The 144,179-nt window shown below is 38.2% G+C and overlaps 1 protein-coding gene and 1 long non-coding RNA gene across 3 annotated transcripts; one reads left to right on the forward strand and one right to left on the reverse strand.

Annotated features, from left to right (window-relative positions):
* The first annotated feature begins 14,327 nt into the window (after window positions 1-14,327).
* Window positions 14,328-111,720, forward strand: LOC121243255 (class V chitinase-like). 2 transcript variants are annotated; one of them, XM_041141358.1, is made up of 2 exons: window positions 14,328-15,435; window positions 111,162-111,720. In XM_041141358.1, exons 1-2 carry the CDS (start codon window positions 14,367-14,369, stop codon window positions 111,545-111,547), a joined length of 1,455 nt encoding a protein of 484 aa, XP_040997292.1. In that variant the 5' UTR covers window positions 14,328-14,366; the 3' UTR covers window positions 111,548-111,720. The 2 variants fall into 2 exon arrangements, with proteins under 2 accessions (XP_040997292.1, XP_040997291.1); XM_041141357.1 differs by lacking the exon at window positions 111,162-111,720 and adding an exon at window positions 16,459-16,944.
* Window positions 85,169-86,283, reverse strand: LOC121243256. The gene is made up of 2 exons (XR_005936084.1): window positions 86,253-86,283; window positions 85,169-85,345 (listed from the first exon to the last, which is right to left on the reverse strand). It is a non-coding gene; the product is annotated as an uncharacterized LOC121243256 (long non-coding RNA).
* Window positions 111,721-144,179: the final 32,459 nt, after the last annotated feature.

Here is a 144,179-nt window from a genome sequence, read left to right on the forward strand (position 1 = left end):
ACCATCGAGTACAAGGTGGCTCCATTCCTACTAACCAAAACTCTTATCACAATTTGGTAGAAAAATACTCTCTCTCCCCAAACCACGAGTTATAACTCAAATTCCTCAATTAACTTCTACTGTCTTGATCAAAATCAAATTCTATAAAATACATCCATGATCAAAGACAGAAACCCAATATCAAACAACCTCAGCATCCCAAATTGAAAATAAGCAACCTCAACCCAAAATACACTCATCTCCTCTAAGATAAGAAACATACTTTAAAAGACTCAATTCCAATCCGACCAACCAATAAGAGCACCTATAAACTCCTACCTAACAACCTAAACCCAAAAGCTAATCACCTACATTCTAAACAACATCTAATCTAATGGTGACTAAACTCGCAACGAACCACCATTGACTTCACCAAAATATTAACAAAACCTCCTTGGTAACTCGCCCAGCTACTTCTACTCCTACAAGCTAGTATTAGCACGACTAGCTCATTCAATAACACATCACTATTAAACCTCAAGGCAAGCCCTACTGCACAAATCATCAATCCACCAAAAGCCAATGCAAATCACCCAAGGATTCTAATACTTGATTAACTCACATACTTGATCATATTATTCATCGCTAATGTCTAAACTTCAACTTCCAAGATCTTATCATATACCAAATATGATGACCCATCAATCTCTCTTCAAGTTAAATAACAATGTCCTTAATTCAACCAACTGGATGTTCAATCTCCAAAGAAAGTATAGCCTCAAAAATTTAAATTCCTAGGTAACCTCAAGTCACAATTAATTCCTGAAGATAATCACAATAACTATTCCCAACCATGATTCATTGAGTAACCCACTTCAATTGCACACTTCGATCAACTCACCAAAAACTCCAAGCCAAGGTCTCTTGAATTACTACTATTGTGTCGACTCCTCTTCCACACCAACCAAAACCACTTCTTCCAAACCAAATGAGACTAGGACCTATACTCTCCGAAATCCATAACCACTCACCACTACTATACATCAATCTTACGCACCCTTAGCCAAAACCAATAATCCTCCAAACGTGTACGTGATCATCATAACCATATCCATCACTAGACCTACATCCTCGAAATCAATAAGAATCATTTCCTATATCCGCATCATCTATTATCCTTAAAATTGATATGGATTAAATCATTAACCTGTCACTGTAACACCAAGCTAAAAATAATTATTTAACCAAATTAGATCAACATCTTCAATCCTCAGAAAATAAACAAACTAGATCATTACCTTCCATCTCCAAGAAAATTCTCGCCTGAAAAAAATATTCTCATATCAGTAACTCAACTCTCATCAATCCTATTTTAATTCAGCCTTTCAACTCTGCAATTCTAAAACCTTAACCCAGATATAAATCATTTCCTGAAATCCTCAAGATCGATGATCTTAAATCTAAAACATTCGCCTTATAAAACTTGTAAATTCTAAAACCCCAAATGTTATCAAATTGCTTATCGAGGTCGACAAGATCAAAAACTTCTAATCTAAGTAATCCCTTAATTGCTTGTTGAACCTACCAGCTTAAATCCCATAAACTTATTTCCTAAAAACTATGGGGCCACAAACCTTAGATGAACTCCTCATAAATCTAACCTTGAAATTCGTTGAACTTACAACCTCCTACCCCAAAGACTCATTACCTAAATTCTACGGAACCTAAATCCTCAATTATTCTAAGCAATTAAAAACTATTCCCATCCTTAGCAGCAACTTGAGTACCTAATCGAAAGAGTTCACCCAGACCCTGATGTTCAAGCCTTGATATTAAAACAACCAATCACCAAGAGTTCAGGCCTACTATACCAATGTTTAAGCCTAACAATGACCTTCTCAGTCGTACCATCTTCTTGTCATAATATAACCCTTAACCCGCCTTTCAATTTCGAACAAACAAAATAAAATAAAATTTCATATATAAAATAACATACGACAAAATGCATAAAACCAATGAAGTAGTTCACAATAAGATAAATAAAACAATAAAATAATCCGCCATAAAATAAAACAATTAAATTAAAATGACATACAATAAAATAAATAAACAACAAAATTAATATACAATAATATAAATAAACACCAAAATTATTATACAATAAAATAAATAAACAACAGAATTATTATACAATAAAATAAATAAAGCAAATAAAACCATACTCAACCAAAGGTAAACACTAATTAAAGCAATAAAATCAAATAAATCAAATAACATCAATTAACATAAAATAAAATAGCAATAAACTCATAATATAAAATAAATAACTTAACTTACACCACTTAAACAAAAATTTTATTATTTTAAAATAATAAAAATAATTTTCTGGTACTATCCTAAGGGACGTGTGGTTTTACCCAGAGCCGAACTGCTCTGATACCACCTGTGGCGCCCCCAATCTCCCTTACATAAATACACAGGGATCGAGACGCCAGGATGGTGACAACACGGTCACACATCCCAACGAAGTGCCAGTGTGTGTACATGCAACAGTGTACAAATAAAATAACGCAGCGGATAGTCAACTAAGTACCAGAATTTATTTACAATCAAACATTAGTAAAAATTTAAATAGAAGTTATACAGTCATCCATAAAAATATATTACAATAGTTTTCAAATAAACAAACGAGTGATCCCAGATCACTTCTCGGGCGGAGCCGTCTCCTCAGGCTCGCCCTCATCCTCCTCATCTGCATCAAAATCTGCGTTACCACAAAATGATATCGCAGATAAGTATGACCCAAAATAACAACGTAATATAAAATGCATTAAATGCAACTAACATGCATGCACATGATGAAATATGCATTTTTCCACAAGACATCATTTTCCCCGAAAATGATAATTTTCCAACACACGCCAAAATCCCATTTTGGCCCAAAATATCCGTAAAACATTTTCCAAGAAAATGATTTACCCAGAAATCCAACTCGCACTATTTTCCCAGAAAATAGTGCATTAATTCCATATGTACCATGCATTAATTCCATATGCACCATGGCCTCCCCTGTGGACCATCTGCACGTCCTGGCTTCGTAGCGGTGCTCAGTTCCGCTCCCAGCGCGTACATGGCCAAGCACCCACACTACGCAACGAGCGATGCCCAGTTCCGCGCCCAGCGCGTACGTGGCCAGACATCCTCTAGTCCCCGCCAGCAGAAGGACCACGGAGTCGGCACGAGACCATCTCGTCCGATCCCATTGTCGCCCGGCGACAATCCAGGGGACGTTACTCAGTATATTCCGCTCCCGAGTAACCAGATGAGCTCCACCGAGTTAATACCCCATCTCGGCTTGGGGTCGTGTTACACACGCACCCAAAATCCATTCTCACATGAAAACCTAGTTTTCATAAACACATGAACATGAATGCAATACACGAAAACCCAGTTTTCTTTACAATCATGATCATGCATGAAATAATGATATGAACATGCACCAACACTGATCTAACATCCATCCAGAACCAATCCCAACAAATCCAATCAAAACAACTCATCAACAACCAAAACAAATAAACCAAACCAACCAAACAACTCCAATCACAAATCCATCCGACCCCCGAACTCCTCGGACTCAGTCTGGCATGCCAAAAATATAGTGAAATGGGTTAGTGTAAAAATACATTTAAATTACGAAAGTTCTTTGGAGAAATACTTACAATGCTATATAATAATTTTCCGAGGATCACGGGTGTGCTCGAAGTGGAAAAATAGCTGTCGAACAGTGTAAAATACACTGTGGCCGTAGGTCACAGATACCTACTTTTCAACGGTGACAAACGAAGACTCAAATTTGATAGAGTAGAGCCCAGGGAGGTCGGTGAAGCTAGTGGTGGTGAAGGTTGGCCGTGGGTGGCGGCGCAATGGGCGGTAGAAGACCAAAATACCCAAATCAGAAATGTAGATGGTGGAGCTTCACCGGTGGCGGATCGGAGCTGGGGTTGGGTCCAATGGATTGCCAAGAGGTCGAGGATGATGTGGTAAGAAGATGGTGGCCAATGGTGGTGCGACGGCGGCGCAGCGGCGGAAAGAATGCTGCGGCTTGGAGAGGCTCGTGGTGGCTAACGGCGGCGCGAATGGAGCTGGAAACGGAGGGGTAGCGTTGCCGGTGGCTGGGGAAGTTAGGGAGCAGGGCGGTGTCGACCACCGCCGGCTCAAGGCGGCGCTGGGTGGAGAAGAGGCAAACGGACGGAGAGAGGGAGAGAGGCTGGGTCGCGCGGGAGATGGCCAGGAGTGGAAGAAAAAAAAGAAAAAGAAAAGAAAGAAAAAAGGAAAAAAAGAAAAAAGGAGAAAAGAAAAAAGAGAAAAGGAAAAAAATGTAGGGAAGAAATGAGGTCCAATCCTCATAACTTGGGTCACAAAAATGATCCAACAGAAACGATTTTAAAACAGCTAGTGAAATAAAATATTTCAAATACAGTGATTAACATGAAAATAAATAATTAAACCCAATAATAAGTTAATTTAATTCGAGAAGAAATTTAAACACATAACAATAATTAATTTAAAGAAAACACTTCGAAAATAATTTTCGTAAACTAAAAATCATAAAAATAACCCAATTAAAAATCCAATAATTTTAAAATAAGAGAATAAAATTTTGAATCCATAAAAATAATTCCTTAAGTAAAAATACACTAAAATACGGGGTGTTACAATGAGGACTCACGGCGGCGCTAGAGGAGCTGAAAATTGGGAGGTGGAGTCGCCGGCCGATGGGGAGATGAATGGGAGGGGCGATGATAGAAGTGGGTGGTGCACGGCGGCGCTGTGGAGGATGACGCATGGACCGAGTGGGGGGGGGGGAGAGAGGGAGGTGTCGGGCGGGAAGAGAGAGAGGGGAGAAAAAGAAATGAAGTGAAAAAGAAGAGAAGAAGAAAAGAAAAAGAGGAAAAAGATAAAAAAGAAAAAGAAAAAGTGAGGGAAAGAAATGAGGTCCAATCCTCACATCTTGGGTCACAAAAATGATCCAACGACAATAATTTCAAAACAACGAGTTAAATAAAATAATTTAAACGTAGTGACTAAATAAAAATAAAATAACTAAATCCAACAATAAAGTAATTTAAAATAAAGATCAATCTAAATAATGAACAATAATTAATAACAAGAAAACACATTGAAATAACAATTAAAATTTTTAAAATAATATCACGTAAATTATCTAAAATTTAAAAAAAGAAAGCCCATAAATATCATAACAAATACAATAATTACTTAATCAAAATATACGTAAATATGAAGTATCACATTAATTTTATCTACTATTTAACAACTTAGACTTTTACCATCATATATAAATGACTCAATACTTTTTGCTACATTATTGTTCACACAACAGTCCTGCATATTGTTTATTTACACTTGAAATAAAGAAAAATCATTTTGCAAATATGTTTAATGACATATAAATATACTAGTAATATGTATATGTATACCATTGATTTGAACACAAGAAAACTATTCTCATTCATTGATCATCATCATGTATTAAATAATCAAAAGCTGATCTTGTGTGGACATATATACGTTATGATTAACTTATAGCATTGCAAATTATTTGAATTTAATTAATTTGCTGTATATAATAAAGAACAGTGTGGCACCCCCAATCCCCCTTATAAAAATACACAGGGATCGAGACGCCAGGATGGTGACAACACGGTCACACATCCCAACGAAGTGCCAGTGTGTGTACATGCAACAGTGTTCAAATAAAATAACGCAGCGGATAGTCAACTAAGTACCAGAATTTAATTACAATCAAACATCAGTAAAGATTTAAATAGCAGTTATACAGTCATCCATAAAATAATTTACAATAGTTTTAAATGTACAAACGAGTGATCCCAGATCACTCCTCAGGCGGAGCCGTCTCCTCAGGCTCGCCCTCCTCCTCCTCATCAGCATCAAAATCTGCGACACCACAAAATGGTCTCGCAGGTAAGTATAACCCAAACAACAACGTAATATAAAATGCATTAAACGCAACTAACATGCATGCACATGAAAACATGCATTTTTCCACAAAACATCATTTTCCCCGAAAATGATAAATTTTCCAACACACACCGAAATCTCATTTTGGTCCAAATTATCCGTAAATCATTTTCCCAGAAAATGATTTACCCAAAAATCAACTCGCACTATTTTCCCAGAAAATAGTGCATTAATCCCAAATGCACCATGCATTATTTCCATATGCACCATGGTCTCCCCTATGGACCATCCGCACGTCCTGGCTTCGCAGCAGTGCTCAGTTCCGCGCCCAGCGCGTACGTGGCCAAGCACTCACACTACGCAACGAGCGATGCCCAGTTCCGCGCCCAGCGCGTACGTGGCCAGACATCCTCTAGTCCCCGCCAGCAGAAGGACCACGGAGTCGGCACGAGACCATCTCGTCCGATCCCATTGTCGCCCGGCGACAACCCAGGGGACGTTACTCAGTATATTCCGCTCCCGAGTAACCAGAGGAGCTCCACCGAGTTAATGCCCCATCTCGGCTTGGGGTCGTGATACACACGCACCAAAAATATTAACACATAAAATCATAGCTTTTCAAAGTACATGAACATGAATGCAATACACGAAAACCCAGTTTTCTTTTACAAACATGATCATGCATGAAATGATGAAATGCACATGTACCAACACAATATCCAAACCAACAAATACCAATCCAATCAAATCCAACCAAATAACTCCAATCACAAATCCATCCGACCGCCGAACTCCTCGGACTCAGTCCGGAATGCCAAAAACACAGTGAAATGGGTTAGTGCAAAAATACATTTAAATTACGAAAGTTCTTTGGAGAAATACTTACAGTGCAATATAATAATTTTCCGAGGATCGCGAAGTTGAAAAAGGCGACGTTTGAGCAACACCACAGTGTAAAATACACTGTGGCCGTGGGTCACAAATACCAACTTTTCAACGAGGACAAACGAAGACCCAAGATTGATAGGGTAGGGCCTAGGGAGGTCGGTGAAGCTAGTGGTGGTGGTGGTTTGCCGTGGGTGGCGGCGCAAGGGGTGGTTTTAGGCCAAAAAAGTACAAATCGGAGATGGACTTGGTGGGGCTTCACCGGTGACGGATCGGAGCTGGGGTTGGGTCCAATGGGTTGCCAAGAGGCCGGGGATGAAGTGGTAGGAAGATGGTGGCCGGAGGTGGCGCGACGGCGGCGCAGTGGTGCATGGAACGCCGTGGCTTCAATGGGTTCGTGGTGGTTAACGGCGACGATGGAGGAGCTGGAAATGGAGGGAGGTGATCGCCGGCGGCAGGGGGAGCGGTGGAGCCGGGCGGTGTCGACCACCGCCGGCGCACGGCGGCGGGCTGGGGAGGAAGCCACGCACGGCGAGAGAGAGAGAGAGAACTCGCGCACCCCGGGGAGGAAACCGGGAGAAGAAAAAGAAAAAGAAAAAAAAAAAAGAAAAGAAGAAAAGAAAAAGAAAAGGAAAAGAAAAAAATAGAGGGAAAAGAAATGAGGTCCAATCCTCATAACTTGGGTGACGAAAATGATCCAACGGAAACGATTTTAAAACCACAAGTTAAATGAAATAATTTAAACGTAATGGTAAAGTCAAATTGAAATAATTAAATCCCACGGTAATTAATTAAATATGAAAAATAATTTAAATGCACAACAATAAATAAATATTAAGAAAGTACATAAAAATTAATTTCCACCAATTAAATCATAGAAATAAACTCACTAAAAATCCAACCAATTTAAAATAAGAGAAATTATTTTAATTACATAAAAATAATTCTTTCAGTAAAAATACACTAAAATACGGGGTGTTACATCCTCCCCCCTTAAATAAAATTTATTCCTCGAAATTGGCAAGGTCAACATTAAGACTAAGACAGGAATAAGATTCAACTAAGAGCAGACTAAGAACATACCGCCAAAATAGTCCGGCAAGGCCACTCTATAAGCAACAAGCGCAACCTTCTCTACGATCTGAAAATGGCCAACATATCTTGGACATCAACAATCGCCCAAATTGAGTTCTTCCCACTAGGAGTCCTCGGCAACTCTACCACAAAATCCATAGAAATATCATCCCACTTCCACTCTGGAATAGGGAGAGGTTGAAGTCTACCTTGATGCTCAACCTTAACTGGACGGCACGTGGCACATTCCTCAATGAGCATGGCACTATCCATCATACTCATTTTAGTCCCCCAATGACACATCACGACCAGTATTCCTAGAGTGACTGCTATCCAAAAATCTCATTTCCTCAAGAACCTTAATACAACATCCAATAAATTCCAATAATCAAAAGCCCTTACAATAATATGTGCCAACTGCAATCAACTCCTATGCTCCAACTTCTAAACCTTTATTGAATTCTACTATTGGAAACCTAATAGCCACTTCCAATGTTAACCATCAGTAACAGATTTTGCACAACCAAATGATTAATCGCCAATCACAAGTATCTTCTCAAAATTCAAGTCACCATTAATTCTTCAAATCAGCACAATTTGAACTCCTGACTACAACAAAAATACCACGCTTCTGCTGCGCACTCAGATATTCGCCACATGCATAAAACTTACGTCCTCATGAAACTAACACCAAGAGTACAAGGTGGCTCCATTCCTACTAACCAAAACCCTTATCATAATTTGGTAGAAAAAACACTCTCTCTCCCAAAACCACGAGTTATAACTCAAATTCCTCAATTAACTTCTGCTGCCTTGATCAAAATCAAATTCTATAAAATACAACCATGATCAAAGACAGAAACCCAATATCAAACAACCTCAGCATCCCAAATTGAAAATAAACAACCTCAACCCAAAATACACTCATCTCCTCTAAGATAAGAAACATACTTTAAAAGACTCAATTCCAACCTAGCGAATCAAAAAGAGTGCCTAGAGACTTCTACCTAACAACCTAAACCCGAAAGCTCACCATCTACATTCTAAACATCATCTAATCTAACGGTGACTAAACTCACAACGAACCACCATTGACTTCACCAAAACATTAACAAAACTTCCTCGGTAACTCGCCCACCTATTTCTACTCCAATAAGCTAGTATTAACACAACTAGTTCCTTCAATAGCACATCACTATTAAACCTCAGGGCAAACCATACTGATCAAATCTTCAATCTACCAAAAGCCATTACAAAGCACCCAAGGATCCTAATGCTTTATTACCCCCACATACTTGATCATATCATTCATCGCTAACGTCTAAACTTCAACTTCCAAGATCTTATCATATACCATACGTGACATCCTATCAATCTCTCTTCAAGTTAAATAACAATGTCCTTCATTCAACCAACTAGATGCTCAAACTCCAAAAGAAAGTATAACCTTAAAATTTAAATTCCTAGGTAACCTCAAGTCACAATTAATTCCTGAAGATAATCACAATAACTATTCCCAACCATGATTCATTGAGTAACCCACTTCAATTGCACACTTCGATCAACTCCCCAAAAACTCCAAGCCAAAGTCTCTTGAATTACTACTATTGTGTTGACTCCTCTTCCACACCAACCAAAACCACTTCTTTCAAACCAAATGAGACTAGGACCTATACTCTCCGAAATCCATAACCACTCACCACTACCATACATCAATCTTACGCACCCTTAGCCAAAACCAATAATCCTCCAAACGTGCAGGTGGTCATCATTACCATTCCATCACTAAACCTATATCCTCGAAATCAATAAGAATCATTTCTTTAATCGTCACCATCTATTATCCTTAAAATTGATATGGATTAAATCCTCAACCTGACACTGTAACCTCAAGCTAAAATCAATTATTAACTGAACTAGATCAACATCCTCCATCTCCAAAGAAATTCTCCCCAAAAAAAAAAAAAAATTCTCATATCAATAACTCAACTCAGATCAATCCTATTTTATTTCAGCCATTCAACTCTGCAATTCTAAAACCTTAACCCAAATATAAATCATTTCCTGAAATCCTCAAGATCGATGAACTCAAATCTAAAACATTCGCCTTATAAAACTTGTAAATTCTAAAACCCCAAATGTTATCAAATTGCTTATCGAGGTCGGCAAGATCAAAAACTTCTAGTCTAAGTAATCTCTTAATTGCTTGTTGAACCTACCAGCTTAAATCCCATTAACTTATTTTCTAAAAAAAAACTATGGGGCCACAAACCTTAGATGAACTTCTCATAAATCTAACATTGACATTCGTTGAACTTACAACCCCCTACCTCAAAGACTCATTATCTAAATTCTACGGAACCTAAATCCTCAATTATCCTAAGCAATTAAAAACTATTCCCCTCCTTAGCAGCAACTTGAGTACCTAATCCAAAGAGTTCTCCCAGACCCTGATGTTCGAGCCTTGATATTAAAACAACCAATCACCAAGAGTTCAGGCCTACTATACCAATGTTTAAGCCTAACAATGGCCTTCTCAGTCGTACCATCTTCCTGTCATAACATAACCCTTAACCCGCCTTTCAATTTCGAACAAAACAAAATAAAATTCCATAAATAAAATAACATACGACAAAATGCATAAAACCAATGAAGTAGTTCACCATAGAATAAATATAACAATAAAATAATCCGCCATAAAATGAAACAATTAAATTAAAATGACATACAAATAAATAAATAAACAACGAAATTATTATACAATAAAATAAATAAACAACAGAATTATTATACAATAAAATAAATAAAGCCAATAAAACCATACTCAACCAAAGGTAAACACTAATTAAAGCAATAAAATCAAATAAATCAAATAACATCAATTAACATAAAATAAAATAGCAATAAACTCATAATATAAAATAAATAACTTAACTTACACCACTTAAACAAAAATTTTATTATTTTAAAATAATAATAAAAATAATTTTCTGGTACTATCCTAAGGGACATGTGGTTTTACCCAGAGCCGAACTGCTCTGATACCACCTGTGGCGCCCCCAATCCCCCTTATAAAAATACACAGGGATCGAGACGCCAGGATGGTGACAACACGGTCACACATCCCAACGAAGTGCCAGTGTGTGTACATGCAACAGTGTTCAAATAAAATAACGCAGCGGATAGTCAACTAAGTACCAGAATTTAATTACAATCAAACATCAGTAAAGATTTAAATAGCAGTTATACAGTCATCCATAAAATAATTTACAATAGTTTTAAATGTACAAACGAGTGATCCCAGATCACTCCTCAGGCGGAGCCGTCTCCTCAGGCTCGCCCTCCTCCTCCTCATCAGCATCAAAATCTGCGACACCACAAAATGGTCTCGCAGGTAAGTATAACCCAAACAACAACGTAATATAAAATGCATTAAACGCAACTAACATGCATGCACATGAAAACATGCATTTTTCCACAAAACATCATTTTCCCCGAAAATGATAAATTTTCCAACACACACCGAAATCTCATTTTGGTCCAAATTATCCGTAAATCATTTTCCCAGAAAATGATTTACCCAAAAATCAACTCGCACTATTTTCCCAGAAAATAGTGCATTAATCCCAAATGCACCATGCATTATTTCCATATGCACCATGGTCTCCCCTATGGACCATCCGCACGTCCTGGCTTCGCAGCAGTGCTCAGTTCCGCGCCCAGCGCGTACGTGGCCAAGCACTCACACTACGCAACGAGCGATGCCCAGTTCCGCGCCCAGCGCGTACGTGGCCAGACATCCTCTAGTCCCCGCCAGCAGAAGGACCACGGAGTCGGCACGAGACCATCTCGTCCGATCCCATTGTCGCCCGGCGACAACCCAGGGGACGTTACTCAGTATATTCCGCTCCCGAGTAACCAGAGGAGCTCCACCGAGTTAATGCCCCATCTCGGCTTGGGGTCGTGATACACACGCACCAAAAATATTAACACATAAAATCATAGCTTTTCAAAGTACATGAACATGAATGCAATACACGAAAACCCAGTTTTCTTTTACAAACATGATCATGCATGAAATGATGAAATGCACATGTACCAACACAATATCCAAACCAACAAATACCAATCCAATCAAATCCAACCAAATAACTCCAATCACAAATCCATCCGACCGCCGAACTCCTCGGACTCAGTCCGGCATGCCAAAAACACAGTGAAATGGGTTAGTGCAAAAATACATTTAAATTACGAAAGTTCTTTGGAGAAATACTTACAGTGCAATATAATAATTTTCCGAGGATCGCGAAGTTGAAAAAGGCGACGTTTGAGCAACACCACAGTGTAAAATACACTGTGGCCGTGGGTCACAAATACCAACTTTTCAACGAGGACAAACGAAGACCCAAGATTGATAGGGTAGGGCCTAGGGAGGTCGGTGAAGCTAGTGGTGGTGGTGGTTTGCCGTGGGTGGCGGCGCAAGGGGTGGTTTTAGGCCAAAAAAGTACAAATCGGAGATGGACTTGGTGGGGCTTCACCGGTGACGGATCGGAGCTGGGGTTGGGTCCAATGGGTTGCCAAGAGGCCGGGGATGAAGTGGTAGGAAGATGGTGGCCGGAGGTGGCGCGACGGCGGCGCAGTGGTGCATGGAACGCCGCGGCTTCAATGGGTTCGTGGTGGTTAACGGCGACGATGGAGGAGCTGGAAATGGAGGGAGGTGATCGCCGGCGGCAGGGGGAGCGGTGGAGCCGGGCGGTGTCGACCACCGCCGGCGCACGGCGGCGGGCTGGGGAGGAAGCCACGCACGGCGAGAGAGAGAGAGAGAGAACTCGCGCACCCCGGGGAGGAAACCGGGAGAAGAAAAAGAAAAAGAAAAAAAAAAAGAAAAGAAGAAAAGAAAAAGAAAAGGAAAAGAAAAAAAATAGAGGGAAAAGAAATGAGGTCCAATCCTCATAACTTGGGTGACGAAAATGATCCAACGGAAACGATTTTAAAACCACAAGTTAAATGAAATAATTTAAACGTAATGGTAAAGTCAAATTGAAATAATTAAATCCCACGGTAATTAATTAAATATGAAAAACAATTTAAATGCACAACAATAAATAAATATTAAGAAAGTACATAAAAATTAATTTCCACCAATTAAAATCATAGAAATAAACTCACTAAAAATCCAACCAATTTAAAATAAGAGAAATTATTTTAATTACATAAAAATAATTCCTTCAGTAAAAATACACTAAAATACGGGGTGTTACAAACAGTGTTATTCTGCCGCCTGAGTGGCACCGCTCAATTATACCGTTAGTTTATTTTTAACTTATTTTTTTATTTTTATTTTCACATTTTTTAATATATTTAAATATTTTTAAAAAATAAAAAAAATACACCAATACATTTAAAATTACTTTCTTAATTATTAAGTAAAAAGAATTGTAAAAAAAATATTAAAATGACAAGCAGTACATTTGAGTAGTAGACTTCAAGGGAAAAGTAGTATTTCTCTATAATAAATGTTCACTATCATGTTGAGAGGTACTATTTCAAAAAATAAAAATAAAAAATCATGTTGAGAGGTACTCTAGCTTCGATTAGTCCATATATATCTATCATCATTCACGTCAATTTTTAATGAACTTATTTTAATTTCCACATGATTTACATGCATCATGGTTGAGATGGAGCCTCATGTCTGCGGGCGGGATGCACGAAATGTGGTTGGACGGATTATGAATATTTAATGCTCATGTATTTACAATATTAGTAGATATTTTCCATCAAATCATATATTAATAATATTTTGCATTATTAGTAAATTTTTAATTTTTAATTTTGAAAGTGATTCCATCTTGATTTTATCCAAATTTTTGGTATGATTCATGTTTATTTATATATTTATTTCTCATCTAATAATTTAGTTTTTTATTTTTATTTTTGAGAAAATCTTCACAATTTCAAATTTTGCAGCTAGTTAATTTCGAATTTTACTATTAATCAATATTATTCAAATTTTTTGTTTTTTTAGAAGAATCTCTTATCTTTTCTTTATTGGTCATCTATTGAAATTAGCTTTCAAAATTAATCTCTATTCTATCTTGTATCAGTTAGCAAAAGAGTTTAAGCATCTTTTCTGTAGTTATATTTCGTCATTTTGATTGAAAGACATGATCGTGGTCGTTGTGTGCAGGTTTCGAACGAAGAAGTCCCACACGGTAATCTACTAATCGTACACGCATGGATGCTATCCCACTTATAAATGGCGGCCCTGATCGAGTGCACGCGGGGGTTACTCCGAGTGCAAATTGACTTTTTCAATATAAATAGAGGTCTAGATAGCATATATGCAATCACCAGTTCTACTGCACACAGGTCATCAGCAACAACAAAAAAAAAGTAATCTCCTTAATTTCAATATCCATGCAATGGCCGGCGTGAAAGCCGGATACTGGATTCTTCCTGCATCGGCCGGCAGCCGCCTGTTCGATGGAATTGTAAATGGCGGCCTGATCTTCACTCATGTCTATCTTGGCTTTGCCCAGGTCAATCGTAGTGCGTTTGATGACAGCGATCAAAGCGTGATCGTTTTCCCTCCTGGCGACGTCGGGAAAATATCCGAAACCGTCCATCAAAACTCTAATTTGAAATTCCTTTTATCCATCGGTGGTGAAGGCCGTTCTGATGACATTGCCTACGTGGTTAGCGATCCAAATAGGCATCAAAGATTCATAAAGGACTCCATAAAACTAGCCAGGAAGTTCAATTTCGATGGCCTGGACCTCTGCTGGCTGTATCCGCAGCCCCTGGACTCCTCGCAGTCGCTGTCGAACCTTCTTGGCCAACTCCTCGCTGATTGGCGACATGCCCTGGACGAGGAGGCCAACGAAACAAAGTTGCTTTTAACTGCAGCGGTATTTCACCAGCGGGTCATTAATCCTGGTGTTGCAGATCAATTCAGTTATCCCATTCAGGCCCTTTCTGACAACCTGGACTGGATCAATGTACTGGCCATGGACTTCTATACTCCCTCCAACTCACACCAGCAGACTGGACCGGTTCATGCGTGGCGTAATCCTCCAAATAAAGACAGGTGTGGAAGTGCAGGCATTGATAACTGGATTAATGGAATTGGTCCTAATCCTGTAAAAATTGAGACCAATAAGTTGGTCCTCGGCCTTCCATTTTATGGCTATGAATGGACTCTGGCAGGCAAACATGAACATGAATTCTTTGCAGGCGCTGATCCAGCAAAAGCAACCTCCTTAGAGTTCAGAACTATCCAGGAGCAATATATCAACAAAAATGGAGGCCGTCTCGTGAATGATGACGCGTATGGTGCCACCTACTGGCATCAGGAGGCTATTTGGATTGGTTTTGACGATGCGCATAGCATCGCTACTAAGGTTGGGGAGGCGTTTACGGAATATAACTTGGGCGGTTACGTTGCATGGCATCAGGAAGCCGATGACTACAATTGGACTCTCTCAAAAGCTGGTAATAATTAGCAGCTAGCATGGATCCAATAATATTTTTAAGAGTACTGCTAGCTATAGGTTTAGGTAGTGATTTCAATCAAGTAAAACTTATAAACCATTGCGGCTAAAAGTGATTTATTAGATCTACTCTATTGAAGAAAAAAAAAACTTTGAATAATAATTTTTTTTGTTTTTTCATTAAGTCGATTAAGTCCTGTTTTACCAAGAGACCTTTAAAATTTTTGATAATTTGATGTGTAATTTTCTTGTAGAATTTAATGAATGATCTTATTTTACCAAAAGGTCATGAATTTTTGACCATTTGACGTATAGCTCCCTTGTGAAATTTAATGAATAATTATATTTTATCAAAAGGTCCTTATTATTAAATTAATAATATTTTATTATTATATAGAGAGTAAATAGATAATCCAATATGGATGCAATGATCATACTTTACTGAAATTTAGATTTTTGTTAATCTTATTTTTTATTTTTCTTTAACTTTGTATTTTCTTTTTCCAAAAAAATAAGCTATCAACTTTTTTATTTTTTATTTATTTAAATCATTATGTTAGGTGTACCCCGGGGCTAACGCACCCTGGGCCTTTCCTTAGTAATATAAAAAGTGATCACCTCGGTATATCATGCATGTATTTCTTAAATAATGGTAATTATAAATTCTTTTAGAATTGAGAAAATCTATTTAATGATAAACCCTATTTTTTACACACCGAACAGTATCCCACTGGTTTAGAAGCTTAATTAATTTCCATATCAACGTACTATACTAATATATATATATATATATATATATATATATATATATATAATTGGTGTTTTCATTTTTATTATGTGTAGCAAATGAAACTCGATAGGTCTGTTAGGTCGTTTGTGACGATAACTTTTGTAAATAAATTTTAACCAAAGCCGAACGCTGGGAAAACGAGGATCTCTATATATCCTAGCTGCATGCTAGCTCTCTTTTCTGAAAATTTTATTTTCTATTTTCTAATGAACATAATTTCTCTTCTTTTTGTAGCTTCCAATGCATGGGATGATGCGATTAATAATCCTAATACTACTACTACTACTACTACCACTACTACTAATACTGGTAATACTACTACTACTACGACTACTACTACTAATAATTATACTGGTACTATAACTACTACTATTACTACTGCTGCTGGTGCTGCTTCTGGAGAAGGGGATATTAATAATACTAATACTGGTACTACAACTACTGCTGCTGCTGCTTCTGGAGAAGAGGATATTGATAATGATCCGCAAAATTCAGATCAAAACACTAGTACTAGTACTAGTACTACTACTACTACTACTACTACTACTACTACTACTAGTGCTACTACTACGACTACTACTGCTACTAGTAGTAGTACTAGTTCTGTTAATATATGTAACATATTATAAGATGCTTGTATTGTCAACAATAAGGCCAATGGCTAGCTGGCTATCATGCTGTGTACCCACGTTGTGTGTAATATTATTATTATCATCAATAAGGTTAATCTTGTGACCAATTGTACGAGATGATGATCATGTTCTCATGTCTTTTACATGATTATAATATATATTAAATATATATATATATATATATATATATATATATCTGGCTTTCCTTCCCCTCCGGCCCTCAGCTGCCGTCTCTCTTTCCACTCCCTTTCTCTCACGGCGTCTAGATCAATCAACCTCATGATGCATGCATGCATTGTGGTTGGTTAACGGTGTTTTTACTTGCCATTAAACCCCGACGTACAGTTGTGACGGAGAGATCACGTCCATTAACACATGATAATTTGGTTGCTTCGACTGTGGCCGTGTGTTCTTGCTGGCTTCATATATATATATATATACACACAAGATCCCATTAAAGTCTGTCCGTCGGATTAGTACTAACTAGTACTGCCATGCTGGGCCATTACAGGGAAACGGCAATGGCAGTAATTGGGAGTTGGGACAACATCAAAAAGTTAATATGGCTTGTTTCTATATGGGTTTGAAAAGGCTATAAATACGCACGCATACATGGCTAGCAACTACCACTACTCGTACCACCAAATACAAAAGAAATATAGTAACTAAGCCTGCTTCGCCTTTCCCTCGATTGAATGGCTTCCAGTGCTAGTCATGGCCTTGTGAAAGCCGGATACTGGTCTTTCGACTTGAACCGGCCAGTAGAAGAAATACCTTCCGAACTCTTCACACATCTTTATGCTGGCTTTGCCCAGGTCAACGATGATGGTGGCCATCTCATAATCCCTGAACCATACTTGCAACAATTCCGAGACTTCACCAAAACCGTTAAAGTACGAAACCCTAACGTGAAAACTCGTTTATACATCGGTGGTGAAGGCGCTGACCTATCTGCAGTGGTGGCAAGCGGTGATAAGCGTAACAATCTCATAACGGACTCCATAGATCTAGCCAGGAACTTCGGTTTCGATGGCCTGGACCTCTGCTGGCTGTACCCGTCCAATGCCGGCCTGGAGAAACCGCTTGCCTCGCTCCTCAGTGAATCGCATGATGCCATAAAAGCTTATAAGTTGCTTCTTACTGCGGCGGTGTTTCACCACCCAGGCATTCCTGATATAGACGGTAACATTACTTTCAATTATCCCATTCAGGCTATTAATGAAAAGTTGGACTGGATCAACGTACTGGCCATTGACTTCTATACTCCCTCCAACTCACCCGAGCAGACTGGATCTGTTCATGCGTGGAATAATCCTCGAGAGCAAAACAGGTGTGGAAGTGCAGGCATTTATAACTGGATTTGTAAGACCAGTGATGTGAGGCCCAGTCCTGCGAACAAGGCCCAGCCTTTCTTAGAGAACTTGATACGGTGCCGTTTTGGTCAGCATTTCATTTTCATTAGTCTCCTTTCCGATTGTTTCACCTCCCCTCTTTCTCTTTTCGGTTTTTCTTTGTTTCTCTTCCAACCATCTCACTCACCCAGTACCATCCCCCCCCCCCCCCCCCCCCCGCGATTCTTCTCTTCCCTTTGTTTGGTTATGTTTTGGTGAGTCCGAGTTTCAAGTCTGACTATTTCTCCATCTTCTTTTCCCTCACAATCGGTTTCTCTCTAAAAGTCGACGCCCTCTCTCTTACTCCTCTGTTTTTCTGCATTTATGCTTTGAGATTTCAGGTAGTGCGCTGCGATTTTTTTTCCCTCACTGATCTCCCCTTTAGACGCTCACCCACTCTCAATTCTCTCTTGTTCTCTCCTGTCTGCGAAGTGGTTAACCTCAGTGCCGAGTTGTTGATGCCGAGCCCTGCTGAAAGAAGGTAAGGTAACCCGAGTGTCCGTTTTACATTTTACATGGTCTAAATTAGTGGCTTATATTGTTGAGATCGTTGGAAAATTTCTACTGTTTTATAATTGAACTTGAGGGCTATGTAAATTGTTGGTGAGTTGTTTTTGAAGAAGAATTATAAAGGGTAGCTGTTGAGTTTGACGTGGCTGTGTCTAAGGAGTTTTGTAACTGTTCGGGGTTGTTGATGGCTGTTTTGAGTGTTTATATACACTATTGAATTGACGTGATTTCCTTGTGGGTTATAAGTTATGGTCTGAGTTGATATTGGCTGTCAAGACTGTTTTTATGGCTGATTGCGTGTGACAAAGTGTGGTTGACTTTGGTTTGGTGGATGTATTGGTCATTATTGAAATTGAAATACGGTATTTTGGATTGAAGTGTGAGCTATTCGGTTTATTATTTGGCTGTTTGAGTTCGGTTATTTTGCTGAAATGAGGGTTGGAATCATGAGTTTTAATTATTTTGGATCGAAGTTGTGTCAATGGCCTTTTAACACTTAGTGTATATTTTGTTTTCTATCAATAGGTGATGAGATTATTAGAAGTCGAATTCAAGGTATAGATAATACGCTGTAGGAGTTAGGTAAGTGGAGTTTCTATGCTAGGCTTTATACGAGTTATTAAGACTGAGGTTGACTTTTTGAAAACTTTGCATATTTTGTGTTGAAATGATAACTTAGGAAAACAAAACCAAGCTTGGTCGCTTATTTGCATTACTCATGAAATCTGTGTGGAAAAGGAAAAATATTTTCTGACATGCATTGTATAGATATGAGTTAAATTCTGTCATGTGGTCTCTGACATCTGAAAAAAAAGAGCGATATTGGGAATCTGAAAAATTGTGCATTTACTTAGAAAGATGCTCTGACTTTTGTTTTCAGTATGTGAAAATGATTTGATTATGTTTTGGTACTCTGTTTTATTTTGATTTAACATCTGAAAACCTTTGACATAGTGTATTGATTTTTGTATCTGACTCTGTCTCTACTTTGCTCTGTTATGTTTGGGTTGATATCAATTTCTCTGTCTTTGAGTGCACCCACTTTGGAAACAAAGTGGTTTTATTGTTGTATTTCCTGTGTGCACACTAGGGGCTCCGAGAAGAATAAAGGAAATATTTCACCTCTGTCTCTGCCTGGTTTGGCCACCGGGATTAGCACAATCCTATCATAGGGGTGAAACATGGTCTTTATTTTGCGAGATACTCTGTTTTGATGTGATGATGATACTCAGTTTATGTTATGCCAAAGTACTATGGGTTTTACTTGTCTTAAAACCATCACTCTGTTACTTTTGAAAACATGTTTTGTTATGCATGATGTACTTTGTAAATGCTCATGTTTTGTACGCTAGCATATGTCCTCTGCTTACTGAGTTGTTGATAACTCACCCCTCTTATCTTCATAATATTTTCAGATGATGTGGAAAGTCCAATTGAGGACCTGGATTAGAATTGTGAGCATGATTAAGTTGAGGAGAGAATGTTAAAAGGAGGAATTCTGATGTCTTTTAGATTTGATGTTTTTTAGATTTAATTATATTTTTGGGCTTAGTAGGACTTATGAAATTATCAGTTTGGTATGTTATGACTACCGGGAGATTGTGGACTCCTTGGTTTATTATTATTGCAGTAATGACTTTGCAAAATTTTTAATGTGTTTATTTAGAAGATTTGAGATGGATTTTGCTCATGAAGTTTTTTGGAGATTTTTTTTTTCTTTTTTGTTTATTAGATGTGTTGGGAGACATATTTATAAATGACATGTAGTAATTCTCCAACCCACCCCGATATGGGGCGTTACAGGATTAATGGAATTGGTCGTAATCCTGTAAAAATTGACACCCAGACATCAACATGATTTCTTTGCAAACGCTAATCAAGCAAATGCAGCTTCCTTAGAGTTCAGAAATATCCAGGTGCACTATATCAACATTAATGCAGCCGTCTCGTGAATGATCATGACGAGTATGGTGCCTCCTACTGGCATCATGAGGCTAGTTGGATTGGTTTTACGGATGAGCATAGCATAGCTACTAAGGTTAAGGAGGTGTTTAGGGGAAATGACGACAATTGGACTCTCTCAAATGCAGGTAAAACTTATAAACTATTGCGGCTATATGTGATTTATATTAAATCTACTTTAGTTAAAAAAAACTTTACAATCTCATATAATATAAAAAGTGATCACCTCAGAATATCATACATGTATTTCTTAAATAATGGTAATTATAAATGCTTTTAGAATTGAGAAAATCTATTTATAAACCTTTTTTTTTTACACATCCAACAGTATACTACTAGGCCTACAACCCGAGCTGTTATTGCCGGGTTTGTGCCCGGCCGCCCCGACCCAATTTGAAAACATCCATTAAATAATTTCCATATCAACTATACTAAATATATATATATATATATATATATATATATAATTGGTGTTTTTATTAAAGTTATAATAGGTCCCATTATAGTATTATTGTATGACACAGACTTATGTGTAGCAAATGAAACTCGAGAGAATTTTGCAAGCCCCATTAAGCAAATCATCAAAATTAAACTGGCTAGCAGGTTTCCAACTTCCAGATACATGATGAGTCCTACGCCAACATTCTTTGGATCTATAAGTAACACCTTAGTTTCTCACTCAATGATCGAATCGCCCCTCTCCCATGTATAAAATATATATATATATATATATATATATATATATATATAAACGCCTACTTACACTACAACAAATAAGGTCTTTTGGGACGAAAAGTTTCATCCCAAAAGATTGGAGTTTTGTTCCAAAATATATTTTGGGACGAAAAAAAAGCATCGCAAGGTCGTCCCAATAAAACTGTCTCAAAAGGTATTTTGGGACGAAAATCACAAATTCGTTCCAAAAAATATCTTTTGGGATGAAATTTAGCGGGATCATTTGATTACGATTGAACGGAATTCTTTTTCCGGGACGATTGAAATTCATCTCAAGAAGTTGTTTGAACGGCCAAAAAAAACGTTTGAACAATATCTCTGTTTGAATGGGTACTTCATGGCCGGTCGGTCGATACCAGTTCGTTTGACCAAATACATATGAAGGAACGTCCGAACAAGCAAATTGATAATCGAACGTAAATTAAGTTGTTCGAACGTGTTTGGGAGGGAAAGGGTGAATTGCCTGTTTGAATGTGTTTGAATAGGGTGTAACTTTTTTTACCATTCGAACTCTAACTTGTGAGGTTCGAACGGTTGTGTCTGATGTATATATGTTTGAACTTTTGATTATCGTTCGAACGGTTAGTATTTTCATGGAGAATACTAATTTAAAACCAAATAGATATTTATATTTTAAAAATATATTACAAATTATTCAACATAAATAAAATTAATCTAATAAGTCGGAACTAAATAAATAAAATAGTAATAATACTAATAATGTTATCAGTTTATAATTGTTCAATATGCAAAACATGAAAATCAATTGTTTGGAGGTCTGAATTGTTGCATAAGCATCTGCATTTGGAGTTGCATATCTCTTTGTTGATCTTCTTGCTGCTTTATGCGCATCTCCATGTCTGTTTGTTTCGTCAATTGAGCCTCTAACTCATGCCGTTTTGCAATCAATTATTCGATCATAGAATTCGCATTCTTTATTGCAATGACAGTAGTACTTGACGTTGATGAAGAGTCTGAAGGCTTTACATAGCGACCCAAACCCCTCAAATATCCTGAGCGTTGACCCAGAACTTGTGTGAAAATTTCAACATCACTTGTTGATGAATTCTGATCTGATGTAGTTTTAGCATGTAGGGCAACCATTTCATCCTACGCACAACATATACAATTAATATTAACACAATAATTTAAATATGTTGAATTAAAACAAATTATAAAACTTACATAATTCTCACAAGCATCAGAATTAGTCCACTCTCCATTACTATTAGTATGTGATGCAGTATATAATTTTTTCAGATCATAATTGGTGTCTTACTCTTTCTACAAATCACAAAGTTTTTCCTAATCTTCAAGTTGGACATCCTTAAAAGAATGATGGCGTCTATCTTCATTGTTGTCGTACTTCTTGTAATGCTCGTGATACATCGCCCTATACTTACGAAATGCATTACACATCAGCGCATCGACAGTCTTACACTCCTCTCTCTATCCAGAATTTAGTTCGAAGTCATCATTGAAACATAATATACACAAAGATATTATCATTTAAAATATTAAATAATGTCAATATAAATTTATTATTTAAATATTATGTACCAAACAACGCTTTTATGTAAGCTCTTTTATATCTCGCAGGACTTTATGCCATGTACTCTGCAACACCCCGTATTTTAGTGTATTTTTACTGAAGTAATTATTTTTATGGATTCAAAATTTATTCTCTTATTTTAAAATTGGTTGGATTTTTAGTGAGTTTATTTTTATGATTTTAATTTGGTGAAAATTATTTTTATGTGCTTTCTTAATATTTATTTATTGTTATGCATTTAAATTTCTTTTCATATTTAATTAATTACTGTGAGATTTAATTATTTTAATTTCACTTTACCATTACGTTTAAATTATTTTATTTAACTTGTGATTTGAAATCGTTTCCATTGGATCATTTTTGTGACCCTAGTTATGAGGATTGGACCTCATTTCTTTTACATTTTTTTTCCTTTTCTCTTTTTTCTTTTCTCCTTTTTCTTTTTTCATTTTTTCTTTCTTTTCTTTTTCTTTTTTTTTCTTCCACTCCTGGCCTTCCCGCACGCGCGATACTCTCTCTCTCCCTCTCTCTTCCGTCCGTTTCTTCTTCACCACCCAGCGCCGCAGTGCATCGGCCGTGGTCGACACTGCCCAGCCCGCTAGCTTCCCCAGCCACCGGCGATGCTACCCCTCCATTTCCAGCTCCTCCATTGCCGCCGTTAACCACCACGAACCCATTGAAGCCGCGGCGTTCCATGTACCACTGCGCCGCCGTCGTGCCACCTCCGGCCACCATCTTCACACCACTTCATCATCGACCTCTTGGCAACCCATTGGACCCAACCCCACCTCCGATCCGCCACCGGTGAAGCTCCACCATCTACATTTTCAATTTGGGTATTTTGGTCTTCTACCGCCCATTGGGCCGCCACCCACGGTAAACCACCACCATCACTAGTTTCACCGACCTCCCTAGGCCCTACTCTATCAAATTTGAGTCTTCGTTTGTCACCATTGAAAAGTGGGTATCTGTGACTCACGGCCACAGTGTATTTTACACTGTTCGACAGCTATTTTTCCACTTCGAGCGCACCCGTGATCCTCGGAAAATTATTATATAGCATTGTAAGTATTTCTCCAAAGAACTTTCGTAATTTAAATGTATTTTTACACTAACCCATTTCACTGTATTTTTGGCATGCCGGACTGAGTCCGAGGAGTTCGGGGGTCGGATGGATTTGTGATTGGAGTTGTTTGGTTGGTTTGGTTTATTTGGTTTGATTGTTGATTAGTTGTTTTGATTGGATTTGTTGGGATTGGTTCTGGATGGTTGTTGGATCAGTGTTGGTGCATGTTCATATCATTATTTGATGCATGATCATGTTTGTAAAGAAAACTGGGTTTTCGTGTATTGCAGTCATGTTCATGTATTTATGAAAACTGGATTTTCATGTGAGAATGAATTTTGGGTGCGTGTGTATCACGACCCCAAGCCGAGATGGGGTATTAACTCGGTGGAGCTCCTCTGGTTACTCGAGAGCGGAATATACTGAGTAACGTCCCCTGGATTGTCGCCGGGCGACAATGGGATCGAACGAGATGGTCTCGTGCCGACTCCGTGGTCCTTCTGCTGGCGGGGACTAGAGGATGTCTGGCCACGTACGCGCTTGGCGTGGAATTGGGCATCGCTTGTTGCGTAGTGTGGGTGCTTGGCCATGTATGCGCTGGGCGTGGAACTGAGCACCGCTACGAAGCCAGGACGTGCGGATGGTCCATAGGGGAGGCCATGGTGCATATGGAATTAATGCATGGTGCATATGGAATTAATGCACTATCTTCTGGGAAAATAGTGCGAGTTGGATTTCTGGGTAAATCATTTTTTGGGAAAATGTTTTACGGATATTTTGGACCAAAATGAGATTTTGGCGTGTGTTGAAATAATTATTTTCGGGGAAATTAATGTGTTGAGAAAAATGCATATTTTTCATGTGCATGTATGTTAGTTGCATTTAATGCATTTTATATTACGTTGTTATTTTGGGTCATACTTACCTGCGATACCATTTTGTGGCAACGCAGATTTTGATGCAGATGAGGAGGAGGAGGGCGAGCCTGAGGAGACGGCTCCGCTCGAGGAGTGATCTGGGATAACCCGTTTGTTTATTTGAAAACTATTGTAATATATTTTATGGATGACTGTATAACTGTTATTTAAATTTTTTACTGATGTTTGATTGTAAATAAATTCTGGTACTTAGTTGACTATCCGCTACGTTATTTTATTTGTACACTGTTGCATGTACACACACTGGCACTTCGTTGGGATGTGTGACCGTGTTGTCACCATCCTGGTGTCTCAATCCCTGTGTATTTATATAAGGGGGATTGGGGGCGCCACAGGTGGTATCAGAGCAGTTCGGCTCTGGGTAAAACCACATGTCCCTTAGGATAGTACGAGAAAATTATTTTTATTATTATTTTAAAATAATAAAATTTTTGTTTAAGTGGTGTAAGTTAAGTTATTTGTTTTATATTATGAGTTTATTGCTATTTTATTTTATGTTAATTGATGTTATTTGATTTATTTGATTTTATTGCTTTAATTAGTGTTTACCTTTGGTTGAGTATGGTTTTATTGGCTTTATTTATTTTGTTGTATAATAATTCTGTTGTTTATTTATTTTATTGTATAATAATTTTGTTGTTTATTTATTTTATTGTATAATAATTTTGGTGTTTATTTATTTTGTTGTATAATAATTTTGTTGTTTATTTATTTATTTGTATGTCATTTTAATTTAATTGTTTTATTTTATGGCGGATTATTTTATTGTTTTATTTATTTTATGGTGAACTACTTCATTGGTTTTATGCATTTTGTCGTATGTTATTTTATTTATGAAATTTTATCTTAATTTGTTTTATTCGAAATTGAAAGGTGGGTTAAGAGTTATGTTATGACAGGAAGATGGTACGACTGAGAAGGCCATTGTTAGGCTTAAACATTGGTATAGTAGGCCTGAACTCTTGGTGATTGGTTGTTTTAATATCAAGGCTTGAACATCAGGGTCTGGGTGAACTCTTTGGATTAGGTACTCAAGTTGCTGCTAAGGAGGGGAATAGTTTTTAATTGCTTAGAATAATTGAGGTTTTAGGTTTTGTAGAATTTATGTAGTGAGTCTATGGGTAGGAGGTTGTATGTTCAACGAATGTCAATGTTAGATTTATGAGAAGTTCATCTAAGGGTTGTGGCCCCATAGTTTTTAGGAAATAAGTTTATGGGATTTAAGCTGGTAGGTTCAACAAGCAATTATGGGATTACTTAGATTAGAAGTTTTTGATCTTGCCGACCTCGATAAGCAATTTGATAACATTTGGGGTTTTAGAATTTACAAGTTTTATAAGGCAAATGTTTTAGATTTAAGTTCATCGATCTTGAGGATTTCAGGAAATGATTTATATCTGGGTTAAGGTTTTAGAATTGCAGAGTTGAATGGCTGAATTAAAATAGGATTGATCTGAGTTAAGTTACTGATATGAGAATTTTTTAAGGGAGAATTTCTTTGGAGATGGAAGATGTTGATCTAGTTCTGTTAATAATTGTTTTTAGCTTGAGGTTATAGTGTCAGGTTGATGATTTAATTTATATAAATTTTAAGGATAATAGATGGTGATGATTTAAGAAATGATTCTTATTGATTTCGAGGATATAGGTTTAGTGATGGAAATGGTAATGATGATCACTTGCACATTTGGAGCATTTTTTATTTTGGCTAAGGGTGCATGTGATCGATGCATGGTAGTGGTGAGTATTTATGCATATTTCGAAGAGTTCAGGTCCTAGTCTCATTTTGGTTTGAAAGAAGTGGTTTTGGTCAGTGTGGAAGAGGAGTTGACACAATAGTAGTAATTTAAGAGACCTTGGCTTGGAGTTTTTGGTGAGTTGATCGAAGTGTGTAGTCGAGTGGGTTACTCAATGAAATCATGGTTGGGAATAGTTATTGTGATTATCTTCAGGAATTAATTGTGACTTGAGGTCACCTAGGAATTAAAATTTTTGAGGCTATTCTTTCTTTTGGAGTTTGAGCATCAAGTTGGTTGAATGAAGGACATTGTTATTTAACTTGAAGAGTGATTGATGGGTCGTCATATTTGGTGTATGATAAGATCTTGGAAGTTGAAGTTTAGACATTAGCGATGAATAATATGATCAAGTATGTGAGTTAATAAAGCATTAGGATCCTTGGGTGCTTTGCATCGGCTTTTGGTGGATTGATGATTTGAGCAGTAGGGCTTGCCTTGAGGTTTAATAGTGATGTGTTATTGAATGAGCTAGTCGTGCTAATACTAGCTTATAGGAGTAGAAGTAGCTGGGCGAGTTACCAAGGAGGTTTTGTTAATGTTTTGGTGAAGTCAATAATGGTTCGTAATGAGCTTAGTCACCTTTAGATTAGATGTTGTTCAGAATGTAGGTGATTAGCTTTTGGGTTTAGGTTGTTAGGTAGGAGTTTATAGGTGCTCTTTGGTTGGTCGGATTGGAATTGAGTCTTTTAAAGTATGTTTCCTATCTTAGAGGAGATGAGTGTATTTTGGGTTGAGGTTGCTTATTTTCAATTTGGGATGCTGAGGTTGTTTGATATTGGGTTTCTGTCTATGATCATGGATGTATTATATGGAATTTGATTTTGATCAAGACAGCTGGAGTTAATTGAGGAATTTGAGTTATAACTCGTGGTTTTGGGAGAGAGAGTATTTTTCTACCAAATTGTGATAAGAGTTTTGGTTAGTAGGAATGGAGCCACCTTGTACTCGATGGTGTTAGTTTCATGGGACATAAGTTTTATGCATGTGATGAATATCAGAGTGCAGCAGAAGCGTGGTATTTTTGTTGTGGTCAGGAGTTCAAATTGTGCTGATTTGAAGAATTAATGGTGACTTGAATTTTGACAAGATACTTGTAATTGGGGATTAATCATTTGGTTGTGCAATTTGTTATTGATGGTTAACTTTGGAAGTGGCTATTAGGTTTCCAATAGTAGAATTCAATGAAGGTTTAGAAGTTTGAGCATAGGAGTTGATTGAGGTTGGCACATATTATTGTATGGATCTATTGATCATTGAAATTTATTGGATGTTGTATTAAGGTTCTCGAGGAAATGAGATTTTTGGATAGCAGTCACTCTAGGAATACTGGTCGTGATGTGTCATTGGGGGACTAAAATGAGTATGTTGGATAATGCCATGTTCATTGAGGAATGTGCCACGTGCCGTCTAGTTAAGGTTGAGCATCAAGGTAGACTTCAACCTCTCTCTATTCCAGAGTGGAAGTGGGATGATATTTTTATGGATTTTGTTGTGGGTTTGCCGAGGACTCCTAGTGGGAAGAACTCTATTTGGGCGATTGTTGATTGGTTGATCAAGAGTACTTATTTCTTGCCAATTATTAATACTGACTCTTTGGGTAAGTTGACTCGGTTATATGTCAAGGAGATAGTGCGTTTGCATGGAGTACCCAAGAGTATCGTGTCAGATCGGGACTCGCGATTCACGTCCCATTTCTGGAAGAGTTTGCAGGCAGCATTAGGCACTAAATTGAAGTTTAGTTCGGCGTATCACCCCCAAACAGACGGTTAATCAGAGCATACTATTCAAGCTCTTGAGGTTATGTTGCGGTCTTGTGTCCTAGAATTTCATGGAAGTTGGGAGAATCATCTGCTGCTATTTGAGTTTGCTTATAATGACAATTTTCATTCCTCCATCCAGATGGCTCCGTATGAAGCTTGGTATGGAAGGAAGTGTAGATCGCCTTTATGTTGGGATGAAAGTTGGTGAGAGCAAATTGTTTGGGCCTGAGATAATTCAAGGAATGAAGGATCAAGTTCAGTTTATAAGGACTAAAATGGCGGAAGTGCAATGTCGCCATAAGAGTTATGCAGATACAAGAAGAAGAGACTTGTCCTTTGAAGAAGGTGATTGGGTATATCTTAAAGTCTCTCCTATGAAAGGCGTTAAGCGCTTTGGTAAGAAAGAAAAGCTTAGTCCAAGATATGTTGGCCTTTTTTTCAGATCGTAGGGAAGGTTTGGCTGGTTGCTTATAGAGTGGTCTTACCGGACTATTTTGGCGGTATGTTCTTAACTCTGCACTTCGTTGAATCTTATTCCTGTCTTAGTCCAATGTTGATCTTGTCAATTTCGAGGACGAAATTTTATTTAAGGGGGGAGAATGTAACACCCCGTATTTTAGTGTATTTTTACTGAAGTAATTATTTTTATGGATTCAAAATTTATTCTCTTATTTTAAAATTGGTTGGATTTTTAGTGAGTTTATTTTTATGATTTTAATTTGGTGAAAATTATTTTTATGTGCTTTCTTAATATTTATTTATTGTTATGCATTTAAATTTCTTTTCATATTTAATTAATTACTGTGAGATTTAATTATTTTAATTTCACTTTACCATTACGTTTAAATTATTTTATTTAACTTGTGATTTTGAAATCGTTTCCATTTGATCATTTTTGTGACCCAAGTTATGAAGATTGGACCTCATTTCTTCTACATTTTTTTTCCTTTTCTCTTTTTTCTTTTCTCCTTTTTCTTTTTTCCTTTTTACTTTCTTTTCTTTTTCTTCCACTCCTGGCCTTCCCGCCCGCGTGACAGTCTCTCTCTCCCTCTCTCTTCCGTCCGTTCCTTCTTCACCACCCAGCACCGCCGTGCGTCGGCGGTGGTCGACACCGCCCAGCCCGCTAGCTTCCCTAGCCACCGGCGACGCTACCCCTCCATTTCCAGCTCCTCCATCGCCGCCGTTAACCACCACGAACCCATTGAAGCCGCGGCGTTCCATGCACCACTGTGCCGCCGTTGCGCCACCTCCGGCCACCATCTTCACACCACTTCATCCTCGACCTCTTGGCAACCCATTGGACCCAACCCCACCTCCGATCCACCACCGGTGAAGCACCACATTCTACATTTCCAATTTGGGTATTTTGGTCTTCTACCGCTCATTGCGCCGCCCCCCACGGTAAACCACCATCATCACTAGCTTCACCGACCTCCCTAGGCCCTACTCTTTCAAATTTGAGTCTTCGTTTGTCACCGTTGAAAAGTGGGTATCTGTGACCCACGGCCACAGTGTATTTTACACTGTTCGACGGCTATTTTTCCACTTCGAGTGCACCCGTGATCCTCGGAAAATTATTATATCCCATTGTAAGTATTTCTCCAAAGAACTTTCGTAATTTAAATGTATTTTTGCTCTAACCCATTTCACTGTATTTTTGGCATGCCGGACTGAGTCCGAGGAGTTCGGGGGTCGGATGGATTTGTGATTGGAGTTGTTTGGTTGGTTTGGTTTATTTGATTTGGTTGTTGATGATTTGTTTTGATTGGATTTGTTGGGATTGGTTCTGGATGGTTGTTGGATCAGTGTTGGTGCATGTTCATATCATTATTTGATGCATGATCATGTTTGTAAAGAAAACTGGGTTTTCGTGTATTGCAGTCATGTTCATGTATTTATGAAAACTGGGTTTTCATGTGAGAATGAATTTTGGGTGCGTGTGTATCTCGACCCCAAGCCGAGATGGGGTATTAACTCGGTGGAGCTCCTCTGGTTACTCGAGAGCGGAATATCCTGAGTAACGTCCCCTGGATTGTCGCCGGGCGACAATGGGATCGGACGAGATGGTCTCGTGCCGACTCCGTGGTCCTTCTGCTGGCGGGGACTAGAGGATGTCTGGCCACGTACGCGCTGGGCGCGGAACTGGGCATCGCTTGTTGCATAGTGTGGGTGCTTGGCCATGTATGCGCTGGGCGTGGAACTGAGCACCGCTACGAAGCCAGGATGTGCGGATGGTCCATAGGGGAGGCCATGGTGCATATGGAATTGATGCATGGTGCATATGGAATTAATGCACTATTTTCTGGGAAAATAGTGCGAGTTGGATTTCTGGGTAAATCATTTTCGGGGAAAATGTTTTACGGATATTTTGGGCCAAAATGAGATTTTGGCGTGTGTTGAAATAATTATTTTCGGGGAAATTAATGTGTTGAGAAAAATGCAAATTTTTCATGTGCATGTATGTTAGTTGCATTTAATGCATTTTATATTACGTTGTTATTTTGGGTCATACTTACCTGCGATACCATTTTGTGGCAACGCAGATTTTGATGCAGATGAGGAGGTGGAGGGCGAGCCTGAGGAGACGGCTCCGCCCGAGGAGTGATCTGGGATCACCCGTTTGTTTATTTGAAAACTATTGTAATATATTTTATGGATGACTGTATAACTGCTCTTTAAATTTTTTACTGATGTTTGATTGTAAATAAATTCTGGTACTTAGTTGACTATCCGCTGCGTTATTTTATTTGTACACTGTTGCATGTACACACACTGGCGCTTCGTTGGGATGTGTGACCGTGTTGTCACCATCCTGGTGTCTCAATCCCTGTGTATTTATATAAGGGGAATTGGGGGCGCCACAGGTGGTATCAGAGCAGTTCGGCTCTGGGTAAAACCACATGTCCCTTAGGATAGTACGAGAAAATTATTTTTATTATTATTTTAAAATAATAAAATTTTTGTTTAAGTGGTGTAAGTTACGTTATTTATTTTATATTATGAGTTTATTGCTATTTTATTTTATGTTAATTGATGTTATTTGATTTATTTGATTTTATTGCTTTAATTAGTGTTTACCTTTGGTTGAGTATGGTTTATTGGCTTTATTTATTTTATTGTATAATAATTCTGTTGTTTATTTATTTTATTGTATAATAATTTTGTTGTTTATTTATTTTATTGTATAATAATTTTGGTGTTTATTTATTTTGTTGTATAATAATTTTGTTGTTTATTTATTTATTTGTATGTCATTTTAATTTAATTGTTTTATTTTATGGCGGATTATTTTATTGTTTTATTTATTTTATGGTGAACTACTTCATTGGTTTTATGCATTTTGTCGTATGTTATTTTATTTATGAAATTTTATCTTATTTTGTTTTGTTCGAAATTGAAAGGTGGGTTAAGGGTTATGTTATGACAGGAAGATGGTACGACTGAAAAGGCCATTGTTAGGCTTAAACATTGGTATAGTAGGCCTGAACTCTTGGTGATTGGTTGTTTTAATATCAAGGCTTGAACATCAGGGTCTGGGTGAACTCTTTGGATTAGGTACACAAGTTGCTGCTAAAGAGGGGAATAGTTTTTAATTGCTTAGAATAATTGAGGTTTTAGGTTCTGTAGAATTTATGTAGTGAGTCTATGGGTAGGAGGTTGTATGTTCAACGAATGTCAATGTTAGATTTATGAGAAGTTCATCTAAGGGTTGTGGCCCCATAGTTTTTAGGAAATAAGTTTATGGGATTTAAGCTGGTAGGTTCAACAAGCAATTAAGGGATTACTTAGATTAGAAGTTTTTGATCTTGCCGACCTCGATAAGCAATTTGATAACATTTGGGGTTTTAGAATTTACAAGTTTTATAAGGCAAATGTTTTAGATTTAAGTTCATCGATCTTGAGGATTTCAGGAAATGATTTATATCTGGGTTAAGGTTTTAGAATTGCAGAGTTGAATGGCTGAATTAAAATAGGATTGATCTGAGTTAAGTTACTGATATGAGAATTGTTTAGGGGAGAATTTCTTTGGAGATGGAAGATGTTGATCTAGTTCGGTTAATAATTGTTTTTAGCTTGAGGTTATAGTGTCAGGTTGAGGATTTAATTTATATCAATTTTAAGGATAATAGATGGTGATGATTTAAGAAATGATTCTTATTGATTTCGAGGATATAGGTTTAGTGATGGAAATGGTAATGATGATCACTTGCACATTTGGAGCATTTTTGGTTTTGGCTAAGGGTGCATGTGATCGATGCATGGTAGTGGTGAGTATTTATGCATATTTCGGAGAGTTCAGGTCCTAGTCTCATTTTGGTTTGAAAGAAGTGGTTTTGGTAGGTGTGGAAGAGGAGTCGACACAATAGTAGTAATTTAAGAGACCTTGGCTTGGAGTTTTTGGTGAGTTGATCGAAGTGTGTAGTCGAGTGGGTTACTCAATGAAATCATGGTTGGGAATAGTTATTGTGATTATCTTCAGGAATTAATTGTGACTTGAGGTCACCTAGGAATTGAAATTTTTGAGGCTATACTTTCTTTTGGAGTTTGAGCATCTAGTTGGTTGAATGAAGGACATTGTTATTTAACTTGAAGAGAGATTGATGGGTCGTCATATTTGGTGTATGATAAGATCTTGGAAGTTGAAGTTTAGACATTAGCGATGAATAATATGATCAAGTATGTGAGTTAATAAAGCATTAGGATCCTTAGGTGCTTTGCATTTGGTGGATTGATGATTTGAGCAGTAGGGCTTGCCTTGAGGTTTAATAGTGATGTGTTATTGAATGAGCTAGTCGTGCTAATACTAGCTTGGCGAGTTACCAAGGAGGTTTTGTTAATGTTTTGGTGAAGTCAATAATGGTTCGTAATGAGCTTAGTCACCTTTAGATTAGATGTTGTTCAGAATGTAGGTGATTAGCTTTTGGGTTTAGGTTGTTAGGTAGGAGTTTATAGGTGCTCTTTGGTTGGTCGGATTGGAATTGAGTCTTTTAAAGTATGTTTCCTATCTTAGAGGAGATGAGTGTATTTTGGGTTGAGGTTGCTTATTTTCAATTTGGGATGCTGAGGTTGTTTGATATTGGGTTTCTGTCTATGATCATGGATGTATTATATGGAATTTGATTTTGATCAAGACAGCTGGAGTTAATTGAGGAATTTGAGTTATAACTCGTGGTTTTGGGAGAGAGAGTATTTTTCTACCAAATTGTGATAAGAGTTTTGGTTAGTAGGAATGGAGCCACCTTGTACTCGATGGTGTTAGTTTCATGGGACATAAGTTTTATGCATGTGATGAATATCAGAGTGCAGCAGAAGCGTGATATTTTTGTTCTGGTCAGGAGTTCAAATTGTGCTGATTTGAAGAATTAATGGTGACTTGAATTTTGACAGGATACTTGTAATTGGGGATTAATCATTTGGTTGTGCAATTTGTTATTGATGGTTAACTTTGGAAGTGGCTATTAGGTTTCCAATAGTAGAATTCAATGAAGGTTTAGAAGTTTGAGCATAGGAGTTGATTGAGGTTGGTACATATTATTGTATGGATCTATTGATCATTGAAATTTATTGGATGTTGTATTAAGGTTCTCGAGGAAATGAGATTTTTGGATAGCAGTCACTCTAGGAATACTGGACGTGATGTGTCATTGGGGGACTAAAATGAGTATGTTGGATAATGCCATGTTCATTGAGGAATGTGCCACGTGCCGTCTAGTTAAGGTTGAGCATCAAGGTAGACTTCAACCTCTCTCTATTCCAGAGTGGAAGTGGGATGATATTTTTATGGATTTTGTTGTGGGTTTGCCGAGGACTCCTAGTGGGAAGAACTCTATTTGGGCGATTGTTGATTGGTTGATCAAGAGTGCTTATTTCTTGCCAATTATTAATACTTACTCTTTGGGTAAGTTGACTCGGTTATATGTCAAGGAGATAGTGCGTTTGCATGGAGTACCCAAGAGTATCGTGTCAGATCGGGACTCGCGATTCACGTCCCATTTCTGGAAGAGTTTGCAGGCAGCATTAGGCACTAAATTGAAGTTTAGTTCGGCGTATCACCCCCCAAACAGACGGTTAATCAGAGCATACTATTCAAGCTCTTGAGGTTATGTTGCGGTCTTGTGTCCTAGAATTTCATGGAAGTTGGGAGAATCATCTGCTGCTATTTGAGTTTGCTTATAATGACAATTTTCATTCCTCCATCCAGATGGCTCCGTATGAAGCTTGGTTTGGAAGGAAGTGTAGATCGCCTTTATGTTGGGATGAAAGTTGGTGAGAGCAAATTGTTTGGGCTTGAGATAATTCAAGGAATGAAGGATCAAGTTCAGTTTATAAGGACTAAAATGGCGGAAGCGCAAAGTCGCCATAAGAGTTATGCAGATACAAGAAGAAGAGACTTATCCTTTGAAGAAGGTGATTGGGTATATCTTAAAGTCTCTCCTATGAAAGGCGTTAAGCGCTTTGGTAAGAAAGGAAAGCTTAGTCCAAGATATGTTGGCCTTTTTTTCAGATCGTAGGGAAGGTTTGGCTGGTTGCTTATAGAGTGGTCTTACCGGACTATTTTGGCGGTATGTTCTTAACTCTGCACTTAGTTGAATCTTATTCCTGTCTTAGTCCAATATTGACCTTGCCAATTTCGAGGACGAAATTTTATTTAAGGGGGAGAATGTAACACTCCGTATTTTAGTGTATTTTTACTGTAGTAATTATTTTTATGGATTCAAAATTTATTCTCTTATTTTAAAATTGGTTGGATTTTTAGTGAGTTTATTTTTATGATTTTAATTTGGTGAAAATTATTTTTATGTGCTTTCTTAATATTTATTTATTGTTATGCATTTAAACTTCTTTTCATATTTAATTAATTACTGTGAGATTTAATTATTTTAATTTCACTTTACCATTACGTTTAAATTATTTTATTTAACTTGTGATTTTGAAATCGTTTCCATTGGATCATTTTTGTGACCCAAGTTATGAAGATTGGACCTCATTTCTTCTACATTTTTTTTCCTTTTCTCTTTTTTCTTTTCTCCTTTTTCTTTTTTCCTTTTTACTTTCTTTTCTTTTTCTTTTTTTTTCTTCCACTCCTGGCCTTCCCGCGCGCGTGACAGTCTCTCTCTCCTTCTCTCTTCCGTCCGTTCCTTCTTCACCACCCAGCACCGCTGTGCGTCGGCGGTGGTCGACACCGCCCAGCCCGCTAGCTTCCCCAGCCACCAGCGACGCTACCCCTCCATTTCCAGCTCCTCCATCGCCGCCGTTAACCACCACGAGCCCATTGAAGCCGCGGCGTTCCATGCACCACTACGCCGCCGTTGCGCCACCTCCGGCCACCATCTTCACACCACTTCATCCTCGACCTCTTGGCAACCCATTGGACCCAACCCCACCTCCGATCCGCCACCGGTGAAGCTCCACCATCTACATTTCCAATTTGGATATTTTGGTCTTCTACCGCCCATTGCGCCGCCACCCACGGTAAACCACCACCATCACTAGCTTCACCGACCTCCCTAGGCCCTACTCTATCAAATTTGAGTCTTCGTTTGTCACTGTTGAAAAGTGGGTATCTGTGACCCACGGCCACAGTGTATTTTACACTTTTCGACGGCTATTTTTCCACTTCGAGCGCACCCGTGATCCTCGGAAAATTATTATATAGCATTGTAAGTATTTCTCCAAAGAACTTTCGTAATTTAAATGTATTTTTGCACTAACCCATTTCACTGTATTTTTGGCATGCCGGACTGAGTCCGAGGAGTTTGGGGGTCGGATGGATTTGTGATTGGAGTTGTTTGGTTGGTTTGGTTTATTTGGTTTGGTTGTTGATGAGTTGTTTTGATTGGATTTGTTGGGATTGGTTCTGGATGGTTGTTGGATCAGTGTTGGTGCATGTTCATATCATTATTTCATGCATGATCATGTTTGTAAAGAAAACTGAGTTTTCGTGTATTGCATTCATGTTCATGTATTTATGAAAACTGGGTTTTCATGTGAGAAAGGATTTTGGGTGCGTGTGTATCACGACCCCAAGCCGAGAAGGGGTATTAACTCGGTGGAGCTCCTCTGGTTACTCGGGAGCGGAATATACTGAGTACCGTCCCCTGGATTGTCGCCGGGCGACAATGGGATCGGACGAGATGGTCTCGTGCCGACTCCGTGGTCCTTCTGCTGGCGGGGACTAGAGGATGTCTGGCCACATAAGAGCTGGGCGCGGAACTGGACATCGCTCTTTGCGTAGTGTGGGTGCTTGGCCATGTACGTGCTGGGCGCGGAACTGAGCACCGCTACGAAGCCAGGACGTGCGGATGGTCCATAGGGGAGGCCATGGTGCATATGGAATTAATGCATGGTGCATATGGAATTAATAGATTATTTTCTGGGAAAATAGTGCGAGTTGGATTTCTGGGTAAATCATTTTCTGGGAAAATGTTTTACGGATATTTTGGGCCAAAATGAGATTTTGGCGTGTGTTGAAATAATTATTTTCCGGGAAATTAATGTGTTGAGAAAAATGCATATTTTTCATGTGCATGTATGTTAGTTGCATTTAATGCATTTTATATTACGTTGTTATTTTGGGTCATACTTACCTGCGATACCATTTTGTAGCAACGCAGATTTTGATGCAGATGAGGAGGAGGAGGGCGTGCCTGAGGAGACGGCTCTGCCCGAGGAGTGATCTGGGAACACTCGTTTGTTTATTTGAAAACTATTGTAATATATTTTATAGATGACTGTATAACTGTTATTTAAATTTTTTATTGATGTTTGATTGTAAATAAATTCTGGTACTTAGTTGACTATCCGCTGCGTTATTTTATTTGTACACTGTTGCATGTACACACACTGGCACTTCGTTGGGATGTGTGACCGTGTTGTCACCATCCTGGTGTCTCAATCCCTGTGTATTTATATAAGGGGGATTGGGGGCGCCACATACTCATTGCCAAAGGTGCATAAGTCTGTGTAAGGGCACCTACATGCGATGCAAGCCAAGCTACTTGTTGTCCCTTGCCTCCTGTATGTTCGTCAGGAATGTTAACCTTAATTTTACCCACTTTACGATATTTTTTCAACATCACGCCTCTAGTAGTGTCTCGTCCGTGACGAGATTGTACTATTATCTCTCTAAAATAATATTATTTATTTACCTTGTATCAATTATCAATTATCTTAATTGAAAAGATGAGTATTAGGTATTAACCTTGATCCATAGAGTCAGTCTCTAATGGTGAATTAGACAGAGAGTTAGGAACAGGTGGAGATGAGTTGCAAACTTCCTTCTTTTTTGGTGGCATAATTGTGAGATACTGTATAATGTGAACACAAAATCGATCAATCATCTGTATCAGTTTCATCTGTAGATACGCTCTCATCATCATCATCATCTGTAGATACTTTAGATGACTTAACACTTTGATCAACTGTCGCCTCATCAACTATTTTAGCCTCAATATTTTCCCTATGTAATTGGATCATCTCATACTGGATCAAATCTACAAATAAGTTAAAGACAGATTGACTTTCTTAGTATGCTTCTTGAGTAGAGGGATCATCTTCTTCTTCATTTTATCCCTCCGCCTCAGGGATAACGTCATAAATATTTCTAGGAAAAAACTTTTGTATTACTTGCCATTGATTTCCTAACTCAGAATCATCTAAATAGAATACTTGAGTTGCTTGGAAAGCCAAAATAAAAGGATCATCTTAATACCATTTTTTTTTTTATGTATTAATACTTAGAAAATATTCATCGTGGCATTTTCCCCTTTGATGATTGCTTAAATCTCACCAATCACACTTAAATATATAAACCACAAGATCTCCCACATATCTCATTCCAATTATATCTACGATAACTCTATAGAAATCAACGTTGTCTCCATTATGACTCTCTTAAACAAGGACACCACTATTTTGTGTTTTTCTATAAAGTTCTCGATCAATTGTGTGATACCTACTTCTTCGAGAAATACATGCAGAATATCGAGCAGCGCATCTCAAAGGGCCACGCGCCAGTGCATATAATTTGTCTAATATATCGTTCAGATTACTCGCATGCATTTGTACAATCTACATATTAAATAAACCATAAACATTCAACCATTAACAATCCAATCTATTTTTTAAGTTAGTGCAAAATCGCATCTGTATTAATATCATTACCCATTGTTCGAACTATTTTGGGAACTCTTGTTCATGTTTCTGGTCTATATCATTTACTCCAAATTCTTTGCGCAAGTTAATATGATTACTGAAAATAAACATTACCAACAATAAGTATATTCGTATAATTGTTTAATAAGTAAATTTAATGATTAATTAATAATTAATTTTAACATACTTCAAGTTCTATCTCAAGGCAATTGTTTAGCATGTACCATTGAGCTTTCTCGATCTCTCTTCTACACAAATCATAAACACGCTGAGTACCAAGTGAACATACTTGTTAGAAAAATACAGAAAAGCCGCTGAGTACAAAGTTTCTTTATGGCCGATCAAACCTTATGTTAACGTCGTGGAAGTATTTGGAGCAAAATGTATGCCACTAATCATCAATATATGTTTATGTAATTGATCCTTCTGGGCGGGCCTTGTTAACTATTGTGATTTCAACGTTCTAGCATATAAATCTTTAAAAAATGCACCCAACTCAATTAATGCAATCTACACTTGTCTCGTCAAGAACACACTGATACCAACAGGCAAGATACGTTGTAAAAATATATGACAATCATGCTTTTTTAATCTAATAATTTTTGAGTCATTTTGTAACATCCCGTATTTTAGTATATTTTTATTGAATGATTATTTTTATTAATTCAAAAATTTATTCTCTTGTTTTAAAATTATCGGATATTTTAGATGGTTTATTTTATGATCTTTAAATTGTGAAAATTAATTTGTTATGTTTTCTTAATATTTATTATTGTGATGCATTTAAATTGTTCTTTATTTTAAATTAATTTATTGTTGGATTTAATTATTTTATCTTCATTTTATCATTACGTTTAAATTATTTTATTTAACTTACAGTTTTGAAATTATTTTCGTTAGATCATTTTTGTGACCTAAGATGTGAGGATTGGACCTCATTTCATTCCCTTTTCTTTTCTTTTTCTCTTTTACTTTTCCCTTTCTTTTCTTTCTCCCATTTTCTTTTTTCTTTCTCTGCTTTTCCCCCAGCACGCGATAGCCTCTCTCCCCTTTCCCGTGCGTCTGCGTCGCCTCTCCTAGCCCACTGCCGCAGCACAGCCGTGGCCCACACCACCCCTCCTGTTCGCTCCCCCACCGGCCGGCGACCACTCCCTGTCAATCCCAGCCTCTATCTTGCCGGCATTCTCCTCCACTCACGGCTTGAAGCCGTGGCGTTCCTTGAGCCTGCGCGCTGCCGTCTTGCCACCTCCGGCCACCATTTCTTCTCTACTTCATCCTTGACCTCATAGCAACCCAATGCGCCCATCCTTGGCTCCAATCTACCACCGGTGAAGTACATTCATCCACATTTTCATTTTTGGCATTTTTGGTCTTCAACCGCCGTCTACGCCGCCACCCATGGCAAACCACCACCACCACTAGCTTCACTAACATCCCTAAGCCCTACCCTATCAATTTCGCGTCTTGGTTTGTCTCCGTTCAAAAATGGGTATTTGAGACCCACGGTCATAGTGCATTTTGCACTGTTCTGCAGCTGTGTTGCCACTTCTTGCAGCTCCGTGATCCTTCGAAAATTATTATATAGCACTGTAAGTATTTTTCCAAAGAACTTTCGTGATTTAAATGTATGTTTGCGCTAACTCATTTTATCTGTGAACTTGTTGATTATGCCGGACTGAGTCCGAGGAGTTTGGAGGTCGGATGGATTATGGACAGAGTTATTGTGTGATTGGTTTGCATTGTTGGTTGTTGTGGTGTTGTTCATATACATGGCATATTTGCACGCATGATCATGTTTATAAATGAAATTGGGTTTTCGTGTAATTGCATTTATGTTCATGTGTTTATTGAAAACTGGGTTTTCATGTGTTAAAGGATCTTTGGGTGCGTGCGTATCACGACTCCAAGCCTAGATGGGGCATTATCTCGGTGGAGCTACTCTGGTCACTCGGGAGCGGAATATACTGAGTGACGTCTCCTAGGTTGTCGCCGGGTGACAATGGGATCGGATGAGATGGTCTCGTGCCGACTCTGTGGCCCTTCTGCTGGTGGGGGCTAGAGGATGCTTGGCTACGAACGCGTTGGGCGCGAAACTGGGCATCGTTCGTTGTGTAGTGGGTGCTTGGCCACGAACGCACTGGGCGCGGAACTGAGCATCGCTACGAAGCCAAGACGTGCGGATGATCCCCAGGGGAGATGATGGTGCATATGGTTAATGGATTAATGGGCTGTTTTCTGGGAAAATAGCGTGTGTTGAATAAAAAGATTTTATGTGATTTATTTTCTGGGAAAATGATGTTTTATTGATTTGGGTCATTTTCTGGAAAAATGACGAACTATTATTTTTGGGCCAAAATGGGATTTTGGCGTGTGTTGAAAAATATTTATTTTCAGGGAAAATGATATTTTTGGATCTGATGCATATTTCATCATATGCATGCATGTTAGTTGCACTAATATGTTTTTATCTCGTGGTTGTTTGGTTTATACTTACCTGTGGTACCATTTTATGATATCGCAGATTTTGATGCAGATGTGGATGACGAACCTTATGTTTGGCTCCGTTGTCGGAGTGATCTAGGATTACTTCTGTTTATCGATATTCGCTTTATCAATTATTTATGTATTTGTTTTGTAATATATTTTGGGATGACTATATAACTTTTTAAAGATGCTTTGTTTTGAATATTTGTATTAAAATTCTGATACTTAGTTGACTTGTTAAATTTATCCGCTGCGTTGTTTATTGTACACTGTTGCATACACACACACACTTGACACTATCGTTGGGATGCGTGACCGTATTGTCATCATCCTGACGTCACGATTCTCGTGTTTTTTGTACGTGGAAGTTGGGGCGTCACATTTGTTTATACACACCTTGTTAGATTCGAGGCATACTCGTCTGGTAATTTAATATTCTGCAACCATTCATAAAATGTATTCATTTCGTTCCTTGGCAATGTATACCACCCAATTCGCTTGTAGACAGACGTTACACTTTATTGCAAGTGCATTTCAGGTCTGATTCCCAACTGCTTTATATCTTTCCGTGAGTTTATATTATCCTTCGTTTTGTCTTCAATTGACATTAATGTTCCTAATACGGACTCGCATATATTTTTCTCAATATGCATAACATCGACACTATGCCACAATTTTAACATCGACCAGTAGGGGAGTTCGAAAAATATACTCTTCTTTGTCCAATTCAACTCGTTCACACTTCGTTTTCTCTTTGGTTGTTTTTTACCAAAATCATTACTTTCGACAACAAACTGTGCAATAACATATTCGCCAGCTAAGAATGGTGGAGGGTGTCTCCATTCAACAGTGCCATAAAAAAGAATGGTTTGCACGGACATGTAATGTAACGCCCCGTCCCCGAGGGTCCGGAGAGTTAACTCATATACCCTGATAATCAACTCTAACAAGGCTAGAGTACTTCCAAATTCAAGAATATATATATTCCTAAACCTCAAATCAAACGTAAATACTTCAATTAAATAAATCATATAAACTCATCTATCCAATTTTCAATCCAGCAACTCAAATAAAAACAACTCATCTTCATGTCTCAAATAACAAACTAGAAATAATAAAACATTAACATAAGTCTCCAAAAACCGTCTAAAACCATTGAAGCAAACTTAAGAAATATAAATAACTTTCAACATCAACACTAATACCACGAGATACCCAACAACCATTCACTGTTAATCTTCTCCATAAACTCTAATACTGATCCTCAGCTGAACCATCAATGTCATCTGAAATATTATGGAGATAAGGGGGTGAGTTATCAACAACTCAGTAAGCAGAGAGCATATACTAGCATGTAAACATGAGCATTTATAACATTAGATAAGCCGAACAAAACATTTACTTTCAAAATGCAGAAACAAAACTTGTACAAAAACATTAGATAAGCCGAATAAAACATTTACTTTCAGAATGCAGAAACAAAACTTGTACAAAAACATTAGAGCGAAATTTTCAGAAAAATATACTTATTCCAAAAAAAGAGAATCCGTTGGTATTTCTAAACTGAAACATTATAATCTTATCATCGTTTAATATCACATCGGGACAATACCATGTTTAACCCCCGTGGTAGGGTTATAAACCACCATTATACCCGTGGCTGGGCCATTTTCCATGTTTCACCCCCGTGGTAGGGTTATAAACCACCATTATACCCGTAGCTGGGCCATTTTCCATGTTTCACCCCCGTGGTAGGGTTATAAACCACCATTATACTCGTGGCTGGGATGTATACCATGTTTCACCCCCGTGGTAGGGTTATAAACCACCATTATACCCGTGGCTGGGCCTTAACAGAAACAGAACGGATTTCATCGAAAATCCGATTACAATCATATACAGAATCAGAACTTCATGCCAAGGATTTCAGATGACACATCACATCAAAACAAAACACTGAAAAGCTTCAGAGCATTTCACATGTTCGAGATAAACATAAACAAAATATTCTCATTTGTTCATAACAAAACTTTTAGAATTCCTTATTCGCTCTTTTACATAGTTCAGAAACAAAGTGCACAAAACTAGCTCATGTCTACACCAGTCATGACAGAAAAACACTTTCTCTTATGTAGAATTTATGCATATGCAGAATAAACATCTGAGGTTGTTTTCAGATCATCTCTTTTAAAAAAAAAATAAACACATTTATTCTCAAAGTCAACCTCATTTTATTTGTTTTATGCAAAACTAGTATATGAACCCCGCTTACCTGGACTTCTTAGCTTTTCAGAAATTTCCTCAAAATGTCGATAATTAACAATCGCCACCTATCAAAAAAATAATCACAAATTTTCCGTAAGTTTTCAACCAATCACGGATTTCCATATTTAAGCCTAAGCTTCTAAAATAATCTATCTTAATTTCTCAGAACTTAAAACCCTCATAATACCAAAATGTATCACCACTTCCTAAAAAAATCACCAATATCCACCATGACCAATGTCAAACTCAAAACACCAATATTTAAATCTGAAACAGCCAACAAATTTCATAGCATAAACCAATCACACAAACAACTCCATCATCCAATCCACTCGACCCCCTTACTCTTCGAACTCAGTCCGGTACAACCAACCAATTCACAGTAAATATAAATTAGCGCAAAAATACATTTAAATCTCAAAAGTTCTTCGAGAAAAGTACTTACAATGCTATAATATAATTTTTGAAAGATCATGGAGGTGCTAGAAGCGGCAACGCAACAACAAAACAGAGGCAAATGCACTGTGGCCGTGGGTCTCAAAAACCCACTTTTGAACGGGTGCAAACGAAGACCCGAGATTGATAGGGTATGGCTTAGGGATGTCGGTGAAACTAATGGTGGTGGTGGTTGGCCGTGGGTGGTGGCGCAAAAGGCGGTAGAAGACCAAAATACCCAAATCGGAAATGTTGATGAATGTGCTTCATTGGTGACGGATCGGAGGTGGGGTTGGGTCCAATGGGTTGGTAAGAGGTCGAGGATGATGTGGTGAGAAGATGGTGGCCGGAGGTGGCGCGACGGCGGCGCAGCGGCGCAAGGAGTGCCGTGGCTTGGTGTGGTGCGTGGGGGCTAACGGCGGCGCGAGGAGGACTGAAATTGAAGGGGTGAGGTCGCCGGCCGGTGGGGAGCATGATGGGGTGGGCGGTGTCGCGCACGGCGGCGCGACGGCGGCGGGATGGGTGAGGGACGGTTGCACGGCGAGAGAGAGAGAGAGAGAGAGACGTCTGCGCGGGAAGGGAACCCAGGGGAGAAAGAAAAAAAAGAAAAAAAAAAGAAAAAAAAAAGAAAAGGAAAAGAAAAAAAAATAGAGGGAAAAGAAATGAGGTCCAAAATTCACAACTTGGGTGACAAAAATGATTCAACGAAAACGGTTTTAAAACAGCAAGTGAAATAAAATAATTCAAACGCAGTAATTAAAATGAAAATAAATAATTAAACCCAACAACAAGTTAATTTAATTCGAGAAGAAATTTAAACACATAACAATAATTAATTTAAAGAAAGCACTTCAAAAATAAATTTCACAAAATTAAAATCATAAAAGTAAACCCACTAAAAATCCAACAATTTTAAAACAAGAGAATAAATTTTTAAATTAATAACAAATAATCATTCAATTAAAAAAAATACTAAAAAAAAAAAAATACGGGGTGTTACATGTAACATCTCAAGCAAAGACACGTTAGTGCTTCGGCGATTACGTGCGATTTTATGTAACTGTTTTCAACTGCTTCTTGTCTCAGGAGTTGTTTCTTCTCTCTATTGCATGAGAGTGTCTTTCTCTCTTTATGAGAGTTCGATTATTATTTGTTGTGCCTGGTTCTACCGTTAGTTTGTGCTTATATTTTTCTAGTGTTTTGGCCATTGTTCTTCATCGCAATGGTGGAGGATATTTCTGAAAAATGTAAGGAACTGTCATTATCGGAATATGAGAAAACAATTGTCAATTTAACTGATCGTTGGGACTCGAATAGGGCTTTTGCTACTGATCAATGTCTCCTTTTCAAGCTTCTAACTGGGAAGTATTTTAATAAAGAGGCTTTCAAGACAATGATGCTTAAGTTATGGCGTCCCTCTAATGGGTTCCGAATTTATGATACGGGCGATAATCTATTCTTGGCTGCTTTTGCGAAACAGGGAGAAAAGGAGCGAGTTATGAATAATGGCCCATGGACGTTTAGTAACAGTTTGGTGGTGTTGGCAGAGTATGATGGTTCGTTACAAGTCTCAAAAATACCTCTCTCTCTAGCTTCCTTCTGGGTACGATTTTATGATTTGCCAATGGATGGGATGAATACAAGAGCAGTTAGAAAGATTGCAGAGACTTTGGGCTCAGTTGTGGATATTAGTTTGAAGGAGTCTCAGCTTGGGTGGGGAGAATTTGTACGGGTTCGCATATCCTTGGACATAAACTTGGGCATGGTGATCGGGATTGTTTGTTATGGAATACAAATAAGGAGAAGTTCGAGTTGGATAGTTTTCCTTATGGCCCTTGGTTACGGGTTGGGGGGCCTTTAGTTCGCAGTAACTTCAAAGAAGAGGTGAATCAGAACATGGTGGATGGATCCTTGTCGGTGGAGGCGTCGCTAGGGGCGCATGATGGGTCTCCATCTCCGGTGTGGCCCTTAGTTGGATTGAATTTTGCAACTCAATTCTGCAACTCCTCCGTCACCCGTGATTTCGGCTGCGAGCCAGTTTCAATTGGGAGAAAAATCAGCGCTGCTACGTGACTCAATGGAGGTGGGCTTGAGGCCTAATGTTGATTTAAGTGGGCCTCGTATGGAGTCCGGCCCAGTAAATTCCTATGTTGCCTTACCCGATTGTGTTTTGAGTGATGTTTCTAATCTGCAAAGGGGAAAGGGGAAAGTGCATAATCGGGGAGCACGAGTTCGGCGCGGGGCTTCACAGCAGGGAACGGAGATTCCGTCCAAAGGAAACTATTGCCACGGTGCGTCTCCATCACTCTCTTCGGTTTCTTTGAGTCCCCTCAAGAAATTGAAGTGTCTCGATGAAGGGGCTTTGCTGGAGGTTCTGATCACATCGGCGGAGGCTGAGGCTGAGGCTGAGGCTCAGCCCCGCCGGACTCCATGAGGATCCTAAGTTGGAACTCCAGAGGGCTTGGGAACCCTCTGGGAGTTCGTACACTTCATGATTTGGTATGGAGAGAAGATCCCGACGTAGTCTTTGTTATGGAGACTCATTGTGATGTTCGGTGTATGGAAAGGCTTAAATTTCTGATGGATTTTTCTGTTTTTCTTGCTGTGCCTAGTAATGGACGAAGTGGGGGGCTCGGTCTCTTTTGGCGTCGTGAGGTAACTCTCATTCTTCGCTCTTATTCCATTTTTCATTTTGATGCTAGTGTTTCGGACCCTGTTAATTCTTGTACTTGGAGACTATCTGCCATATATGGTCAACCTGTAACTCACCTTAGACATCAAACATGGGATTTATTGCACCATCTGAAATCTCAGTCAGATGAGTCATGGCTGGCTTTTGGTGACTTTAATGAAATTATTTCTCAATCTGAGAAGTTGGGTGGACGGGTAAGGCCATCTCGGTAGATGCATGATTTTTGGGCTGCTTTGGATTATTGTCAATTGAAGTGTCTTGATACACTGGGTTCTAATTTTACATGGAGCAATTTGAGGGAAGGGGGAGATTTAATACAAGAAAGATTGGATCGGTTTACTAGTACCATTGATTGGCTTGATCAATATCCTCGCTGTAGGTTTAGGAATATTCATTTGTCTGCTTCTGACCATAGTTGTTTGCTTTTGAATACTATGGATATGGCTTGTTCTGGCTCTAGTCCTGTTCGTTTATTTAAATTTGAGGCTATGTGGGTAGGTACAAGGGGATGTGACACAACAATTGAGCAAATATGGGATATGTATAAAAATGCTCCTTTAGTAGAGACTTTGAAGCATTGTGGGGCTGGTTTAAGAGATTGGAGTCGTTCCCATTTTGGTAATATCAGGAGAGACTTGGATGCTAAAAGGAGGAAACTGGTTCACTTCAAGCCTCTCCCATACCTTCCCACCAAGCCTTGTGTGAGGTGAAGAAAGATATAAATTATTTGCTGGAAAAGGAGGAATTGATGTGGAGATAGAGGTCTAAAGTACACTGATTGGGAGCTGGCGACTAGAATACGAAGTTTTTTCACTTTAAAGCTTCTCAGCGCCGTCGTCGAAACAAAATAAATAGTCTTCAAGATGAATCTGGTCGAGTATATGACGGCTGTCATTTGGTTCTTGTGGTCACACATTATTTTGCTGACTTATTTAAGTCCACTAATCCCATTGATGTTGATGTTGTGTTGAGTAATGTGCAGCAGCATGTTTCAGACTCTATGAATGCTGAGCTAACCAGGCCTTTCACTGATGTTGAGATTAGAAGTGCAGTTTTCCAGATGCAAGCTCATAAAGCCCCGGGTCCTGATGGGATGCCGCCATTATTTTTTCAGAAGTATTGGCATGTAGTGGGTGGAAAATTGTTGGATACGGTGCTGTAGGTTTTAAATACTGGTATTATGCCTACTGATTTGAATTTAACCCATATTGTGTTGATTCCGAAAAAAAGATAGCTTGTGTTTATTAAGGATTATAGGCCATTAGCTTATGCAATGTGGTTTATAAAATCATTGCTAAGGTTTTAGCCAACCGGTTGAAGCTTGTGCTCCCTTATGTTATATCACCATCTCAATGTGCTTTTATCCTGGGTCGTCTTATTACGGATAATGTTTTGGTGGTTTATGAGTTAGTAGATGCTATACGGAGAAGAAAAAGGGGCAAAACAGGCTGTATGTCGATTAAATTAGATATGAGCAAGGCTTATGATAGGGTGGAATGGGTGTTTTTAGAGAAGATTTTGTCTAAGATGCATTTTGCTTCTAATTTGATTCGGCTACTTATAATGTGTATCTCTACAGCTTCATATAAGGTTCTTATTCATGGTACACCTTCCGATTTAATTATCCTAACACGTGGTTTAAGACAAGGTTGCCCACTTTCTTCATACCTATTTGTTTTATGCGTTAAGGCTTTGTCTTCAATGTTGTAGCGGGCTGAATCAAGTCACTTGATGAGAGGGGTTCGTGTTTGCAATAGAGCTCCATGGATTAGTCATTTATTTTTTGCTGATGATAGCATTGTTTTTTGTCGAGCTACAGTGGCAGAAAATGTGCATTTGCAAAATATTTTGAATCTTTATGGGGCTGCCTCAGGGCAGTTGTTAAATATGGAGAAAACTGAGTTATTATTTAGCCGAAATGTGGATGGGGGAGTAAGGACTGCCATTCAGGAACTTTGGGGAGTTACTTCTATCCATTCTCATGATAGATATCTTGGACTTCCCTCATTTGTAGGCAAGTCAAAACTAAGTACTTTTCGGGATATAGAAGACAAGGTTTGGGCAAAGTTACAAGGTTGGAAAGAGAAACTTTTATCACAAGTTGGTCGTGAAATCTTGATAAAAGCAGCTGTTCAAGCCATACCCACATATTCAATGAGTTGTTTTAAAAGTCCAAAGGGTTTATGTAGTGAGTTGGAGGGAATGATTGCTCGTTTTTGGTGGGGACAACGAGAGCAAACAAGGAGGATTCATTGGATGAGCTGGAAACGTTTGTGTTATTCTAAATTTTCTAGTAGGATGGGTTTTCGGGACTTGGAAGCTTTTAATTTGGTTCTCTTAGCAAAACAAGGATGGCGTTTGCAAACCCATACTAATTCTCTATTTTACCTTGTTTTCAATGCTAAATATTTCCCACATTGTGATTTTTTATCTTCCTCTATTGGCTCTAATCCTTCTTATGTGTGGCGTAGCATCTTTGAGTCTCGACCTATTATTCAGGCTAGTCATTTGTGGCGCATTGCAAATGGTGAACAAGTGAAGATTTGGAGGGATAATTGGCTGCCCAATTCTCCTAGCAGGAGAATAATTACCACCTGTAATTACCTCAATGCTGATGCACGTGTTAGCGATCTAATAGACTTGTCTTTGTCGAGAAGGTGGAAAGCTGATTTGTTGCATCAGGTATTTCTTCCTTTTGAAGCTTGGGAGATTCTTAACATTCCTTTATTTTCTCATTGGCCTGTTGATAAAATGGTATGGGGCTGCACGCGTAACAGCCAGTTTAGTGTGAAGTCTGCCTACCATTTAGTGCTTCAGTTGAGAAGTACTGTTGCTGTTGAAAGTAGCTCTCTTGTAGGCTTGAATAATGGTTTTTGGAAGAACATTTGGCTTTTGATCTTCCTAATAAAGTTAAGAATTTTTTGTGGAAAGCTTGTACTAATGGCTTACCCACAAAAAATCAGTTGCATTATTGTCGAATAGTTATGCCATGTTGCTCCTGAGGATGTGTATCACACACTTTGTAAATGCCCCAGTAGTTCAAGTGTGTGGGGGAAATACTTTGGAAAATAGCTTCATGTTTTGAATTCTTATTCTCGGATTGACAGCTTGGTTGAGGCTATTTTGGATCTACATGATCCCGGTGCTATTTCTTGCTTTGCTATTATTTCTTCGGGTATTTGGAAGTTTAGGAATTTGAAGATTTTTCAGAAATCTTTAGATACAGTCACTGATGTTGTGAGGGGCTACTTTTCCTATGTTGATTGTTTTTTATTGGCTCGGCAGTGCATGCAAGTGGTACAGCCTCAAACTCGGTTGTGTTGGCAACCTCCACCAATTGGGCAGTTGAAGTTAAACTTTGATGGAGCTATTTTTTACCAGGAAGTTAAGTCTGGAGTAGGTGCTGTCTTAAGGGATGACAAGGGAGGTATGATTATGGCCATGTCTAGAATGGAAGAAGGTATCCTGTTGGTAGAGGATGTTGAAGCTATTGTAGCCTTACGGGCCTTACAATTTGTTTCTCACTTGGGAATTTCCCACTTGATCTTGGAGGGAGATTCACTTGTTGTGGTTGAAGCCATTCAGTCCAATACTATTGAAGAGTTTAGTACAGCCCTATTATTAGGGAGATTAAACGTTGTTATCTCAATTCCAATCTTATGATGTCTTACATGTTGGACGACAGGGAAATGGGATAGCACATAAATTGGCCAGGTATGCAAGGGTGGTGGAGAGTACTCTTCAATGGTGGCATTACCCTCCAGATTTTCTTCAAGCCAGTTTGGATGTTGATGCTGAAATTAGCCAACGGGCTTAATGTATTTGTTAAGTTTGTTTGTCTTGTGCTTTGTATTACACTTTATTTTCTTCATAATGGATGAAGTTCTTTGGTTCTAAAAAAAAAAAAAAAAAAAAAAAAACAGTGCCATCAAACATCCTACCATTTTCACGCCATCTATGGTCACTAGGTAAAAATCAACGATTACCTATGAAGCATAGTTTCCTCTCATACGTAAGCCATTCAGATTTGTTATATTTGTTACAAGTCAGACATGCCATTTTTTCCTTAGTGCTCCAACTTGACAAGTTTCTATAAGTGGAAAAATCATTTATTATCCATAACACCGCAACATGCATTTTGAACGAGTTGCCTGTTGATGAATCAAATGTTAAGACCCTATTCTTCCACAAATTTTTCAATTTTGCAATCAGTGACTGTAAGTGCATGTCTATATCATTTTTCGGTGATCTCGGACCTAGAATGAGCAAACTCATTATGAAATATGGATCTTTCATACACTTCCACGGTGGTAGATTGTATGACATAAGTACAACTGGCCAAATACTATGATTAATACTCATGTTCCCAAACGGATTAAATCCATCTACTGCTAGCCCAAGTCGAATATTGCGAGGCTCTTCAGCAAACTATGGGTGTTCTAGGTCAAATTCATTCCAAACTTGAGAGTAAGCAGGATGTGACAAAACATTATCATTCTTGACTCTAGATGATGAGTACCATGTCATGTCATGACCACAGTTGTTGAACATGACATAAATAATTGCTGTAATCTAGGTATCAATGGAAAGTGACTGATGACCTTCCGTGGCACATTCTGCTTCTCAATTGTCCATCTTGATTCATGACATATGAGAGACTCGTTCAGCTGCTTAGTCTCTTGCCAAAATAACCCAGTCATCTTACATGTTTCAACTGTTTTACTTCGTAGAAGTTACGAGATAAAATATTGTCTGATGAAACGGTGTCTCAACCGTTCGACTGCTTATATATAAAATTGTTCGAATGAGTTTATACGGTTCGAATGATTAGAACCCAAAAAATTTCTTGGGAATAGTGTCTCAACTGTTCGACTGTCTATATATAACACCGTTTGAACATGTTTATGCCAGTCGAACGGGTAAAACCCAGAAGACTTTCTTGGGAACGATGTCTCAACCGTTCGACTGCCTATATACAACACCGTTCAAATTGTCAGTCGGCGTTTGAACTATTATAACCCAAAAGCAAAACCTTTCGAACGAGTAAACACAAAAAACATATTTACATTGTTTCATTAATTATATAATTTTATGATTGTTTTGTATATTATATTTTGTAACTAATCTTTTTAATTTTTTTATTTAAATTTCAAGTTGAAATGTCTGCTAGGGGAATGTCAAAGTGTGCCAGACCAGGCGAACTAGGTTCTTCTAGTGGTATGGTCGATACATTGTTAGGCCATAAAGTTTTACTGGAGCGTCAAGTGAAGATTGACGATTTTCAGGATCTTCTCTTTGAGGGCCGCTCCTTGGCATCAGTCTTCATGGAGGGCGGTTGGTCACCGATTTTGGACCATAACGACTAGTCATTCCAATTCGTGGCATATATTGTTGTTGTCACTGACTTTTATAGAGAGCTTGGTGCCTCCAGTCTAGATGCAAATGGTAGATATATTATCGACATATGAGGTATTACACTCCCGTTCTCAGACATACTTGCCGATTTGATCGATATCGCACGTTTGGAGATTGCATATCCTAACGTGGTGCCTAGTGAGTCTGTAGCTGGTGAGGAGACAGCTGAGGACGAGGGCATTGATCCTGATGGACTGGATGACCTCTCGGATGTTGAGGTGAGGCAATTGATTGTTGGTCCAGATGCTTCTCCTTATGATGGGATGAAGAGCATCAAATAGGTTCATTTATCAGATTTTTTCAAGATTATGAACTTAATCATCGCCCACAACATTGACTCTCGAGAGCAGAAGATGGAGGTTGGCATAGATAGGGCAAGATTTGTGATACGTGTCGCTCGTATGATGCCTATCGACCTAGTGGGTTATATATTCACTAGGATGCGATCAGAGGTTTCATACGTTACGATAGATATTTTCACCCTTCGGCCTCCTAATCACACGATTCCTATTGTCGGTTGGGGTCTTACCTGATGTTGCTGAGCGTATTCGGGAGCCGATTGGACCGATCAACCCCTCCACCCTGTCACAGAGCATGTGACACTCGAGATTTTGTCTTCGTGCTCCTACTACAGAGCTAGTTGATACTCAGACTAGAGATGCACACCTGACTGATCATGGAGTATCGACCGGTCAGACATCCACATAGCCCGAGGCATCATGCACTGTTACTGCTGATCAGATTACTGATATAGTGCATACGGAGATCCAGATTTCCTTCGGAGGTGTACATATAAAGTTCATGGGTGCCATTAATCGTGTGTCTCGGACTCAGAAGATGATATCTACTCGATTGACACAAATAGAGGGAAAACTAGATTCAATCGAGCATGTCCTCAAAGAGTTGGGGATATAGTATTTTATATCTTTTATTTGTATTTTGTTTTATTTTTGGTATGGACAATATATGATGTTTTCTAAGTTTAATTAATTATGCATTATATCTTTTTTTTATAAATTAATTGTTAATTACTATTATTAATTATTTAATTGATTAAATGTTTTATTAAATTAGTGTCACCGTTCCAACGTTAACTGGCCGTTTGAAACTTGGTGATTTAAATGTTTGAACGGTTTCAATGGACGTTCGAACAGTAAATTAGTTTCCCACGAACGACCTGCCAATTTTTTTTCCAACCGCGAATTATTATTTCACTAGGGACAAAATTTATCATCCCAAATTATACCGTTCGAACGAACGGAAAGCATGTCTTAGAATTTTTTTTAGAATGAAATCAAAATTTCGTCCTCACATCTTCTATTTTGAGACAATTTTCATTTCGTTTCAAAAAAAAAAAAAAAAAAATCGTTCATAAAACTCAAAATTGTTGTAGTGCATGCAGTTGGAAGGGCACTAGTTATTATTTTTGGTCAATGCTGTTTAGAAAAAAGAGACTGTTAATTTGCTAAAATATATATTCGATCTTTAGATTCGGGCAAGTCTTCGTCACCGTCAATGACTAGAATAAACGTAAGCAAGTTGATCTTTAAACTACAGATTTGACAGCTGTGCAATGGCAGTCGATCGATGATTATTTAGACTTTCTTCTGGGAGAATTAAGCCGACTCTCTTATTTCTTTACACATTAATAGTTGGGAGCTAGTTTTTTTTATTATATATGTGAATGAGTGCTTCATGATCATATATTGAATTATATTGAATTGAAGGTACTAGCTAAGGCATCACTTGTAATCCTCTCGAACGATTGTTCAGCATTAATGCTGATAATTAAAGTTCTCTTTAATTTCAGTTTAATCTATCCTATTTGAGATATCGAGAATGAGAAATATTAATTATTACAATAAAAATTAAGAAATTAAGCTTTATGAGATCAGATTGATCAATATTAATAATTAATGGTTGTCACCTTTGAAAGATTTTATTTTAAGAAGAGGACGGAACTCTAATTTTATTAATTGCCCTCACTTATGGCGGAGGAATACCATGGTAACAATCAGGACACTTACGATTTACAAGTATTCAGAAAAAACCATCACATGCATCAAAACTAATATAATAAAAAAAACCTATACAATAAGCTATACCAAAAAACAAACACCCAATCTAAACAAGCCTATTATATAAAACAAAACCAACAAAACAAAAAGACTAGCAAACCGACAAAATCTAATAAAAATGTAATAAAGGCAATCTTGAATAATCCATACGAATTAAACCTCTCAACCTTCGAGGAATATCCCCAAACCTGTGCCATTCGAAACTTGACCCTGTCACCCCTTGTTTGGCCAACCAATCTGCCACTTGATTTCCTTCTATGAAGATATGATTTATGGAACAAGTCATAGAAGCCATGATGTCCATAATGTCCTCCCAAAAGTCCTCCAAATACCATACCCCATATCTTTTTTGCTTCCACCATGAGACTACAGTCATAGAATCAAGTTCAATTTCAACAAAATTTATACCCAAAGAAATGCAAACCTTTAGACCATGAAGAATGGCTAATAATTCAGATTTATTGTTAGGACCAATGCCAACATGTGAAGCAAAAGCATGAACCACTGGCCACGATCATCTCTAACGATACCAGCTTTGAAAAGATGCAGTGCGAAAGACTTTTCCAATGATCGATTGATATTTTATGTCTCAAAAACGTCATTGTTCCCTGCATCAAAATTGGTACCCATCTATATATTTCTAGTTTCTTTCTGTATCAAAATAATATATCTTAGAGAAAGAAACCATGAGAGATTACTACGCAAAATTAATACACAATCATGAACATCGAAATCAAGATTTACAGTATAATTTATGGAGATCATAGAATATCTGTAACCTGAAGCTCTAATACCACATGTTAAATATTTTAACATGAACATTAATACTTGGATCTTCGATTTTCTATGATCCACGATAATAAATAATAATAGTTAGAAAACGTACCTTCCCCCTTTATAATTTGATAACGAATCTGATCTGACTATGAGAGAATGATTACTTTAACAACTTTAGAATGAAAAGTTAAAAAACCAGAGAATCAAAAGGAAAAGCAGAGAGCACGAAGGAAGATGGAGAAGGTACGAAATATTCCTCTTATCAGAATGTGTATTGCACTGTACAATGATGGTCTAAATATTTACAATTGTCTGTAACAAACTAACTGCTTTCTACCACAAATAGAGATATTTACTGAGAATTAATAGAATAATAATCTAAGAATAAAAATGTATGAAAAGTACAATATTAACCCTTCTAAGACTTAAAGCTTGATGCGAAATGGCATGTGTCTGCTGTGATGGTTAAACGACCTGAAGCTGGAATATTTTTCATTTTGTAAGAGCCCCCACAAGATGGAGAATAGAGATTCACTATTTCCATATTGGACAAGTGTTGCCGTATAAGATATGAGGGCAAAGCCTTGGTAAAAATATCAGCTAGCTGGCTGTTTGAGGCTACATGGGTAGTGGTGATGCTTCCCTCTTGAATTTTGTCCTAGATTAAGTGACAATCCAATTCAATATGTTTCTATAGATCCATCAGCATTGAACTTGGTCTTGTAAACATATTTGCAGTCAATAGCCTCTTTTCCAAGAGGTAAGTTAGTGATGACTTTTGTTCTAAAGCTAACAATTCAGTTTCCATGGTTTGACACCAACCAGGATGTTTCATAGCTTGTTTATAAGTAATGGGATCAGAAATGGTCGAAATGGAAGTTGAAAAGGCAGTAAAAGCAGGGGAAAATTTTTGATAAGATAAAAAATTGGCAAGAGAGCAAGGATTACCAGGTATAGAAGTGGACAACAGTTGAGAAGGGGCTAAAAGTGAGGTCTGGCTGCAGTGAAACTCTTGCAAATACTGTGGAGCTCTTCTTACGCTGGTGGACCTACGTAGAGGATGGTTAGAGGGGGTATGAGGGGTGCAAATGAGAGGTAGAGATGTTTGGGGAGGGGGGGGGGTCATATATGTGTGAGGTGTGGGGAACAAGTGAGGGTGAAGAAGTGGCTATATGAAGTGGTGTGGTGGATTGAAAAGGTGGAAAAGAAATGGGAAAGTCAAGTGTGTTAGGTAAGGGTTGTGTGAAAACAAATGTGGGATTAGAAGAAGAAGTAGATGAGTGATTAGTCATGGTGTGAAAAGGAAAATCGGACTCATGAAATATCACATCTCGAGAGATGAAGGTTGTTCTTGACTCAAGGTCAAGAAGTTTGTAACCTTTAGTGCCAAAAGGGTACCTAAGAAAGATGTACATGCGACCTCTAGGGTCAAATTTCATCCACCTTGATGGAGGGCGGAAGCAAAACAAAGGGAACCAAAAACCCTCAAGTGAGAGTAAGAGGGTGGAGAATTAAATAAAAGTTCAAATGGAGTTCTGTTGTTAAGTAAAGGACTAGGGGTCCTATTGATGATGTATGTGGCTGTCAAGACACAATCATTCCAAAATTCAAGAGGAATGTTGGCTTGGAATTTTAAGGCCCGAGCTACATTGAGTATGTGTTGATGCTTTCTTTTCACAACCCCATTTTGTTGGGGTGTGGCAACACAACTAGTATGGTGAATGATGCCATTTGTGTTGAAAAATTCTTGCATTTGGAACTCTTTGCCATTAGCACTTCTCAGAAATTTTATTTTTAAATCAATTTGAGTTTCAATCAGGTTGGCAAATGATACGATGCTTTTTCTGGTTTCTGCTTTATTGTGAAGGAGATAGAGCCATGCACTTCGAGTGAAGTCATCGACTATGGTGAGGAAATAAAGAGAACCATCATAGGTAGGGACAAAACTTGGTCCCCAGATATCACAGTGCACCATTTCAAAGGGTTTGGTCGTTTTATGTGTGCTATGGGGGAATGAAAGTCTATGAAATTTTGCTAATGGACAAACATAACAAGTTTTTGTATTAAAATTAGAGATATGGTCTCTTACAATAGGATCTGTAATCATGTGTAAAAATGGAAATGAAGGGTGACCTAGGCGACAATGCCATAGTTCAGCAATAGTATTGGAAGTAGTAACAGAGGTTGTTATGGAGTTCTTGGCAAGGGACTGAAGTGTGGTGACCAGAGTAGATGGAGAGACAGTAGTATTGAGCAAGTAATAAAGACCATTCCTCACTTCACCCTTCCCAATCTTTGTCAAAGATAGAAGGTCTTGTATGAGACAAAAATAAGAGAAAAACACTAAGCAACAAGTGAGTGTGGTAGCCAATTTTTTTTTTTTTTTTTTTTTTTTTTTTTTTTTTTTTTTTTTTTTTTTGCGGAAATCAAATTAAATTTGAAGGATGGGACACATAAAACTTTAGTGAGAAGAATGGAGTGGGTTAATTGGACTGTGCCAGTGTGTGTGACAAGGACATTTGTCCCATTTGGTAATCTGACTGAGTGAGAAATAGTGACTGTAATGGTGGTCAACAAAGAGGGATAGCAGACCATGTGGTTTGTTGCGCCTGTACCAATGATCCAATGAGCAAATTGAGAAGACAAAGTGTCGTGTGTGCTGGTGGATAAGCAAGGGGATATACCAGAAATGTGAGGAGTGAAAGTGGAGGGAAAGTTGGACTGAATCTGATTAGCAGAGGGCTGAACAGCAGTGACAAGCTCACGAGGTTGAAGTAAAGCCATAAGTTGTTGATATTGAGCCTTAGTGAGACCTACTCGAACATCACTGACATCCTCTAGGTCAGAAACAGTTTGAGCAGCAAGAGCAGATGGACCTTGAGATTTATTGAACAATTTCTGGCCAGGTGGATAGCCATGAAGCTTATAGCATTTCTCCATTGTGTGTCCAGTCATGTTACAATGAGAACGTATAGGTGCCTCAGCATTACCAGCTTTGAAACAATATTCAAAAGTGTGGCCAGTGATTTTGCAATGGTTACAATAAGGTTTGTCTTTCTTGGGTTTAGATTGGAGAGGAAATTTGTTGGAGGTGGGGTAAGGGTGTCTGATGGCAAATGCCATGGAGTCAGGTGAAAGAGAGACAAAGACCATTTTATAGTGATGTTCTTGTTGTTGAATGAGGGAGAAAACTTTGGTGAGTGGAGGTAAAGGGTCGAGAAGCATAATTTGATCCCTAACAAGGGAGTGAGTGTCATTCAACCCCATCAGAAATTGAAAAACACAATCTCGTTGGTAACGATTGGAAAAGGTTTTCATTGAACCATAGATGCAAAAAGGAGTAGGATCATAAATCAACAGCTCACCCCATAGGATTTTTAGCTTGCCATAATAAACACTTACAGTGTCTGATTCTTGGAGAAGGCTAGCTAAGGGCTTCTTCAGCTAATAAATTCGAGGTCCGTTTTGATGGGAGAAACGATCCTCAAGGTCAAGCCAGATCTCACGAGCGTCATCAACGAAGACCACGCAAGATTTGATGGAGGGGCTAATAGAATTTTGTAACCACGAAACCACCATATCGTTGTAGCGTTCCCATAGATCGAAGAGTGGATTATCTCGGTTAGTGGGTTTAGAAATAGATCTAGAGATGAAGGCTAATTTGTTCTTCGCGCGAAGTGCTTTGGGCATCGCATGCGACCAGGGGGAATAATTTTCACTAGTGAGTAAATCCATGACTAAAATCACGGCGGGGTTGTCATCGGTGTCTAGACGAAATGGGTTGCTAGGGTCCGTAAGGTTAAGATCTTGGGTCAAGTGTACAGCATGGTTACTGTTTGAAGGAATGCGTGAATGAACAGAGGGATGGGTGGGAGAAGAAGACTCGTCTGAACTATCGAGGAGATCCTTCATGGATGGTGCTCTCGAGGCTCTTGATATCATGTCAGTTTTAGAATGAAAAGTAAAAAACACAGAGAATCAAAAGGAAAAGCAGAGACCACGAAGGAAGATGTAGAAGGTACGAAATATTCCTCTTATCAGAATGTGTATTGCACTGTATAGTGATGGTCTAAATGTATACAATTGTTTGTAACAAACTGTAACACCCCGCATTTTAGTGTATTTTTACTAAATGATTACTTTTATTTATTTAAATTTTATTCTCGTATTTTAAAATTGGTTGGATTTTTAATGAGTTTATTTCTATGATTTTAATTGGTGAAAATTAATTTTTATGTGCTTTCTTAATATTTATTTATTGTTGTGCATTTAAATTATTTTTCATATTTAATTAATTACTGTGGGATTTAATTATTTCAATTTGACTTTACCATTACGTTCAAATTATTTTATTTAACTTGAGGTTTTGAAATCGTTTCCGTTGGATCATTTTTGTGACCCAAGTTATGAGGATTGGACCTCATTTCTTTTCTCTCTATTTTTCTTTCCTCTCCTTTTCTTTTCTTTCTTTTCTTTTTTTCTTTTTTTCTTTTCTTTCCTCCTTATTTCCCCTCCCCGCGCGCGGACCCAACTCCCTCTCCCTCCCTCTCTCTCCGTCTGTTCTTCCTCTCCCCCAGCCCGCCGCCATGCGCCGGCAGTGGTCGACACCGCCCGACTCCCCAGCTCCCCCAGCCACCGGCGACGCCACACCTCCGTTTCTAGCTCCATTTGTGTCGCCGTTAGCCACCACGAGCCCATTGAAGCCGCGGAACTCTTTCCGCCGCTGCGCCGCCGTCGCACCACCATTGGCCACCATCTTCGTACCACATCATCCTCGACCTCTTGGCAACCCATTGGACCCAACCCCACCTCCGATCCGCCACCGGTGAAGCTCCACCATCCACATTTCCGATTGGGTGTTTTTGGTTTTCTACCACCCATTTCGCTGCCACCCACGGCCAACCTCCACCATCACTAGCTTCACCGACCTCCCTAGGCCCTACCCTATCAATTTTGGGTCTTCGTTTGCCTCCGTTTGAAAGTTGGTATTGTGACCCACGGCCACAGTGTAAAATACACTGTGGTGTTGCTCAAACGTCGCCTTTTTCAACTTCGTGATCCTTCGAAAATTGTTATATTGCACTGTAAGTATTTTTTCAAAGAACTTTCGTAATTTAAATGTATACTAACCCATTTCACTGTATTTTTTGGCATGCCGGACTGAGTCCGAGGAGTTCGGGGGTCGGATGGATTTGTGATTGGAGTTGTTTGGTTGGATTTGATTGGATTGGTAATTGTTGGTTTGGATATTGTGTTGGTACATGTGCATTTCATTATTTCATGCATGATCATGTTTGTAAAAGAAAATTGGGTTTTCGTGTATTGCATTCATGTTCATGTGTTTATGAAAACTGGGTTTTCATGTGAGAATGGATTTTTGGTGCGTGTGTATCACGACCCCAAGCCGAGATGGGGCATTAACTCGGTGGAGCTCCTCTGGTTACTCGGGAGCGGAATATACTGAGTAACGTCCCCTGGATTGTCGCCGGGCGACAATGGGATCGGACGAGATGGTCTCGTGCCGACTCCGTGGTCCTTCTGCTGGCGGGGACTAGAGGATGTCTAGCCAGGTACGCGCTGGGCGCGGAACTGGGCATCGCTCGTTGCGTAGTGTGGGTGCTTGGCCATGTACGCGCTGGGCGCGGAACTGAGCACCGCTACGAAGTCAGGACGTGAGGATGGTCCATAGGGGAGGCCATGGTGCATATGGAAATAATGCATGGTGCATTTGGAATTATTTCACTATTTTCTGGAAAAATAGTGCGAGTTGGATTTTGGGTAAATCATTTATGGGAAAATGTTTTACGGATATTTTGGGCCAAAATGGGATTTTGGCGTGTATTGAAAAATTATCATTTTCGGGAAAAATGATGTCTTGTGGAAAAATGCATATTTCATCATGTGCATGCATGTTAGTTGCATTTAATGCATTTTATATTACGTTGTTATTTTGGGTTATACTTACCTGCTATACCATTTTGTGGTAACGCATATTTTGATACAGATGAGGAGGAGGAGAGCAAGCCTGAGGAGACGGCTCCGCCTGAGGGGTGATCTGGGATCACTCGTTTGTTTATTTGAAACTATTGTAATATATTTTATGGATGACTGTATAACTGCTATTTAAATTTTACTGATGTTTGATTGTAAATAAATTCTGGTACTTAGTTGACTATCCGCTGCGTTATTTTATTTGTACACTGTTGCATGTACACACACTGGCACTTCGTTGGGATGTGTGACCGTGTTGTCACCATCCTGGCGTCTCGATCCCTATGTATTTATATAAGGGGGATTGGGGCGCCACACAAACTAACTGCTTTCTACCACAAATAGAGATATTTACTGAGAATTAATAGAATAATAATCAAAGAATAAAAAGTATGAAAAGTACAACATTAACCCTTCTCAGACTTAAAGCTTGATGCTAAATGACATGTGTCTGATGTGATGGTTAAACGACCTGAAGCTGGAATATTTTCATCTTATAATAACCTTCGAGTGTCTCCCGATGGCTAGGGGCACAATGACGTTGTAAATGAGAACCCTTAACCCCTCAGTACTATTTATAGACTTTTGACCATTAAGAAATTTAAGACTTTTTGTTTGACTGTGATTAGAGATATAGAGTTAATCTTATCTCTTAGGAGTTTTCTTATCCTATTATAACTTATCTATTAACTGATAAGTTTTTAGCTATTCCAAACTCTATCAAGATGGGTGTGTGGGACACAGAGTTTAACTAAACCTCTTACATGACTAAGTTTCCATGATCTAGAACCTCGCCATAATGCCATAATCAGAACATATCACAGAAAACTTCGAGTTGGGGTTTCCAACCTATGCAGGCCCCATCTATGCGGACTCATGAGGTTCGATCAAGCTGCTTTGCTGGATGCATGCATGGCCCGTACATGTGGGAGAAGCTTCATTAGTTGTGACAACTGACAATTATGAAGGACCTTCGTGATTTGCATGTAATGGATTGACTGGCTAATTAGATATATCTAAGGGCAATGCAAAAGAGCTTAATAATTATGAAGGACCTTCGTGATTTACATAGTATTTCAATTAAGAACATTATATTGAAGGCCGGAGGGTGCTATGACTAGATAATTAGTTTGCTTACCCATCTTACCTTTTAAATTATGAACTACACTTTTATATATATACATATATAGTTTCCTATTTAAACTTTTTTTTTTTTATATAGGAAAGAACAATATCATTAATCATGAGGATTACATGCATTTTTCTAGCCAAATGACCTGAGAAATAAAGTTTGGAATAGAATCCCACTACATTTCAATGTTTGCAACATTCCAGGCATAACGGGCTAAACAATGAGCCGCCATGTTACCTTCCCTATAGATATGAATAAAAGAGCAATATCTAAAACAATTTGAGAGCTTTGCAATTTCCCCAAATAACACACTAAGTTAGTCATTATAAGTTTAAATAGGAAACTATTCAAAAGGGGTCTGGTAGCGTTCCTCTCTGGCTTTAGCCTGAGTAGAGGTATTCTCACTGCTTTATTCAGTATTGAGGTTTCCTGGTTGAGCCCGTAAGTTGTTTATATAGCTAGGAAAGCTGACGTCCGGGAAGATGGATGACAAACTACACGAATTATACAAGAAGTTGTCTCTAACTGCGCAGGAGAATAATGAAATGGTTGTGGAGTCTGGACAATTAGAAGATGTAGCGTTATGTGGTGGAAAATACTTGATTATGCAGCTCTTCACTGAGAACTGGACTGGGGGGTGTACATGTGTGTTCGAGTTGCTATTGATATTATGAAGCCGTTGCTGCGAGGTACAAACCTTACGATGGGAGAAGGAGATTCTATCTGGGTGACTTGCAAAAGAGGCGGGAAGAAGAAGCAGAATCAGAAGAAACAGAAACGCTGCCGTTCCAAGAACGAATAGATCATGGGCTGGAAAAGGCAGGTTGGCCATGCTTAGCTACTGTGACTCGGGGACCAAATCATGAACACAAGGCCTCTTTTGACCAAGGGGACCAAATAATGACTCGGAGACCAAATAATGACCAAGGGGCTTATGCGACAGACCAAGTAATGAATGCACGGCCTGATGTCACTAGCAGACGATGGAAACGAATATCTCGTCTAGAAACAAAGGCAGACTCGGGAGACCATTAATAACTAGGAACCGAAAACGAAAGGGGGAAAACAGAGAAGAGGCAGATAATGGCCAACGCACTAAGAGGGGAGCCTCAGTGTAACACCCCAATTCCGGAGGTTCGGAGTGTTAGCTCTTATCACCTAAAATCATCTCCAATATCACATAGTATATACTCCAATTTTTCTCTATCGCACAAAATACTCATTAATTCACATCAATTACTCCAGTATAAATATTCTAAGACAATACAAAACCTTAATATAAACATCAACCTCCCAACAAATCACATCATCAGAGCACAACAAGCTTACTAAATAAAACTCCTCAATACTCATATAAACCTTCTATGCTTAATCCATCATTCTTAACTCATCTCACCCATGCTCCATATTCTTGATCCTCAGTTGAAATATTCAAATCATCTGAAAAATGTTTGGAGATAAGGTGTGAGTTATCAACAACTCAGTAAGTAGAGGACATATACTAGTGTGTAAACATGAGCATTTATAGAATTCAGAATGCGGAACAAAATACTTTCTTTCAGATTGCAGAACCAGAATATTTGTTTTCAGAATGCAGAGTCAGAACATGTTATTAAAAATATTAGAGCGAAAGTTCGAAAATATTTATAATCAAAATCCCTTTGGCATAGCATAAACTGAAATCACATCTTATCTTATCATATCAGAACATATATCATATTTAACCCCCGTGGTAGGGTTGTGCAAATCCCGGTAGCTAACCGAGCAGAAACAGAATGTGAATCTTCCCCTCATTTATTCTCGGAGCCCCGAGTGTGCACATAGGAAAGATCACGCAGAAAACTACTTTGTTTCCAAAGTGGGTGCACCAGAAACAGAAAAGTTGGTACCAACCCAAACAGAGGCCACAGTTTTACACTCGTGGTAAGGTCAGAACGGAACAGAAATAGAAACAGAATGTTATGCCAGAGGTTTTCCAGAAATCACATCAGATCATATTAGAGTACAAAAAATTTTCAGAACAGAACAAAATCATATCACAAAACATAATTTATGTACAAAATTTCATATTCGCTAACTTTTTCAAAGTTCAGAAACAAAATGTCAAAAATAAGCTCATGTCTACACCAGTCATGACAGAAAATACTTTCTTCTTAAACAGAATCTCATGAGTAATGCAGAACAAATAACTGAGGTAGTTCAAATTTATTTTCATAACCAAATATGTATATTTTCCAAAATCAACCTCAGCTCATTTTATTTTAATGCAAAGTCTAGCATAGAAACACCACTTACCTGAACTTCTTAGCTTTTCGAAAATTTCCTCAACAATGCCGAACAAAAATTAATCGTCACCTATAAGATAATCACGTAAATTTTCATAAATTTCCAATCAATCTCGTATTTTGATATTCAAGCCAGAAACTTCTAAAATAATCCATTTTTAATTCCTCAAACCCAAAATTCTCATTATTCCTAAAATACCAACATTGCTTTCTAAACTAATCAATATCCAACCTAATAACTCCGACTAAAACATTAAATTCCAACTTATTTACAATTGAGATCTTACTATAATTTATAAAACTAAAATAACATAACTATATTGAAATCATCATAAGTAGAAAATCATACTTTTGTTTAAATCAAAAATATTCTTTTAAAAGGATTCGCACTTACTAATCATTCCAAAATCTATCAGTATTTACATAATAAATATTCCGTTAAAATATCAGTCTCTTAAGAAAAACCAACTTAACAATATAAATCCACAATCGCCTAAGTCCAAATAAATAAAAGTCACATGCATTCATTCTCACTTAAAATCTCCGACTAAAATATAAACTCAAAATTCTTTTAAACATTAATATCATCTAATGTAATTTTGTACGATAAAGTGAGACAGAACCCATATAAAATACTAAAAATATTTACTATTGGAAACGACACAGGCCCATGAAATAAAAATACATGTCCTACTGAATTCACTTGTTCAAAAACATTTGGACTAAAAGGGTGAATTGTAATTTGTAGTTAATACTCAAAATATTTACTAAACCTACGTAAGTTTATGGGGACAACTTGAACACTTGGGCTAGAAAACATGGCATCCTCGTTGGAAGTAATGGAGGACTTACCGAGAGATGGAGAGCACAACGGGCGGCGAGCTAGGCAGTTGTCTACGGTGGTGAGGGCGGTGGCAAGACACTGGTTAAAGAGAGAGAGAGAGATGAGAGAGACAGAATCAACCGTGAGGGAGAGAGAGGTTATGGGATGAGCAAGGTGAGCGTGAGAGAGAAAACAGAGAGGGAGATTACCGTGCAGCGGAGGTGGCTTGAGGCTGACCTGGGGTGACGAAAATCTTTGCCGGCAATTTCTGGGGCCGTAACAAGAAGGAGCTCTCGGTGGGTAGTTGTCGCAGTGGCTCAAGGTAGGAGGAACACATCCCCTGTTTCGGGAGTGAGGAACAGAGGTTTTTGCGGCATGGCTAATGGTGGATTTCGACGTGCGTGGGTGAGTCTCTCATCGTGCGAACCTTGGGCTCGGCGTCTCACGTGGTTTAGCCCGTCCTGATGATCTTCATCTGCTGGCCGTGGGTGGTGCACTACATAAGCGCACGGTGGGGGCGGCTAAGTATGCTGTCGGCAGAAGAAACCTGGTGGTAGAAGCTATGGGGTCTGCTCGATGGTGGTTTCTGTGATCATTGTTGCATGTGGAGTGGCCAAACAGCAGTGCATGGCGGCAGACGGGGAAGACGGCAGCAACGGGGTGGCTGAAGAGGGCAACATCTGTGTTTCGGCAGTACTGGGAAACCGAGAGGAGAGTGGGAAAAAGAAGAACGGCTATACTAGGTTTTTTGTTGAGGATGAAGAACGCATGAATAAATAGATGGATAAAAGAAAACCCTAGAGATGAGAGAGACGTGCGTGTGGATAGAGCTGGAAAATAGAGTCATGTGTGTGCATGGAGTGAATAAAAAAAATACATGAGAGACGTGCAAGACCATGCATGCCGTGGATGTGAGGAAGACTTAGGGGCGAAACAGAAAATAGACGGAAAAAAAGATAAAACGTGCGGGAAAGTTAACGTGTGAAAAAAAATAAATTAAAAATGAGCTTGACTGGGTCCGGGTGTTACACTCAAAGGAGGGGAGCCTTAAACAGTTACTTTCAACTATTAACTATGAGATCCCCATGCTAACACATAACTGAAGCCCTCGGAAAATGGCTAGTAGCTCTATAGCCTCGGGTTCCTCCACTGCCTGCTCCACCATGCTGCCTGCCATAATCACTTGGCCCTTAGCATCTCTTAGGATCACTCCTATACCCGCCCTTTGCAGTCCATCGAAGGTAGCCCCATCTACATTAAGTTTTAGAAACTCCATGGGAGGTGGTTTCCAATGTAAAAATTGTTTAAGAGATGCTCTTGGAATTGACTATACTTCCTTTTGCCTTAATGAAATAGAATAAACAGAGAGATAGAGTCTGAAAGTATTTGTTTTTGCTTCATTAATAAATGTTTGATATAGACTGCTATTTATACACATAAGATGGAATATTCTTTGTAACAGATTTTATCACTACAAATAGAAACAGTATACGTGTATAACAGAAAATTATTCTTGAGCATTCTGGCTTGGTTCGTCTTTTGCCTTTTCTGATGTGGTGTCCTTTGAGAGCTAATCTTGAGTGGTAATGGTATTGCTGATACACCCCTGCGAGCCAAGCATGTCTGGAAGAACAGTGAGGCTCGATCTTAGTGTTGAAAATCTAGAGATAGATAAGGGCTTTGTAAAAATATCCGCAAGCTGATCCTTGCTTGAAAGAAATGAAACTTGGAGTGCTTTTGCTTGAATTCGATCCCGTACAAAATGATAGTCAATATCAATATGTTTTGTACGAGAATGCATCACAGGATTCATAGACAGGTAATTAGCCCCCAAGTTATCACAGTAAAGAGTAGGAGGTTTTGGTAAAAAAGTTCCCAATTCAGGCAATAGAGATTGGAGCCACAACAACTCACAAGTGGCATGTGCAAGGGCCTTGTATTCAGCTTCTGTACTTGATCTGGCTATAGTAGACAGTTTCTTTGAGCTCCATGAGACCAAATTTTTTCCATGAAAAACACAATTACCACCAGTTGATTTCCTGTCATCGGGGCACCCTGCCCAGTCCGCATCGGTGTATGTAGCCAGAAATGGAGTAGAAGATGATTGGAGAAATAAACCATAATGCAGTGTATGCTGTAAGTAGCGTAAAATCCTCTTAACACTCTGCCAATGAGATAAGCATGGGGCATGCATGAACTGACAAACACGGTTGACAGAGAAAGCAAGATCTAGTCTAGTGAAAAGTAAGTACTATAAGCTGCCCACTACACTGCAATATAATGTAGGATCTTCTATAGAGGTGGAATCAAACGCAGACAACTTAGTGGAAGGAGACATAGGGCTGCTAATTGGCTTACAGTCCAACATATTCACCTTCTTAAGTAAATCCAAAATATACTTCCTTTGAGAAATCATAAGTCTAGTAGCATTATGTCGACATTCAAGACCCAAGAAATAATGTAAATTGCCCAGATCCTTAAGAGGAAAATCAGTGCTTAACTCAGAAATAAGATGGGCTAAAACACTTGGACTGGAGCCAGTAAGCACGATATCGTCTACATAAACTAGAAAATACACAACCACAGATTGATGTCTATAAATGAACAAAGAGGTGTCTGATTTTGAAACTACAAATCCCAACTCAAGTAACCGAGAAATGAGCCTCGCATACCAGGCACGGTAAGGCCATATAAAGCTCGGTTGAGTTTACAGACATATTGAGGAAATTGAGGGTGTATAAACCCAGGAGGCTGAGTCATAAAAATATGCTCATCAAGAGTCCCATGCAAGAATGCATTCTGAACATCCAACTGGTGAATCGGCCAACTAGAGGAGACTGCAATGGAGAGAACTAACCTGATGGACGTGGGCTTGATCACAGGACTAAACGTTTCATTGTAGTCCAGGCCTTCAAGTTGACTGTAGCCTTTAGCGACCAATCTCGCTTTCCTCCGTTCGACAAAGCCATTTGACAAATACTTGGTTTTAAAAATCCATCGGCAACCAACTATATTCTGATTAGAGGCAGGAGGAACCAGCGACCAAGTATTGGTGGACATAAGCGTGTCAAATTCCAGCTACATTGCATGCCTCCACTCAGGAAATTTAGAGGCGTGGGTAATTGAGGTGGGTTCCTCTGGAATGGCAATGGAAGTGGCATGGGCGCGTGGTAACGGCCATGAAACTGTGCCGTCAGTTCTTATTTTGGGACAGGTTTTGTTGGCTTTGGCTCTTGTTTTCATGGGATGACCAGAGCTGGGAGTGAGTTCAGGAGGAGAAATCACGATGGGAAGGGAGGAGTCTGGAAAGGATAAGTGTAAGGGTGCCCTAGATGAGTCAATGGGTGGGCTTGATGGAAGATAAGGTTCGGGTGAGTCCAACGGAAGTTGGGTTTGTGGGCTAGGAGTTGGAGATGGGGGGATATTGGAGAAGGGTGATGAACTGGGCCGTGTGGGATGTTGATTATGAGAGGAGGAAGGCCCGTGATTTTGAGAAGGAAAAAGAAATGGCAGTTGAAAGTGAGATGAGTTGGACCGAGAAGCATATTCTGGAAATTTGTTTGATTTAGAAACCGAGAATGGAAAATTATTTTCATCAAACAATACATCTCTTGAGATGTACATTCTTGCCGTAGGAATATGGAAGCACATATAACCATGATGAGAAGAACTATATCTAAGAAAAACACATGGAAGAGACCTGAAGCTCATTTTGTGATTATTATAGGGCCTAAGATTAGGCCAATATTGACAACCAAAAGTTTTTAAAAACATATAATCTAGTTTTTGATGGAATAGAACTTCAAATGGAGATTTTTTATTTAAAGTAGGAGTGGGAAGTCGGTTAATTAAGTACACAGCAGTGACAAAAGCATCAGACCAGTAAGAGTGAGGTAAAGAAAAGTGAGTAAGTAATGCAATACCCGTTTCCACAATATGTCTATATTTTCTTTCTACTGACCCATTTTGAGAATGAGCATAGGGAAAAGAGAAGCGATGAGAGATGCCAAAAGAGTGTAACACATTATAATGCACGAAGTTTTGTATTAAAGAGAGTTTCTACATGACGCTTGAAAGAAAGAAAAACTGTGACTACATCAGATTTACATTTTAATGGAAAGATCCAGGTAAACCGACTATAGTCATCAACAAAGGAAAGATAATATCTAAAACCACCACGAGATAGCATCGGTGCAGGACCCCATACATCTGAAAACAGAAGATGAAGAGGAGCAGGTGATCTATAGGAGGATCGGCCATATGGTAGTTGATGGAGTTTGGCCTTGCAACATGAAGAGCATAAACCCGAGGAGGAAGATGACTTGATAGGAAGAGACACTTGTGAAATTATTTTGTGAACTAGTTGCATAGAAGGATGACCTAGCCGAATATGCCATTGAGAGGAGGAGACACGTTCACCAACATGAGGTTGAAGAGATGATGATGTTTGTGGAAACACATACATGCCATCTTTAGTAGGGCCTTGAAGACGATCATTCTGGGTTCGAGAATCCTTCACATAGAAAAAGGAAGAGTGAAATTCAAAATATACACAATTATCTTCACAAAATTTTCTGACTGAAATTAAATTCTTAGAAATGGAATGAACATGATAGAGTTTTGAGAGAAGGAAATTGCCATGAGAGGAAGGGATGGTGGAGCTGCCAACATGATGTATTGGAAGAGAGTTACCATCACCTATACGGACTTGTTCATCACCCTTGTACTCTGATGGATTAAGAGATATGTTAGAAAAATCATGTGTGGAATGATGTGTAGCAGCGGAATCAGGATACCAGTTTGTGTCAGTGGGGTGTGAAGGTGTTTGAGTGTAGTGAGGTCCTGAAGTGAAATGAGCCGAGAGGGAGGGTGGAGGTGGTGATTGAAAACTGAAATCAAACTTGTGGTAGCATGTGCTAGCTGTGTGACCTTGCTTATGACACACTTGACAAGTGGGTCAATTAGGTGCAAAGACATGTGGGGAGGGGGGAAAACCACGGCCACCATTTCTGCCACGACCACCATTCCCTCTGAAACTTCCCTTGCCATGAGAGAAACCACGACCTTGGGAGAAATTATTCCCAGTGTGTTTCTGAGTAGCATTAGTAGAAAAATCAAGAGAGGCAGTAAGACCATTGCTCTGATGGAGTATTCTTGACTCATGCGTGAGAAGATGACTATATAATTGAGCTGGAGTGAGGGGATCCACACAGGTAGTAATGGACGTAACTACGGAATCATAGTCAGTGCCCAAACTAGCCAAGTGATAAGTAATGAAGTCAGAAGGTGATAAGATTTTACCAGCCATAGCCAGTGTATCTTGAAGAAGCTTAGCACGCCTATAGTATTTGGCAATGGAGTCCGAACCCTTCTTGAGGGTATTAAGTTGCAGCTGCACTTGCATGGTGTGAGCTTGTGAATTTGCAGCAAATAATGCTTCGAGGATATCCCATATTTCATGAGAAGAGGATGCCCCTAACACATGTGCAATCAAAGGTTCAGATAAAGAAGAAATGAGGACACTCATGATAGCTTGGTCCTGTTGTTGCCAAGCTAGAAAAGCAGAGGTTGGTTTAGTTGGGGGGGGGGGGGACATTGGTCCCATCAATATGCCCGAATAGGTTCCGTCCTCTGAGGTAAGGCATGATTTGTGCCTTGCATAGAAGATAGTTTTCATTATTTAACTTGACAGTAATCAAGTTAGAGGGGGAGGAAAGAGAGATATTCAAAGTTGATTTTGGGGGAATCAGTGGTGTAGAAGTTGATTTTGGGGGAATGGGTGTTTCGGGAGTTTCAACCATGGACGCAAGCTTTGTGCGCTCTGGACTAAAAAACTCGAGGAAAAGAAAGAAGAAAATATGGACGTGAGTCCTAAAAAGCTCTCTAATACCATAATGAAATAGGATAAACAGAGAGATAGAGTTTGAAAGTATTTGTTTTTGCTTCATTAAGAAATGTTTGATACAGACTGCTATTTATACACATAAGATGGAATATTCTTTGTAACAGATTTTATCACTACAGATAGAAACAGTACACATGTAGAACAGAAAATTATTCTTGAGCATTCTGGCTTGGTTCGTCTTTTGCCTTTTCTGATGTGGTGTCCTTTGAGAGTTGATCTTTAGTGGTAATGGTATTGCTGATATGCCTAAAGCAGTTTTCGTTGCCTGTCTAGGACTCACCTGCATCTTCTCAAACTCCATCTTATTTATTCTATACCAGAATCCCCAAGCTAGAGAAAAGAAAAGTGCCAAGCTTTCCTTGTGCCTCCCCTCAACATTGTGTAGAGCCACATCAACCAGAGAAGTCCTAGTTCTAACTAGAGAAGGAAAATATTGTTGCCATACCTCTTCCAAATGTTTGCAAGAAATAAAGGCATGAGTGAGATCCTCAACTGGATAATAGAAACTGCACTTCCCTTCTGAAATGACTTGCTTTTTCATCAGATTCTCTTTAGTAGGGAGACCTTTGTAAGCTTGCCATGCAAAAAATTTAACTTTATTAGGGACTTTTAATGTGACGCCCCGACTCCCACGTATGGAAACACGAGAATTGTGACATCGGGATGATGACAACATTGGTCACGCATCCCAACGATAAGTGCCAAGTGTGTGTACATGCAGAAATTGTACAACAAAAAACGCAATGGATAAATTAAAAGCTAGTCATCTAAGTACCAGAATTTGAAATACAAATTTACCCAAATAAAAGTAGTATAGAAATGAGTTATACAATTATCACAAAAATATAATACAAATGGCAAAATACATAACGAGTGGGAAAAATAAATCTCGATACACGAGAGCGACCCCAGATCACTCCTCTAGTGGAGCCAAAGCCTCAGGCTCGACGTTCTTATCTGCATCAAAGGCTACGGTTCCATAAAATGGAACCGCAGGGTGTCGAACACCGTGAGATTGTGAATCTCAGTAAGTAATCCTCCAAACAAACCAAGAGATAAAAATACATTAATGCATCCAACAAATATGTGTGCACATGACGAAATATGAATGTGACCTAAAACCCTCATTTTCTCCGAAAATGATTATTTTTCAACGCATGTAAAAAATTCCATTTGACCCAAAGCACATCATGAAAAATTTCTGCCCATTCTCCCAGAAAATGGCCCAAACATAAACCAACTATTTTTCCAGAAAATGGTGCTCGTAACCATTAAATCATAGACTGCCATTTTTCCAAAAAATGGCCCAACATAAACATTTATCAGACACTGTAGGCGGGAATCACAGACGGGACTCTACTACCATCCTTACTTACCACCATCCCAACTGCATGCACCGTAGGATCACAAGCAGGACTACCACCATCCCTACAGCTCGCGTCGTAGGCGGGAATCACAGGCGGGACTCTACCACCATTCCGGCAGTCCCTTTTTCCTCTCTCTCTCAAACCATTCAATCCATTCATTTCAAACATACCCAAAATCATCTCTCACATAAAAATCCAGTTTTCATTCACAACACATGAGCATGCATGAAAGGATGCAATAAATGACATGATGCCAAACACAACATAAATGCATGCAAGCATAATTCAATTAAATAAACAACCCATCCTCACATCCAACCAACCCCCATACTCCTTGGACTCAATGTCCGGCACAAGCAACCAAACTGAAAAAGAATTGTTCGTGCAAAAATATATTTAAATCTCAAGAAATTCTTTAGAAAATTACTTACAGTGCTAAAATATAATTTCGAATGATCAAGGAGGTGTAATAGGTGGTGGCACAACAACATAACAGTGTATTTTGGACTATGGTTGTGGGTCTCAAAGACCCAATTTTTTAACGGGGACAAACAAAGACTGGGGATGGTAAAGGGAGGGCTTAGGGGTGTTGGTGAAACTACTGGTGGTGGTGGTTGACCGTGGGTGGCGGCATGGACGACGGTTGGAGGCTAAAACACCCAAATCAGAAATGGGGATGAAGGGGCTTCAAGGGTAGCGGATCGGGGCTGAGGAAGGGTGGGTTAGGTAGCTGGGAGGTCGCCAATACTATGGTGAAAAGATGGTGGCCAATGGTGGCGGAACGTCGGCGCTGGAGCACAAAAATCGTGCGGCTTGTAGCCATGCTTGGGGGCTAACGACAGCACAAGAGGGGCTGATAATGGAGAGGGATGGTCTCCGGTTGGAGGAAAAGAAAATGGGAGGAGTGGAGACCACAGACAGTGTACAGCGGCGCATTGGGCGGAAGAAGAAACTGACGGGCGAGAGGGGAGGGAGGTGTCGCGCGCAGAGGAAAGAAATAGAGGAAAAAGAAGGAGAAAAAGAAAGAGAAGAAGGAAAAGAAAAAGAGGGAAAAAGAAAAAGTGAGGGAAAGAAATGAGGTACAATCCTCACAACTTGGGTAAAAAAATTGATCTAACGAAAAGAATTTCAAAATAGTAACTTGATAAAATAATTTAAACGTAGTGACTAGTTAAAATAAAATAATAATAAAAATCCAACAATAAAATACTTTTAAAGTCCAACATTAACCTAATTTAAAGTAAAGAGCAATTTAAATGCAGAATAATAATTAGTACCAAGAAAGCACATCACAATAAATTTCACAACTTACAAGTCATAAAATAAATCCAACGAGAAATTTGATAAATTTAAAACAAGAGAACCAATATTTAAATTAATTAAAATAATCCTTAAATTAAAATACATGAAAATACATGAAAATACAGGGTATCACATTTAATTTCCACAATAACTTCCACAAAGCTTGCTGTCTCCTATCATTAGAGGATTCTGCCATTGAGCTCGTCTTCTGATTTGATATGGATCTGTAACAGCTCCTCACTGTAAATTTGCCACTTCTTTCATGCATCCAACTCCATTTATCTGCACTGGCTCCTGGGTGTTTCACAACTTTCAGGATGTCTGATGCCACATGTGGATTGAAAAGGGTTCTAATCTTGTCATCGTTCCTCCATCTTGTGTTTTCATCAATGATGGATACGACTAGGGATTCTCGATTGTCCATCCTAATGGGACGTCCCTCCTCTTCTAGAGGTTTTTGACCTGGAATCCACTTTTTAGTCCATAAAAGAGTTGATTTCCCATCCCCAATCCATCATCTACATGCTTCTTTTAACCACTTTTTTGCCTCTCAAATTTCCCTCCAAGGGTATGAAGGATTGTAGCCCAAGCTAGCTTAAAAAAAGGAGGTGTTTGAAAAGTATTTTTCCTTGAAGAGCCTATGCAGCAGTGAGTTCTCATTTTGCAAAAGTCTCCACTCTTGCTTTTGCTAGAAGAGCAAGGTTGAAGTTCCTCAATTCTTTGAAGCCCATCCCTCATCTTGATTTCCTCTCACACATTTTGTTCCAGCTTATTTAGTGAATTATTCTCTCATTCTTTTTTTGGCCCCACCAGAAATTTGACATCAAACTTTCTAGTTCAGTACAAAACCTTGTAGGAAGGAGAAAACATTGCATAGAGTATGTTGGTATGGAAAGGGCAACAGCTTTTAGTAAGATCTCCTTACCCCCTTGTGACAAAAGCTTTCCTTTCCAACATTGTAGTTTTTGCCACACTTTCTATTTTATTGCTTGATGTGACGCCCCAACTCCCACGTATAAAAACAAGGGAATCGTGACGTCAGGATGATGACAACACGGGTCACGCATCCTAACGAAATGTGCTCAACTGTGTGCAATATGCAAGAGTGCACAATAAAAATCGCAGCGGATAATATAAATAAGTCATTTAAGTACCAAAAATTTAAATACAAATATTCAAAATAAATTACCTTTAAAGAGTTATACAGTCATCCTAAATATATTACAAAAACAACACATAAATTGATAAAAAAAATGAAACTTGATAAACAGGAGCAATCCCAGATCACTCCACCAACGGAGCCAAGCTAAGGCTCGTCATCCTCATCTGCATCAAAATCTGCAATACCATAAAATGGTACCACAGGTAAGTATAAACCAAACAACTCTCGAGATAAAAACATATTAATGCAACCAACATGCATTCATACGACAAAATCTACATAGCCATAAAATACAATTTTTTCCCAAAAATGATTATTTTTCAACACACGCCAAAATCTCATTTTGGCCCAAAAACATAGTCTGTCATTTTCCCACAAAATGATTCACACGAAACAAACCATTTACCGGACACTGTAGGCGGGAATCGCAGGCGGGACTCTATCATCGTCCCTGCTTACCACCATCCCTACCGCGTGCACTGTAGGCGGGAATCACAGGCGGGACACAACCACTATCCCTACTTACCACCATCCCTACCGCGTGCACCGTAGCCGGGAATCACAGGCGGGACTCTACCACCATCCCTGCTTACCACCATCCTTACAGTTCCTTTCCACACAATGAATACATATCACACAAAATGAAAACATATCACACACCATGAATACTTATCAGAGCACTGTAAGCGGGAATCACAGGCGGGACACAACCACCATCCCTGCTTACCACCATCCCTACCGCGTGCACCGTAGGTGGGAATCACAGGCGGGACTCTACCACCATCCCTGCTTACCACCGTCCCTACAATCTCTTTTCCTTTTTCTCAAACCAGTCAATCTAGTCGTTTCAAACACACTCAAATCATTTCACATGAAAATCCAATTTTCAGATAAACATATGAACATGTATGCAATCATGTGAAAACCCAGTTTTCATTTACAAACATGAACATGCGTGCAAATATGCCATATACATGAAACAACACCACAACAACCAACAATTCACAATACCAACCAAATACACAACTCCGTCCATAATCCATCCGACCGCCGAACTCCTCGGACTCAGTCCGACATGTCTAGCTAGATCACAATAATATGTGTTAGTGCAAAAATACATTTAAATCACGAAAGTTCTTTGGAAAAATACTTACAATGCTATATAATAATTTTCGACGGATCACGAAGCTGCAAGAAGTGGCGGCTCAACAACGTAGCAGTGTAAAATACACTGTGGCTGTGGGTCTCAAAAACCCACTTTTCAACGGAGACAAACTGAGACCCGAAATTGATAGGGTAGGGCCTAGAGAGGTCGGTGAAGGTAGTGATGGTGGTGGTTTGCCGTGGGTGGCGGCGCAAATGGTGGTTTTAGGCCAAAAATACCCAAATCGAAAATGGGGTTGGATGTGCTTCACCGGTGACGGATCGGAGCTAGGGTTGGGTCCATTGGGTTGCTAGGAGGTGAAGGATGAAGTAGTGAAGAAATGGTGGCCGGAGGTTGCACGGCGGCAGCGCGGGAGCTCAAAGGGTGCCGCGGCATTGCATCGTGCGAGGGAGGTAATGGCGGCGAGGGAGGAGCTGGGAATGGAGGGGAATGGCCGCCGGTGGGTGGAAGAGGAGGAGGAAGGGGCGGTGAGGTGCACGGTGGTGCACGACGGCGCAGAAAGTCTACAACCTGTATGGGTTTGACACAGCCAGCGGGGGAGAGAGAGAGAGAGTGTGTGGGTAAGGGAAACCGGGGTGGGGGAGATCGCCGGAGTGTGGGGAAGGAGGTGGGACGGGCGGTGTCGCCGGACGGAGGCGCACGGCGGCGGACTGGGTGAGTGACGGAAAGCACGGGGTGAGAGAGGGAAGACGTCGCGCGAGAATAGGAAGAGCAGAAGAAGAAAAGAAAGAAAGGAAAGAGAAAGAGAAAGAGAAAAAGAAAAGTGGGGAAAAGAAATGAGGTCCATTCCTCACATCTTGAGTCTCAAAAATGATCCAACCAAAATGATTTCAAAACAGCAAATCAATTAAAATAATTTAAACGTAATGATACAATGAAAATAAAATAATTAAATCCCACAATCAATTAATTTAAAAGAACAATTAAATGCATCACAATAATAAATATTAAGAAAATATATCAAATTTAATTTTCTTAAATTTTAAAAATCATAAAATAAGCCCACTAAAAATCCATGAATTTTAAAATAAGAGAATAAATTTTTGGATTCCACTATTGCCCCATAACTGGGTAATCTCTTCTCCGGTCGCCCTTCCCACATTACCACTGAAGACTATGACTGTTTTTTCTTTATTAATTTTCTGCCCCAATACCCTTTTATACTTATCCAACACAGCTTGCACGCGCCGCCTGTTTTCCTCCACTTATGCCTTACAAAAAATAACAGTCATCTGCAAATAAAATGTGGTCAATGTTTGGTGCACCCCTACATATTTGGACACCAAATATTTCCTTAATCACCCCCTCTTCCTTCAGCAGAGCTATCAACCCCTCTGTGCAAAAGAGAAATAGATATGGGGACAAAGGGTCCCCTTGTCTCAACCCCCTACTAGGTCTAATAGGCCCTTTTGGTTCCCCATTTATCAACACTGAGAATGAGTCAGTTTTAACACAATACATAATCAAGTTAGTAAAGGCCTTTTGGAATCCTATCACTTCCATAACAGTTTGAATAAACCTCCACTCAACCCTATCATAAGCATTGCTCATATCCAACTTCAAAGACATGTATCCCTTCTTCCCTGTTCTCTTATGTTTTAGAAAATGTACTAATTCATAGGCAATTAGCACATTATCCGTAATTAAACGGCCTGGCACAAAAGCACTTTGACTCTCCTCAATAGTACTAGGTAAAATTGATTTCAATTGTTGGAAATGTCCTTGGTAATTAACTTATAGATCACATTACACAAACTAATATGCCTATAATCAGCCACTGTTTCAGGGGACTTCTTTTTGGGAATAAGAGTAATAAAAGTGTGATTAAGAGGGGTTGGGAATTCACCTTTATTTAAGGCTTCCAGAACTGCTGAGCTATCTTGCTTGCCCACCACATGCCAGTACTTTTGAAAGAAAATAGGGGACGTCCTATCAGGACCAAGAGCTTTTGATGGGTGAATCTGTTTCAAAGCTGCCACTACTTCATCTTCAGTATAAACTTTGTCCAGAGTCTCATTCATAGTGCTTGTCACCTTATTTGTTAGAGGCCCCAAAAACTCAGTAGAACCACTTGGGATAGGACTCTCAAACAACTTGTCAAAATACCTGAGAATTACCCTATCTCTCTGGTCTCCCCCCTGCCATATTCCATTCTCATCCTTAATCTTCACCAAAAGATTCTTCCTTTTTCTCTGAGAAGAGTTCATATGAAAGTAACTAGAATTATGATCCCCCTTCTTTAGCCATAGTGCTTTAGATCTCTGCCTCCGCATTACCTCATCCTTTTCCATCCATTTATGGACCTCTTCTTGAGCTAGCTTATGTGCTTCAGTGTTAGCCCCCACAGGATCTCTCTCATGCAATGCCTCCATTTGTTGTCTAGCCAATGTTATCTGTTTTTGCACATTACCAAAACAATTCTTGTTCCATCTTGCCAATTGGTGCCCACAAGTCTTTATTAAACTCATCACTTGTCCCATACTACGGTGAACATCTCCCCTACTCCAAGTAGCCTTGATGATGTCCTCACAATCCTTTTCCCCTACCCACATGGCTTCAAATCTAAATAATTTTTTTGTCCTATGAAAACCCTTTTCTCCTTCAATGTTTGCCCAAATTGGCACATGGTCAAAATATGCGGCCAAACCATGGGTCACACTAGTATTGGGGTATCGACTCCCCCAAGCTTCATTAGCTAAAAACCCATCCAGTCTTTCACTGACACAGTGAGCCCCTTCCCTCCTATTACTCCATGTGAATTTTTGGACTCTAAATCCCAAATCCCTCAATGCACATTCATCCACCACATCTCTAAACTTAGTAATTTGCCTCTTTGGCCTCATCTTACCTCCCCATTTTTCATGAGGGTGTAGTGCTTCATTAAAATCACCCATTACCAACTAGGCCTCCCCATTTGCCCTACACAGAGTTCGCATTAGACTCTATGTTTTGTGCCTCAATCGAGTCTTTAGTTCCCCATAAATACCGTAAAAAACTAAGACCCCTCATATAATCATCCTCAATAATAGCATCAACACGACAATAGGAATAATTAAGAATAGATAAGTTTATGTCATTACCCCATAACAATGCAATCCCTCCCTTTCAACCAGAACAATCTACAACTAAACAATTCTGAAAAGCCCATTTTGAACTTTCAGATTTCGAATTCATGCACATGAAGACGAGTCTCCTGTAGGATCAAAACTTATAATTCATATCAAACCCAGGTTCTTAGAACCACCTAAGTCATTATAAACTTATAATGACTTAGGTGGTTCTAAGAACCTGGGTTTGATATGAATTAAAGTCATAGCTCATAATTGTAAAACAATATTCCCCCATCACAAGTAAGCTGCATTTTATCAATAAAATTTACAAATTATGTAACGTCCTAATCTTAAAAAAAATACGTCTTTAATCTAATTATTCCATTATTTTTTCAATGTTGTACGGTTATTTTGGGATATTGATGCACTGTTATTGAGAGTACATAATTTGTCGTGTTCTAAATTAATTATGTTGTAGTCATTGATGTTCTTGTAGAAGAATGTATACGTTTGATTTGAACAATTGAGTTTTATGTGATAGAGTCTTTGGAGTTTATACTTTTGTAGTTTGGATGTGATTTTAAATTACATGAATTAATTTCCTAATCCTCTGAGTACGGGGTGTTACAGTTTAACTTAAATTTTACATTGAAAATGAAGTGGGGGCTTTTGGTCTCCAGAAGTGCTATAGCTACAAGAATATCTAACAAAAAGAAACCTATAAATTGACATGCTTCATATAATAGGTTAGATTTACTTTACAATAAAAGTAGCTTTACAATTTAATGTATCACATCAATTTGTGAGTTTATTTTTATCGAATTTTTTTACTCCCCGACTAAGTAATTCCTAGCTAGTATTAATCATGTATCATCCGTTAATCAAATAATAAAAAACTGACATATATCTTGTGTAGACATTCTTTTTTTAATTTAAAAAAAGAAAACCATTTTATGCATGATCTCAAGGCTATGATCATTAAAAATCATAGCTTTGTTCCTCTTTCTAGTTGTTTTGTTGATTTCCTTTTTAATTGGTTGTTTACCACGGTTTGCTCAGCCATAATTGAGCGTCAATAAAAATCAAGAGGTGCTGTCCTCCAAGTTATATTAAAAAAAGGCTATGATCAGTAGTGTTCACTACTATATATTCTATGATCATTCACGTACCGCATATTAGATAATAAAAAATTGTTGTGTAGGGTACATACATTATCATCTACAGCTTTTCACGAAACAAAATATGATTAATACAAGGAAAAGAGACATGAGAACACTGAACAAACCCACCACAACATGCAGGAAGTACAATGCAACAACCAAGTTGACAAAAAGCACAATGCAGCAGCTAAAAGGTGTAAAGCAGTGGCACAGAAAAGCAAGGCAACAGAAAAAAAAAAAAAGCATGTGGTGACAGATCACTCTCAAAGACTACATAGATTGCACACAAAAACAGATAAAGTAATGAAATACATGTAAACCAATGCCTAATCCAACTGACTGCAGAAGATTACATGTAAATTAGCAGAAGATAAAAAGTTAACTTTATGGCTCTTCCTTTCCTGTTTTCTGTAATGTATATATATAGCAAAACTTTGTATTAGTAATTAATTCAATGAGAATAAGATTTTCTCCATATTATGGATTCACTTCGAGTTCTTATTTTCTCTTCTAACATGCTATCAGAGCAAGCTAGTTGTCATGTTGTATTTGCTTAAGTTTGCAGACAAACTTCATTTCCTAAGCTAGGACATCCCTCTCCTCTTCTTATCCTATTTTCCTTGCTAAGGACCCAAGCAGTCCCTTCTTTCTACATCATAGTGACAATGCAAACACTGTCATTGTCTCACCCCCATTAACTGGTTTGAATTACATATCTTGGAGTAGATCATTCTTGCTTTCCATTTCAATCAAAAACAAGTTAGGCTTCCTGGATGGCACCATTTCTACTCTTGAGTTGTTAGATCCCTCATATGTGTCATGGCTGAGATGCAACAACATCTTACTTGCTTGGATCCTAAACTCTGTTTCAAAGGATATTGCATCTAATGTATTTTTCATGACCTCAACTAAATTGGTTTGGGACAAACTTAAAGAAAGATTTGCTCAACCTAATGAAGCTCGAATTTATTACCTCCAAAACAAACTTAGTAGCATTGTTCAAGGACATCTCTCTGTAAGTGATTGCATCACACCACTTAATGCTATTTGGGAAAAGTTACACAATTACATACCTCTTCCTTGTTGTTCTTGTGGAAAGTGTACCTATGATGCTTTAAAAACTATTGGTGAGGTCCAACAAGGAGATTATGTCTTTAGGTTTTTAATGGGCTTAAATGATAGCTATGATTCCGTAAGGGGACAGATCCCTTGCCTTCATTGGACAAAACCTTTTCACTAATTTTACAAGAAGAAAGACAAAAGCAAGCAAGGAACGTAGCCTTGCCCATCTCAGAGCCTTCTACTCTTCTTGCCTCCCAAAATTTCCTAAAGAAAATTGAAAAATCAGACCTAGTTTGTCACCACTGTGGTAAGGTTTGACATGCAAATGGTAAGTGCTATAGATTAGTAGGATTCCCACTAAACTTTAAGTTTACCAAAATCAAGTTTGGAAGTAACCCTGCTGCATCATATTCTACAAACCAAGTTACCGGACAGGTTACCACTTCACCTCAGGAAACGCCTACTCCAAGTGCCTCTTTATTGAATCTCTCTCAAGCACAAGCACAGCATCTTATGGCACTTGTCAATGCTTCATTCCTTGAGCTGAACTTGGGACAAACCAAGTCAATACTGCCTACTCCTACTCCTGCCAAACCAGATACTTTTGAAATAAGTTCCTCAATCACGCCATACTTGAACTTAGCTGGTAATTATCACTGTCTCTCCACTCTTTTGTTATCTGCTAATCACTCCCATCTTAGTATTGTGAATCACTGCAAAAATAGTTCATCTTCCCAACATGAGCACCCTGATGTTTATAACACATCATGGATCATGGACACAGGAGCCATGTAACACCCCGTATTTTAGTGTATTTTTATTGAAGGATTATTTTTATTAATTCAAAAATTTATTCTCTTATTTTAAAATTGTTGAATTTTTAGTGGGTTTATTTTTATGATTTTTAAATTTGAGAAAATTAAATTTGTTATGTTTCTTAATATTAATTATTGTTATGCAATTTAATCGTTCTTTATTTTAAATTAATTTATTGTGGGATTTAAATATTTTAATTTCAATCTATCATTACGTTTAAATTATTTTAATTGAGATGCTATTTTGAAATCTTTTTCGTTGGATCATTTTTGTGACCCAAGATGTGAGGATTGGACCTCATTTCTTTCCTTCTATTTTTTCCTTTTCCTTTTCCTTTTCTCCTTCTCTTTTCTTTCTTCTTCATTTTTCTTTTCTCCTCTCTCTCTCTCCTCTCTCCCGCACCCGCACAGCTCTCCCCCTCCCCGTCCGTGCGTCATCCACCAGCCTGCAGCCGTGAGCCACCGTCCGGTGACACTGCCCCTCCCATTCCCTTGCCCACCCTTCGGCGACCTTCCCCACCCCGGATTCCCTTCCCCAAGCTCTCTGTCTCTCTCCGATGGCTGTGTGAAACCCATTTGGGTTGTAAATTTTCTGCGCTGCCGTGCACCTCACTGCCCCTTCCACCTCATTCTCCACCCACCGGCGGCCATCCCCCTCCATTCCCAGCTCCTCCCTCGTCGCCGTTACCTCCCTCGCACGATGCAAAGATGCGGCGCCCTTTGAGCTCGCGCGCCGCCGTCGCGCCACCTCCGACCACCATTTCTTCACCACTTCATCCTCGACCTCCTAGCAACCTAACCCACCCATCCCTAGTTCCGATCCTCCACCAGCGAAGTTCCACCATTCACATTTCCGTTTTGGGCTTTTTGGCCTTAAACCGCCCTCAACGCCGCCACCCACGGCAAACCACCACCACCACCAGCTTCACCGACATCTCTAAGCCCTACCCTATCAAACTCGGGTCTTGGTTTGTCCCCATTCAAAAGTGAATTTTTGAGACTCACGGCCATAGTGTATTTTACACTGTTACGTTGCCATGCCATCACTTCTTGCAGCTCCGTGATCATTCGAAAATTATATTATAGCGCTGTAAGTATTTTCCCAAATAACTTTCGTGATTTAAATGTATTTTTGCACTAACTCATTTTATTTGTGAAATGGTTGGTTATGCCGGACTGAGTCCGAGGAGTACGGGGGTCGGATGGATTGGAGGATGGAGTTATTTGTGTGATTGGATTGTGTTGTCATTAGTTGGTTATTGGGTATTGGTGTTGTTTCATGTATATGACATATTTGCATGCATGTTAATGTTTGTAAATAAAAACAGGATTTTCGTATGATTGTTGTCACACCCCGTATTTTAGTATATTTTTATTGAATGATTTATTATTATTAATTCAAAAATTTATTCTCTTGTTGTAAAATTGTTGGATTTTTAGTTGGTTTATTTTTATGATTTTTTAATTTTGTGAAAATTATTTTGAAGTGCTTTCTTATTATTAATTATTGTTATGCATTTAAATTTCTCTTTATTCTAAATTAATTTACTATTGGATTTAATTATTTTATTTTCATTTTATTACTACGTTTAAATTATTTTATTTAACTTACTATTTTGAAATTATTTTTCATTGGATCATTTTGTGACCCAAGATATGAGGATTGGACCTCATTTCTTTCCCTCACTTTTCTTTTTCTCTTTTTCTTTTCCCTTTCTTTTCTTTCTTCCCCTTTTCTTTTTCTTTCCCCCGCTTTTTCCCCCTAGCGCGCGACAGCCCCTTCCCATTCCCCGTGCGTCTGCATCGCCTCTCCCAGCCCACCATTGCTGCGCCGCTGTGGCCCTCACCGCCCCTCCCATCAGCTTCGCCACAGACCAGCGACACCACCCCACCAATCTCAGCCCCTAACTCGCCGCCGATAGCCCCTATTGACCACACCAAGCCGCGGCGCTCTCTTCACTCCAGCGCCGCCGTCACGCCACCACCGGCCCTTATTTCTTCACCACATCATCCTGGAACTCCTAGCAATTCAATACACCCAACCCCAGCTCCGATCCGTCACCGGTGAGCCACAACCAACCCCATTTTCGATTTGAGTATTTTTGGTCTTCAATCACCCTTTGCGCCATCACCCACGGCAAACCACCACCACCATTAGCTTCACCGACATCCCTAAGCCCTATCCTATCAATTTCGGGTCTTGGATTGTCTCCGTTCAAAAGTGAGTTTTTGAGACCCACGGCCACAGTGTATTTTACACTGTTACGTTGCTGTGTCGCCACCTTTTGCACCTCCATGATCCTTCAAAAATTACTATACAGCACTGTAAGTATTTTTCCAAAGAACTATCGTGATTTAAATATATTTTTTCACTAACTCATATTATTGTGATCTGGTTGGACATGCCGGACTGAGTCCAAGGAGTTCAGGGGTCGGATGGATTGTGGACGGAGTTGTGTGTTTGGTTGGTATTGTGAAATGTTGGTTGTTGGTATGGTGTTGTTCATGTACATGGCATATTGGACGCATGATCATATTTGCAAAGGAAACTGGGTTTTCATGTACATGCATTCATGTTCATGTGTTTCATAAAAACTGAGTTTTTATGTGTTAAAGGATTTTGGGTGCGTGTGTATCATGACCCCAAGCCGAGATGGGGTATTATCTCGGTGGAGTTCCTCTGGTCACTCGGGAGCGGAATATACTGAGTGACATCCCCTGGGTTGTTGCTGGGCGGGGGCTAGAGGATACTTGGCCACTAACATGCAGGGCGCGGAACTGGGCATCGCTCGTTGCGTAGTGAGTGCTTGGCCACGAACGCGCTGGGCACGGAACTGAGCATCGCTACGAAGCCAGGACTTGTAGATGATCCCTAGGGGAGATCATGATGCATATGGTTAATAGATTGATGGGCTGTTGTGGCGCCCCCAATCCCCCTTATAAAAAAAACACGGGGATCGAGATGCCGAGATGATGACAACACGGTCACGCATCCCAACGAAGTGCCAAGTGTGTGTACATGCAATAGTGTACAATAAAAACGCAGCGGATAATTAAATCTACTAAGTACCAGAATTTAAAATACAATCTAAATATCAGAAGAGGTTTAAAAGCATTTATACAGTCATCCCAAAATAAAGTTTAACACATGTCCCAAATACAAATGAGTAAAATACAATAACAAAGCCAGTGATCCCAGATCACTCCTCGGGCGGAGCCGTTTCCTCAGGCTCACCCTCGTCCTCTGCATCAAAATCTGCGTTACCACATAATGGTACCGCAAGTAAGTATAACCCAAATAATTCTCAGAAAATAAAATGTATTTAATGCAACCAACATGCATGCATACGATGAAATATGCATTTTCCTCAAAACATCATTTTCCCCGAAAATGATAATTTCTCCAACACACGCCAAAATCCCATTTGGCCCAAAAATAATTCGTAAAACATTTTCCCAAAAAATGATTTACACAAAATCCAACACACACTATTTTCCAAGAAAATAGCCAATTAATCCGTTATTACCCTATGCACCATGGCCTCCCCTAGGGACCATCCGCACGTCCTGGCTTCGTAGCGATGCTCAGTTCTGCGCCCAGCGCGTTCGTAGCCAAGCACCCACTACGCAACAAGCGATGCCCAGTTCCGCGCCCAGCGCGTACGTGGCCAGACATCCACTAGTCGCCGCCAGCAGAAGGACCACGGAGTCGACAGGAATCTCTCGTCCGATCCCATTGTCGCCCGGCGACGATCCAGGGGACGTTACTCAGTATATTCCGCTCCCGAGTAACCAGAGGAGCTCCACCGAGATAATGCCCCGTCTCGGCTTGGGGTCGTGATACACACGCACCCAAATTCCATACTCACATGAAAACCTAGTTTTCATAAACACATGAACATGAATGCAATACACGAAAACCCAGTTTTCCCTTACAAACATGATCATGCGTGCCAAATGCAATGTACATGAACCAACACAATATCCAAACCAACAATTACCAATCCAATCAAATCCAACCAAACAACTCCAATCACCAATCCATCAGACCCCCGTACTCCTCGGACTCAGTCCGGCAAAACCAATCAACAGTTCAAATACAGTGAAATGTGTTAGTGCAAAAATACGTTAAATTCACAAGAATTCTTTGAAGAAATACTTACAGCGCTATAAAGCAATTTTCGAAGGATCACGAAGCTGCAAGAAGTGGAAAAACAGCTACAGAACAGTGTAAAATACACTGTGGCCGTGGGTCACAGATACCCACTTTTCAACGGAGACAAACGAAGACCTAAAAATGATAGGGTAGGGCCTAGGGAGGTCGGTGAAACTAGTGGTGGTGAAGGTTGGCCGTGGGTGGCGGCGCAATGGGCGGTAGAAGACCAAAATACCCAAATCGGAAAAGTGGATGGTGGAGCTTCACCGATGGCGGATCGGAGGTGGGGTTGGGTCCAATGGGTTGCTAAGAGGTCGAGGATGAAGTGGTAGGAAGATGGTGACTGGAGGTGGCGCGACGGCGGCGTAGTGGTGCATGGAACGCCGCGACTTCAATGGGTTCGTGGTGGTTAAGTGATCCGGGAGCACTCGTTTTGGTTTGGGACTTGTATACATTTTATTTGGGATAACTGTATAACTTTTTAAAGATGCTTTGTTTTGAATATTTCTATTAAAATTCTGGTACTTAGTTGACTTGTTAAATTATCCAATGCGTTGTTTATTGTACACTGTTGCATGTACACACACTTGGCACTTTCGTTGGGATGCGTGACCGTATTGTCATCATCCTGACGTCACAATTCCCGTATTTTTGTACGTGAGAGTCGGGGCGTCACAGGTGGTATCAGAGCAGGTCGGCTTTGGGTAAACCCACATGTCCCTTAGATGAAGTACCAGAAATTTTATTTATTTTTAGGTTGTAAGTTAAATTTTTTAATTTAACGTATGTTGTTTCTATTGGTTTTATTGTATACTACTTGTTTGTTTATTTTATATTATTTGTTTTATTTTATGGTAGGTTATTTTATTTATTTCTTTTAATTATTTTATTGTGTACTGCTTCATTGTTTTCTTCATTTTGTCTTATGATATTTTATTGTTGGTTTTATTCTACTTTATTTTATGTTGTATTGTCGTATTTTAATTTATTTTGCTACAGTTATATTTTAATTTGCTTGAGTTGAAAGTGGGGTTAATGGTTAGGCTATGGCAGGAAGATGATATGATCGAGAATGTTATTGCTAGGGTTGAACATTTAGTGTCGTAGGCCTGAACTCTTGGCGATTGATTTGTTTTTAATATCGAGATTTGAAGGGAACGACATGGTCTGGATGATCTTTGGGAATAGGATAATTGAGGTTTTAGATTTTGTGGAGATGACATGAGGCTTTAGAATAGGAGGTTGTAAGTTCAACGAACTTCAAGGTTAGATTTATGAGAAGTTCATCTAAGGTTTGAGGTCCTATAATTTTTAGGAAATAAGTTTATTGTATTTAAGGTGGTAGGTTCAACAAGCATTTGAAGGAATACTCAAATTAGAAGTTTTTGATCTTGCCGACTTTGTTAAGCAGTTTGATAACATTTGGGACTTTAGAAATTTTCAAGCTTTATAAGGTGAATGTTTTAGATTTAAGGTCATCGATCTTGAGGATTTCGGGGAATGATTCTTATCTAGTTTATGGTTTTAGAATTGCAGATTTGAAGGGTTGAATTATAATAAGATTTGAGTTCTTACTTTTGTAGACTTGGTACGCTAGCTTGGTCTATTCTATCAATTGATTAGTTGGTAACCATTAAATTAGGATTGATCAGAGTTGAGTAACTGATATGAGAATTTTCAGGAGAGAACTTCTTTGGAGATGGAAGGTAATGATCTAGTTTGTGTATTTTCTGAGGATTGAAGATGTTGATCTAGTTCAGAAAATGATTGTTTTTAGCTCGAGGTTAGTGACAGGTTGAGGATTTAATCCATATCAATTTTAAGGATAATAGATGGTGCGAATTTAGAAAATGATTCTTGTTGATTTCGAGGATATATTTCCAAATGATGGAAATGGTAACAATGGATCACTTGCATGTTTGGAGGCTTTTTGGTTTTGACTAAGGGTGCATGAGATCGATGTGTAGTAGTGGTGAGTGTGTACGCATTTCGGAGAGTACAAGGGTCCTTGTCTCATTTTTTGCTTGGAAGAAGTGTCTTGGATATGTGTTGATGATGAATAAATACAATAGTATTAAATTCAAGAGATTTTGGCTTGGAGTTTTTGGTGAGTCAATCGGAGTGTGTAGTCGAAGCGGGTTACTCAATAGAATGATGGTTGGCAATAATTGTTGTGTTTATCTACAGGAATTAATTGTGACTTGAGGTTATCAAGGAATTTAAATTTTGAGGTTGTACTTTCCTTTAGAGATTGAGCGTCCAGTTGGTTGAATTAAGAACCTTGTTATTTAACTTAAAGAGAGATTGATGGGTCGTCATGTAAGGTGTATGATAGGATCTTGGAAGTTGAAGCTTAGGAGAGGTTTGTATTCGTAACCCATCTCAACTCATTTCAATTCATCTCAACTCATCTCACTACTATTCATTACTATTCATCAACTTTAACTCACAAATCTCACTACTATTCACAACCTATCTCAACTCATCTCAACTCATCTTCGAATCCAATCGACACCTTAGGCATCAACAGTGGATAACATGATTAAGTATGTGAGTTATTATATCATTAGGATCCATGGGTGCTTTGCAATGGCTTTTGGTGGATTGAAGATTTGAGCAGTATGGCTTGCCGTGAGGTTTAATAGTGATGTGCTATTGAAGGAACTAGTCATACTAATACTAGCTTATAGGAGTAGAAGTAGGTGGGCAAGTTACCAAGAATGTTTTGATAATATTTTGGTGAAGTCAATGATGGTTCGTAATGAGTTTAGTCACCACTAGATTAGATGTTATTCTGAATGTAGGTGACGAGCTTTTGGGTTTAGGTTGTTGGGTAGAGGTTTATAGGCGCTCTTATTGTTTGGCCGAGTTGGAATCGAGCCTTTTAAGGTATGCTCCTTATCTTAGTTGAGATGAGCGTATTTTGGGGTAATGTTACTTGTTTGCAATTTGAGATGTTGAGGTTGATTGATATTGATTTCCTGTCAATGATCATGGATGTATTTTGTGGAATATTGATTTTGATCAAGGCAGCGAGAGTTAATTGAGGAATATGAGTGATAACTCCTGGTTTTGGGAAAGAGAATATTTTCTACTAAATTATGATAAGAGTTTTTCGTTAATAGATATGGAGTCATCTTGTACTCGATGGTGTTAGTTTTATGAGGATATAAATTTTGTGCATGTGGCGAATTATCAGAGTGCGCAACAGAAGCGTGATATTTGTGGTTGTAGTTAGGAGTTCGGATTTTGTGCTGATCTGAGGAATTAGTGGTGTCTTGAATTTTTTTTTTTTTTTTTTTGATGATGCTTGTAATTGGAGATTAATCATTTGGTTGTGCAAATTTGTTATTAATGGTTAACTTTGGAAGTGGACATTAGGTTACCGAAGGTAGAATTCAATGGAGGTTTAGAAGTTGTAGCATAGGAGTCGATCGAGGTTAGTACAGATTATTGTATGGAGCTACTAATCATTGGGGTTTATTGGATGTTGTATTAAGGTTCTTGAGGAAAAAGAAATTTTGGATAGCATAGTCACCCTAGGAATACTGGTCGTGATGTGCCTCTGGGGACTAATACGAGTATGTTGGATATCGCCATGTTATTTTTAGAAATGTGCCACATACCGTCAAGTTAAGGCTGAGCTTTAAAGACATGCTAGTAGACTTCAATCTCTCCATATTCCCGAGTGGAAGTGGGATGATATTTCTATGGATTTTGTTGTGGGCTTGTTGAGGACCCCTAGTGGAAAGAACTCAGTTTGGGTGATTGTTGATTGGTTGACTAAGAGTGCCCATTTCTTGCCTATCAATAACACTGACTCTTTGGGTAAGTTGACTCGGTTGTATGTTAAAGAGATAGTGCATTTGCACGGAATATCCAAGAGTTTTGTGTCGGATCGGGACCCGCGGTTCACGTCCCATTTTTGAAAAAGTTTACAAGCAGTTTTAGGCACTAAGTTGAAGTTTAGTACTGCATATCACCCTCAAACAGACGGTCAATCAGAGCGTACTATTTAGACTCTTGAGGATTTGTTGTGGTCTTGTGTCATGGAATTTCAGGGGAGTTGGGAGAATCATCTGCCGCTATTTGAGTTTGCTTATAATAACAGTTTTCATTCCTCCATTCAAATGGCCCCGTATGAAGCTTTGTATGGAAGAAAGTGTAGATCACCTTTGTGTTAGGATGAAGCTGGCGAGAGTAAATTGATTGGGCCTGAGATAATTCAAGAAATGAAAGATCAAGTTCAGTTTATAAGGACTAAAATGGCGGAAGCCCAAAGTTGCCAAAAGAGTTATACAGATACAAGGAGAAGAGACTTATCATTTGAGGTAGGTGATTGGATTTACCTTAAAGTCTCTCCTATGAAAAGGGTTAAGCGCTTTGGCAAGAAGGGAAAGCTTAGTCCGATGTATGTTGGCCCTTTCTAGATTATAGAAAAAGTTGGGCTAGTTGCTTATAGAGTTGCCTTGCCTGACTATTTTGGGGATATCCATGATGTGTTCCATGTGTCGTCTTTGAAGAAGAGTTTTGGACAGCTAGAGCCGCGTTTTGTCGACCCTGAATGCATTGAACTTCAGCCTAACCTTACTTATGAAGTTGCCTTGACGCAGATTGTGGATTGGAAAGAGCAAAGGTTAAGGTCTAAGACAATACCTTTGGTGAAAGTGTCATGGGTGATCCGTTGACTCAAGATTTCTCTTGGGAGAGAAAAGCCGACATGATGGAGCAGTAGCCATATTTGTTTGATTGACTCTGGCGGTATGTTTCTTATGTCTTTTCTTAGTCAAATCTTATTCATGTCTTAGTTTAATGTTGACCTTGTCAATTTCGAGGACGAAATTTTATTTTAAGGGGGGAGGATGTGACACCCCGTATTTTAGTATATTTTTATTGAAGGATTTATTATTATTAATTCAAAAATTTATTCTCTTGTTTTAAAATTGTTGGATTTTTAGTTGGTTTATTTTTATGATTTTTTAATTTTGTGAAAATTATTTTGAAGTGCTTTCTTATTATTAATTATTGTTATGCATTTAAATTTCTCTTTATTCTAAATTAATTTACTGTTGGATTTAATTATTTTATTTTCATTTTACCACTACGTTTAAATTATTTTATTCAACTTATTGTTTTGAAATTATTTTTCGTTGGATCATTTTGTGACCCAAGATGTGAGGATTGGACCTCATTTCTTTCCTTCACTTTTCTTTTTCTCTTTTTCTTTTCTCTTTCTTTTCTTTCTTCCCCTTTTCTTTTTCTTTACCCTGCTTTTTCCCCCCAGCACGCGATAGCCCCTTCCCCTTCCCCTTCCCCGTGCGTCCGCGTCGCCTCTCCCAGCCCACTACCGCCGTGGCCCTCACCGCCCCTCCCATCAGCTTCCCCACCGACTGGCGACACCACCCCACCAATCTCAGCCCCTAACTCGTACGCACCACACCAAGCCGCGGCGCTCTCTTCACTCCAGCGCCTTCGTCGCGCCACCACCGGCCACCATTTCTTCACCACATCATCCTCGACCTCCTAGCAACCCAATGCACCCAACTCCAGCTCTGATCCGTCACCGGTGAGGCACAACCAATCCCATTTCCGATTTGGGTATTTTTGGTCTTCAACCACGCTTTGCGCCGCCACCCACGGCAAACTACCACCACCACTAGTTTCACCGACATCCCTAAGCCCTACCCTATCAATTTCGGGTCTTGGATTTTCTCCGTTCAAAAGTGGATTTTTGAGACCCATGGCCACAGTGTATTTTATACTGTTACGTTGCTGTGTCACCACCTTTTGCACCTCCATGATCCTTCGGAACTTACTATATAGCACTGTAAGTATTTTCCCAAAGAACTATCGTGATTTAAATATATTTTTGCATTAACTCATATTATTGTGATCTGGTTGGACATGCCGGACTGAGTCCAAGGAGTTTGGGGGTCGGATGGATTGTGGACAGAGTTGGGTGTTTGGTTAGTATTGTGAAATGTTGGTTGTTGGTATGGTGTTGTTCATATACATGGCATATTGCACGCATGATCATGTTTGTAAAGGAAACTGGGTTTTCGTGTACATGCATTCATGTTCATGTGTTTCATGAAAACTGGGTGCGTATGTAAAGGATTTTGGGTGTGTATGTATCACGACCCCAAGCCGAGATGGGGTATTATCTTGGTGGAGCTCCTCTGGTCACTCGGGAGCGGAATATACTGAGTGACGTCTCCTGGGTTGTCGCTGGGCGACAACGGGATAAGACGAGATGGTCTCATGCCGACTCCGTGGCCCCTCTGCTGGCGGGGGCTAGAGGATGCTTGGCCACAAACGCGCTGGGCGTGGAATTGAGCATCGCTACGAAGGCAGGACTTGCAGATGATCCCTAGGGGAGATCATGGTGCATATGGTTAATGGATTGATGGGCTGTTTTTTGAGAAAAAAGCGTGTGTTGAATAAAAGGATTTTATGTGATTCATTTTCTAGGAAAATGAGGTTTTATTAATTTGGATCATTTTCTGGAAAAATGACGGATTACTATTTTTGGGTCAAAATGAGATTTTGGCGTGTGTTGGAAAAATATCCATTTTCGGAGAAAATGATATTTTGGATTTGATGCATATTTCATCATATGCATGCATGTTGGTGGCATCAATATGTTTTTATCTCGTGGTTGTTTAGTTTATACTCACCTGTGGTACCGTTCTCTGGTAATGTTGATTTTGATACAGAGGAGGATGAGGGTGGGCCTGAGGATTCGGCTTCGCCCGAGGAGTGATCTGGGATCAATCTTTTTGGTTTGAAACTTGTATACATTTTATTTGGGATGACTGTATAACTTTTTAAAGATGCTTTGTTTTGAATATTTGTATTAAAATTCTGGTACATAGTTGACTTGTTAAATTATCCGCTGCGTTGTTTATTGTACATTATTGCATGTACACACACTTGGCACTATCGTTGGGATGCGTGACCGTGTTGTCATCATTCTGACGTCACGATTCCCGTATTTTTTTGTATGTGGGAGTTGGGGGGTCACAATTGCATTCATGTCCATGTGTTTATTTGAAAATTGGATTTTCATGTGAAATGATTTTGAGGGTGTTTGAACGACTGGATTGACTGGTTTGAGAAAAAGGAAACGAGACTGTAGGAATGGTGGTAAGCAGGGATGGTGGTAGAGTCCCGCTTGCAATTCCTGCCTACGGTGCACATAGTAGGGATGGTGGTAAGCAGAGATGGTGGTTGTGTCCCGCCTGTGATTTCTGCCTACGGTGCACGCGGTAGGAATGGTTGTAAGCAGGGATGGTGGTATAGTCCGGCCTGTGATTCCCGCCTACAATGCTCTGATAAGTATTCATTGTGTGGAAATGAACTGTAGGGATGGTGGTAAGCAGTGATGGTGGTAGAGTCCCGCCTGTGATTCCCACCTACGGTGCATGCAGTAGGAATGGTGGTAAGCAGGGACGGTGGTTGTGTCCCGCCTACGGTGCACGTGGTAGGGATGGTGGTAAGCAGGGATGGTGGTATAGTCCCGCCTGCGATTCCCGCTTACAGTGTCCGATAAATGGTTGGTTTTTGTGTGAATAATTTTCTGGGAAAATGACGGATTATATTTTTGGGCCAAATTGGGATTTTGGCGTGTGTTGGAAAATAATCGTTTTCGGGAAAAATGAGGTTTTGGGATCTGTTTGTTGGTTGCATTAATATGTTTTTATCTTGTGGTTATTTGGATTATTACTTACCTGTGATACCATTTTATGGTATCGCAGATTTTGATACAGATGTGGATGACGAGCCTTAAGCTTGGCTCCGTTGGAGGAGTGATCTGGGATTGCTCTCGTGTGTCGAGATTCATCTTATTACTTATTTATGCATTTGCCTTTGTAATATATTTTGGGATGACTGTATAACTTTTTAAAGGTAATTTGTTTTGAATATTTGTATTTAAACTTCTGGTACTTAGATGACTTATTTATATTATCCGCTGCGATTTTTATTGTGCATTTTTGCATGTTGCACACATTTGAGCACATTTCGTTGGGATGCGTGACCCGTATTGTCATTATCCTGACGTCACGATTCTCGTGTTTTGTAAGTGGGAGTCGGGGTGTCACATGTGACTGATCACATGGTGTGCTCCACCTCTTTTTTTGACAACCCTTATTCTTGCATACAAGCCTTTGTGCAGCTCCCAAATGGTACAAAGGCTCAAGTCACACACATAGGCACTGTGAAACTTTTAGAATCATTGTTTTTGACTGATGTCCTATATGTGCCCTCATTTACATTCAATTTGATCTCAGTTAGTAAGCTCACTTAAAGACTAGATACATGCATAGTTTTCTTATGTGATCTATGCTTCATTTAGGCCCTCTATTCATGGATGATGATTGGACATGCAAAGTTCATGCTGGCCTATATTACTTGCTGCTTTGTTCCCATGACAACAACATCATCCTTCTTCAACTCTCTCCAATCAAACTTGAGCCAATCAAGCAGCCACACAACAAGTTTTTTATCTGTGACACTTTAGATTAGGACATTTGTTTTCACAAGGGATGAATTTAATTCATTCTTATGTACCTAATTTAAAGTCCAAGGATCAATCCCATTGTAAAATCTACTCAATTCAATAAGAAAGTGAAGAAAATTAGGATTGACAATGGCCTTGAATTCGATATGGCTAATTTCTATAAAGATCATGGTATTATTCACCAAAATTCTTGTGTGTATACCCCTCAACAGAATGAATGGTGTTGTTGAGAGGAAACACCAACACCTTTTAAATGTGGCCCGAGCCCTTCTCTGTGTATTAATTTAGGATGTGAAGTAATATTTGTTTGTGTATTAAAAACCATTAATGCTTTTCTAAGAATTTTTATAGTTGTGGGGAATGCCTTCGATTGCTTCATTTTGTTGTCTAGTCCGTCCATGCATCATTGCATGCATCATCGCACGTGAGTGCTCTTACACGAACTTATGCACATTTGGCTACAAGTTCATGGCAAATAGTCCCCAAATATGTGAAAGAGCTTATCAAAAAGCGTTGTTTGGTAATGTTTAAATAATTGATTTATATTAATATTTTTTAATGTATATGCAAAATTTAGACTATTCTGGATGATAATATCTTTGTGTATATATTTTTTTAAGGATGACTTTGAACTAAGTTTTGATCGTAGAGAGGAGCGTAAGGCTATCTATGAGTTTATGTGTAATGTATTCCATAAATATAAGGCGAAGTGTCATGAGCATTATGTGTTCTATTTATAATTTTCGCTTCCTAATATTTACAAATTCTATTTAGGAGTGAAGTTCTATAAACAAAAAAAATAGATCGAAATTGAAGATTCATCATCATGCAGGTTCAAGATCATTCCATCACCTCTCTAAAAAATTTGTAATATTATTTTTTTTATTGTATATAATTTTGTTATTTGGAGGTATTCTAATGACTTCATATCTTAATAAATGTCTCTTGTAGTAAGAGTCAGATACCAATTATAATCTAACAAAATTATATGCTGCATCACATTCTAATTGTAATGGAGAGTGGACTCATCCCGATACTCGTGAAAATTATGTAAGTATTATAATTTATTTTAATTAAACATTTTTTACTATCTGTGATGATATTAATTATTTCTCTTATGTGTAGGATAAAATGGTTACCCTGCGTATTGAATTGGCATTAGATCAAAATTTCTCAACAATTGATATTGAAATTTTTACACAAGTTCTGGATCAACATTATGGGTATTTTAGATGTTTGGGTCGCTATGTAAAGCCTTTTAGCTCTTCATCATAGTTCGGGTTTGCGTATAATACCTATATAGCGTTAGACAAAGGGAATTTCAAGGTTGAAGAATTGATTGCAATGTAGCATGAATTAGATGCTCAATTGGTGAAACAAGTAGACATGGAGATGCACATGAAACGACAAGGACAACAACAAGAAGAGTTTAGGAGAGATGTGCAACTCCAAATTCAGATGTTTATGTAACAGTTCAGACCTCCAAGCAAGTGATTTACATTATATGTACAAATTTTGGGATTTATTTCTGTACAAAGAATGCTAGTACTACTACTGTTTTAATAATTTAGTTCACATTTGACTAGGTTTATAGGTATTGAACAAGTTGTAATGTATTTTATTAAATATTATGTATGTCTATTTTGTTTTTAATTATTAGGTAACTAAAATAGTTATCGGTCGAACGAGAAAAAACCATTTGAACAAGATGATTAAAACCATTCGAACATTGATACAAAACATTCAAATGTAATCAAAATTAAACGTTTGAACAGTAAGTGAAACCATTTGAACGAGTCATCGAACGTGAACTAAACGTTTGAACGTCTACTGATATGAAATCGTTCAATCCTACCATGGTTCTTTTGAACGTCTTACTATTCGACCAAATTGTTTGTTCGAATGTTTCCTCATACCTATTTGGTCGAACGAACTGGTATCAGTCGACTATTCACGAAGGACGCATTTGAACACAAAATATGTTCAAACGTAAATTTTGTAACATTTGAATGTGATTCTGGGACAAAATTCAAACGTCCCAAAAATATTATTCCGTTCGGACGTGATCAAACGATTATGCTCAATTTCGCCCCAAGAGATTTTTTTTTGGGACAAAATTGATATTTTTGTCCGAAAATACCTTTTGGGACATTGTTATTGGAACGGCCTTGGGATGATATTTTTTTTTTTGTTCCAAGAAGTATTTATTTTTTGTTCCAAAATTATCATCCCAAAAAACTGTATTTGTTGTAGTGTATTATGCACCATTGCTGTAAAGTTCTGTTGGAGGGATTGATGAGTAAATTCACCAAACTAGCAAAAGAAATCTTAAAAACTTCCAACTAATTATGTTCCGTCATTTAGCTTATAAATATGTCATATCAAATTTTATGAGTTATATTTGCATGATATATAGCATCACGGTCTCCTCTATGCAGACCATCCATACAGTTTGGCTCTCTTCACCACACCATGAGTAACAATAGTGTAATTTCGTAATAAGCGATACCCAATTCTACTCACAATGAATGTGTGGCCAAGCATCGTCTAGCCTCCACCAGGAAAGAGGCAAAGGCATCGACCCCAGAGCATTACGGTTTCACCTGAGCCCATTGTTGCCCAGTAACAACCTTGGGCATGTCACTCAACTTTATGCGCTCTTGAGTAATCAGACGAGCTCCACCGAGATATTGCTCCATTTCGACTTAGGATCGAAGGTCGAAACTACATATAGGGGTGGGGGCGCCATGTTTTTCAAAACCCTTATTTAATACATAATTTTTTTTAAATGTCCTCAATATAAAGACAATTTGATTCCCCCCCCCCCCCCTAAATTTCCAGAAGTCTTACTTAGTACTTTTCCAAGTTCCTTTTATTTTATCAAAAATGTTTTTAGACTTGCACTTATTTTTTGGTCATTAATAAAATCTCACATGCTCACACTAATTATGTTATTTTTTTTCCACATCTCATGATAGGCAAGAAAACTCCTTGTTCTTTTTTTTTTATAAGCTATTTGGTATATTTAGAAACTTAATTTATCCTATTTGTTGACATTTTTCCATTCAAGTATTCTAATAGCTAATTGTGATTGGTTTTTGTTAACATCCATGCTACCATTGAGTTAGTTAACAATTAGAAATGAAGGCAACATATATCACATAGCTATTCCTATCTATATAATAGAAGGCTTTCAACATTCAGTTTTAGATTCAACAATGAAGTTTATTTTCTATTTTCCTAATTTGTATCCTTTATTTGTGCTTTTATGATAAATTTGTAGAACAATATTGGCTTTTGTATTATTTAATCGATTTTGAGCGGTTACAATATTGATTTTTTACTTCAAGTCTTTAAATAGATCTTTAGTAATGCACGTGTACTCATATAGAGAGGGACTACTAGAACTTATGCCCCACCCCCCCCCCCCCCCCCCCAAAAAAAAAAAAAATTCCCGGTTCCGCCTCTCATCATGATACACACACCCACATAAAATCAAATCATTAATTTTATTAATGTGTGCACCATGGTATCCCCAAATGTGGTACCCCGACTCTCACATCGGCACGATGTTGAGATGTTGGTACACGAATCATACGCCTCTCGCTCGATGTGGCAATAAGTGTGCACGCACATGCTAAAACTAAATGGTATATAGTTATATTTGCAACTAAATTAAAGAGTAGGCCATTAAATCTAAATATCAGTACCATAATATATTCAAATTACATCACAATGGATTATCCATAAGTCACTTGTCTCAAACCATAAAAAATCGATTCTTACAGTAACCCAAACTAATTAGAAAGAGTTAAGTACAACACTTGATTACAATGGGGAATAATCTCAATCTTCACTCTTCTGGTGGAGTCGGAACTCCATGCTCATAACTATTCCCATACCCATGCTTTGCATCAAAACTCACAGTTTCGAGGAGTGAAATCGCAGATAGGATTACCATAGGGAGACAGCGAGAAGGAACACTGAGAAGGAGAAAGAGAGGGAAAGAGGGAGGACGTGGGAGGGAGGAAAGGGAGTAGGGTCTTGTTTAAGGGGTCAAAACAATGGTTTTTTTATGGTGGACTTGGTAGACTTCTAAAGGGCTTAGGCTTGAGGTTAGGCTGGACTTCACACCAAAATGAACCATCCACTCGACCTGGTTCTTTCACCATACCATGGATAATGACTGTGCTTGTGACTTTGTAACAAGCAATGCCCAATTACGCGCCCATCACCCTTGTGGCCAAGCATCCTCTAATCTTCCCCAACAGAGAGGCAACAACATCGACCCAAGATCATTACTGTCTTATCCAAGTCCGTTGTCGCTCACAGATAACCCAGGGGATATCACTAAATTTATGCACTTCGAAGGGACCAGAGGAACACCACCAGCCCATCTCGACTTAGGGTCATAATACACACTTACCCCCAAAAAGACATATAAATCAAGCAAAATTACAAATCTTAATTTACACACATAATCACAATTCAATGACAAGATTATCAGCAACATGTATCAGTTATAATGTAGTCCACTAAAATACGGCAATTACTTAAAGGATATATTAACTAATCACATTGGAAAATCTCCAACATGCATTCACTAACTATAATTCAGTGCAAGGGAGGGAATTTTCGGCACATATTCAGAAGCCGTAAACTAGTAAAATTAGTGGGAAATTCTAACCCTCCTTTATGACTGAACAACAGTGTGAATGAGGAAAAAATGCCCTCGATGTGACTTGACAACAGCAACAGTTAATACGAGAACACACAACAATGCAACAAAATGAATAAATAGATATAATCACCCCAACAGTGAGAGAGTGGGAAAAGCAGATTGAGGTAAGAGAGGGTGAGTATTACAGAGATAGAGATCTAAGGCTAATTGTGGCTGATGGCAAATGAAGTGGCACGGTGGAATAGTGGTGGTGGCTAAGGTCTTTGAACCCAAATAGTTTTTTCTTCTGTTTTAGAGAGAGAGAGAGAGAGAAAGAGAGAGATACATATGGGTAGAGAAGGGTTTGCACTGGTTATATAATTGTTAATGCATTGTTCATATTTTTTTTTATGCATTAATATTTATAAACAATGCGTGAACAATAATAAAACATTGCCTGATCCTGTACATAGAAACCTCATGGACAGGTGATCTCGTCTCAATCATTTTCTATATAATTACTCAATTACACTTATATTTTTTTTAAATGAATACCCTTAAATTGATTTTAGTGATATAATTTCTGTTGACCTAAAAGGAATGCCCTTTTGAGTAGTACTTAAGAGTAATGCTAGTAATCTTTATCCTTGATTTTCAAAGATACACCTACAAATCTCGTTTACAATTATATTAGAAAAATTTTAAAAAGCTATAAGTCATAGCTCATAATTATAAATATGCATTTTTCCATCACAAGTGAGCATTTTATCAATAAAATTTACAAACTAGCTAGCTATAATTCTCTTAAAAAATTAATTAATTAGCAACTTTATCTTAATTCCAGAAACGATTTAATTGCCAACAGATCTTGGGTTTCATGTTAATTCCATTCCACAACTCTTTAATTTTTTTTTCCTATTGATCAAGAACTCTGTTTTTCCCGATTGTTTACACTTTAGATTTCCATAGAACTTTTTGTCTCACATGACTGATCATGATCAAGTAATTAATGTCAAGTCTCATACACTACAAAAGATATGGTTTTTTGAGACAACAAATTTGTCTCAAAATACCCCAATTTCTTCCCAAAAAAGAATTGGAGATGAAAACATTTCGTCTCTAAAAGACGTCTCAAAAGGTGTTTGGGGATGAAATTTATTTTTGTCTCAAAAAATCATTTTTAGGGACGAAATTTGGTGGAACCATTCGAAACTATTCGAACGGAAATTTTTTTTTAGACGAACGAATTTGATCTCAATAAGTTGTTCAAATGGAATATTTGTCAGTTCGAACCGACCTGTTCATTCGAACAAAATAAAATTTTGATTCCAACAAATAATCATATTTGAACCTGTTTGAATGAACATAGTGTTTGAACTAATGAATTTTGTTCGAATATAAATTATGTCCGTTCAAACTGCATTTCTCGTTTTTCGTTCGAATTGGTTATTTTTTGTTCAAATGGGTTTGTTTTTATTCGAATGGAATTATAAATGGTAATTTACCATTCAAACAGTATTAATCATACAGAACATGATTTAATTAATTAAAAATATCATACTAGTATTACACATTGTAATTCAAACATCAATTATTCAAATGTTTTGGAACATAATAATAGAAAGACAATGAAAGAAAAAATAATTTTTTACAATTGTGGTGGTGGTATAGAGTTTTGTGACATATTTGATTGCAACTGTTCAAACACAGCTTTTTGTACCTCCATCCCCAGTCTCCTCTGCATGTTCTCTTCTAATCTCGCCTCAAGATCTGCTGCTTGATCTAATTGGGCTAGCAACTCTTTTTCCTTGGACCTCAATCGTTCTATCTCAAGTGTTGCTTCCTTAAATTCCTTAGTTTTGTCGTCATTCGATTTGGCTCAAGAAGAGGATGATGATGTTGAGGATGACTTGACGCAACGTCCTAAGCCCCTCAAATATCCAGAACATGATCCAAGAACTTGAGAAAGGATCTAAGCATTGTTGACAGATGATGCATCAGATGGATTCGCAACAGTTTTCTTAAGAGATATCATCTTGTCCTACAAAAATAAAAATATACTAGTTAGTATAAGTAACAAAAATATATAGTCAAAATGGAATTAAAGAAACTTAAACTTACATAATTTGCCTTTGCTTCGAGACTGGTCCAAACACCATCACGATTTTTATATGATTTAGCATACAATTAGGTCAAATCATAGTCAGCGGGACTTTCTTCTTTCTGCAAAAATAAAATCTATATTAGAACTTAAATCAAAAAAGTGTATTATATGTTAATATTTAACGGGGATTACTTACCATTTTGTTAGACAAACGATGAAAAGATCGAGAATCTGCATGATCGTGTATCGTTAAATTTGATCTATTTGTTTTGTTCACAGTACTCCGTTGGTAAAAAAAAAATATTATGTTTATATGTTTAATACATCTATCATATACTATTAAAAAAAAGATAGCAGCGAAATTACCTGATAAACAAGATCTTTAAACATAGCATAAACTTTCTCCCATTAGTTTGGTGGCATTGCTTGGAATGGATTTTGGCGTGCCTCTATTGTAGTATTGAACTTCTTATATTGTGCATGGCATCGACCTTGGTACTTCTAGAATGCATTCGACATCAGTTTCTCAACCGTTAATCGATTCTCTCATCGACCAAAATTAAGCTCAAACTCATCCTTTCAAAAATTATAAACAATTAGTATAAATACAAAGTAACTTGAAAGTAACATGTTATATACTTAGTTTCTTGAGATATAGTTTATTACCGAGCAATGATTTTTTATGTGGTCTTTCACATCTTGGAAAACTTTAGACCAAGATGATGTAGCAATCAGTGCATACGTGCGAGTAAGCGTACCAACATAAGAAGCAAGCCACGTTGTCGAATTTCCAGAGCCACCGATGTGATAATCAAGAATATCAACTTTAATGTTATTGATTCTCCTTACTTTCTCAATGCAGACACCCCTAGTAGTGCCTCTACCTCGGCAATGGCTTACAACAACTATTTATACAGTAATTAAAGCATGTATTTTAATTACATTATTTTATTTTATAGATATATTACTTAAATTGAGCATAAAATGTGGTATTCAATTTGATAAAATACATTGTTCTGGGTCGGGTAATGTTGGCTCACTATTCATGACAAATGAACCACACAGGGAGTTAGTAATGGATTGGGATGACACACGTGTTGCTTTGCATTTGAGAGACATATCTATTTGAAATTGTGACAAATTATTATTCAAACAAACTTTACGGATATTTATAAGAATAATACTTACAAAAATTCATGTTTGAAATGCATTCACTATCCGTTTTGCTAGACCAGTCACCCTTATTCTCACTAGACATGTCAGTTGATTCATATTCTTCCGATATTTTACCATTAATTACTTCGGGTTGAACATCTTCTCTACGTAATGAGACCATATCATATTAGCTTAGATCAACAAATCGATTGATGTCTACTTCGTTTTCTTGATATGCTTCGTCATTTGCTGGACTATCAACTTCTTCATTTGGTTCATTTGACTCTGGAATGTAATCATATACATTTCTTGGTGCAAACTTCTCCACTACCCGCCATGGGTTTCCGTATTCTGAATTATTTAAATAAAAAACTTGATTTCCTTGGCAAGCGAGAACAAAGGGATCGTCCTCATACCATATGCATATAAAAATAATACTAAAATTAAAACTATCCAACTCCTACAATTATACTATAAATTTGGAAGCAAATCACAAATACATTACAAAATTACATTACAAATCACCAATATTTTAAATATTTTATAAGTATTAAACATCACCTTAAGTATTAATAATTGCTATGTTATATTATATTATAAGTTTCCATTTTAATTTAAGTGCAAAATATAGACTTAATAATTCTTAAGTTTTTTATATTTTAAGTATAATTTTGATATATCTTATAATTTTAAGTAAAATCTTATTAGTTTGTTAAAAAAACATGCTGTTCGAACAAGATTCTGTTTGGACAGAATTCTGTTTGAACAAAGATTATAACTTTTGAACGATACAAACCCAGATTCCAAACACAAAATAGAGACAAAACATTTGTCACAAAATATAATTTTCACAAACACAATCTCATAAGATGCATATTGGTGTATGCTACATTTTTAATGGGATTGTACAAACACAAATATACCAAAAATCTTAATATACTTAATTAAAAACTATAAATTATCAAAAATCTAAAAATTAGAAATATTATCTCAAATTTAAGCTATCCAAACAAAATAGAAATTTACAATACCTACATAAGCATAAAACACATTATGAGAAAAATCCTAAATTGCAATAAACTAACATTAGTGAAACTCGAAATACAAAAAAAATAATAGTTACCTCTTATAAGCCTCTCCTCTCTCTCAAGAATCCCTTCTCTCTCAGTATGTCTGATCCTCTCTCTTTCTGTCCACAACACACACCAGTAAGTTTTGCCTCCAAAGAAATGCAATATCGAAGTGAAAATGAATTGGAGGTTGAAGTATTTGAATTTATGAAGTCCCGTTCGAACTAGAGATTTACTCATTCGAACACGAAAATTTCAAATAGGTACCAAATTCTGCCGTGATTTAAATCAAGTTCGAGTGCGAAAATTCCTCGTTCGAACTAACAAATCAGAATATTTCTTGGCATATTCTTCAAATGTAGAGAAGATCAAAGGGTATTTTCGTTCGAATGAGGAATTTTCACGTTCGAATAAATTGACATTCAGAGTATTTGGTGTGAAGTTTTCCTCCAAACACATTTCATGAGATAAATTTGTTTGAACGGTACGTTATTGGGTTCGAACTAATAATAGTATTATTATGCTTATAAGTAATTTCCTATAATTTTAATAATCTATTATATAAAATATTTTAATATTATATAGTATATAGTATAAATATACACTATAGCAACTATTTTATATTATAATTGATAATATATAATATAGTTTTGATCTAATAGTTAATATAATACTTATATAGTACTTATACAATAGTTAGTGTTATATTATTATATAACTCATATGAGTATAATTATCATAATTTATTAATATATATATAGTATAGTTACTTCTAATTTTGCACTATATTATATTCTATAACTTGTTACCTTGTTATATAAAATATACTAAGTATAGTTATCATAACTTATAATAGCTATAGCTATATAGTAACTATATAATACTTACACTATAGTAGCTATATAACTAATAAGTACTATATATAGTACTTAATTATATATATTAATTATATTAAGTACTTGGTCGCTACTTATCATAACTTATATATAGTAGCTATATAATTAAGCCACTATAATTATACTAAGTACTTAGTTTGTTATAGGTAATAGAATAAGTATATTTAAATAATATACTAAATATATTAAATAAAAGTATTATAAGATACTATTATTAGTTTTATTTTTATACTTTTATACTTTGTAATTTTAGTATTATTATATATTACTATTAGTAATATAATTAGAAATATATTAGTATAATAACCGTTCGAACGGATATTTATCCCGTTCGAACGAGACATCACGGTCATTATATACCTAGTTCGAATACAATGAAACAAATCACTTCATTCGAACTAGTAGCCGCCGAGAGCTTCCGAGTTCGCCCCTTATCTTCGCCGTGAAAACGGTCATTCAACTACTGTAGCAACCCCACATTTGAACTTCTAAGAGGTATGGGTCTAGTCTCCACATCTATTGTTTGGTTTTTTGGTCGAATGGATTGTGTTTGGGGGTATGGATTTTGAATCCGAAATCCTCCCATTTTGGTGTATTCCGTAGAAATAACATCAAAATAATCGGTAGAAATGATTGGGCTTCACTCCTTAATCATTTCTACCAATTAAAACAAAACATAACATCTAGATTTGGTTTTTTCATCTGAAGCTGAGTCGACTCAGACATGGTTGTTTGACATGTTCTCATTCAAACTAACTCTAGTCCGTTCGAACGCTTAGTTGCCAATCAGATTTATTTTTGTTCGAATAAAATAATTTCGTTCAAATGAACATAAATTGTCGGTTTGAATGAACAGAATATTCCATTCAAATAGATTTTACTAGTTTGAATAGAATATGTTTCGTTTGAACTAGTTATTTCGATTCAGTTCAATATAGTATAATTCTTCAATAATATAATTTAAATATTATAGTTAATTATACTCTTACTTTCCTTGTGATTAAACAATATACTAATGGCATCTAGTGGAATAAAACGTGCAAGAGATCACGCTGGCCAAAGTAGTGGTGGAGCAGCTCATGCTCAAGAGACGAGGCCTATACTCGTCGAGTGTGAGATCATTTTGTCTGACTTCTCTGATCTTTCATGGGACGGACTGAGCATACAGTCCATCTTCACCGAGTGGGGATGGACACCAACCTGTCAGCAGCGGGGGACTGCATATACAGAGATGGTAGGTGAGTTTTACCGTGCTAGAGGAGAGGAGAATGCTAATGCTCTGTTTTACACCTTATCGGTCCGGGGAGTGAGTATTAATTTCTCTTCCCACATTATTGTTGAGTTCCTTGACATCCCGCGCTTGGCCGACGCATATCCTTCAGCGGTTACACTGGGACCAACAGCTGCACCATCTGATTCCGACACATCGGCCGCATCGTTCACGCAAGCCCCGAATGGAGAGCCGGATACTAGTTCAAATGGTAGTGAAGATGAGGATCTACCTGATGATGGTCTCACAGACGATCAGGTGCGTCATCTAGTGCGAGACCTTTCGGCTTCTCCATATGATGGGAGCAAGGTGATCCGACAGGCTGATTGTATAGCATTTTTCATAATGCTTAATTTGATTGTTGGCTATAACATCGATCCGAAAAAATACAAGATTGATTTTGGGATCGATCGAGCCAGATTTTTATTGCAGATAGCACAGGGGGACCCCATGATCTGGCATTGTATTTCTTCCATCGCATTCGATCGAAGTCATGCTATTCCAGTGGAGGTAGTCTACCATTTGCACTGCTGATATCTAACCTCCTACTCTGATTGAGGGTTACAGTGTCTACGACTGAGCGGAGGTCGCCACAGATGGGGTCCCTTAACAAGATCACATTCATCAAGAGTAATGGACACTTGCGAAAGACTGCACCAAGATAGCCTAGTGCCCCGCCCACCGATCCAACTTCTACTAGTACTACTGCTGTTGAGCGAGCCTCCTGGGACTACTTTGGATCAGGTACGAGCTTTATTTGTGGAATTTGTTGAGTCCATTATGGAGAAGCTTAGGAATCTAGATGGACGCATTAAAATGTTACAAGTGGATGTTGATCTACTTAGCGAATAGTCATTTTAGTTATTATTTTACTTTTTTTATGTTGTATTGAATATTATATATTTGAGATGTAATTAATGTATGGTTTTTATTTTTCGAGTTTGTTACCTTGTTTATTTTTTTCATTTTACTTGCCATTCATGATAATATAAAAAATGATACTATCTTTAAAGTTATATTTATATAAATTTAATATAAAAGAAATCACTATAAAGTTTTGAAATTAATTACATAAAATTAATTTATAAATTTATAAATATTTTAACTCACCGTAAACCATAATATACAATATATACACATTTTTATATTTTGAAAATGATAAAAAATTAATGGAAAAAATATTTATTACTTTAATGAAAAAAATATATGCACAAATTAATGATGATAAATAAATTAATGGAAAAAATGTCCGTTCGAACAGATAAATTTAAGTTCAAACGGTTCTTAACTTTTTCCAAGAAAAATAAATTAATTTCCCGCCAATATTATTTTTCGAATAGATTATATACTGTTGAAATATACATTAATTTGTTCGAATATATTTTGTTTCGTTCGAATGGTTTTTTTTAGAAGATTTTGTTCGTCTCAAAATATTTTGTTTGAATGAATATTTTTCTGTTTGAACAAATTTAGTAACTCATGCATTTTTAGAGATGAAATCTAAAATAACTTTTAGGGACAATATTTAATTAGTCTCTACCAAATTTTGTCCCTAAAAATCAAATTTATTGTAATGATACATTATGTTAGGTAGGTAAATCTTAGAGGTCGACGTTCCATTGGACAACTTAGACTTGTAGGTATTCAACAACTTGTACGTATCATCATATATAAATGACTCAGACTTTTTGCTACATTATTGTTCGCACAACAGTCCTGCATATTGTTGATTTTACACTTGAAATAAAGAAAAATCAATATGCAAATATGTTTAATGACATATAAATATACTACTAATATAAAGTCTAATAGAATAGGTCACACAATACCATTGATTTGAACACAAGAAAACTATTCTCATTCATTGATCATCATGTATTAAATAATCAAAAGCTGATTACATCTATACGCGCGTTATGATTAACTTATAGCATTGCAAATTATTTGAATTTAATTAATTTGCTGTATATAATAATGTTCACTATCCTGTTGAAAGGTACTATAGCTTCGATTAGTCCATATATATCTCTCATCACTTACGTCAATTTTTAATGAACTTATTTTCCACGTGATGATCAGTTTACATCATGAATCATGATTTACGTGCATCATGATTGAGATGGATCCTCATGTCTGCGGGCGTGCTGCACGTAACGTGGTTGGACGGATTATGATTATTTAATTAGAATAATATATATAAACAATACATTATATAATATTATTATTTTTATAAAATAATATTATTTTTATAAGATATTTTATATAAATATTTTTTATTTGAAATATAATTGTGAAAAATATTGTAAAAAATATTATGTATAAATCCTTTTCTATTTAATTAATGCTCATGTATTTATCAAATTTTTCATCAAATCATATATTTATAATATTTTGCGTAATATGTAAATTTTTGGTTTTAAATTTTGACAGTGATTCTATTTTGATTTTATCCAAATTTTTGGTATGATTCAAGTTTATTTGTATATTTATTTCTCATTCAATAATTTAGTTTTTTATTTTTATTTTTGGGAAATTTTTTATGATTTTGAATTTTGTAGCTATTTAATTTCGAATTTTATTATTAATCAATAATATCATTCAAAGTTTTTTTTTTTTTTTGTGTGTTTTGAGAGAATCTCTTGACTTTTCTCTATTAATCATCTATTAAAATTAGTTTTCAGAATCTCTATTCTGTCTTGTGTCCGTTAGCAAAAGAGCTTAAACATCTCTTTTTCAAATTATATCTCATCAATTTTCATAATTAGTGTACGTGGTCGTGGTCGTCGTGTGCAAATTCCGAACGAAAAAGTCCCACACGGTAATCTACTAATCGTACATGCATGGATGCTAATCACACTTATAATGGCGGCCCCGAACAAAGTGTTTGAACCTTTTTTATATTTTTCGTAACGATCGAGGAGTGCTAGCTGATTTGATAGATAACGCACGCGGAGACCGTCTATGCGGGGATTATCCCTCCCGAGTGAAAATAGATTTTTTCAATATAAATAGAGGTGTAGGTAGCATATATGCAATCACCAGTTCTACTGCACACAGGTCATCAGCAACAACAACAAAAAAGAAATCTCCTTAATTTGATCCATGCAATGTCTGGCGTGAAAGCCGGATACTGGATTCCTCCTGCGTCGGCCGGCAGCCGCCCGTTCGATGGAATTATAAATGGCGGCCTGATCTTCACTCATGTCTATCTTGGCTTTGCCCAGGTCAATCGAAGTGCGTTTGATGACAGCGATCAAAGCGTGATCGTTTTCCCTCCTGGCGACGTCGGGAAAATATCCGAAACTGTTCATCAAAACTCCAATTTGAAATTCCTTTTATCCATCGGTGGTGAAGGCCGTTCTGATGACATTGCCTACGTGGTTAGCGATCCAAATAGGCATCAAAGATTCATAAAGGACTCCATAAAACTAGCCAGGAAGTTCAATTTCGATGGCCTGGACCTCTGCTGGCTGTACCCGCAGCCCCTGGACTCCTCGCAGTCGCTGTCGAACCTTCTTGGCCAACTCCTCGCTGATTGGCGACATGCCCTGGACGAGGAGGCCAACGAAACAAAGTTGCTTCTAACTGCAGCGGTCTTTCACCAGCGGGTCATTAATCCTGATCATGCAGACCAATTCAGTTATCCCATTCAGGCTCTTTCTGACAACCTGGACTGGATCAATCTACTGGCCATTGACTTCTATACTCCCTCCAACTCACACCAGCAAACTGGACCGGTTCATGCGTGGCGTAATCCTCCAAACAAAAACTGGTGTGGAAGTGCAGGCATTGATAACTGGATTAATGGAATTGGTCCTAATCCTGTAAAAATTGAGACCAATAAGTTGGTCCTCGGCCTTCCATTTTATGGCTATGAATGGACTCTGGCAGGCAAACATGAACATGAATTCTTTGCAGGCGCTGATCCAGGAAAAGCAACCTCCTTAGAGTTCAGAACTATCCAGGAGCAATATATCAACAAATATGGAGGCCGTCTCGTCAATGATGACGAGTATGGTGCCACCTACTGGCATCAGGAGGCTATTTGGATTGGTTTTGACGATGCGCATAGCATCGCTACTAAGGTTGGGGAGGCGTTTACGGAATATAACTTGGGCGGTTACGTTGCATGGCATCTGGAAGCCGATGACTACAATTGGAGTCTCTCAAAAGCTGGTAATAATTAGCAGCCAGCATGGATTCAATAATATTTTTGAGTACTGCTAGCTATAGGTTTACGTAGTGATTTCAATCAAGTAAAACTTATAAAGTATTGCCGCTAAATGTGATTTATTAGATCTATTTTATTGAAAAAAAACTTTATAATATTATATTTACTCTATTATAATAAGTGACTATCTAACTGTGAATAGTAACTTTTATTGTTTTTCTATTAATTTTTCTTGTTTTTTCTTTAAATTCGTTAAGTCCTGTTTTACCAAAAGGTTCTTAAAATCCTTGACCATTTGACGTGTAATTCCTTTATAGAATTTAATGAAAGATTATGTTTTACCAAAAGATCCTTAAGACCTTTGAGTATTTGAGGTATAGCTCCCTTGAAGAATTTAATGAATGATCATGTTTTATCAAAAGACCTTTAATATTAAGTTAATAATATTTTTTTATTATATAGAGAGTAAATAAATAAATTCAATATAGATGCAGACCAATGCACATACTTTGCTAAAGTTTAGATTTTTTTAATCTTATTTTTTGTTTTTTTTAATCTTGTATTTTCTTTTTCCAGACAAATAAGTTACTGACTTTTTTACTTTTTCTTTTATTTAAATCATTATGTTAGGTGCACTCCGAGGCTAACGCACCCGGGACTGTTCCCAAGTAATATAAAAAGTGATCACCTCAGTATATCATGCATGTATTTCTTAAATAATGGTAATTATAAATGCTTTTAGAATTGAGAAAATCTATTTAATAATAAACCTTATTTTTTACACACCCAACAGTATACCACTGGTTTAGAAGCTTAATTAATTTCCATATCAACGTACTATACTAATATATATATATAATTGGTGTTTTCATTTTTATTATGTGTAGCAAATGAAACTCGATAGGTCTGTTAGGTCGTTTGTGACGACAACTTTTGTAAAGAAATTTTAACCAAAGCCAAACGCTGGGAAAACAAGAATCTCTATATATCCTAGCTGCATGCTAGCTCTCTTTTCTGAAAATTTTATTTTCTATTTTCTAATGAACATAATTTCTCTTTCTTTTTGTAGCTTCCAATGCATGGGATGATGCGATTAATAATCCTAATACTACTACTACTACTACCACTACTACTAATACTGGTAATACTACTACTACTACGACTACTACTACTAATAATAATACTGGTACTATAACTTCTACTATTACTACTACTGCTGGTGCTGCTTCTGGAGAAGGGGATATTAATAATACTAATGCTGGTACTACAACTGCTACTGCTGCTGCTTCTGGAGAAGAGGATATTGATAATGATCCGCAAAATTCAGATCAAAACACTAGTACTAGTACTAGTACTACTACTACTACTACTACTACTACTACTAGTGCTACTACTACGACTACTACTGCTACTAGTAGTAGTACTAGTTCTGTTAATATATGTAACATATTATAAGATGCTTGTATTGTCAACAATAAGGCCAATGGCTAGCTGGCTATCATGCTCATGTGTACGTACGTTGTGTGTATTATTATTATTATCATCAATAAGGTTAATCTTGTGACCAATTGTACGAGATAATGATCAATGTTCTCATGTCTTTTTCATGATTATAATATATATTAAATATATATATATATATATATATATATTAGTTTTTAAGTTTTTGAAAGTTTTGGAATTTTAAAATGGACATCCCTGCTTTATTCCTTAAGAGTCTAATTTTAATTAACAATGAAGACGCGATAAATTAGGGTGTGGTTTAGAGCAGCATGAAAACAAACAGAACCCTAGAAACATCTGGCTTTCCTTCCCGTCCGGCCCTCAGGTGCCGTCTCTCTTTTCACTCCCTTTCTCTCACGGCATCTAGATCAATCAGCCTCATGATGCATGCATGCATTGTGGTTGGTTAACGGAGTTTTTACTTGCCATTAAACCCCGACGTACAGTTGTGACAGAGAGATCACGTCCATTAACACATGATAATTTGGTTGCTTCGACTGTGGCCGTGCGTTCTTGTTGGCTTCATATATATATATATATACGCACACAAGATCGCATTAAAGTCTGTCCGTCGGATTAGTACTAACTGGTACTGCCTTGCAGGGCCATTACAGGGAACCGGCAATGGCAGTAATTGGGAGTTGGGACAACATCAAAAAATTAATATGGCTTATTTCCATATGGGTTTGAAAAGGCTATAGATACGCACGCATACATGGCTAGCAACTACTACTACTCGTACCACCAAACACAAAAAAAATATAGTAACTACGCCTGCTTCGCCTTTCCCTCGATTGAATGGCTTCCAATGCTAGTCATGGCCTTGTGAAAGCCGGATACTGGTCTTTCGACTTGAACCGGCCAGTAGAAGAAATACCTTCCGAACTCTTCACACATCTTTATGCTGGCTTTGCCTAGGTCAACGATGGTGGCAAGCAGTGATAAGCGTAAGAATCTCATAACGGACTCCATAGATCTAGCCATGAACTTCGGTTTCGATGACCTGGACCTCTGCTGGCTGTGCCCTTCCAATGCCGGCCTGGAGAAACCGTTTGCCTCGCTCCTCGGTGAATGGCATGATGCCATAAAAACTTATAAGTTGCTTCTTACTGCGGCGGTGTTTCACCACGCAGGCATTCCTGATATAGACGGTAACATTACTTTCAATTATCCCACACGGCAACATCTACCTCCCAAGTCAAGAATTGAGGCACACCTCCCACACGGCAACATCTACCTCCCAAGTCAATGCCTCCCCCCACACGGCTGAGGCACATCTACATCTACCTCCCAAGTCTTATCCATGGTCAATGAAGACAACCCATCAATCACGGCAACAACCTCCCGCTCCTTCATGCAACCGCTAATTGACCATTTTGTCATCTTGTATTGATGTAATGAATATTATAAAGAGCAATGGTAGACTCTAAAAACACTCACGACGTCTCAGACATTTTATTAAACACCTTGAGTTCTTATTCTCTTTATGGTATAAGAGCGATTGTGAGTGAAGAGAGTCTTCCTCCATGGCGACCACTCAACGTCGGAAATCTTGTCACTCTACGCCTAAACAACAACAGCAATAATCCCCTTTGGCAAGAGCAACTCTTAGCCTTGGTAGAGAGTGTTACCCCGTATTTTAGTGTATTTTAATTAATTTAAATATTGGCTCTTTTGTTTTAAATTTATCGGATTTCTCGTTGATTTATTTTTATGATTTTTAAGTTGTGAAATTTATTTTGATATACTTTCTTAATATTAATTATTGTTTTACATTTAAATTACTCTTTAATTTAAATTAGTTTGTTTGTGGATTTTAAAATTATTGTGTTGTTGGATTTTTATTATTATTTTATTTTAGCTAGTCATTACGTTTAAATTATTTTATTCAACTTACTGTTTTGAAATTCTTTTTGTTGGATCAATTTTGTGACCCAAGTTGTGAAGACTGGACCTAATTTTTTTCCCTCGCTTTTTTCTTTCTCCTTTTTTCTTTTTCCCTAATAGGTGGAAGACAAAAGGTGTGGAAATTTAGTAACTTGGTCCAAGGAAATGTGTCAATTGAGCAGTATGCCCGGAAATTTATGGAGCTCGGGCGATTTGCTACCCACCTCATTGCCACTGAAGAGATGCAAGCCGAGTATTTATAGGAGGGTCTGTGACATGAGATACGCAGATAGGTAGCTTGTCACCAAATTTCAAATTTTCAGAGGTTGGTTGATGTGGCCACCATTGTGGAGCATGAGAATAGTTTTGCAGTAGACTCCCCTCTGGATAAGAAGAGGTGTAGTTTTGCTAGTGAATGAATTAGTTTTGGGTCGCCACAGAAGTATGTGCAGAGGACTAGGCCCCGATTGCAGGTAGCCTCCGGTGTATGTGTGGGAGGCCAAACTCTAGTATGTAGTAGGTGTAACAGAGCTCACAAGGGTGAGTGCTGTCAGAGTGGGACCTAGTGTTTCAAATGTGGCCCGCTAGGGCACTTTGCTCACGAGTGTCTTAACCAAGCTTAGGGAAGTCGTGGAGGTAGGAATAACCAGAGGCAAGTGGTGCAAGCTCGGGGTTATTTTGTGACTCTTGGGGATGTTGATTACGAGACTCCAAACACTTAGAATGCTGGGGTGATTATAGGTAGAGTTCGTCTGTATGATTTTTATGCCTGTACTTTATTTGACTCTAGGACATCTCAGTCTTTTGTGTCTGCCACTTCTGTGCAAATGTGCAATCTAGTCACGTAGCCTTTATCACAATCTTTGGCAGTGAGTCTCCCTAATTGTGAGATTGTGAGGTGCACTAAAGTCGCTTTAGACTGTCCTTTAGATTTTGGTGGGAGGACACTTGAGGCGAATTTAATTGTGTTCAAGTTGCTAGGGTTTGACATTATTCTTGGAATGGATTGGTTGTATCGGTATTCTGCAAGCATTAATTGTAGAAGTTGGATAATTAGTCTTCAACTCTCAGAAGGAGACTACTTGGAATTTGTGGGAAGCTACTTGAAAGAGAGACCATTAGTTATATCTACAATTCAAGCGAAGAGAGATATAGCTTGTAGAGCGGATGCTTTTTTTATTCAAGTGGTGTCTACTCCATATGGGAAGAAGTCTTTAGTGGATATCCCAGTTATGGAAGAATTTCTTGACGTGTTCATGGATGATTTGCCCAAGTTGCCTCCAGTTCGCAAGTTTGAATTTGTTATTTATTTGGAACCTGGAGCGACTCCTGTGCACAAGGGTCCCTACCGTATGGCACCAGCTAAGTTGAAAACTCAGTTAAAAGAATTGTTGATAAGGGAATTATTTAGCCTAGTATTTCAACTTGGGGAGCACCTGTTTTATTTGTTAAGAAGAATGATGGTATTCTTAGGATGCATATTGACTACCAAGAACTTAATAAGGTGACTATCAAGAATAAGTACCCTCCTCCTTAGATTGATGATTTGTTTGACCAGTTTCAAGAAGCAGCTATTTTATCAAAGATTAACTTGAGATCGGAGTACTACCAGTTGAGGATAAAGGATAAAGATGTACCCAAAACTGCTTTTAGGTCGAGGTATGGGTATTATAAGTTTAAAGTGATTCCTTTTGGGTTAGCTAATGCCCCTGCCGCCTTTATGGATTTTGTAACACCCCGTATTTTAGTGTATTTTTAATTGAAGAGTTATTTTTATTAATTTAAATATTAGTTCTCTTGTTTTAAGTTTCTTAGATTTTTGGTTGGTTTAATTTTATGATTTTTAAATTGTGAAAATTATTTTGATATGCTTTCTTAATATTAATTATTGTTATGCATATAAATTGCTCTTTATTTTAAATTAGTTTATTGTTGGGTTTAATTATTTTATTTTCATTTAATCACTACATTTAAATTATTTTGTTTGACTTGCTGTTTTGAAATCTTTTTCGTTGGATCATTTTTGTGACCCAAGATATGAGGATTGAACCTTATTTCTTTCCCTCACTTTTTCTTTTTCCTTTTTTTTCCTTTTCCTATTCTTCTTTTCTTTTCTCCCAATTTCTTTTTCTCCTTTCTCTTTCTTCTCTCCCGCGTGATTTCCTTTCTCTCCCCATCCGTTGCGTCGTCCCCCACCCACTGCCGCCGTGCGCCATCCTGGTCATCACCCCCCCTCTCGTTCTCTTCCCCTCCTGCCGGCGACCACCCCCTCCGTTCCCAGCCCCTCTTGCGCCGCCATTCTTCTCCATGCACGACTTCAAGCCACGGCACCTCTTATCTTCGTGCGCCGCCATCGCGCCGCCATTGTCCACTATTTCTTTACTATATCACCGGCTACCTCCCAACAACCTAACCCACCCATCCACAGCTCCGATCCGCCACCGGTGAAGCTCCACCATCTACTTTTTCGATTTGAGCATTTTGGCCTCCAAACACGTCCCACGCCGCCACCCACGACCAACCACCACCACCACCATTAGCTTCGCCTACATCCCTAAGCCATTCCCTAGTAATCTCGAGTCTTAGTTTGTCCATGTTCAAAAGTGAGTTTTTGAGACCCACGGCCATAATACATTTTGTACTGTTCCTTTGCTGTGTCGCCACCTCTTGCACCTCCGTGATCATTCGAAAATTATACTATAACGCTATAAGTATTTTCTCAAAGAACTTTCGTGATTTAAATGTACTTTTGCACTAACTCATTTTTATTGTGATCTAGTTGGTTGTGCCGGACTGAGTCCAAGGAGTAAAGGGGTCGGATAGATTGGAGAATGGAGTTGTTGTGTGTGACGCCCCGACTCCCACGTATAAATAAACACGAGAATCGTGACGTCAGGATGATGACAATACGGTCACACTTCCCAACGAAAGTGCCAAGTGTGTGTATATGCAATAGTGTACAATAAACAACGCAACGGATAATATAAATAAGTCTACTAAGTGCCAGAATTTTTAAATACAAATATTCAAAACAAATCATCTTTAAAGAAATTATACAGTCATCCCAAAATATATTACAAAACAAATACATAAATAATTGATAAAGCGGATCTCGATAAACGGGAGCAATCCCAGATCACTCCTCCAACGGAGCCAAGCTTAAGGCTCGTCATCCTCATCTGCATCAAAATCTGCGATACCATAAAATGGTACCACAAGTAAGTATAAACCAAACAACTCTCGGGATACAAACATATTGATGCAACTAACATGCATGCATATGACAAAATATGCGTCACATCCAAAACTATCATTTTTTTCGAAAATAGATATTTTTCAACGCACGCCAAAATCTCATTTTGGCCCAAAGATAATAACCCGTCATTTTCCCAGAAAATGACCCAAATCAATAAAACATCATTTTTCCAAAAAATGAATCACATAAAATTCTTTTATTCAACACATGCTATTTTTCCAGAAAACAACCCATTAATCAATTAATCAATGCACCATGATCTCTCCTAAGGATCATCCACACGTCCTGGCTTCGTAGCGATGCCAAGTTCTACGCCTAGCGCGTTTGTGTCCAAGCACCCACTACGCAACGAGCAATGCCCAGTTTCGCGCCCAGCGCGTTCGTGGCCAAGCATCCTCTAGCCCCCGCCAGCAGAGGGGCCACGGAGTCGGCACAAGACCATCTCGTCCGATCCCGTTGTCCCCCAGCGACAACCCAAGGGATTCCACTCAGTATATTCCGCTCCCGAGTGACCAGAGGAGCTCCACTGAGATAATGCCCCATCTCGGCTTGGGGTCGTGATACACACGCACTCAAAATCCTTTAACACATGAAAATCCAGTTTTTAATAAATACATAAACATGAATGCATGTACATGAAAACCCAGTTTCCTTTACAAACATGATCATGCGTGCAATATGCCATGTACATGAACAAGACCATACCAACAACCAACATGTAACGCCCTGATCCCGGAGGTCCGGAGAGTTAACTCTTAATATCTAAAATGAACTTAAATAACAAAACTAAATATCTAGAAAATTCGAAACAATGCTAATTCATTTAATCAATTCAAATATCTAAGTTCCTCCATGGGGACAATAAAGAGAATCTCAATAACATAAATTAAAAACTCTCCAAAACTCAAAATTATCCTTAACTCATCAAATCAAAATACCTGAAAAATAAAATCAGTTCACTAACTATGACTCTCAAATAAGCACTTGTACTCTCAAGCACTTATTTCACTTCGATCATCACACCTTGCTAAAACTTCCTACTCTTGTTCTACAGCTAAACCATCAAAATAATCTGAAAAATATATGGAGATAAGGGATGAGTTATCAACAACTCAGTAAGTAGAGGACATATACCAGTGTGTAAACATGAGCATTTACAAAATTCAGAATGCGGAAACAAATATTTTATTTCAGAATGCCGAGTCAGAATAACATTTTCATAATGCAGCGTCAGATCATGTTATAAAAATATCAGAGCGAAAGTTCAAAAATATTCATAATCAAAATCCCTTTGGCATGGCATAAACTGAAACATCACATCTTATCTTATCATATCAGAACAAATACCATGTTTAACCCCCGTGGTAGGGTTGTGCAAACCCCGATAGCTAACCGAGCAGAAACAGAATGTGAATCTTCCCCTTATTATTCTCGGAGTCCCGAGTGTGCACATAGGAAAGACCACGCAGAAAACCACTTTGTTTCCAAAGTGGGTGCATCAGAAACAGAAAAGTTGGAACCAACCCGAACAGAGGCCACAGTTTTACACCCGTGGTAAGGTTAGAACGGAACAGAAACAGAAACAAAATGTTATGCTAGAGGTTTTCAGAAATCACATCAGATCATATCAGAAAATCTTCAAAACAGAACAAAATCATATCACAGCATAATTTATGCACAAAATTTCATATTCGCTCTCTTTTCAAAGTTTAGAAACAGAAAGCTAAAAATAAGCTCATGTCTACACCAGTCATGACAGAAAATAATTTCTTCTTAAACAGAATCTCATGAATAATGTAGAACAAATAACTTAGGCAGTTCAAATTTCTTTTCATAATCAAATATGTATATTTTCCAAGAATAACCTCAGCTCATTTTATTTTAATGCAAAGTCTAGCATAGGAACCCTGCTTACCTGGACTTCTTAGCTTTTCGAAAATTTCCTCAAAATGCCGAACAAATATTAATCTTCACCTATAACATAATCACGTAATTTTTATAAATTTTTAATCGAACACGTATTTCAATATTTAAGCTTAAGATGCTAAAATAACTTATTTTAATTCCTCAGAAACCTAAATTCACGAATTCCTAAAAATGTTAACACTTCTCAAATTCCAACTAAATCGCTGACTAAAGTATTAACTCTAACTTATTGACTAATGAAAAATCAAACTAGCGAATTTAATACTACATAACATAATTATGCCAAAATTTCCTTTTAAGTTATACATAAAAAATTATTTAACAAACTATATCATAATAAAATTACAACATTATCACTTACTTTTGAAAGAGGCTTTACTTCAAAATAAATTTAGCTTACTAATATCATTTTTGTAAACATGGAAAATTTAGATTTTACAAATACATATCAAAGTTTAAAACACAAATATGTAACTTGTAATTTAAAGGTAACAAGGAAATTTTTATTTATTAGACCGATTATGCAATAGTTTCTCTAATACTTCATTTGAAAACATGATCAAAGATATAATGGTAATAACATCTATCCTATTAGGTTACAGACTTACCCACATATATATATATATACACACACACACTACCCTTTTTAAGTCATCAACATGAAAAACAAAGGAAGTGGAGTGCGGACTCACGACTAAAACCGAGTTGTACGTGGAGCGGTAAGGCAGGACGGCTGGGCTGGAGGAACTATGGTGGTGCTTTTGGGCGCCGAGGAGGGCATGCAGTGGCGAGGCCACCTATGCTGGGTGGCGAAAGCAAGAGAGGTAGAGAGAGCACGAAGAGTACGAGATGGAGGGTCTAGGCTCACCGATCTGCGCAGGGTGATGAGGATGTCACGACCGGTGGTTTCTGTTGTTTTTATGGTGCTTTCTGGTGCAAAAGATGTTGGTTTTGCAGTGGCTTACGGTGGAGATCAGTAAAATGCTCTGTTTTTGGTGCAGGAAGCAAAGGCTTTTCCGTGAGGTGGGGGGGGCTTACGGTTTCGTGTGGCTGAGCAGCGGCTAAGCAGAGGTGTTACGGCACAATGTTGGGAGTGGGTGAGCCGTGGCAGGTGGCACCGAGGAGTTGGGGTGGCTACAAGCGTGGCTCTATTTCGGATGTCTAAAACAGAGGATTTCCATGGCTTACAGAGGTGGTGTTTACATGGAGAGGGTGGTGGCGCACGGCTTGGGTGATGGACTATGAAAGGCAGAGGCGACCGGCGTGAACTGTGTTTGGTGGAGGTTTAAGGTGGTAAGGTTGATGAGCACAGAACCAAGAAGGCGGGGAGGCAGTGAACGTGAGGGAGTGAAACGTGGGTTGCGTTGAATACGCAGGGGCAGTGAACGTAATAGCACAGTCTCTCTAAGCAAGGCCAATGAGTGCGCATAAATATGATGCAGAAACCCTAGAGATAAGAGAGACGTGTGTGTGGATGAAAGGCTAAGTTGTGTGTGTGCATGCAAGCCGTAGACGAGAGGGAGACCTAGGGGAAAAGAAAAATAAAAATGGAAATAAAGGAAATAAACATGCGTGAAAAAAATTTTTGACGTGTGAAGAAAATAAAACAAAATAAAATGAACCAAATAAATAAATAAACTAAAACAAAATAAATAAATAACAAAGAAAAAAAATTGAGCTTGATTGGATCCGAGTGTTACACAACATTTCACAATACCAACCAAACACACAACTCCGTCCACAATCCATTCGACCCGCGAACTCCTCGAACTCAGTCCGACATGACCAACCAGTTCATAGATAAAATAAGTTAGTGTAAAAATACATTTAAATCATGAAAGTTTTTTGAAAAAATATTTATAGTGTTATAAAATAATTTCTGAAGGATCACGGAGCTGCAAGAAGTGGCGGCACAGCAACGTAACAGTGCAAAATGCATTGTGGCCGTTGGTCTCAAATAGCCATTTTTGAATGGGGACAAACCAAGACCCGAAATTGATAGGGTAGGGCTTAGAGATGTTGGTGAAGCTAGTGGTGGTGGTGGTTTGTCGTGGGTGGCGGCGTAGAGGGTGGTTGAAGTGTAAAAATACCCAAAATAGAAATGGAGTTGGATGTACTTCACCGGTGGCAGATCGGAACTGGGATTGGGTGCATTGGGTTGCTATGAGGTCGATGATGAAGTGGTGAAGAAATGGTGGCCGGCGGCGGCGCGCGGGCTCAAGGAACGCTACGGCTTCAAGCCGTGCGTGGAGAAGAACGCCGGCGAGATAGGGGCCTAGCTTGGTGGGGGATGATGTGTCACAACCCCGCCCCGGAAAGGGCGGGATCGCGGCGTATGTGTCTATTCTTTCTTTCTTTCTTTTTCATCATTTTCTTTTTCTAATAACATGCGACCGGCATGGACATGACACTCGTGCATTCTAAATTTTTTATTTAATAAAAGGGAACACCTAATGGACCTTCTATTTGAACATTCATCCATAAGGTACTCTCAGAGTCCATCCCAAAATATACATAACATAACCTATCATTCGTAACATAACTGTCCTTGTTAGGGATGGTCCTAAGCGTCTGTCTCTCTCTCTGCGGTAATGTCTTGCTCCCCAGCCTTTTCATCATTACCTGGACGTTTAAAATATTTAACACAAAATGAGTCGAATACTCAGTAAGTATTACACCATGCAGTGAACATACTAGGCAACTATTATTTTCTTTTGAAACATGCATACATAAACATTTTCGCTAATTCTTGACAATGCTTTCATGCATAACAGTTTAAGGAATAAGTCATACTTTCATGCATAAACATTTTCTTGCTTTCATGCATAAACATTTCTTAGCTTTCATGTATAAACATTTCTTAGAAATAACTTTACTTTACGTTTCATTTTCTTTGGCCAGTACACACTATTACGCCCCGTGTGTTGGGGTTAGCGGTCTTTCTTTGGACCTGGATTCCGCCCGTGGCCACAGATTGGGTATCCCTTTTCAGTCAGGGGCAGCACTGGGTGCACTACCAGTACTACTTACCTGACATTGCAATCTGCCCATTCATTTGGTACCCTTTTAATTCATATGGCCGTTACGTAGTTTCATACATTAAAGCATTCATTCATTCAGTCCTTTCTTTCTTTCATTCATGTCAGTCCTTTCAGTCCATTTCATCATTTAATAGTTCATTCATGGAAAACGAAATTTAAAAAAAACATGAACTTAACATCATCTTTTCATTTAACAGTGCATTCATGAAGAAACATCATTTTCAAAGCATGAGCGTAAACATAATTATTCATGGCATCTATAAAGCATCAGTTCATAGGGATAATTTAACATCAGTTCGTAGGGACATTTTAAAATGCTTTTCTTCTTCACATTATTTAAAACATGAGTTCATATGGGCAATTTAAAACGTTTTCTTCGCGTCATTTAGAGCACCTCATAAAGCATAGGGCATGAGACGTTCACCTCGTTCTCTTTTTGCAATCAAAATATTTTCATCATCTTTCCTACTCTAATGCACATGCATTTTTATGGAAATGATACATTTTCATGCTATACTACATATAGGGATAATCAATAAGTTTATTGAGAGCATGTATGGAAATCTCATGACTTAGAACTTACGTGCATGCGTTACCGTATACACATACACATAATTATAATCAATAGGGTGCTTAACAGGGGCTATCAAGGAAGTGCTTGTACATACTATATTCATTTACTCTTTTCTTTAGAAGAACATTTACAATAAGAGAGAGACATTCTTTCATAAAGAGAACTTGGTGTAAGAAGCATGGTCATAGCTACTTACCTCTATGCTCCTCAATACTTCCATCGTCAATATAGATCCTATTCCAATAAATACCATAAGCGTGTTAATATCATAAAATATTCTTTAGCCCTCCCTTTAAAAGAGAAAGTCACGATATTACAATCTAACGTCCCTTCTATGCTTAACATTAACCCAAATGACTACTCCTCACCTCGACTTACAAAAGAAATAACTTAAATATTAAGACATGCTAGCTGTCCATAGAAAGGTTATTTTAAAAGCTTATATGAAAAATAGCTAAGAATTATCAGGCTTCAAGCAAGGTCTCTTTGGTTCAAGCTCACTTTGAGTTATGGACACTAGGAGATAAAATCTGGAATTCTCGACAATGGGCTTTAAAATAGATTTAGGCATCTCAAGTAGGCTAACAAGCATAGAAAACATGCCTTTTAATCAACTTGTAGTCCCTCATTATAAAAATATTAGCTTATCAACATTTTGGACTCTCGGATTAGGTAGAATTAAACCAACGAGGGACAACATAAGTGGCTACCTTTACATCAAGACATGGCATGACATGGGTTAGGGGTACTTGGACAACTTTGCATATCATAATATACCAAGCACAATTAATCTCTTATATCTAAACTAACTAAGCTATAACTTATTCATATAAGCAATATATTAATTAGTTTAGATAAAACCTTCCATTAAAATTAAAGTAGCATAAAGTATGGCAAAGTCACCCATTAAGAAACTTTAAAACCTTTAAATACTTAACTTATGATTTACTCACTTAATACCTTTCAAAAGCAAGATATAAAATTATAGGACCAAGTAAAACCTTTAAACCAAACCTCTAGCTTCCTAAAAATAGATTACCAACCAATCTCAACACAAGGCACATAATACCAACATATATAATTTAAAATCATTTTAATCATCACTTATGATTAAACCAAGTTTGATAACAACATAGTATTTTTCGAAATATAGGAATATACATAGCAAACAACTATAATATTATTCGGTTTGGTCTAAAAATAGGGCATACATATTTATTTGCAATATAGGAATTTAACTACACCAAAACACAAGCTAAAACAACTTAATGAGCTTCCAAAATCACATTAAAATAAATAAGTCAAATTATGATTTTTACCTTAAACTCTTAGCCTTTTTCAATAGGTAAGATAGAGGACCAAATAGTGGTAAACCCGTGTATGAAGAGCAACAATATCACTGTTTTAAACCCCAAAACTAAAACATCATGGGTAAGAAAATAGTGAAATTCGAAACCCACAAGTAAATCACACTAGGGAATAAACCAAAAGTTTATTACCTTCAATATTTCACCACATGGAAGATGAAATCAAGCTTTATTTCCAAGTTTTGAGGCAAATCCGAAAATGAATATGGAGAGAGTATACTCGTATGGCTCGGAGAGGATGAGAGAAAAATATTTTTCTTTGTCCCTTATTATGGAGTCACAAGCATGAAGGAGATGAGATGGGTTTGTTTTCTTGAAGAACAAAAGGGAGGAGAAGAAGAGCTTTAGCTTGGAGGAAAAAGTGAAACTTTTTCTTTTTCTTTTCTTGGGTGAGAGTCGACGGGTAGGATGATAGAATGCTTGGGATAGTTTTTATTTTATTTTCTCCTCTTTGTTGCCGTGGACGATGGGTAGAGGGAAAGCAAAGTCAATGGCTTCCTTAGGAAGCTCATGGGTTAAAGGGCTTGATGGCTTGTTTTAGAAGTCTATGGAAGCAAAAGCTTATTGGCTTGTTCTAGAATCTTACGGGTGAAATGGGATAAATGGTTTTAGTTGATTAGTCAAGGCTTATCTCATAGACTAAGGGATGGACGGTGGGGATTCAAGCATAGGAAGATATTTTCTCATCTACCCATCCCAAGGTAGAGAATACTTGGGCCCTTTCTTAATTAAATAAAATTGAAAGGGCTTAAGAGAAAATATTTCAAAATCTTAAAAATAATACACTTGATTTTATTTTAATAAATCATATTTTAAAAATAAAACATACTCATCTTAAAATAAAATAATTGGAAGTAATAAAAATATCTTTATCTCAAAATATTTAACTTAAAGAATAAATAAAAATGATGTAAGGACCTACGTAGTAGGACTCGGGTATTACATGATGATCGGCGGGAGGGGAAGCTGTGGTGGTGGGCGGTGACGCTAGACTATGGCACACGGCGGCGAGTTGGTGAACGATGCACGGGAAGAGGAAGATAGGGATGTGCGCGCGCGGGAAGCAGGGGGAGAAATGGGAGAAAAGAAAGGGAGAAGAAAGAAAAAGAGGAAAAGAAAAAATAGAGGGAAAGAAATGAGGTCCAATCCTCACATCTTGGGTCACAGAAAATGATCCAATGAAAATGATTTTAAAACAGCAAGTCAAATAAAATAATTTAAACGTAATGATAAAATGAAAATAAAATAATAAATCCAACAATCAATTAATATAAATAAAGAGAGATTTAAATGCATAACAGTAATTAATATTGAGGAAACATATCAAATTTAATTTTTCACAAACTAAAAATGATAAAAATAAACCCACTAAAAATCTGATAAACTTAAAATAAGAGAATAAATTTTTGAATAAATAAAAATAATCCTTCAGTAAAAATACACTAAAATACGGGGTGTTACATTCTCCCCCATTTAAATAAAATTTCGTCCTCGAAATTTGTAAGGCCATACATCACGCTAAAGCAAGATACAAGATACAACTACAACATGCTTGAGATAACAAACCATCACTAACGCCCAAATAGGCGTAAGTAATGTTCTCTCAAGTCTACTCTCATCGGCAATTTCATCGTACTCACATTAGACTCCCAATGGCATCTCACGTCCATTATTCCTAGAGTGGCTATGTTATCCAAAATCTTCCTTTTTCACAAGAACTTTAATACAAATCCAATAAATTCCAATGATTAATAGCTCCATACAATAATCTGTGCTAACCTCAATCGACTCCTATGCTATAACTTCTAAACTTCTATTGAATTCTACTTTTGGTAACCTACTGAACACTCCCAAAGTTAACCATTAATAACAAATTTTGCACAACCAAATGATTAATCTTCAACTATAAGTATTGTCTCAAAAAATTCAAGTCACCACCAATTCCTCAAGATCGGCATAAAATCCAAACTCCTAACTATAACTACAAATATCACGCTTCTGCTGCGCACTCTGATAATCGCCACATGCATAAAATTTATGTCCTCATAAAACTAACACCATCAAGTACAAGATGGCTCCATACCTACTAATGAAAAACTCTTACCATAATTTGGTAGAAAATACTCTCTTCCCCAAAACTACGAATTGTCACTCATATTCCTCAATTAACTCCTGTTACCTTAAACAAAATCAATATTCCACAAAATACATCCATTATCACAGATAGAAGACCAATATCAATCAATCTCAACATCCCAAATTGCAAACAAGTATCATCATCCCAAAATACGCCCATCTCGTCTAAGATAAGGAACATACCTTAAAAAGCTCGATTCCAACTTAGTCAACCAATAAGAGCGCCTATAAACTCCTACCCGACAACCTAAACCCAAAAAAGCACCGCCTACATTCTTAATAACATCTAATATAGCGGTAACTAAACTCACTACGAACCATCATTGACTTTACCAAAACATTATTAAAACCTTTTTGGTAACTTGCCCACCTACATCGATTCCTATAAGCTAATATTAGCACGACTAATTCCTTCAATAGCACATCAATACTAAACCTCAAGGCAAGCCATACTGCTTAAATCATCAATCCACCAAAAGACAATGCAAAGGACCCAAGGATCCTAATGCTTTATTAACTCACATACTTGATCATGTTATCCACCGCTGATGCCTAAGTTTCAACTTCCAAGAACTTATCATACACCAAACATGACGACTCATCAATCTCTCTTCAAGTTAAATAACAATGTCCTTAATTCAATCAACTGGATGGTCAATCTCCAAAGAAAGTGTAACCTCAAAAATTAAATTCCTAAGCAACCTCAAGTCACAATTAATTCCTGTAGATAATCACAATAATTATTGCCAACCATCATTCCATTGAGTAATCCGCTTAGACTACACACTCCGATTGACTCACCAAAAACTCCAAGCCAAAATCTCTTGAATTTAATACTATTGTATTTACTCATCTTCAACACCTATCCAAGACACTTCTTCCAAGCTAAAATGAGACTAGGACTTGTACTCTCCAAAATGCATACACACTCACCACTACTACGCATCGATCTCATGCTCCCATAGTCAAAATCAAATGCTCCAAACGTGCAAGTGGTCCATCACTACCATTTCCATCATCTAGACCTATATCCTTGAAGTCAACAAGAATCATTTCCTAAATCTACACCATTTTTTGTCCTTAAAATTGATATGGATTATATCCTTAACCTGTCACTATAACCTCGAGCTAAAAGTAATCATTTTCTGAACTAGATCAACATCTTCAATCTCCAGAAAATACATGAACTAGATCATTACCTTCCATCTCCAAAGAAATTCTCTCTTGAAAAATTCTTATATCAGTAACTCAACTCTGATCAATTCTATTTTAATGGTTACTAACTATTCAATCGCCAAAATAGATCAAGCTAGTGTACCAAGTCTACAAAACTAAGAACTCAAATCCTATTATAATTCAGTCCTTCAACTCTGCAATTCTAAAACCTTAAAACAGATAAAAATCATTTCCCAAAATCCTCAGTTGCGACTTGAGTTCCTACTCTATAGAGTTCACCCAGACCATGTCGTTCGAGCCTCGATATTAAAACAAACTAGTTGCCAAGAGTTCAGGCCTACTAAACTAAATGTTCAAGCCTAACAATGACATTCACAGTCGTACCATCTTCCTACCATAGCACAACTCTTAACCTGCCTCTCAACTCCGAACAAAACAAAACAAAACAAAATAAAATAAAATTCCATAAATAAATAATATATGAAAAAATGAATAAAACCAACAATAAAATATCATAAGAAAAAATGAAGAAAAACAATGAAGCAGTACACAATAAAATAATAGAGACAAATAAAATGGCCTACCATAAAATAACATAGTTAAACAAAATAAAGTAACATAAAATAAAATAAATAAACAAACAAAGTAACATACAATAAAATAAAATAAATAAAGCAATTAAAATAATATACTCTAAATTAAATAATTTAACTTACAACTTTAAAAATAAAAATTTCTGGTACTTCACCTAAAGGACATGTGGGTTTACCCAGAGCCGAACTGCTCTGATACCACCTGTGATGCCCCGACTCCCACGTACAAAAAAACACGGGAATCGTGACGTCATGATGATGAGAACACGGTCACACATCTCAACGAAAGTGCCAAGTGTGTGTATATGCAACAGTGTACAATAAACAACGCAGTGGATAATATAAATAAGTCTACTAAGTACCAAAATTTTTAAATAGAAATATTCAAAACAAATCATCTTTAAAAAAATTATACAGTCATTCCAAAATATATTACAAAACAAATACATAAATAATTGATAAAATGAATTTCGATAAACGGGAGCAATCCCAGATCAATCCTCCAACGGAGCCAAGCTTAAGGCTCGTCATCCTCATCTGCATCAAAATCTGCGATACCATAAAATGGTACCACAGGTAAGTATAAATCAAACAACTCTCGGGATACAAACATATTGATGCAACCAACATGCATGCATATGACAAAATATGAGTCAGATCCAAAAATATCATTTTTCCCGAAAATAGATATTTTTCAACACACGCCAAAATCCTATTTTGGCCCAAAGATAATAACCCGTCATTTTCCTAGAAAATGACCCAAATCAATAAAACATCATTTTCCCAGAAAATGAATCACATAAAATCCTTTTATTCAACACACGCTATTTTTCCAGAAAACAGCCCATTAATCCATTAACCAATGCACCATGATCTCCCCTAGGGATCAGCCACACGTCCTGGCTTCGTAGCGATGCCCAGTTCCGCACCCAGCGCGTTCGTGGCCAAGCATCCTCTAGCCCCCGCCAGCAGAGAGGCCACGGAGTTGCCACGAGACCATCTCGTCCGATCCCGTTGTCGCACAGCGACAACCCAGGGGACGTCACTCAGTATATTCCGCTCCCGAGTGACCAAAGGAGCTCCACCGAGATAATGCCCCATCTCGGCTTGGGGTCGTGATATACACGCACCCAAAATCCTTTAACACATGAAAACTCAGTTTTTAATAAACACATAAACATGAATGCATGTACACGAAAATCCAGTTTCCATTACAAACATTATCATGCGTGCAATATGCCATGTACATGAACAACACCATACCAACAACCAACATTTCACAATACTAACTAAACACACAACTTCGTCCACAATCCATCCGACCCCCGAACTCCTCGGACTCAGTCCGGCATGACCAACCAGTTTATAGATAAAATGAGTTAGTGCAAAAATACATTTAAATCACGAAAGCTTTTTGGAAAAATACTTACAGTGCTATAAAATAATTTCTGAAGGATCACGGAACTGCAAGAAGTGGCGGCACGGTCTCAAATAGCCATTTTTGAATGGGGACAAACCAAGACCCGAAATTGATAGGGTAGGGCTTAGAGATATCGGTGAAGCTAGTGGTGGTGGTGGTTTGCCGTGAGTGGCGGCGTAGAGGGTGGTTGAAGTGCAAAAATACCCAAAACGAAAATGGAGTTGGATGTACTTCACCGGTGGCGGATCAGAACTGTGATTGCGTGCATTGGGTTGCTATGAGGTCGAGGATGAAGTGGCGAAGAAATGGTGGCCGGAGGTGGCGCGCGGGCTCAAGGAACGCTGCGACTTCAAGCCGTGCGTGGAGGAGAACGCTGGCGAGATAGGGGCCGAGCTTGGTGGGGGGTGATGACCGGCAAGAGGGGAAGCTGTGGTGGTCGGCGGTGACGCTGGACGGTGGCACACGGCAGTAGGCTGGTGAATGACTCATGGGAAGAGAAAGAGAGGGACGTGAGCGCGTGGGAAGCAGGGGGAGAAATGGGAGAAAAGAAAAGGAGAAGAAAGAAAAAGATGAAAAGAAAAAATAGAGGGAAAGAAATAAGATTCAATCCTTACATCTTGGGTAACAGAAAATGTTCAAACGAAAATGATTTTAAAACAGCAAGTCAAATAAAATAATTTAAACGTAATGATAAAATGAAAATAAAATAATTAAATCCAACAATCAATTAATTTAAAATAAAGGGAAATTTAAATGCATAACAGTAATTAATATTAAGAAAACATATCAAATTTAATTTTTTACAAACTAAAAAAGATAAAAATAAACCCACTAAAAATCCGATAAACTTAAAATAAGAGAATAAATTTTTTAATAAATAAAAATAATTCTTCAGTAAAAATACACTAAAATACGGGGTGTTACATTGTGTGTTGTGATTTGTTGGCTGTTGGATACATGTTCATGTGTATTTTATGAAAACTCAGTTTTCATGTGAGAAATAGTTTTTGGGTGCGTGTTTATCACGACCCCAAGCCGAGATGGGGCATTACCTTGGTGGAGGTGCTTTGTTCACTCGGGAGCGGAATATATTGAGTGACGTCCCCTGGATTGTACTGGGCAACAACGAGATCGGACGGGATGGTAACGCTCTCGTACTGACTCTCTGGCCACTCTGCTGGCGGGGGATAGATGCTTGGCAACGAACGCGCTGGGCGTGAAATTGGGCATCGCTTGTTACGAAGTCACTCACACGGTCCTTACCCTTGGTGTGACGAAGGGAGTCAGGCTGTGTGGATGGTCCCTAGGGGAGATCATGATGCATACGATAAAAATGAATTAATGGGCCATTTTCTGAAAAAATGACGTGTGTTGGATAAAAGGATTTTATGTGAATCATTTTCTAGGAAAGTGATGGATTATTGATTTAGGCCATTTTGTAACACCCCGTATTTTAGTGTAGTTTTATTGACGGATTATTTTTATTAATTTAAAAATTTATTCTCTTGTTTTAAATTTATCCAATATTTTTAGATGATTTATTTTATGATCTTTAAATTGTGAAAATTAATTTGAGATGTTTTCTTAATATTTATTATTGTGATGCATTTAAATTGTTATTTATTTTAAATTAATTGATTGTTGGATTTAATTATTGTATTTTCATTGTATCATTACGTTTAAATTATTTTAATTGAGATGCTATTTTGAAATCATTTTCGTTGGATCATTTTCGTGACCCAAGATGTGAGGATTGGACCTCGTTTCTTTCCATCCATTTTCCCTTTTCCTTTTTCTTTTCTCCTTCTCTTTTCTTTCTTCTCCATTTTCTTTTTTTTTTTTTTCTTCTGCCTTTCTCCCGCGCGGCTTTCCCTTCTCTCTCCCCGCGTCTGCGTCGCCTTCTCCCAGCCCACCGTCGCCGCGCTGCCGTGGCCCTCACTGCCCAGCCCAACCTCTTCCCCTTCGGCTGGCGATCACACCCTTCCAACTTCAGCCTCCCTCGTGCCGCCGTTAGCCTCCACGAACCGCCCAAAGCCGCAGCCTTCTCTTCATTCCAGCGCGGCCGTCGCGCCACCTTTGACCACCATATCTTCACCACTTCATCCTCGACCTCATAGCAACCCAATGGACCTAACCCCAGCTCTGATCTGTCACCGGTGAAGCACATCCAACCCCATTTAGGTATTTTTTGGTCTTCAACCACTCTTTGTGCCGCCACCCACGGCAAACCACCACTACCATTGGCTTCATCGACCTCTCTAAGCCCTATCCTATCAATTTCTGGTCTTGGTTTGTCCCCGTTCAAAAGTGGGTTTTTGAGACCCACGACCACAGTGTATTTTACACTGTTACGTTGTTGTGCCGCCACTTCTTACAGCTCCGTGATTTAAAAATTATATTATATCACTGTAAGTATTTTTCCAAAGAATTATCGTGATTTAAATATATTTTTTCACTAATTTATATTATTGTGATCTGGTTGGACATGCCGGACTGAATTCGAGGAGTTCGGGGGTCGGATGGATTGTGGAAGGAGTTGTTGTGTGTTTGGTTTACATTGTGAGTTGTTGGTTGTTGGTTATGGCGTTGTTTATGTATATGGCATATTGAACGCATGATCATGTTTGTAAAGGAAACTGGGTTTTCGTGTAAATGTTCATGTGTTGATTGAAAACTGAATTTTCATGTGTTAAAGTATTTTTGAGTGCGTGTGTATCACGACCCCAAGCCGAGATAGGGTATTATCTCGGTGGAGCTCCTCTGGTCACTCGGGAGCGGAATATACTGAGTGACGTCCCCTGGGTTGTCGCCGGGTGACAACGGGATCGAACGAGATGGTCTCGTACCGACTCCGTGGCCTCTCTGCTGGCGGGGGCTAGAGGATACTTGGCCACGAAAGCACTAGGCGTAGAACTGAGCATCGCTACGAAGCCAAGACGTATGGATGATCCCTAGGGGAGATCATGGTGCATATGGTTAATGGATTAAAGGGCTGTTTTCTGGGAAAATAGCGTGTGTTGAATAAAAGGATTTTATGTGATTCATTTTCTGGAAAAATGAGGTTTTATTGATTTGGGTCATTTTCTGAAAAAATGACGGATTATTATTTTTGGGCCAAAATGGGATTTTACCGTGTTGGAAAATATCTATTTTCAGGGAAAATGATATTTTGGATTTGATGCATATTTCATCATATGCATGCATGTTGGTTGCATCAATATATTTTTATCTCGTAGTTGTTTGGTTTATACTTACCTGCGGTACTGTTCTATGGTAAATCAAATTTTGATGCAGAGGAGGACGAGGGAGAGCCTGAGGATTCGGCTCCGCCCGATGAGTGATCTGGGATCACTCGTTTGGTTTGGACTTGTAATGTATTTATTTTGGATGACTGTATAACCTTTTAAAGATGCTTTGTTTTGAATATTTGTATTAAAATTCTGGTACTTAGTTAACTTGTTAAATTTATCCGCTACGTTGTTTATTGTATATTGTTGCATGTACACACACTTGGCAGTATCATTGGGATGCGTGACCGTGTTGTCATCATCCTGACGTCACGATTTCCGTGTTTTTTGTACGTGGGAGTGGGGGCATCACATATTTTTTGGGAAAATTGCGGGAAAATATTTTTATGGAAATATTTTGGGCCGAATGGGATTTTAGCGTGCGTTGGAAAATATTCATTTTCGGGGAAAATGAGGTTTTGGGTCTAATGCATATTTCATCATATGTATGCATTATTGTTGGTTGCATTAATGCAGTTTTATTCTTGAAAGTTGTTTGGATTATACTTACCTGCGGTATCGTTTTATGGTAACGCAGATTTTGGATGCAGATGATGCTGAGGGTGAGCCTGAGGATTTGGTTCCGCCAGAGGAGTGATTTGGGACACTCGTTCATATATTTGGACTTTGTATTATATTTTTTGGGATAACTGTATAACTCTTTGTTTTAAACGTTTTACTTATGTAAATTTGTATTAAACAATTCTGGTACTTAGTCGACTTACTTAAATTATCCGTTGCGTTGTTCATTGTACACTGTTGCATGTACACACACTTGGCACTATCGTTGAGATGCTTGACCGTGTTGTCATCATCTGGGCGTCTCGATTCCCGAGTTTCCGTACGTGGGGGTTGGGGGCGCAATAGATTTGATGAATCGGGTATTTCAACCTTATTTGGATTCATTTGGGGTGGTGTTCATCGATGCCATTATGACTTATTCTCGGGATTTGGAAGTGCATGTTTATCACCTTCGTCTGGTGTTTGGGAAGTTAAGTGAACATTAGTTAAATGCGAAGCTTAGCAAATGTGAATTTTGGTTGGAAGAAGTCAGGTTTCTTGGACACGTGATTTCTCGAGATGGAGTGGCCGTAGTGTGATATCCCGTATTTACATGTATTTTGACTAAGTAATTATTGCATCTCTTAATATTATGGGCTACCTTGTTCTAAATTTTAAATGATTTACGTGGTATTATTTCAGGATTTTTAACTGTTAATTCAATGTGTTTTATTGTTATTAATTATTATTCATTATTTAAATTGCTCTTTATTTTAAATTAGTTTATTGTTGGATTTAATTATTTTATTTTTATTTAGTCACTACATTTAAATTATTTTATTTAACTCACCGTTTTGAAATTATTTTCGTTGGATAAACTTTGTGACCCAAGTTGTTAGGATTGAACCTCATTTCTCTTCCTCACTTTTTCTTTTCCCCATCTTTTCTTTTTCTCTTTTTCTTCTTCTTTCTTTTTCTTTCTTCCTCCCCTCCCTCCCGCACGACCCCCTCCCCTTGTTTCCCTTTCCGTGTGTTTTCCCCCCAGCCCACCACCATGTGTCGCCTGTTGCCGTCACCGCCCCTCCCATTCTCCTCCCCAGCAGCCGGCGACCACCCCTCTGTCTTCAACCCCTCCCGCGCCGCCAAACTCCCCCACGCATAGCTTCATGCCGTGGCTTCATTTTACTCCCGCGCCGTCATGCCTGGCCACCACCACCACCACTAGTAGCTTCACCAACACCCCTAAGCTTCTCCCCAGCCATCTCAAGTCTTCGTTTGTCCTCGTTCAATAGTTCAGTTGTTTAGACCCACGACCCTTGTCCATTTTGCACTGTTACATTGTTGTGCCGCCATCTCTTGCACCTCCTTGATCTTTCGAAAATTATACTTTAGCACTGTAAGTAATTTTTCAAAGAATTTATTGAGATTTAAATATATTTTTGCACTAACAAATCTTCTAAAGTCTGGTTAGTTGTGCCGGACATTGCGTCTGAGGAGTATAGGGGTCGGTTGGATGTGGTTGTTTATTTAATTGAATTATGCTTACGTGCATTTATGTTGTGTTTGGCATCATGGCATTTATTGCATCATGTCATGCATGCTCATGTATTGTGAATGAAAACTAGGTTTTCATGTGAAAGATGATTTTGGATATGTTTGAAATTAATGGATTGAATAGTTTGAGAGAGAGGAAAAATAGAATGTAGGAATGGTGGTAAGTAAGGATGGTGGTAAAGTCCCGCCTACAGTGCACACGGTAGGGATGGTGGCAAGCAGGGATGGTGGTAAAGTCCCGCCTGCAATTCCCTCCTACTGTGCATGCGGTAGGGATGATGGTAAGCAGGGACGGTGGTAGAGTCTCGCCTGTGATTCCAACCTACAGTATTCTGATAGGTACCCCTTGTGTGGAAAGGAACTGTTGGAATGGTGGTAAGCAAGGATGGTGGTAGAGTCTCACCTGTGATTCCCGCCTACGGTGCACCCAGTAGGGATGGTGGTAAGCAGGGATGGTGGTAGTCCCGCCTATGACTCTCGCCTATGGTGGACACAGTAGGGATGGTGGTAGAGTCTCGCATGTGATTCCTACCTTCAGTATCCGATAAATGATTATGTTGGGCTATTTTCTGAAAAAATCGCAGCTTATGTTAGGCCACTTTCTGGAAAAATCGTTGTTTATTATTTTCTTGGAAAATAGTTGATATTATTCATGGCGTGTTTTGGGTCAAATGAGATTTTTTACATGCGTTGGAAAATAATCATTTTCGGAGAAAATGAGGGTTTTTGGTCACATTCCTGTTTCGTCATGTGCACACAAGTTTCTTGTATTTTTATCTCTTGGTTTGTTTAGGTGATTACTAACTGAGATTCACATCTCATGTGATATTCTTTACCTTATGATACCGTTTTATGATATCGCAGATTTTGATACAGATGCTGATGTTGAGCCTGAAGATTTGGCTCCGGAAGAGTGATTTGGGATTACTCACTCGTGTTTAGGAATTGTTTCCCTTTTTGAATTATGTATTTGGTATTACTATGTTTTTAGGGGATTTGTTTCCCTTTTGTCTTTGTATTTCACTTTTTACTTTATTTTCACAGAAAACTGTATAATTTTTTGTAATACTTTTATTTTGGTAGTCTTGTATTTAAAGTTCTGGTACTTAGTTGACTTATTTAACTTATCCGCTGCATTTTTGTTGTACACTTTTTGCATGTACACACACTTGGCACTTATCGTTGGGATGCATGACCCGTGTTGTCATCTTGCAGCTGTCGCGATTCCCGCATTTCCGTATGTGGGAGTCGGGGCGTCACACGTAGATCCTTGCAAGGTGGAAGCTATTTTGACGTGGCCTTGTCTTTCAATAGTGCATCAGATTCAGAGTTTCTTGGGACTTGCCGAGTTTTATCGGAGATTTGTGGAAGGATTTTCTCGATTATCCAGACCTCTCACTGCTTTGACTAGGAAGAATACAAAGTTTGTTTGGTCGGATAGATGCAAGAGAAGTTTCCAAGACTTGAAGAAGAGACTGATAACAGTGCCTGTTTTGGCACTTCTGGAGCCACACAAGTCGTTTGTCATTTTTAGCGATGCATCTAAGTTTGGCTTAGGATGCATTCTTATGCAAGAGGGACAAGTTGTTGCTTATGCATCTTGTCAGTTGAAAATTCATGAGAGGAATTATCCCACGCATGATTTGTTATTGGCGGCTGTAGTTTTTGTGCTTAAGATTTTGACGACATTATTTGTTTTGAGAAGTCTGTGAAGTCTACACTGACCATAAGAGCTTGAAGCATCTATTTTCATAGAAGAATCTCAAGTATCATCCAAAAAAGGCGAATCTAGTCGCTGATGCATTGAGTAGGAAGTCTCTATTGGTGGATGAGGCAGAGTCATCAGGTTTGGACTCTTTCCTTTGTGGGATGAGAAGACTTCTTATTGAGAGTTAGCAACAAGAAGAATTGTTATCTTCGATTTTGGATGTTCGAGTAGTTGATTTTGAGGAATTGAAAACTTTCCAGAGAATGGATCCAAAGCTGTTAGACACCAGGAAGAGTGTCAGGAAGTATATAGGACCCTTGCATTACAGTTTGGACAAAGATGGTACTCTTCGGTTTCGGGATCTTAGAGTGATTCCTTGAGATTCAGAATTTAAAGAGCAGATTTTGGCAAAAGCTCATGTGGCTCCTTATTCAGTTAATCCTGGAAGCACAAGATGTACCAAGATTTAAAGAGAATTTTTTGGTGGGAAGGGATGAAGATGGATATCGCCATGTTTATTGAGAAATGTGATACGTGTCGTTAAGTTAAGGCTGAGCATCAGAGACTCATTGGTAAACTTCAAACTCTCCCAATTCCTGAGTGGAAGTGGGATGACATTTCTATAGATTTTGTAGTGGGTTTTTTGAGGACTCCTAGTGGAAAGAACTCAGTTTGGGTGATTGTTGATTGGTTGACCAAGAGTGCCCATTTATTGCCTATCAATAATACCGACTCTTTGGAAAAGTTGACTCAATTGTATGTCAAAGAGATAGTGCGTTTGCACGGAGTACCCAAGTGTATTGTGTAGGACCGGGACCCGAGGTTCACGTCCCATTTTTGGAATAGTTTGCAGGTAGCTTTAGGCACTAAGTTGAAGTTTAGTACTGCATATCACCCTTAAACTGACGATCAATCAGAGCACATTGTTCAGACTCTTGAGGATATGTTGCGGGCTTGTGTCATGGAATTCCAGCGGAGTTGGGAAAATCATCTACCGCTAATAGAGTTTGCCTATAATAACAGTTTTCATGCCTCTATTCAGATGGCCCTGTATGAAGCTCTGTATGGAAGGAAGTGCAGATAGCCTTTGTGTTGGGATGAAGTTGCTGAGAGTAAATTAATTAGGCCCTAGTTAATTGAAGAAATGAAAGATCAAGTTCGGATTATAAGGAATAAAATGATGGAAGCACAAAGTCGGTAGAAGAGTTATGTAGATACGAAAAGAAGATTATTATCCTTTGAGGAAGGTGATTGGGTTTACCTCAAAGTCTCTCCTATGAAAGTCGTCATGATGTGTTCCATATGTCATAATTGAAGAAGAGTTTTGGACAACAAGAACTGAGTTTTGTAGACCTATAATACATTCAACTTCAGCCTGACCTTACTTATGAAGATGCCCCTACGCAGATTGTGGATTGGGAAAAGCAAAGGTTAAGGTGCAAGATGATACCTTTGGTGAAAGTGTCATGGGGAGATCCTTTGGCTCAAGATTTCTCTGGGAGAGAGGCCGACATGAGGGAGCAATATCCATATTTGTTTGGTTGATCCTGACGATATGTTTCTTAAGTCTGCTCTTAATCGAATCTTATCCCTATCTTAGCTTTAATGTTTGACCTTGTCAATTTTGAGAATGAAAATTTATTTTTAGGGGGGCGAGGATGTGATATCCCGTATTTTAGTGTATTTTAATTGAAGGAGTATTTTAATTAATTTAAATATTGGTTTGGTTCTCTTCTTTTAAATTTATCAGATTTTTCGTTGGTTTATTTTTATGATTTTTAAGTTGTGATATTTATTTTGATATGCTTTCTTAATATTAATTATTGTTTTTGATTTAAATTGTTCTTTAATTTAAATTAGTTTGTTTGTGGGCTTTAAAATTATTGTCTTGTTGGATTTTTATTTTTATTTTATTTTAGCTAGTCACAACATTAAATTATTTTATTCAACTTGCTATTTTGAAATTTTTTTCGTTGGATTAATTTTATAACCCAAGTTGTGAGAAGTGAACCTCATTTCTTTCGCTCATTTTTTCTTTTTTCCCTTTCTATTTCTCCTCTTTTTCTCTTTGTCATTCTTTTTCATTTTTCCTCTTTTTTTCCCTACCTTTCTCTTGTGCTTGACACCCTCTCCCTCTCCCTGCCTGTTTTCTTCATTCGCCTAGTGCGACGTCGTGCGCCGTCTGTGACCGTCACCTACCCACACATTTTATTCCCCTTCAGCCGGCAACTTTTCCCCTCCATTTTTAGCCCAACCTCTGCCGCCGTGAGCCTCCATGCACGGCTACAATTCACACGGTTTTTGTGCTCCAGCACTGCCGTGCCACCACCATTGGCCACCATCTTTTCACCACCGCACTAGCAGCCTCCCAGCTACCTAACCTACCCTTCCTCATCCCCGATCTGCCACCGTTGAAGCCCTTGCATCCCCATTTCTGATTTGGGTGTTTTGGCCTTAAACTACCGCCCACGCCGCCATCCACGAAAAACGACCACCACCACTAGCCCTCGCAAACACCTCTAAGCCCTTCTCTAGCTATCCCAAGTCTTAGTTTGTCCCATTTTGATATTGGGATTTTTGAGACACATGATTTTAGCCCAAATTGCACTGTTTCGTTGTTGTGCCGCCATTTCTAGTACCTCATTGATCCTCCGAAAATTATATTATAGCGTTGTAAGTATATCGTTGGGATGTGTGACCATGTTGTCATCATTCTGGCATCTCGATTCCTGAATTTCTGTATGTGGCGGGTCGGGGGCGCCACATCGATGCTAAAGCCTCCCATGCCGTCTTACATAGAGATCCTCCCACTACTTCAAGGGTATGAAATTTGCACAACACTTCATGAAACCAACCCTTCTTTTGCTTTTTTTAGCCAGTGGACAGGGACGTTGACATTCAAAGACCACCGAGGTGGTGGCCATTCGCAGCAAAGGACCTTCTCCTCACGGGGGCGAGAGATCCACCCTGCCAGCCACTCAACATATGTGATGGATTCTTCAAATGGGCTCTTTTCCATACGTGAGTCTAGTGAACGGCCCACCAAGGCCCGTGACCCACCACCCATATGTCAAATCTGTGGAAAACGAGGTCATGTAGCACTTAAATGCTGGAACAGATTTAATCACTCATTCCAGCCTGACTATATCCCTCAAGCATTGGCTGTTATGACATTGGATCATTTGTCCCCTAAAAATGAATAGATTGCAGACACTGGAGCATCTACCTGTATGACAATTAACTCAAGTATGCTTGAAAATTTACATCGTTATTTCGGTACTGATGCTGTCATTATTGGCAATGGTATTTCACATGCTATTACACATGTTGGTGATACGTACATAAATAATGGTTCCACTCAAATTAAATTACGTGATGTTCTTTTAGTACCAGCACTAGAAAAAAATCTTTTATCTATTCAACAACTTACCAATGATTATCCCTATAACTGTGAATTTTATGGTGGTCGTTTTATTGTTAAGAAATTGAAGACTAACCGTGTCCTAATGAGCGGGCAACAGAAGGGTAATCTCTACACTTTATCTACTCCATACGAAGCACACTTGACGACTCGTTTTCGAACTGTTTCGAAAAATGTGTGGCATCAGCATTTGGAACATCTTAAGGCCTTTGCTATCCAAGCCCTTAAATCCAAAAGACTTATTCAAATTTCTGGCACCAATAAAACTCTATCTATTTGTGAAAGTTGCCAGTTAGGCAAACTAAGCAAATTTCTCTTTTTACCCTCTTCTAGTTTAACTCATGCTATTTCTTATAAAGTTTATTGTGACTTGTGGGGCCCTGCTCCTGTTGTTTTTGTTGGTAAATTTTCTTACTTTGCCTGCTTGATTTATGTGGTTTTTCTAAATTTATGTGGTTCATTCCGCTACGGAAAAAATCTAATTTTTTTCACCCCTTTTTAGTTTTTGAAAAATATGTTGAACGTCAATTCAATAAAAAAAATAAAAATATTTCAAACCGATGGGGATAGAGAATTTGCTAACACTGAGTATACCTCTCATTTACAATAACAAGACATTATTCATTAGTTTTCTTGCCCCCATACCCTTGAACAAAATGGCACAGTGGAACGTCGTCATCGTACTATCCATGGACTTGGTATGACGATGATTTTTCATAGTGGTATTCCAAAATGTTTTTGGGTTGAAACTTTTGCCACTACTGTCTTTTTAATTAATCTTCTTTCCTCTTCTACTCTTGATTTACAATCATATTTCTCAATTTTTTATGGCACTTTTCCTGATTATCGATCCTTGCATGTTTTTGACTCTAAATGTTACCCATACACTTGGCACACTAAGCAACATAAAATTTATCTGAAAACCCTACCATGTGTCTTTTGAGACTATAAATGATCGCTATCATGGGTACAAATGCTATCACCCTCCTACTTCACTTACATTTCTCGTCATTTTGTTTTTGATTAACTTAATTTTTCTTATAAACATCCTGGAAACCTTCACCTTACACCACTCTCAAATGCAGGTAATTAGCAGCATGGATTCAATAATATTTTTATGAGTACTGCTAGGTTTACGTAGTGATTTCAATCAAGTAAAACTTATAAACTATTGCGGCTAAATGCGGTTTATTAGATCTACTTTATGGGGGAAAAAAACTTTACAATCTTATATAATATAAAAAGTGATCACCTCAGTATATCATGATATATTTCTTAAATAATGGTAATTATAAATGCTTTTAGAATTGAGAAAATATATTTAATTATAAACCCTATTTTTTACACACCCAACAGTATACCACTGGTGTAAAAGCTGAATTAATTTCCATATCAACTATACTAAAAAATATATATATAATTGGTGTTTTCATTTTTATTTTGGGTAGCAAATGAAACTCGATAGGTCTGTTAGGTCGTTTGCATGTGACGATAACTTTTGTAAATAAATATTATAAGCTGCTTGTATTATCAACAATAAGGCCAGTGGCTAGCTGGCTATCATGCTGTGTACGTACATTGTATGTAATATTATCATCATTATTATAGAATCGTGTATTATTATTATTATCGTCAATAAGGTTAATCATGCAACCAATTGTACCAAACGATGATCAATGTTCTCATGTCTTTTCCATGATTATAATATTATATATTAAATATATATTAGTTTTTAAGTTTTTGAAAGTTTTGGAATTTTAAAATGGACAACCCTGCTTTATTCCTAAGAGTCTGATTTTAATTAATAATGAAGACGATAAATTTGGGTGTGGTTTAGCGCAGCATGAAAGTAAACAGAACCCTAGAAACATAGGGCTTTCCTTCCCCTCCGGCCCTCAGGCTCTGTCTCTCTTTTCTCTCCCTTTCTCTCACGGCATCTAGATCAATCCGCCTCATGATGCATGCATGCATTGTTGTTGCATTACAACAAAATCGAGTTTTTTTGACAATTTTGAATTTGTACAGTTGTGAAACCGCCACCAAAAATGTTTTACTGTGATGGTTGAAAGAAACCGTTACTAAAGATGGATGAGAAATTGTTATACGTTGTGGCGCCCCCAATCCCCCTTATAAAAAAAATACGGAGATCGAGACGCCGGGATGATGACAACACGGTCACGCATCCGAACGAAGTGCCAAGTGTGTGTACATGCAATAGTGTGCAATAAAAACGCAGCGGATAATTAAGTCTACTAAGTACCAGAATTTAAAATACAATCTAAATATCGGAAGAGGTTTAAAAGCATTTATACAGTCATCCCAAAATAAAGTTTAACACATGTCCCAAATACAAATGAGTAAAATAAAATAACAAAGCCAGTGATCCCAGATCACTCCTCGGGCGGAGCCGTTTCCTCAAGCTCGCCCTCCTCCTCCTCCTCCTCCTCTGCATCAAAATCTGCGTTACCACATAATGGTACCGCAGGTAATTCTCAGGAAATAAAATGCATTTAATGCAACCAACATACATGCATATGATGAAATATGCATTTTCCTCAAAACATCATTTTTCCCGAAAATGATAATTTCTCCAACACACACCAAAATCCCATTTGGCCAAAAAATAATCCGTAAAACATTTTCCCCCTATGCACCATGGCCTCCCCTATGGACCATCCGCACGTCCTGGCTTCGTAGCGGTGCTCAGTTCCGCGCCCAGCGCGTACATGGCCAAGCACCCACACTACACAACGAGCGATGCCCAGTTCCGCGTCCAGTGCGTACGTGGCCAGACATCCTCTAGTCCCCACCAGCAGAAAGACCACGGAGTCTGCACGAATCTCTCGTCCGATCCCATTGTCGCCCGGCGACAATCCAAGGGACGTTACTCAGTATATTCCGCTCCAGAGTAACCAGAGGAGCTCCACCGAGATAATGTCTCATCTCGGCTTGGGGTCGTGATACACACACAACCAAATTCCATACTCACATGAAAATCCAGTTTTCATAAACACATGAACATGAATGCAATACACGAAAACCCAGTTTTCCTTTACAAACATGATCATGCGTGACAAATGCAATGTACATGAACCAACACAATATTCAAACCAACAATTACCAATCCAATCAAATCCAACCAAACAACTCCAATCACCAATCCATCCGACCCCCGTACTCCTCAGACTCAGTCTGGCAAAACCAATCAACAGTTCAAATACAGTGAAATGTGTTAGTGCAAAAATACATTAAATTCACAAGAATTCTTTGAAGAAATACTTACAGCGCTATAAAGCAATTTCTGAAGGATCACGAAGCTGCAAGAAGTGGAAAAACAACTACAGAACAGTGTAAAATACATTGTGGCCGTGGGTCACAAATACCCACTTTTCAACAGAGACAAACGAAGACCCAAAAATGATAGGGTAGGGCCTTGGGAGATCGGTGAAGCTAGTGGTGGTGAAGGTTGGCCGTGGATGGCGGCGCAATGGGCGGTAGAAGACCAAAATACCCAAATCAGAAAAGTGGATGGTGGAGCTTCACCAATGGCGGATCGGAGGTGGGGTTGGGTCCAATGGGTTGCTAAGAGGTCGATGATGAAGTGGTAGGAAGATGGTGGCCGGAGGTGGCGCGACGGCGGCGCAGTGGTGCATGGAACGTTGCGGCTTCAATGGGTTCGTGGTGGTTAACGGCGGTGATGGAGGAGCTGGAAATGGAGGGGGTGATCGCCGGCGGCAGGGGGAGCGGAGGAGCCGGGCGGTGTCGACCACCGCCGGAGCATGGCGGCGGGCTGGGGGAGAGATGAATGCACGGCGAGAGAGAGAGAGAGTCGCGCGCGGGAAGGGAAACCAGGGAGGAGAAAAAGAAAAGAAAGAAAAGAAAAGAAGAAAAGAAAAAGAAAAGGAAAAGAAAAATAAAGGGAAAAGAAATGAGGTCCAATCTTCATAACTTGGGACACGAAAATGATCCAACGGAAACGATTTTAAAACAGCTAGTGAAATAAAATATTTCAAACACAGTGATTAACATGAAAATAAATAATTAAACCCAATAATAAGTTAATTTAATTCGAGAAGAAATTTAAACACATAACAATAATTAATTTAAAGAAAGCACTTCGAAAATAGTTTTCGTAAACTAAAAATCATAAAAATAACCCAATTAAAAATCCTATAATTTTAAAATAAGAGAATAAAATTTTGAATCCATAAAAATAATTCCTTTAGTAAAAATACACTAAAATACGGGGTGTTACATACGTTCGAACTATAATAGTGTTTTGTTCGAATGTAACTCAGATGATGTTGTTTTTGAATGAGTACATGCGAACGTATAAAATATTACGTCCGAACATTAAGCCCACTTACGTGTGAACGTGTAAATTATTCGTTCGAATGTTAGAATGTAGATTATTCATTCAAACGTTTTGTCTTACAGTTCGAATGATTTTGTTTATGTTCGAACGATCGTTATTAACGTACGAACATGAATTGTTTTAAAATTAAACATGGAATTTGAAATTAAAAACGATTGAGAATTGAAATACAAAAACACTAGATATATTGAATGATATTGTTTATTACATAAAGTATAGAAAAAGAAATATATTAATCTATGAATACAAAATACGATAAAATTACAGCAATGCTCAGAACCAATTGTTTACAAATGTATGAAATTCTCCAGTTATTGTGTTGACTTTTTCACTTAGGATATCTAAACGATGGCCAACCTCGA

Source organism: Juglans microcarpa x Juglans regia, chromosome 8D (assembly GCF_004785595.1).
Source record: "Juglans microcarpa x Juglans regia isolate MS1-56 chromosome 8D, Jm3101_v1.0, whole genome shotgun sequence".
Taxonomy (NCBI): Eukaryota; Viridiplantae; Streptophyta; class Magnoliopsida; order Fagales; family Juglandaceae; genus Juglans; species Juglans microcarpa x Juglans regia.

Bases quoted from the DNA above. Each gene is read 5' to 3' on its own strand.
- LOC121243255 (XM_041141357.1), top strand. From the start codon at position 14,367: ATGGCCGGCGTGAAAGCCGGATACTGGATTCTTCCTGCATCGGCCGGC. The intron at 15,436-16,458 runs GTAATAATTAGC...TTCTTTTTGTAG, and splicing joins TTGGACTCTCTCAAAAGCTG to CTTCCAATGCATGGGATGAT.